The sequence below is a fragment of the Haliotis rubra genome, unplaced genomic scaffold (assembly GCF_003918875.1).
Source record: "Haliotis rubra isolate DU_JTF1 unplaced genomic scaffold, ASM391887v1 Scf71, whole genome shotgun sequence".
Lineage (NCBI taxonomy): Eukaryota > Metazoa > Mollusca > Gastropoda > Lepetellida > Haliotidae > Haliotis > Haliotis rubra.
In genome coordinates, this window is record NW_025767424.1 from 43036 (window position 1) to 187214 (window position 144179).

Here is a 144179-nt window from a genome sequence, read left to right on the forward strand (position 1 = left end):
AGAAATGGGCTTCACACATTTTACACATACGGGGAATCGAACCCGACCTTCGGCGTGACGAGTGAACGCTTTAACCATTAGACTACCCCACCGTCCCAAAACCCATTTAGGATACATTGTGTATAACATAACAAAACCAAGATTTACCAAAGGCTACATAAAGGCATAATCGGCTTTGAGGTTTTGAGAAACACTCCAAGAATCACCATGGAAACTATTATTCCGATAATAAGAATAAGTAAAGTAACCACCAAACTGTCAATATGGAAATATTAAGATATGATCGTATTCAATTGTACACTAAGCGTGCAATCTGACAACTAAATAGCTCACAGTGTAAATAATGGAACCTGTTTTACAACACTACACACTATACAATCCAATCTGAAAGCGAGTCACGCCTGTGAATGTACCCCAGTCATCAGCTCTCACCCCGACAACGAAAACAATAGTAACCCGAGCACTGTTCAATGCTCTCCCCTTTCTTCCCAGCCTGACTATCGACGGTGTCCCATACAAACAGGAATATGCTGAAACGGTAACCGGTATCCATGAAATATAGAAGTTGAGCATTAGCAGCGGTGCTTTTCAATTGTCTTCTGTATGAGACAAGCTATTGGTAATAAAGAATACGATAGGCTTGAGTTAGTAGGTTATACTACGCGAAGTAGGCAACAAAGTGTTTCTAAAGATAGATATCTTTTGGCGGAGTCGTGTGTTCGCCTTATCAGCGAGTGTCGGGTAACAGTGAAAACGAGATTCAAACATATACGGATACGGAATAACTAAGTTGACAAGAAGCGGATTACTGCTGAGGGACATAGCTTCTTCGGTAGTGAATATGCCACTGCAGATTTGAGACGAGGTTTTATCACAAACGAAATAGCTGTTCAAAGGTAATTTAGTTTTGTTTATTTTCGGTTTTGTGTATGCATATATTTTCTTGAAATGCTTCGAGAACAAGGTCGGATACCCTTTCTGTGTGGGTAAGGATTTCAGACATATGTATGACTGGCCGTGTATTTGCTAGCTATTTTATCCACCCATGTATGTCACAAGCATGCCTCAGTGTTTGTCTGGAGTGTATATTTGTTTACCTGTCCCGGATAGGATTGAGGTAGCTATCACGCTCTGCTATTTGAACAAAAACATACAGTATTTGATATTTCATATCATTAAAGTTAATCAATTTTACCGTTACACGTGTCCATTCTAGTTGTATGTTTAATGTCATTCAGTAGGAATATTCAAATGAATAATGACATTTGTGTTGCACGAGGAATTGTTACATATTCAAACTATTCAGCATAAATGATTGCGTTATTTAATTGATGAACTTTTGTATCTCTTAACACCACCCCAATATATTAACTATGTATTTATTACGATGCATGTGAAAGAGATGTCGATAGCTGCTTTGTTGAATAAGATCCGTCATTTTAACTCTGGTATTAAGTTACAACAGAAATATACAGCGTTTGACACCCCCTTACACCTTAAGAGATTTACACAATGTCATGTATACTCATGCCAATAATGGTTGTCACCCCCTTCAATTTTTTATTGGAGAGGGGTGTGGGTGGGATGTGGGGTGTGTGTGGGGTTGGGGTTGGGGAGGGGGGGGTGACAACCATTATTGGCATGAGTATATAATTCTCAGAATTACCATTTTTCTGCCACCGCCGACCAGAGGGCTTAATGTAATATTTGTATGTCCGTTTTCGCGACATCATGGAAATGTGAAAGAAAGGCATATTCATATACAAACTGAAAAGATAGAGGACTTATTAATAAGAGCTACTTCCATGAGACAGGAGTCTTTGCTTGACCTGTAACATACGGTCCAGTTGGGTCGCATGGCGACCTTTTTCATGCGACAGTTGAGGAAGACGTTGCAATATATTACCAGTATCCGGTTACCGTACAGCTTACCCTTCAGGAACGAAGACGCCAAGGCAACAGAACACGATAGTGAGTGCGTTTGGTTTTACGCCGCTTTTAGCAATATTCCAGCAATATCACGGCGGGGGACACCAGAAATGAGCTTCACACAATGTACCCATGTGGGGATTCGAACCCGGGTCTTCGGCGTGACGAGCCAACGCTTTAACCACTAGGCTACCCCACCGCCCCAGAACACGATAGTCTTCACCATCTATGCAGTGACATAACCGTGAAGATTCGGGTTAGACTTCGTTTTCAGCAACCCATGCTTGTAGTAATTAAAAGGCTTCTAACGGGATCGGATGGTCAGACTCGCGGACTCGGTTGATGCATGCCATCGTATCCCAGTTACGTGTATCGTTGCTCATGATGTCAATCACTGGATTGCCTGGTCCATACTGGATTATTTACAAACCGCTGTGATATAGCGGGACAAGTGTAGAGTTTAACAACAAGCAGACAAGCTACGTAGTGACACATATATGTTACATTAGAGCAGCCCTGTGAGAACTCGTTGTGGTCGGTAATGTTGCTGATGTCATATTGTATTACGATGACGTTTGATGTTGTTCATGATATCAACCCCTTATTTTCTGGGCCTATTTACGAGGAGTAGGGTAGCCTAGGGTTAACGCAGTGCCACTCGTCACGCCCCGGGTCCATATGCGATCACCCACATCGGTACCGGTACCATGAGTAACGCCCATTTATTGTGTCCCCCGACGCGATGTTGTTTGAATATATATATAACTCACACTCTCTCACTCATTTAAAAATTTCATGTAGATACAAATATACTTGGAAACTGCAAGCACGGCGTAAAATAACAAAGGAAAAGCCAAACATACTTATTCGAGTCAACCAACCTCCAGTCCCTCGCTTCTTTTCTCTCTACATGTTTCTTACAGGCCTACACGCTCAGCGTACAGCTATTATCTCGTTTGAATTGGTAACGAAAAGTTAATAGCTATATGCCTGCGTCATGCCTGCTTGTGCAAGATGAATATACAAACATGCTAATTCGCCAGTCTAGCCTTGTCATCAATTTAATATATCCTCAAATTCTGATTCATTTCATTGTCAGATTATTCACGCTTTTACACACAGGGACTATTTTTATATAGATTTCCCCATAAAGCCAAGGGCTTAAAACGCAATTTAGACATCAAGGACAGTGAACGAGCCTAATACTCGAAATCTCAGTTACCTTAACAGGCATGTCTTTATTGTCATTTTTCCCAATTTCCATAATCCATTACGTCAACCTTTTCGAATTTATTCAAATTGCATGTCCGTACACTAGGGTTACTATCAAACCAACATAAACGTCTAGAGCCGGTCGTTTAGCGAACGCACACCTGCTTCAAGTGTCAGAGATAACAAAGTCGATATTTGATCGATCTGTTATCAATAAGAGAGCTTACTGCCGCCAATAGCTCACACGAGTGAGAGTTTTACTGTGACTGTATAAGTCGTTCACTGAGTGGGGCACGCCCGCCACTGTTAAGACACAGGAGTTATATTGTGTCAGGTCGACCCTTCTCTCCAGTGTGTGGGGAATGGACAACAGGCCTAGGAGCATAGTGGACGCTTCGTTTTTGTGATCACTCGGGACGTTGTTTAGACAGGTAGGTTACGTTGCCCTTAGGGAATATGAGGGGGTTCGGGAGGGGGTGGGTTGTCTAGGCTGGCCAACTGGTTCGTGTAGTTTTAGCGAGTTTGGTTCAAATCATTCAAACAATAATTTCCCAACGTTATTATCTATATACTAGTATATCACAGCTTGCTTGCTAAACTGTGACTTACGTCAAATATTAGTAACATAGTGAGTGAGTGAGTGAGTGAGTGAGTGAGTTTAGTTTTATGCTGCTTTTAGCAATATTCCAGCAATATCACAGCAGGGGACACCAGAAATGGGCTTAACACATTGTACTCATGTGGGAAATCGAACACGGGTCTTCGGCGTGACGAGCCAACGCTTTAACCACGAGGCTAACCCACTGCTCCTTTACTAACATAGACTAGATTTTAAAGTGCACCCCGTATCTTAACCCATAACCCATAGAGATAGTTGTGTTGCCGCATATAACGCTCTTAGTTATATCTTGCCTCATATGTATAATACCAGTGTACAGCTGCATCAAATGAAAAGCTTTGTAAATAATAGATAAAGCGTCACTAAAGTATTATATTGGCGTCATATATAAAACTGATTTCTTGTCATCATATAATTTGGGTCAGTATTAACGCGTTTATAATTTTAATTTTGCAACTATGATTTTATCAAATGCAAGTTGGTCAATTATGCCAATCACTGGTTCGCGCTTTTGCACGTGACTGGTGCCACCAGTGTTTAAGACACCCGGTATCATCACTATTTGACAGTGATACTTAAACACATGCTAAATTCGGAATCAGATAACGGATTCTGCCTTCAACAAAGAGTGTCTATGTCTATGAAAATAATTTTGTCATTTTATTTACAGGAGTTAGAGACATACAGTAATTCCAAACCAAAATATATTTCTTGAGATCCTTTTCGGCTCGACAAAACGAATTCAAGCTATCCTGGTATTTATACATGCATTGTTGTATACCCAGACTGATGAATCCGGAAAGTCATGTGATCGATTATCATTTCTAGGTTCATAATCTGACCCGTGAAGATTAAGGTTAGTATTGCTCTTCAGTAACCCATGCTTGTCGTAAGAGGCGAGTAACGGGATCGGGTGGTCAGGCTCGCTGTCTTGGTTGACACATGTCATTGTATCCCAATTGCGTAGATCGACGCTCATGCTGCTGATCACTGGATTGTCTGGTCCAGACTCGACTATTTACAGATCACCGCCATGTAGCTGGAATATTGCTGAGTGCGGCGTAAAACTAAACTCACTCACTTACCGAATAGTACACAGCATGTTGCATAACTGGAAGTAACGCACACATATTTCAAGGCAGGTTTTGCAGTTGTTGGGTACGACTCGTTACATTGTGGCACAGTCCTTAATGGAATATCATCCTACTTCAATCTTTAGGACAACAACAATGGACAGCCCTTAGCTCAGTGTAAGGAAAGGTTGGAACAATTCATTATATGGAGCATCTCAGACATAAAGTTAGACTAACGCTTACAATATACACTCTGATTATTATTTTAATAAAATCAAATAATTCCTATCAAATTGAAACCAGCCCCAGTGAGAAGGGAGAATGAGAACGTTAGGAAATCTACACTTAATTCATTTAGGACTTTGACATTGCAGAACGGGATGTGAGGAAGGGAAATAATACGGTTCAGGGACTGCGATACAGTCTAACATACCATTTCCAAAGCTTGGAGTACAGAAAGTAGATTCACTAACATGCATTAGGACCAGGCTTCATCGTTGTTGACAGTACATATGGACAATTCTTGTTCAAGGTCCCAGTCTCATTAAATGAACCTTTTAATTCTAGATTTATGAGTTAAAAAGGCAATATAGAAAACCAGTTAAATATGGTCAATATGCGATGACGCAACTACTCTTATTGTGGATGTCGTCCTTAGTTTTCTTGGAAATAATGAAAACCGGATCCTTCAAACAACTGATCTCACCAACGGATCTCACCATACTTGCCTTTTCTCCCTTTCCCTCGTTTGTTCTCTCTCTCTCTCTCTCTCTCTCTCTCTCTCTCTCTCTCTCTCTCTCTCTCTCTCTCTCTCTCTCTCTCTCTCTCTCTCTCTCTCTCCTCTCCTCCCTCTCTCCCTCTCCTCCCCCTCCCTCCCCTCCCCCTCCCTCTCCTCCCTCCCTCTCTCCCTCTCCCTCTCTCTCTCTCCCTCCCTCTCTCTCTCCCTCCCTCCCCCCTCCCTCCCTCTCTCTCTCCTCTCTCTCTCTCTCCTCTCTCCTCCCTCCCTCCCTCTCCCTCCTCTCCCTCCTCTCTCCTCCCTCCTCCCTCCCTCCTCTCTCTCTCTCTCCTCTCCCTCTCTCTCTCTCTCTCATTCGTTCATTTGTCCCCTCCTTCATTCATGGACACAACACATCTGTAGTTGTCTGTGTACCCTCACAAACCTACTCTGTATATAAAACCCCTTGGCATGCTTCCATATTCGGTCAGGTTTTCAGTCGGTGTGACATATTAATAAGGTATCCCGATAAGATCATATTATACGGTATATGTTTGTCCCGACAGCCGCTGTAGGTTGCTAGTGTAATAGTTCAATCGATCTTGATACGACCATCATTAATACTGACTGCCTTTCACTGGTCATTGTTACAGTCAATCGTACTGCTCCTGTACGCCATCAATACTTGTGTATGTGTAGCATTTGTGTTCTGTATGACAGACACATAGAGCCCAGGTCAGACTTAACGTCTTTAAGCAGCCACTGGTGTGTGCTCTGTGTCTAGTTTATCTCAAACACAAACTACTGGTTTCCATTTGAATAATTAGACAGATTCAAATAGCTATGTTCATGTAAAGATTTAGGCCTTGTTGGGTTACCAAGTGGTTCAAGCATTTATGGCGATTGTGTTCCAAATCTTCACAATTTGACGCTCAAGGAAAACTAACGCCTGATGCAATTGCCTGATTTTACCTGACTAATTGTTAGCGCGTTTTCAGTCAACGATTGACTTGCCTTTGCCTACACCCGCTACAGGTGGGACAGTATACGCTCAGCTTTTCGCGAACACTTGGTATCATCGCTGTCTGAAAATGGTCCATGAACACATGCTTATGATATAGTCTGAATCGTGCAACTTTCTAGTGGCAGTGGGAGGGTTTAGTCATTTGTCAGAAGTTTTGGAAGGCATTTAGAATTTGGACGAACATGAATACATGACACGTTTTATGGGTAACTTCCTCTGTTCTATTCAATTTCTTTATACGACGTTTAAAGTTTATTCTTGCTCCTTCAAGATCATTCACCTGGTTATTATCCATAATTTGACACATATCAACCCGATGGAACACCTTTTGAACTTTGTCCCCATAATACCGATAATTTAAAGGGCAATGGTTTAAACACAACTTCCTTTGCTACAGCAGTTGATAATCAGCTGATTGTGGGTTTGCATCCAAAAATCTCCATGATCATTATCCTCTGTTTTCCATTACTCGTATGCCTTGATTTCATCAATACATGTCTTGTACGGTGGTAGGACAATAGGGCCACAAGGACATAACACCCTCAGACAAAACACCCCTAGGCTAAATGCCCCCATGACAAAAAACCCTCAATGGGTAGGACAACGGGTCCTCAATGAAGAAATGCAAAAGAATACCAACAAATCTTTTTTTCATTCCCACATGAATACAATATAATATAACATTAAATAGCATATGTAATAGCACATACTTCACAAATGTAAATCACCAAGCACATAATGCAGTTGTGCAGTTGATACTTGTACTACAGTTCTTACCAGTCTAATATTGTGTCCTATACCAGTCAAAAGCGAATGCTGTGAACACCGTCACCAATAGCCGGCCGCTGGATTCCAAACTTTAAAGAAGGTAGCAGGAAATCAGCAATTTATTTAAATAATAATAGCGCTGACCATCTTAATAGACCATCTTAATAAACACCATGTTCATTGACATACCACAATGAGTACCTGCCCAACGAAATCAAACATAAGAGGAAGTGACCAATTTAAGCCAGTTCTCTGAAACAACATTTAGCAGACTTCATTCCATTGTTAAAATAACAACATCGTCACCGAGGAGCCTGTAACAACTATCAGCAGTGGGAGGAATTGCTTAGAAAACATCATGTTATCACCTGTCAACTCAAAATATACACCGAGGGTGTTTTATCCTATGGGTTGAAATTTTTGTCCTGGGGGCATTTAGCCTAGGTTTTTTTTGTCCGAGGGCTTTTTATCCCAGTGGGCTTATTGTCTGCCCACCGTCTTGTACATGTATCACTTGCATCCAACAGTAACCAATCACGCCGTCCATCAGCTGAGGGGTGGTGGGGTAGCCCAGTGGTTAAAGAGTCCGCTCGTCACGCCGAAGACCAGGGTTCGATTCCCCACATGGGTAAAATGTGTGAAGGCCATTTCTGGTGTCCCCCGGCGTGTTATTGCTGGAATACTGCTAAAGGCGGCGCAAAACCCAACTCACTCACTCACATCAACTGAAATACTATTTACTGAAGATATCACATAAGCTGGTTTATTCACAAAAGGTTCAGAAAAAAATGTTCTCATTGGACTGGTGAAATATGTATCCATGTTATTAAATGGATAAATTAGGACTGACGATTCAGCGAACGTGCACCCACTATATGCAGCGTCCAGAAGGCTGTCAACAAACAACTGAGGTAGAAGTAATGCCAACAAACTGCTGTTACGTCGGACTCGTCAGTTTCCATCTGCTTAATAACGTCATAATCACAATCTAGTGCGTTTAATAAGCTTAAGCGGACTTAACCCGGTGTGGCCATCTAGAGTAAAGTCTGCTCCATATGCTTATGTATCTGGGACAGCACATAATCCTCAATAACACAACACCCCCGTGCTGTTAAAACTGACATGATCTTATTGACCCGTTAATTCGTTTGTATTTTGCCACTAATGCTAATGCGTAGTAATCCTCTTTTATTGACAGGTGTGACCTGAGCTGTAAGATCTGGCGCTGGACGGATCGACGTCTAGATCTCGATTTACTTCAGACACCTCCTGCACACCTCAGCTTTCAGTAGCCACGGATGTACTGCGGGAGTTTCAGTATTCACCGATGGTGCGTGTTCAATAGACGTTGGTAAAAGGAGCACATCCCGCAAATGAAACGTCTCTGTGAATCGAAAAATGAGGATAACCACTGATGCATTCTGATGGGGCAGATGAACGTGTTGATCCTAACGGTTCCGTGATGAAGAGGATGTTGATCAAAGATTACCTTGATTGAGACGCTGCTTGTTCACCCACCTGCTACCCAGATGGTACAAATGTCTTTGGAAATTGGTTGATTTGAAATATTTGTAAGTTTTTAATGACTTGACAATGCCTGCCAGAGAAAATCCAAGTTACAGCAGTTCTCGTGTCCAGCGGGCTTACCGCATCAACAACATCGAGCAGAGCCGTCTCCATGGGAAACTCTATCTCCTGGAGAAGCAGAAGGTCCACCAGGTGAGGCTGACCAATCAGGACATCAGGATGGTGTCCGTGTCTTTGGACTACATCCAGAGTTCCAGTGGGAAGAGTCCGGAAGGAATGTCCCCCGAGAAGGAGAAACTGAAATCCGAGTCCGAGGACGAGTCTGAGGACGAGGACAATGAGCCCTGCTTTATGTACGGAGAAAGGATCGTCAGTAGACGGGCTAGAAGGTTCAAAAGACCTCAGTCGGCGATGGACAGGAGTAGTAATCGTAGAGAAAGTGTGTCGTCTGTTGTGTCTGATTCCCTGACGTCACTTCCGCCCCGACCGCAAAGCAGTCCCTCACGTCGACTTCCGGCACTGACGTTGCAGCTTTCAAGCTGGGACGATTCGGACAGACATTCGGATTCTGGTTCCGAAAGAACTGATATTTCTGGCCGCGCTACTCCCAAGTATGAATGGGAAAGAGATACATCTGACATTACTAAAAAGATTCTTCGAGCGCAAGCGGCGAAAAGAAGGGATCCTCGTCGAGCCCTCCCCCAAGCTATTCGTAGACATAGCGCCTTTAACGACATGCCTTCCTCCACAGTTTCTCTCTCCCCAGCTCCGTCGCGATCCCCATCACCGAATCTCTACCCTCCACGTCGTTCATCTGCGTCACCGTCACCGGGACGAAATGCCGGACTGTCGGAGATCCTTAACCAAAGGCGTCCAACGATGTCCGCAGTCGATTGGCGAAACCATCTGACTAGAACTCAAAAGTCGCCTATGTCTATAACGGCGGCTAGACAGATGGCTAGAGACGATAAGATGAGGGAGAATGAAACCGCCCGCAGCAGGGTACAAGTTAGAGTGCAGAGTTTCATGAAAGATTACCCAGTACGGAGATCCAACGCTGCCTCGTAACCCTGCCTACGACAACGTAAACGACGTAAGTTGTTTTGGACATTTAGGAAGTGCTCAAGGAACATTGGCGGAACGTGACTGTGATGTTTATACGTACAACTTCAAGGGACATAGTAACTGCCACCCTCGATAAAGCAGTGTATCGTGACGCATATCTATAATGATATATACCCTGGACCCGTCGTTTCTTTAGAAATTGACACGCCATCTATCTTATTATCTTTGCATAAAATTCCCCTCTTTCAATGAAATTGTTTAATTTGATATTTTGTAATTCAGAACAAATGTGAAGTGTGTTAGTCAACTGGTTTAAGCTCTTGCTCGTAATGGCAAAGTCCCGGGTTCAATTCCCACATGGATATAATGTTTGAAGCCCGTGTCCCCGATCGTCATATTGCTGGAATATTGCTAAAATCGGCATAAACCAATCCTCTCCCATTCAGAAAAAAAACCTGTTAATCGGTCCAGGGTGTTTATCAGAATAGAACGAAGATGGAATACCCTAGATGATCGATTAGGAATTGTTGTGAGACCTCGTGCTTCCAATTTCTTCCATCCGTGAGCAGATTGAAAGTTGTATACTACGACGTCCCGTGGTGTCTTTCTGGTACGCTCTTTACAGTGGATCATTTCCATGGAAACAGTACCCTTAGAGGACAGACATACGCCACTTGATATCATGTGCAGGTATATATTGTTCAAGTTATGGCGGTTCCTGGTTATTCTGGAAATGGCTCATCAAATTTTAGGCTATGTCCATCAATTTAATAACCATTGCAACCTCTTTTAACTAGTAATCAAAATATTTGACGAGTTTTTGTCGACTTGTCAGCGATTAGTACAGACGGATGTAGTGCTACTGAAGATTTGCAGAGACTATAACGTTACATTTAATCAAAATGTAAACATGGAAACTGTTGTGAACAAACGTTGGAGTGTTGTTTATAAAGTGGATTTAAAGAGGAGTTTTAAGAAATTTCTGGACGAACCCGTGCCGGAGTTTAGCACTTATGGTGAAATAAATATATTACAAGTGATCACCTGGCATTTGAATGGTTGACAAATTATGTTTGCGTTCATGTTTCCATAGAACCGAAACCAGTACACGTATTGCTCTCTGATATTGAATTGTAAACGTAACAGCTGTTGAAAATAAGTTTATTACTCTTGCTTGTATGTACATTTTCACCCGTTGAAAGAAGAATTATTACTATTAATTAAGCATTAATGTTTAATAATAGTGTCTACAAGTGACATGCTACATATCGACAGTTGTACGAATCCTTTCACTGTCAACAGAGAGCTTGAGGTCTTTTTCCGCAAATAGGGGCGGTGGAGTAGCCTAGTGGTTAAAGCGTTGGCTCGTCACGCCGAAGACCCGGGTTCGATTCCCCACATGGGCACAATGTGTTAAGCCAATTTCTGGTGTCCCCCGCCGTGATATTGCTGGGATATTGCTAAAAGCGGCGTAAAACTAAACTCAGTCAGTCAGTAAAGCGTCGCTCGTCAAGCCTAAAGACCCGGGTTCGATTCCCCACATGGGTACAATGTGTGACGCCCATTTCTTTTGTATCCCGCCGTGATATTGCTGGAATATTTCTTAAAGCGGCGTAAAATTAAACTCACTAGCCCACTCATTTTCGGCAAATATGCATCACCAAGTCAATCAAACAACCAAAAGTGTAGCGTTGTTTAGTTACATATTTACCATGTGTTACACTATTTATCATGTGTTATGTTGTGCCATGTGGCAAGGATACATCTGTCTCGTTGATCGCATTGTTCATTTATATAATTTATATGTATATTAATTGATATACTTCAAAATAAACAATATCATGGTCATGCCATTATACCATCTCAATATGATATTAGTATTTGTGTATTATTGATATTTTGTTTTATTAACTACACGTCCCACAATCATGTGTCGATTTAGATATTTTACGTAACGTTAAAGATATGAGCATGCGCTACCACCTCCAAACATCCAACTTCTTGTCACATCATGAAATTGTGATCTTCTTACCCTTTTCGGGAACACCGGGTGTCATCGCTAATTTTCCCGTGATCCATTCATCATATCATTATTTCCCATCCTTATATAATCTGTTGGCGGTGGGGTAGCCTGATGGTTAAAGCGTTCGTTCGTCACGCTTAAGACCCAGGTCCGATTCCCCTCATGGGTTCAATATGTGAAGCCTATATCTGGTGTCCTCCGCCGTGATATTGCTGGAATATTGCTAAAAGCTGCGTAAAACCATACTCACTCATTTATATAATCCGGAATTTGTTCGGCAGGTAATTGAGATTAATTATATTCACACCTTGACGTCTTAATTTGACACTAGCATGGGTAGTAGATGAGGATGTGTTAAGTTGTCGGCTTGTAGCAATAGCCTAACAGTGATGGCGTTCCTCGGCGTAATGTTGCTGCAGTTTTAGTTGGAACATCATAAAGCGCCATTACTCTGGCTGAATGGGTCGCTGTTGTACGTTTGAATGCACTCATGCAATCCATCTTGACACTTTAACTTGTGAAGCCGGGGCAAGTCTTTTCGTAAATGCACGAAGCAGAAGTTTCATTTATGTAAGCAGGACCTGTATATTCAACAATTGACACGTTCGGTCGTGCCAAACACACATTGCAAAACAGTAGAGTCGTTTATTATTCAGGGTGTGATAAAGCTCATTTACAGTTCGTATTTCTGCGGTACTCTCTCATTTCGACAACGGCACATTTTGCCTCACTCAGTCCAAATATACTACATGTAAAATTACATGCTAACGTAACACCTAAGAGTGAGTGAGTGGGGTTTTACGCCGCTTTTAGCAATATTCCAGCAATATCACGGCGAAATAGGCTTCACACAATGTACCCATGTGGGGAATCGAACCCGGGGTCTTCGGCGTGACGAGCGAACGCTTTAACCACGAGGCTACCCCACCGCCCCTAACACGTAAGAAAGGGACAAAGAAGGAAGATAGGGATGGGGGTGGGTCTACAGGTCTCTAGTATCATATTTAAAGTCATGTCGTAGAGTTCCGATGCCATTATGGCAGGTATGTATGACTAGGGTTCTAAAAGACACTTTGGTATCCAACTGGTCTTTGACTGGATATATAGTACGGACGAGGACGATCGATAGCACTGCCTGACTGGTTCTTTTGAATGGAATCATTCAGCTGAAGTTGGGCAAGAGTTGTCTCCCTTCCCATATTGTAAATACGGGCGTTAGATCAGCGTCATTATATCATAACATTAAACTGCAGTCAGCTTTCAGAGAATATTTCCACATTATTCTATATAAAAATATAACTGATTCGAAACTTTTAGAAATTCAAACAAGCATCAAATGTTTGTTTGCACCGCAATGTGCGTGAGTTTCAGAGCGGCATTGTCTGCATCACTTCAATACTACTTTTACCCTCATGTGAACTTCAAAAACCTTGAAAAACACTGAAATATCATGAAAATCATACACACACACACTCTGTTACAGAGTACAGAGACTACACGAAAGACGGAATTAATATTTAAGGTCACATCGGCAGTATTTGCGCTGTGTAGTTCGAAACTTGACGGGGTACACAAACACGGCTTAACCAAGCGTTCGAAGCGCTCGTACAATATCCGTAGCTCCCCTAGAAATGTTCCGGCGGGTCGAGATTCGATTTTTCGAAATGACCGAATGAACGTTGAATGGGATTTAGAATGAATCCGTCAAAACATATAATATAATAGTGGCTGATGGCGTGAACATGAATCGATCAAGACGTGTACCAGGCCAAGAGACCGCCTCCCTGGACCGGCGTGTGCAGTCAGATATGTTCCAGCTATACGACTGCATTCTGTAAATAATCAGGACCAGGCAAATCAGCATTTGAAATTATGAGCATCGATCTGTGCAGTTGTTATGCGATGATATGCATCAGCCTAGTGAGCGGTTTTGACCACCCGACCCTTTAGATCGTCTCTTAAGACAAGCATGGGTTTCTGTAGACCACTTCTAACTCGGATCTTCGCAGGTCTCTTGGTCTTGTGGACCGTTTAATCCGGAAACAGAAGATCGGCGTCATACGACGTCATACGGCGTCATACTGTTGCTCGGCATTAAGATGTTAAAACAAGGAATAGATGATTTGCATTATACTTATCAGAGAGGGGTACATACCCGTGAAGATCCGGGTTAGAATTGATCTTCACTAACCCATGCTTGTCGTAAGAAGCAACTAACGGAATCGGGTGGTCAGGCTCGCTGACTTGGTTGACATCGTATCCCAATTGCGTAGATCGATGCTCATGTTGTTGATCACTGGATTGTCTGGTCCAGACTTGATTATTTACAGACCGCCGCCATATAGCTGAAATATTGCTGAGTGCGGCGTTAAACTAAACTCTCTCACTCACTGAGAGGGTTACAAGCAGCCAAACAGGAAAAAATCACAGCAGTATTACGAATAATATTTTACGGGAATTTATACTTTGCACAAGTTCATATTGTACCATGAACCGCGATCACAGTTCACGTATCCTGTGTTATTGGTAGCACCGTCACAAACACATGCAACGGCAAATAAATTATTCACCGACAAAATTAATGGGAATCAAAAAGTAAGACACGGAGACAAAACCATTGTTCATTATTCATGTTTACTCAAAGCACATCTGTACTTAAAAACATACAAAACAACAGTGATTGACAGATAAAATATTCTACGCACACTAATATTTAAATAAATAAGGTCATACGGAAATCATAAACTACTCTGCCTGTAGAGGTCGCTCTGACGTAACACAGATACACGCTTCAACTGTCTTCACATAAACTTAACAGACGTAACAACAAGTCAAAGCACAGTAAACATAGAACTCTTCGATTTAATTTCGTAATTAAAAATATAATACTTTGTGTTTGTATTTACTATATACTGAAATGTATCAGATAATATGTAAATGAGGCACGTGCTGATCACGTGATCCAGCTGCCGAGCGGAAGGGTTGTTGATTCTCATTGAGTTTACTATGTCTGGAGGAAGTCTCTCTTTGACGATGCGTCTGATACATGTCGATTATCTTCATATCGTAAGAAAGGGTTCGTTGGACGTATGTGTGTCAAATCTTAGTTCTGTAACACCTGTTCAAAAGCTGCAATTGCATATATCGCTGGATAGGTTACACAACCAATACCTGCATTTTAAAAATTCATCGAATGTTTTTAAACTCGAACGCCATGATGTCATATTTGAACAAAACGTTATCGAAAGTCTGCCTTAATATCGGATCTCCCTTTAGTCGAAATATCGAAATATGGAAACACATATTTGATGTTTTCCTTGTTGTCTGAATCATTGAAATTCCATTGACATCCGTAGTTCGAGATAATCGGAGAACAAATATTAGCGTACAGCGATAATAATGACAGACGTGATGATAATGTTACGTCCTCTTGCTCGTCATATCCGGGGCATGTTGTTCGAGTTCACTCAGCAGGTTTCGATCTTTATGTGAAATCTCTCAAAAATGACATTTTTATAACAATTTGAAAAAAAACCGCGTCCAAAATATTATTCAAATGATGTTAAGACTATAAATACAATGGACAGGTATAATATAAAGTACAAAGTTAAATTGTTTTGACACGTAATGGCTGCCTGGTGTGTTTGGCTGTCTTGGGAGTTCGTCGTGATTACTTCTGGGTCCAATTATTAATGTTCTCTAGTGACCATGTACGGAGGCCAATAATATTCTTTCCATGTTCAGAGATTCATAATATTCTCAACTGTTCTTGATCAGAGACCCATAATATTCTCAAGTGGCAGTGTTCGGAAATCCATAATATTTCTTCTGTCCATGTTTGGAGAGCAATAATATTCTCAAGAGTGTACGTTTCAGAGACTTATAATATCCTCAACTGTTTATGTTCGGAGACCAATAATATTCTCAACTGTTCTTGATCAGAGACCAATAATATTCTCAACTGTTCATGTTCGGAGACCCATAATATTCTCTACTGTCCATGTGTGGAGACCAAAAGCATTCTCAAGTGTATATATTCCACGTATTCGGAGACCAATAATATTTTCAAGTGTATATGTTCCGAGACCAATAATATTCTCAAGGGTCCATCTTCGGAGACCAGTAATATTTTCAAGTGTCCATGTTCGGAGACCCATAGTCTTTTCTTGTGTCCATGTCCGTCTTCGTTGCACCGCAATGTAACATTTCGTTCTGTGCAGTACTAATCAGTACAACGCTCATTAACCTGACATCTGTTCAAAATATTTCGCTTACGTTTGTAGCTTTTAACACCTCTCTACACAACCAAACCCTGCTATTCCGGACGGTCCCCCTACAAAGGAAAGCGCACTGTTTAACACATGTTCGGAATAAGGAGTAAAGTTATATGTATACAGGTGGACCAATTGGGCAGGAATGGTCCGGGCTCGTGTGATCCGTTCTAACGGTTTATCTGTGTACTGTTATACAGCAGATTATTCTTCTGTAACCATTTTTGGTGGGTTCTTGTATTATCCCGTCATTCCACGGTAACATGGTTGTGTTTTGTTAATATTACACTTGGTAGCATCTCCTTCGGGTCGTTGTGATTCGGTATTTGGCATTTTTGTCTCCAGGAACCATTTCATTTGGCGTCCGTTTTCAGTCGTATGACACAATTTGTCATTCAAAACCGTACATACATCGATATATGTCCATTAACTTGAAGTCAGATATGCGGCCATTTTGTCCCGTTTTATTACGTCACAGGTCACGCGAGATGACCTCACATCTCGCACGGATCTCGCGAGAAGCTGCACTAAGACATACCAGAAGCAAGCATGTTCACTTTTCCTAAGGCAGTATCAGTCGAGTTTATTTCTTCCAGTCAGGGCCTGTCTCTGGACGTCATGTTTTCGTGACGTCATTAGTCAGCAGTTCATAGGCAACACATGCCTGTCACGTGTACAAGGCGGGATTCTCCGAAGATTTCCGACGACACGCCGGGCATGGTCGGGTTTTTCCGGCCCTTCCAAGAGTTGATCGGGCAAGATAATCAGAACACCTGAAATGTAAATATCAAGACGTTACCCAAGGGTTATGAGTTATTAAAATCTAAAAATGTCATAGTGTCAAAAGTAATAATTATTAGTCACATTACAAAATAAGAGAGGTAGTCTTTGGTGTTTCTAACTTTCCAATCACATCTTTACCAACAATCTGATCTGATCTACCACAGCCCCTACCCAGTGACACTCAAATGGACATAAATTTACATCTCACTTGCTACCTATATGTCATAGGAAACTATTCTTTATCATAATCTAAATCAGCATCTTAAACATCAATTTTCAGCGATTTTCTATCGCGAGCGAACTACAGTCAGGTTTCGACCGGTAACAAACCCGATTTTCATTACTATTGTCCGGATGATAACAGAAATGTATCTTTCCCTTCTTGAGCAATGCCTGATTGACTGCTACCGCTATTTCTGCCTGCCTATTTACAAACAAAGGGGCACATCAAGCCTAGTGATCTTGTCATGTTGACAGTTTCATTAAATACTGTTTCCATGTCCTTGATGACATTTGTTTGTTTGTTTGTTGTTTAACGCAGCACTCAGCAACATTCCAGCTATATGGCGGCGGTCTGTAAATAATCGAGTTTGGACCAGACAATCCAGTGATCAACATCATGAGCATCGATCTACCCAATTGTCACACGATGACATGTGTCAACCATATCAGCGAGCCTGACCACTCAGTCGCCTTTTACGACAAGTATGGGTGGCTGCAGACCAATTCTAACCCGGATTTTCACGAGTGGCCTTGACCCTCACCTGCCGTGTATGAAGTGACCACAGCGAAGGGCGTCTAATTTCTCAGGGCGTTCGCCGACAACCTCATCACAGACACCACAGAGGAGCTCCATCTCGTCCAACAACTGCCGGAGTACAGAGAAGTGGCGATGGGCTAGAGTTTCATCTCCAGTGGCAGCGTACAACGTCCTCAATCGGGCGTGGCACCGTAACATCTCCAACTGCGATAGAATATGGACATACCAAAACGTTATCAACAAGATACCAGGAAATGTTACTGTTGCTGTATATTGTCCACAGTCGATGTAAACGTAAACGTCGATGAAAAATGTAACACACCCTTGTTTGGCCATTGCTAAAATGAGGTGAGGTGAAATTAGGTTTAACGTCGCGCTGGACAATATTTCGCTCATATGACGACGTGCAAGCGTGTGTATGTGTAGGTGCGGCTGCTTGTACTAGCCCAGACTGAAGCTGGTTTTATAGTGCTAGTCCACTGATTTACCATGCCGCAGTGAAGTATGAAAACCCCACTCAGACACATTATACTCAGAGCCGACCAGTCCTTGTTGCACCCATTAATGCCGAGCGCCAGGCAGGGACCAACAAGTACCATATTTTAACGTCTTTTGGTATGACGCGGTCGGGGATGGAACCCGCCACCTTCCGCTCTCCGGGCGGCCGCTCTAACCACTACACCACGGAGTGCTAAAATGAAGCAAACAAGAAATTGATATTTTAATGGGATGAGTGAGTGAGTTTAGTTTTACGCCGCACTCGGCATACATTCCAGCTGTATGGCGGCGGTCTGTAAATAATCAAGTCCGGACCAGACCATCCACTGATCAACATCATGAGGATCGTTCTACACAATCAGGATACCATGACATGTGTCAACCCACTCAGCGACCCTGACCACCCGATCCCGTTTGTCGCCTCTTACGACAAGCATGGGTAACTGAAGATCAATTCCAACCCGGATCTTCACGGGTATATATAGGGATGTATTTGATCATAGTTCTTTTTAAGACCTTGCGTTTGCAGTTACGACTGTTTTCGTCTTCGTAACGTATTGATACCATTTGTATTTTGTTCCTAATTACACATGTGTGTACAGTGATGATTGTCACGTTTGAGCTGAAATGGTCAAGTCAAATTTATAATCAATATACAGTTTGTTTTTTAACACCACACAGAGCAATATAACAACAATATGACGGCGGCCGATGAATAATCGAGTCTGGACCAGACAAACCAGTGATTCCTATTAATTATAACCGAAGCCCAATTATCTGACTGTCCGATCCATTGTGTGGCTTTGTACAATCATGGTGGACTCCACGGCTGTTATTCAACGGCAAAAAATTAAACTAGATTGGCATGTTTTCACAATGATTATTCTTAACAATCTCCTTCTTTAAGGTTATTGGTATTTTCGTTTTGGGGTGATAATAATATACTGTTATGAAATACGTCATCGTATGTGAGACTTAGTAATGAGTATACGGATTTGGCGATAGACTTCTACGAACCTTAGGGACCGTACATAATTTATGGCGGTGGGGGTAGGGGGAGTTAATACTGATGATGTCACCCATGCAGTTTGTTCTGGGGAGGTAGGGCGTCATCAGTTTTGTACTTATGTACTAGGTGGCGTCAGCAATTTTGGAGATATACGTATAAAAAAAATTAAGCTTAAAAAATATGGGAAGGGGGCATTGATTTTGTGTCACTTACTTGGTACATACATTTTAAGTGTGTGTGTGGGGGATGGGATGGGTGGGGGTAGTTAAGGGTGCTGACTACGTACCTTATTGCCAATCTTCTGGGCTATGTCTAATGCTTTCAGATTCAACTCCGTTGCCTGAAAGAGAAGGAGATACAGAATTATTTTGTCAACCAGACGATTCATCGGTAGATCACCGTGCTCAGATACTCGTTACTCGTGTTGCCATCCACATTGCACGGCACAGTGAGTGAGTTTAGTTTTACGCCGCACTCAATCCACTGATTAACAGCATGAGCATCGATCTACGCAATTGGGATTCGATGACATGTGTCAACCAAGTCAGCAATTCTGACCACCCGATCCCGTTAGTCGCCTCTTACAAGCATGGGCTTCGGCATAGACTCACAATAGACGGTATTATAGTTTCCAAACTTTGCAGTGTTAAACAATACTCACTCACTCACTCAGTCACTGTTACAGGTCGCACATGGTATATGTCGAGGTATATGAAACTGTAGTCTGACATACAGACCCTGAAACAAGTATATCCGAAACTGTAGTCTGATATACAGACCCTAAAACAAGTATATCCGAAACTGTAGTCTGACATACAGACCCTGAAACAAGTATATCCGAAACTGTAGTCTGACATACAGACCCTGAAACAAGTATATCCGAAACTGTAGTCTGACATACAGACCCTGAAACGAGTATATCCAAAACTGTAGTCTGACATACAGACCCTGAAACGAGTAGTATATCCAAAACTGTAGTCTGACATACAGACCCTGAAACGAAGTATATCCGAAACTGTAGTCTGACATACAGACCCTGAAACGAGTATATCCGAAACTGTAGTCTGACATACATACCCTGAAACAAGTATATCCGAAACTGTAGTCTGACATACAGACCCTGAAACAAGTATATCCGAAACTGTAGTCTGACATACAGACCCTGAAACAAGTATATCCGAAACTGTAGTCTGACATACAGACCCTGAAACGAGTATATCCAAAACTGTAGTCTGACATACAGACCCTGAAACGAGTATATCCAAAACTGTAGTCTGACATACAGACCCTGAAACGAGTATATCCGAAACTGTAGTCTGACATACAGACCCTGAAACGAGTATATCCACAACTGTAGTCTGACATACATACCCTGAAACAAGTATATCCGAAACTGTAGTCTGACATACAGACCCTGAAACGAGTAAATCCAAAAGTGTCGAGATTTTCAGTTTCGAAGAAAATGTCAGGGCTCCTTTTCATTTTGTTTTATTATGAACTTTTTTCTGTAAGATATGTTAATTTTAGAGACTAGTTGTTAGTCTAATGAAAATGACAATGTCTGAAAGGTGAGCTGCAGTCCCTGTAATACATTATGCCTAGTCTGTCGTACAGACCCTGAAGTAAATATATCCAAGAAAGCCCACGCAAGTCTAGAAAATGTGGCAAGTCTAGATTGAAATGAAGAAAGTCTCAGGGCTCCTTTTCATTATGTTTTTACTATGAACTTTTTTTCAGTAAAATATGTTCATTTCAGAGACTAGTTGTTAGTCTACATTATGCCCTATGAGACACACATCAGCACTTTGGCTACACGTAACGATCCCACCGCTAAACATAGCACCTTGTGTTATCCAGAATACAACCGAAAACATGAGTAAGACCTACAGCAATCGAGAACTATAAAAAGACACGCCAAGAACATTCCGGAGCTTTCCCACGGAGGTCGCATTACGTCGCCTTGCTCACCCACTCCTCAACTCCATCGCAAAGCGCACGAGCGCGTTATTTTGGGACCAGCCTGCTACCTCATTGGCTGATATTCACGAGCATGCTTCTAAATACTAGATTGAGTTTTCAAGTTTAGACTTTTAGACCAAAATAAACGGATTTTTTCTGTGGGAACCGCTCTCTGCAGTTGCAGATGATGCCGTTCCGATGTGGCCGGGAACTGGCTTCTTGTGATAGTCGTCCCCTGTAATTACCAAAACTATGGGCACGTGGGCTGTTATGATTATCTTGTCATATCATTTGCAATATTGGTCACACGGGATCCTATCTCGTTGCACACGCGCATGCGTAAATGACGTTATCTTGTGGGATGTTTTTGTTATTTTCAAGTGCTACCAATCACCTCGGGTCATAACTGACTTCCGATGTTTTGATACATGACACATATATCCCATGTTTAATTGTGCTGATGTGTGCGAATTTCAGAGGCATCCTATAACCAAACGAATAGCTGTGATCACAGTGACAGTGCAAAACGTGCCTGAAATCGGGATACATTGAAATTGTTGAATTACCTATGTTTTTCATATAAATAAAAGCGACAAAACCATTTGTAAAAGCTAGTTTGTCCCTTCGTTTATGATTGGCCGAGAACAGCTCCAACATTGCTGGTGCGGCATAAAGCAACATTCACTTACTCACTCGTATACATTTATTATATTTAATAAGCATACTGAGAATGTTTAACATCGCTTCCATGTCAACACTCATTGTCATGCTCAGAGAAAGTGAGATATCCGGGAAAGCCACATTTGAAAAATACCAATTGCCGCTAAAACCACATTACAAGTACAAACCTCGGTGCAGCGAATTCCGCGAAAGCCACAATGAGTAAGGGAATCAATACCGTACTTAACAAATAAGCGTCACCCATTGATCACAATGGATTAAAATTGTTTTAGTGACTTGTCCTTTGTTTGTTAACATATGATAGGCGGCTTCTTTATTCTGCTAATGGGTCATTCTATGGAAAAGGGCAATTTCAGTTTGCGTGATCTGGAGTTTTAGCCTCGAACAATGCGCTATTAGCTAATCCGTGTTACCTTAAATAATATGAAATATTCATTACGTAAAATCTAGAAATCCAGTTGAATTCTGGACGCGCTATTAGCTAATCCGTGTTACCGTAAATAATGTGAAATATTCATTATGTGAAATCTAAAAATCCAGTTGAATACTGGATTTCTGAATACTGGATTTCTAGATTTTACATAACGAATATTTCACATTATTTACGGTAACACGGATTAGCTAATAACGCATTGCCGAGAAAGCCACATTCACATGATTACTCAACCATGTCCATTGCCGGTTAAGCCACACCATTTTAAACTCCGTTTTTCTTAAATGTGGCTTTCCCGGGCTGTAATCTACAAGGGTTGTCACATTCAGAGTGATCGAGATATACGGGTTGTAGGGCTGCGCAATATAACCAGTTTACCAGTATTTATCGGTTCAGACATGATACAGTAAGTGGGATATACGGATTATCATGTTCACAGTAAGTGGGATATACGGATTATCATGTTCACAGTAAGTGGGATATACGGATTATCATGTTCACAGTAAGTGGGATATACGGATTATCATGTTCACAGTAAGTGGGATATACGGATTATCATGTTCACAGTAAGTGGGATATACGGATTATCATGTTCACAGTAAGTGAGATGTACGGATTATCATGTTCACAGTAAGTGAGATATACGGATTATCATGTTCACAGTAAGTGGGATATACGGATTATCATGTTCACAGTAAGTGAGATGTACGGATTATCATGTTCACAGTAAGTGAGATGTACGGATTATCATGTTCACAGTAAGTGGGATATACGGATTATCATGTTCACAGTAAGTGGGATATACGGATTATCATGTTCACAGTAAGTGAGATATACGGATTATCATGTTCACAGTAAGTGGGATATACGGATTATCATGTTCACAGTAAGTGGGATATACGGATTATCATGTTCACAGTAAGTGAGATGTACGGATTATCATGTTCACAGTAAGTGAGATATACGGATTATCATGTTCACAGTAAGTGGGATATACGGATTATCATGTTCACAGTAAGTGAGATGTACGGATTATCATGTTCACAGTAAGTGAGATATACGGATTATCATGTTCACAGTAAGTGAGATATACGGATTATCATGTTCACAGTAAGTGGGATATACGGATTATCATGTTCACAGTAAGTGGGATATACGGATTATCATGTTCACAGTAAGTGGGATATACGGATTATCATGTTCACAGTAAGTGGATATACGGATTATCATGTTCACAGTAAGTGAGATATACGGATTATCATGTTCACAGTAAGTGAGATATACGGATTATCATGTTCACAGTAAGTGAGATATACGGATTATCATGTTCACAGTAAGTGGGATATACGGATTATCATGTTCACAGTAAGTGGGATATACGGATTATCATGTTCACAGTAAGTGAGATGTACGGATTATCATGTTCACAGTAAGTGAGGATATACGGATTATCATGTTCACAGTAAGTGGATATACGGATTATCATGTTCACAGTAAGTGAGATATACGGATTATCATGTTCACAGTAAGTGAGATATACGGATTATCATGTTCACAGTAAGTGGGATATACGGATTATCATGTTCACAGTAAGTGGGATATACGGATTATCATGTTCACAGTAAGTGAGATATACGGATTATCATGTTCACAGTAAGTGGATATACGGATTATCATGTTCACAGTAAGTGAGATATACGGATTATCATGTTCACAGTAAGTGGGATATACGGATTATCATGTTCACAGTAAGTGAGATGTACGGATTATCATGTTCACAGTAAGTGAGATATACGGATTATCATGTTCACAGTAAGTGAGATATACGGATTATCATGTTCACAGTAAGTGGGATGTACGGATTATCATGTTCACAGTAAGTGAGATGTACGGATTATCATGTTCACAGTAAGTGAGATGTACGGATTATCATGTTCACAGTAAGTGGGATATACGGATTATCATGTTCACAGTAAGTGAGATGTACGGATTATCATGTTCACAGTAAGTGAGATGTACGGATTATCATGTTCACAGTAAGTGAGATGTACGGATTATCATGTTCACAGTAAGTGAGATTTACGGATTATCATGTTCACAGTAAGTGAGATGTACGGATTATCATGTTCACAGTAAGTGAGATGTACGGATTATCATGTTCACAGTAATGATATACGCGGCGTCTCATTTCCGTAGTGAGTGATACACAGCATGTTTCCAATGGCAACGGGTTGGTTGGGTAGCCTAGTGGCTAAAGTGTCCGCCCGGGTTCGATTCCCCACTTGGCCCATTTCTGGTGTCCTCCGTCGTAATGTTGCCGGAATATTGCGAACAGCGGCGTAAAACAATTCTCACTCACTCACTCTCAGGGCAACGTTGGACGGTCAATCAAGTATCTCAGTAGAGGTCGATACAACTACACCAATACCGCCATGATGCTCATGTGAGAGAACCGTTGTTCACTATGTACGACAAGTGTATATACATTACAGTATTCTTCGCCGGAAGCCCACAATAAGTATCGTGGAAATCACCAGTTTAATATACACACGCGCCTGGATGCTATACACATGTGTTACACATTCCGGGGAAATTATAAACATTATTGCGTGTATATGATAGGAAGGCGAATGATATGGCTTCTGTTCGTATTTCCCGTGGGTTTCACAAGGTCATACGTATCTACAGCCAGTATTACTGTTATTACTGAAAATCCTTTCGAAACTCGACGGCAATGACGGTTTATAAATGATACTATCATGAGTTTGAAGTAATGTTGAATCACAAGACTGGCTGTAGTTTGGGGAAACCTGTAGGTATAGCCCTAGGCTGTGTATCATATGGCGTGACACCGCGGTCGGTAGATTGTAAAATGACTTTGAAATATGATAATAGGTTATAAATTTGACCGGGAGATGAATTTAGTTTTACTACATTAAACTTCGTTATCTAAATATTGTGAATGTTTAGTTTCGAAACTGGATTTTGACAATTACTTTAAAGGGCAAAATTTGATAAATTTTGGCATGCTAACAGTACTCTATATTACTGAAAATCCTGCTCGACGTGACGTTTAAACTCATTCGTTATATCGTGAGTTTCCTTTTATGTCGAGCAATATTCCAGTAGCTCCTGCTGTCGGTGTTGACCTAGTCTATCTCACAGTCCCTGAACCGCATTATCGATTCGATTCGATTGTTTATTCAGTAAAGACTTGGGCTATATGCCCCTCGTCATCATTTTACACTGTATACATGATAGAATATGGTTATCCATTGAAATATACATATTTTTTACATTTACAAAAGGAGGCTGGACAAAACATTTCGGTACTTACATGCATAAGTTTATGTATTTACATAATTTTGCAATATTATCTTTAGATGTGTTTCTTAATAATTCCAAAAATTTCAACATACTTGGTTTCTTCCAAAAATAAGGTTTAATCAGCTGTTTTCGATGTACTGTATGTTTTGGGCAAATTAAAAACGAAATGGTATTCATCTTAAATTACATTATTTTCTTTACAGTAGATACAATATCTTTTCTCCCGATCAATATTTTCATAACGCCCAGTTTCAATTTTTAATTTATGACACGAAATTCGAAACGCAGTTAAATACCTAACAGTGTTTGGATGTAAAGCATCTAAGTATAATTCATATCTAAATTCACTTTTGATAGTACTGTATAGCCATAATTTACTACTTGAAGTAATGTCATGATGCCATTTTTGAAAAAAACAATCAGTTAAGCGTTGCTTTAAAATGACAACAAAACGTACTAGCGTCAACACATCCTGGGTCACACCAAACATCCAAAATTATAAATAAAACATTTTTAACATGAAACACACAGTTTTTGACGCCATTATTACAATGTTACAACAGCAATTCATAGATTACTTTAAGGAGACAATTTGATGTACATTGTACCAGTATTTTATAACCCTTAAATATCTATTGATATACAAAGGAAAACGACCTAGTTCCCCATATACAGCCATATTAGTAACATTGTGTTGAACTTTAAGGATATTTTTACAAAACTTTAAATGTACACGTTCAATTTCAATTGCGTTTTGCAAACCCCAGACTCCTCAACCATAGTGCATAGTAGATGTAACAAAAGAATCAAACAGACCACAACATGTTTTAGCAGAATGGTGACCATTTCTAATGTTATGGAGCAGAACATTCATAGCTTTTGAACCTTTACCAGCTAACAATTTTGAGTAAATCTGAAATTACCTGTGTATGTAATCATATTACTTAAGTAGTTCAATTCATCCACAATCTCAAGCGGCATAGTATTAAAATACCAATGCTCAACCTGGTTTAATTTTCGTCTTTTGCGGAAAACCATCACTTTTGTCTTCATAATGTTAACTTGTAGGCCCCAGTCACTTCAGTATTCATGCAAACTATCCAGAGAATGTTGAAGTACATACTGCCCAGCCCAGCCCAGCCCTCCCTGCAATGTTAAAGCTCTAAATGACGCAAGTCTATATTTCCTCTGAATCTTTGGTCTCCCAGGGGCTCCTTTTCAATTTAAATGGGTTTATTGGTTACTGTCAAAACTATACATATTCAGAGACTAAGCGTTAGACACTTCCTAACGTTTTTGGTTCAACCAAGCACACTATTTTTATGAGGATTTCACACGGCGTCTCTCGCTCAGAGGTTGTTTGATCAAGGTTACATCACTCAAATCCTCGTAAACTTTAAAAACGTTTCTTATGGTAGACATGTGGAGGACATTTCCAAATTTGACGCATCAATGGCAAAAATGATATCCGATACAGTTCTCTAATTTGATTTCTACCATATGTTTAATGATTTGTTTCATTTTGTCAGGTGAACAATTGATTTGCCTTTGCGTGTGTTTGTGCCAAGTGCAGGATACGATGATCTTTTCCCGAACTCCTGGTATCATCACTATTTGACAGTGTTTTAATAAACACATGGCCATGTGGAATGTGTTTCCGATTTTTTTTTATGAATATGGCAATATATGTTTTGTCGTTTTGTGTGGCTGGAGGTTCTGGTCTCACCATTGAGTGCCTGATGTGTGTACAAGCCACATTCACATGACCGGGGTGCTGCCCTGCGACCATGGGCAACAAACACGTTATAACACCAATGGTGGCGGTGGTACTACCAGGACAGGCTTACCCTTATCGCGAACACCCGGTGTCGCTACTGATTTTCAGTGACCCATTCACATAATTGTCCGCGCTATTTCCTCCTACGCTAAATGGAATTTCTTTAATCGGATAATCATTATTACCAGTTATTGCAGCTATATATTCGCCTGCCTGCAATGCGATAACAGCTGTTAGTCAATACCTGTATAATACGCCAGTCAAAAGTCACAAATAAAAATGATTGATATGATTGATGTTGTTCTGTTCTGAATGGAACATGGGAGTTGAATGTTAAGGGAACATGGCTCAGAATGATTGATTGCATGTCGATAATGAATGGGACATATAATTCGAATTTCTGAATGACTGCCTCCACGTCTGAGCATACTGACACTAATCTTTCAGGTAATAACGAAATTGAATTATGAACCACTTTTCCCACACAGTGTAGTTACACAAGGCTCAATAATTCACAGGTGATTGCATTTATGTAAATGCAAATGTACACTGGTTACAATAACGTTCACACGTCCAAGGTCAGTGAACCCTGACAAGGCTCTTCCATTCATTTACACTGCCGGGTCTGTCATACAGGCCCTGAAACAAATATACCCAATACAGCCCATGCAAGTCTAGAATGAGTGGCAGGTCTAGATTACCACAGTTTCAGTTTCTGAAAAAGAAGAACGTCTCTGGCCTTCTTATATTTTATTAGCATGACTTAGAAACTGATTTTTTCTGTAAAACACGTTCATTTCAGAGACTAAATGTTAGCCAAACTGCAGGGCAAAGGAAATATGCACCTATGTTAGATCGGAGAGCGGAAGGTCGCGGGTTCGATCCCCAACCACGTCATACCAAAAGACGTTAAAATATGGTACTTGTTGGTCCCTGTCTGGTGCTCGGCATTAATGGGTACAACAAGGACTGGTCGGCTCGGAGTCAGTATAATGTGTCTGAATGGAGTATTCATGCTTCACTGCGGCATGGTATCTCAGTGGGCTAGCACTATAAAACCAGCTTCATTCTGGGCTAGTACAAGCAGCCGCACCTACACATACACACGCATGCACGTAGTCATATGAGCGAAATATTCTCAAGCACGACGTATAACCCAATTGCACCTCACCTTTGTTAGATAGTGCCTAAAATGAAACAAACTGAAAATGGTTAGATAATGAGGATGCATTTGTTAGGGGTAGCATAGTTGTGTTTTAACCATTTGCTTTTGTAAGTTTGTAGAGTAACGTCTGTTTCAACCTATAACATTCAAATAATCTCTGCGATTGTTTGGTCAAATCTATGTTTCAAGTGTACCCCTTCTTGACATAGGGTTTGGGGTGAGATAAGTTGGCTAGCCCAGTGGTTAAAGCGTTCGCCCGTCACGCCGAAGACAAAGTTTCGATTTTCAACATGGTTACAATATGTGAAGCCCATTTCTTGCGTCTCCTGTCGTGATGTTGCTGGAATATTCCTAAGCGTCTCGTAAAAACTTACAAACTCTTTTGTATAGCAGTTTAACAACCAAACCGTCTTAACACATCTTGTTTTCTTTTCAGTAACCTGTATTGTTCACTGTCTGTAGAATGTTTACCGTTATTGATAACAGTTAACATATCGAGGTAGCAACACAATATCACACCATTTAATTATTTGTTTGGAGGCAGTAAATCGGATTTAATCGTACCCGGCCATAACCTGTGTTGACAAAGTTTAAGTTAAGGTCACAAAATTTAGTGTATGTAATAAATTTACTATAACAGTTATGAAGCTGGTACAGCTATTAAATTTACTGCTCGACTTTGACCCTGTCATACACATCCTGTCCACCCATCCTCTTGTTGAAAGTTTAAGTTTATTTTTGTGTTTTTCTCCCATGACACGGACACGTGAACCATAAACTTGACAAAGAACGAGGATAGTGTCAATAGATATTTGAACAGTGGTGCTGTGTCTAGACAAACCTTGATTAGCTCAAACTATTTCTTTTTCACGTCATCATGAAGCGACTATGTTAATAGTTAGGCCTCTGTTTTCACAATTTGGTTTACAGATTTTTACCCAAAATATGTTCGGTGGTAGAAATAACATAGAAAGTCAGTGCGAAGGTACACCAAACTTGACTATCCTCAGACACAAATTCCGTTTGGTGTAAAGGGAATAATAGCAGTGAAAATTGTAGGAATGGGTCACTTAAAATCAGTGATGACACCCGGTGTTCGCGAAAAAGTTAAAAAATACGCTGCCCTACCGGTAGCACGTACCCGCCATTCATTAAATAGACATAAATATGAAACATCAGAGAATAGCAAGTCTCCATTATCCCGAAAACAGATTCCTGTGAGCACCACTGTGTTGCAAAACATCGTTTTTCACAAAACGTAATTTTCGTTCTTGTAAGCAGACGAACGTTTACACAGCAGTCGAAGTTCAAAAATACCAACTGGGTTTTCGGGTTCATCGATCACCTGATTGTCTGGTTTGTTTAACATTCAACAAGTCATATGATCGTTCTGCAGCATGCCGGCAGTTTTAGGGCAGTTGTAATGTCTCGGAGCAAACAAGAATTCTTTTCTTGCTGACTCTTCCGTTACATATATGTATATTACATATAGTTGTTAAAAGGTCAGTAATTTGAGAAAAAAATCAAATTCTGAATTAAATATTTTCTTTCATTTTTATCAAGTGGGACATGGCTATTCAAATTTTTATAGTGTTCACATGGGAAGAAAAGCAGGTAACTCTACATTGTATGAATGGAATTTGCATAAACAGTTATGGGCTATTTAACATTCACTGCCATTTTCAATAAAAACAGAGAAACAATTTGTACAGTTTTCATAAGCGTGGTTTTCCGAGAATATGGAAATGCTTTAACCTGTATTTTCGGCGTTCATGGTCTCAAAAGAACCGTTAACCAAGTTCTAACTACAAAACGCCTCACCTTGGCAAGGTCTCTCTGACAGGTAGCAGTCTTGGCCATTCCGCTGAGGGCTTCAACCTGCCCCAGACGGTCCCCAGTCTCAGACATGATGCTGTAGGCAGACTCATACCGCGGGCTGGCTCGCTGAAAACACACAAACTCAATATGTCAACGAATTCCGATATGTTGAACCTCAAAGAAACTTTTGATTTGTTTGTCTATGTACTGATGTATAGTCCTGTATGTGAATTGGTGTTTTGAATGTCACTGTTACCAATATTACTGTCAGTTCATAATAATATAACAAAATTGAACGCCTTTTAGAACATTGCAGGAAATATACAGATTAACGCGTAGTCTCTGAATATATCTAATTTTGATAGTAACAAATAGTCCCACGTGAATTGAAAAGGAGACCCATGAAGTAAGATGGAGATTCAGTATGAGGAAATCTAGACTTGATTCATTTACGGCTGTAGCATTGCATGAAGATCTGGGCCTAGATTTTCGAAGCTCTCTTAGCGCTAAGATAGTCGTAAGTTAATGTTAATGTATGGCACTTACGACTATCTTAGCGCTAAGAGCGCTTCGAAAATCTAGGCCCTGGGCAGTAGGGAACGTAACGCGGTTCAGGGACTGTGAGAGAGACTAAGGAATATACTGCCCCTCCCGTTCCATCTGCCCCCATACACACTTTACTCCCCCCACCCCCTGTCCCTAGTCTCTTTCTCTTAACTTTTCCCACCCTCTAACTCCCCTGAGTGAGTGAGTTTGGTTTAACGTCGCTTTTAGCAATATTCCAGGAATATCACGGCCGGTGACACCAGAAATGGGCTTCATACACACATTTTACCCATATGGGGACTCGAAGCCCGACCTTCGGCGTGACGAGCGAACGCCTTAACCACTCGGATACCCCACCGCCCCTCTCGATCACGAGGGACACGAGAATAGAAAACACTCATGTCTGCAAGAATCGCCAATAGGTCAAGACAAACTTACCTCCAGATCGTTCCGCTTTCTATGGATGTCAGCGAAGGTCAGAAGGCACCTGGCCTGAACTGGACGGTCTCCGTACAGCATGGCCAGCTTCATAGCGTCCTGCAATACACGGACACTGGTCAGTCCAACCTCACATGATAGCAAATATAAGGTGACATATGTGATCCAGTTCAGCGTTACCGTCCAGATTAACAACTGTCCGTAATAGAAAACACTGTCCAAAAATAAGAGCGACCAAGGGCCATAACTGTGTATGCTCAAGAAACATACAATACATGTAGGAAGGGAAGTAACTCTGGGAAAACTATTTTCGAAAACAGTCACACATGTAGGGAATCGAACCCGGGTCTTGGGCGTGACGAGTGGACGCTTTAACCACAAGGCCACCCCGCCACCCCGCCGCCCCGGATACACCAGAGGGATTCATGGATGGTTTTACACAGATATTGAAAGATATGTAGTGTGTGGTGTGGTGTGGACGGGTGGGGCAGTGGTTATGGGTGTAAACGTTTGTATGAGAATACGATGTTTCTGACTCCGAAATTACTATTATATTATTAAATGTGCAGCTGTGCAATTGAAATGTCAAATAGAGTCGACATGTTTTACAAATTCTGGACTTCTTGTCATTCTCTGGTCATGTAAATGTATTGTATTGTGAGATTGATACCTGTATTTACTTTGAATTAAAGTTTAAATAATACAAAAATTTAATAACACCCCCAAAAAAAACAACAAAAAAAAACAAACAAACAAAACAAAAATACAAACAAGCAAACAAAAACAAGAAAGAAAAAAACGTTTCTGACTCCGAAGCATCGTATTCCTCACAAAACAGAAGTTGACTTCTGTAGGTGATGACAGAGTGACAATATACTCCGAAACGTCATATTCCACACAATGCTTAAGTTGAAGTACACTAATTACCCCCCTATGTGTGTATCACTTCTAAATGCCAGACTTGAAAGGTATGCAAAACCAAGTGGCATTATTCTTTATCATTATCCAAGACAATGATCAACTTACGTCTTGTTTTACAGTTTCTGATACTTCAGACGAAGCTCACACGAAATCTTCATCTGGAGGTTAAGATATGAGGATGTGACCGAGTATATCAGGTTTGTTATTTAAACTCTCTGGATAATAAATATATAAATATTATTTTTCACTCATATACACTGTGTACAGCTGTATAGTGAACTGTGAACAGTTCGCTGATAAACATATCCGTTACCCTAGTTTACATGTGTAAAATGTGAACGTGGAGTTTAAAAAACCCAATGTGCATCTTACATGTTTTGAACCTATTGAATTATATATATATAAGCTTATAATGATATAAACATTCATTACCACATGCCATGGATTATACGTCTCAGGCCTGACGGTAATATGAATAAACACTACATAAAACTATTCAACCCGACAATTCAACCTGACCACTCAATCTGACTATTCAACCTGACTGTTCAACCTACTATTCAACCTGACTGTTCAACCCTACTATTCAACCTGACTATGCAACCCTACTATTCAACCTGACTATTCAGCCTGACTATAGAATCTTACAACTAAACCCAACTAATCAACCTGACCACTCAATCTGACTATTCAACCTGACTGTTCAACCCTACTATTCAACCTGACTATGCAGCCCTGATACTCAACCTGACTGTTCAACCCTACTACTCATACCGACTATTCCATCGGACTATTCAACCCGACCACTCAACACAATTATTCAACCCGACTATTCAGGGCGACTATTCAACCCGACAATTCAATGGGACTATTCAGCTTTGTCCCCTATAGGTGTAGTGATTCTAAGTGTTTATCGTTAATCAGGAAACGTTGACCGTTGACCTGGGTTTGAAAGTTAGTTCCGCTCCCGTTATTCGCTTGCGGTGCATCCAGTTTAACAAACGGTCAGTTGACCATCGCGGTACTTATTAATTCAAAAAAGAGCAAACTTGTTGTAATAAGGATGCATACATTACCTTTACAACTTATCGCATGTTGTGTGTCGATAACAGGAGCCTCGTTTGATATATTTTAAAGATCTTGATCATTTCTTTACGGCGTGGTTCAACTTCATAATTGAGTCTCTATTTTCGAAACACAATATTTCTCCCTCATAAAATCTCAGTGAGAAAAATCGATTCATCATTCACATGACACGATGACGATTTCAAGTCGTCCTCGACACATGTTGCCACTTTACCAGGATTTAAATATGTATGTAATCAAGTCATTAAACGAAACTAATGTGTACCTTGTCTTAATTTAAATAGTTCAAATTCAGTTCACATACATTCCATACATAGGCACATGCAGAATTGACTTTGAATTATCCACAAACCAACGTTTGCTTGGAGGGTACGTAAATATTTGAAAGTAATGAAATCCTAAATACCTATAACGCTTCATCCCCACAATCTCGCTAGTTCTGCGCATGCTCGCGCGTTGCATGAGTTGCACGAGATTAAGGCACGTGGAGTAGGATATTTACATTCACAGACACGCGCGGAATGGCGGAAATAAATTGGAAACACACACACATGTTCAAGACGTGGGAATACCCCAAACATTTCAAACTTAATGCTAACCCAAGTATGGCCAGGTGTTAACGCAGAAATGCCATCTCCACACCGACACTTCTCACAATCTAAGCACCAGTTAGTTTGCTAAGCCATTTCTTTCACAACGGTCATCGTGAGAAATACGATTAAAATTCGTTCAGCTAAATAGGAAATATAATTCTACACTGTATCAGCTTTCTGCTGATTATTCTATGAGCTAGTAGAGAGAAGAATGACATCGTGTACCAAATTTAATTTAAATTCTTTCTGCTCAATAAACTTTGTAAATTAAGCACAATTGATTCATTTCTCGGCTGTTATAAAAATGAATAATTAAAAAAGAATTAACATAGGTGAAAATTTGATATTTAATACGGATTTATGGGTCATTTGTCTTGTAAGTTTTATTTTTCAATAGAGAGGTACCACCGACACATGATAGAGTGCTAGAGGTAAACCACACTGGCAAATACAAAACCGGGATTCGAACTCATGATTCTAAGTCTCTGAGGTCTATAGAGGCGCCCAAACCGACAGTGTCATCCTTGTCCAATATAGCAAATGTCCTGTCACCAAATTATAACTGCATACCGTCACTCACTTTCATTAAGACCGCCTCCGTGGTGTAGTGGTTAGCGCGTCCGCCCGGAGAGCGGAAGGTCGCGGGTTCGGTCCCCGACCGCGTCATACCAAAAGACGTTAAAATATGGTACTTGTTGGTCCCTGCCTGGCGCTCGGCATTAATGGGTACAACAAGGACTGGTCGGCTCGGAGTCAGTATAATGTGTCTGAGTGGGGTATTCATGCTTCACTGCGGTATGGTATCTCAGTGGGCTAGCACTATAAAACCAGCTTAAGTCTGGGCTAGTACAAGCAGCCGCACCTACACATACACACGCATGCACGTCGTCATATGAGCGAAATATTCTCAAGCACGACGTTAAACCCAATTTCACCTCACCTCACTTTCATTAAATATCATCATGAGTTGCCTCCCCTTTGATATTTTTGGCCACTGGTTTGTCTGTGTTCTTTATTATCAGGGTTTCATAAGAACTAACTAATCAGATCCTCCTAATTGCTAATTAACAGGGAAAACTCTCCAATTGAGGCTCATTATGAATTTGTTATAGAATTAAACATCTGCTATGGGCTCACACACAACAAGCGCCTGTACATTGACCATGTGTGCTACGGAATCTGGTGCGTGAACTCCAATTGGGTATAATGATATTAATAATTAGGTATATATAATGAGTGTATTTATAGCTCCGGAAACACCAAGGCGTTTTATCACGGGAGTAATATTAGGATGGGGAAGTGAGAGGAGTCTGGAAGATGAAGCCATCTCGCCAGCGTAGACGGACCGAGTTATGGCCAATGTTTTATGAACTCTGCTATTTTCCAAGGCCGTACTAGTGGTCTGTGGCGCCATGGCTGTTTGAGAAATCAGGAGCGTACCAGTAGACGAGTCGACCACTGAGTCGAAGTTTGCTCAATTGTGTCCCTTTATCGTGTCAGAATCCTGGGTTCGAACGTTAGTCCCAGCCTGATATATTGATATGACGTATATTTCTTTAGCGGTTCTCTAGATTTCCACACAAGATGGTTACACGTCCAACACCGGTCCCTCTCTTTGGGTGTCTGCTTAACGTGGGAGGAAATCTCGGAGAGATGCATATTGATGTGTGTACCAAATTCGTACATTCCATGAATACAGAACTGTTGCGGACACGCTTAGAATCATTATGAGGGTGAGTCTGCATTCGAACCAGCAATCACAGGATCCTGTCATACGCAAGGGGCGCAATTTACCACAAGAAGTTTAGTTCTCTCTGGTCACTGTGTAGGTCAGTATGTGCAATGTACAGGAAATCAGGCAGTCTATTAATAACGATGTCAATCCACAACAGGCGTTTAATTAGTATTTACGATCACCAGTTTTACTTCTACCATGCTGACAGTTGTTGGAGGAACAGCCGGCCTTTTAAAAACACTAAGTGGTGTACAGATTGTCTGGTCAGATTTAGTCAGGTGGCAGTTTTTTAATGACATTAAAATCCTAAAAGGCCACTCAACGGAACGGGTGGTCAAGCTCGATATATAATATATATAAAATTCGTCACCACTCTCGTTGCGTTTATAGATGCTTGTGATGTTCATCACTGGATTGTCAGGTTCAGATTCCATCATATACAAACCTACGTCACACCTGACATTTTGCTGCGCAACGTGATCTTACATTGAGTGAGTGAGTTTCGTTTTACGCCGATTTCAGCAATATTCCAGCAATATCACGGCGGGGGACACCAGAAATGGGTTTCACACATTGTACCCATGTGGGGAATTCTTACATAGAGACAAATATAGATACATGTATATAATTATAGTTACATATGGATTTGTAATTTACAAATCTCTCCTCAAAATCATCTATCACAGTGATGCGGTGGGGTGGTAGCCTAGTGGTTAAAGCGTTCGCTCGTCACGCCGAAGACCCGGGTTCGATTCCCCACATGGGTACAATGTGTGAACCCATTGCTGGTGTCCACCGCCGTGACATTGCTGGAATATTGCTAAAAGCGGCGCAAAACCATACTCACTCACTCATCCATCACAGTAACAACGACCTGGAGTATTGGTTCCAGTGTTAACTCACCCAGACATTATGTTCCATCAGTGCCCAATCCTAGTTTTAAACAAACCCATATGTGCAACGTTTCACACGCCACAAACATAACTATGTCGTACATAACGGACCGGCACCGCTCCCGTACGACGCAGCTACCACAATTCCTGCCGTGAGAGAGAACTGTTAACACGGCCCACATGGCAGGTTACGTGACCCCCTCCCGCCACCTCCTCACCCCCTCCCCGACCAGAACCGCTATCACCCAGGTGCTGCTTTATCTCTCGGGATGGTACCCCCGAGGCTGGGATGAGTATCTTGTGCTGCTAATATTTCAATGGCGGGATCATCTTCAAGATAGCCTCGGACCACAAGCACAAGTGGTGGAACTTCAATAGCCATGGTTGTCCGAAATTCGGACACAGTGCTGTTTGAATTCATTACAATCTTAAACAACCATCTCTGAATTTTAACAAATGTTAGCCTCTATGCACAGGTGTACATGGCTGACTGACTGACTGAGTTTGGTTTTACGCCGCTTTAAGCAATATTTCAGCAATATCACGGCGGGGGACACCAGAAATGGGCTTCACACATTGTACCCATGTGGGGATTCGAACCCGGGTCTTCGGCGTGACGAGCCAACGCTTTAACCACTAGGCTACCCCACCGCCCCAGGTGTACATGGATATAAGGGAGACCAGTATCAGTAAACCAACCCATGCTTGTCGTAAGAGGCGACTAACGGGACCAGGTGGTCAGGCTCGCTGACTTGGTTGACACATGTCATCGTATCCCACTTGCGTAGATCGATGCTCATGCTGTTGATCACTGAATTCTCTGGTCCAGATTGTTATTTACAGACCGCCGCCATATAGCTGGACGTTAAACACCAACCAATCAACCAGCCAGTCAATGTATCAATAAATAGAATCTGATGGTTAGTTCGATTTTCACAAATACGAAACAAAGATACGAGTAGTTGAACACACCTGTTAAGATAACCGACAAAACTATTTCCCAAATTATATGATACCTCTGTTAAAAGCTATTTGTTGTTGGTGAGTGAAATGTGCTGGTTATTTAAGACACGAATGTTCTTACTACCATTGTTAAAATCAAGAAATGCATGTGAGTTTAGTTTTACGCCGCACTCAGCAATATAGAAATACATGTACCATGATGATAGAATTAATCCTGTGTTCCAGAAAAATAATTTGAATCAAAACAAATTTAGGTAGAGTAGGGTCATTAACGTCGGACTGTTTATGTCGATAATTAATTCTATCTCACATAACCAACAAAAGGATAAAATGAAATGGATAATATCGATTTTAAATATAATTTCTTGAAGAATTATTAACACGGAAAAACCATCAGTAAATGCGTTTAACTATACTCATGCCAATAATGGTTGTCACCCCTTTCAATTTTTTAATTGGTGAGGGTGGGTGGGTGTGGTGTGTGAGGTGTGTGGGGGTTGGGGGAGGGTGACAACCGTTATTGGCATGAGTATATGATAGCTGGAATAGGTATAAAACAGGAACGACACACACACAAATCGTTCAGTGACTGCTGTGTAATAAACTCCTCGTTTATTTACTCAGGTAAGAAACTTACTTTCTTCTACTTTGAACAATCGTTACCATTGCTATTCTATGTTAACTTTAATCTATTGTAAATACCTTAACTATATGTTACCACCTTGGCACTACCTTCAGGTTTATGTGGAACGAGGCATCCGTTATTATATGTGTCATATATTCTGTATTACTGTTTGGGGCGGTGGGGTAGCCTAGTGGTTAAAGCGTTCGCTCGTCACGCCGAAGACCCGGGTTCGATTCCCTACATGGGCAAAATGTGTGAAGCCCATTTCTGGTGTCCCCCGCCGTGATATTGCTGGAATATTGCTAAAAGCGGCGTAAAACTAGACTCACTCACTCATTGTATTACTGTTTAGGATTGTTTATTTAATACTGATTGACACTACACTGTTTTGTGACTATTGCAGAATGTATAGAGTGTGTCGGGTATTTTAACTATTGTATTACGTTGTGAATACTATGCTGTTTTGTGACTGTAAAAGAATGTAGATTGTATGAACGTCCGCTGGGGTGATGTGTAGAATATTGAACAATAATGCATTACGTTGTATACTTTTGAATGTGTATCGTGATTAATGTAGTATGTGTAACGAATGTACATGTGGCGTTTATGTACTTTGATAGCTGATTGCATTGTTAACATGTTCTAATAATTAATTGTAAACATACTATTATTACCTGATTATGTACCATATCGTTCAGTGACTGCTGTGTAATAAACTCTTTGTTCATTTACTCAGGTGTTGTGTTGTGTGTGGGTTGGTATGGGCAGACCTCTTGCCAAGCGAGCCGATTCCCCATCACTTGCGTTTTAATTGAATGCATAAGTTCAACGAGGAGAGTTCTGTGGATATGCAACTTCTTTATTATATAATGCTTTATAACGGTGTTAGTAGCTACACCGAAACACTGCTAATAATACGAAGTTGTATAGCCATAGAACTCTCCTCGTTGTTCAAAACACCAACTTCTCAATACCACTCAAAGAGTGAGTGAGTTTAGTTTTACGCCGCACTCAGCAATATTCCAGCTATATGGCGGCGGTCTGTAAATAATCGAGTCTGGACCAGACAATCCAGTGATCTTCAGCATGAGCATCGATCTGCGCAATTGGGAACTGATGACATGTGTCAACCAAGTCAGCGAGCCTGACCACCTGATCCCGTTAGTCGCCTCATACGACAAGCATGGGTTACTGAAGATCAATATTCTAACCACCCGGACCTTCACGGGTGTCCACCCAAAGAAGTTAATGCTTAAGGTACACATCCCATTATGGCTTCAATTAATATTCTCGTATGTTATACTAACAGTTAATAGAAAATATATGCAAATATATTCATATAATGCAGCTTGTATATTCATCTGTAAAAATCGACACAAAAAATTGCTTTAATCTTTTTATGTGTTGGTACTCGACTACAATTACGTGGAAAACAATTATTTGTTGATTATCGATCCCTACATGGCGATATTATATGTTTCCAAACACGTAATTGTGTTACTGGAACTCATCAAAGAGAACTTGTTTCAGGCTGCACCCCCTGTAGTGCCTGGGAAATCCGGATCTGATGACTAAACCATTGTCGGAATAAATGAATAATTGGCAATGAAAGGAAAACATTGAATTGCCATGTTCCATTCATAACCCAACAAAACCCGACCTACCTCCGCCGTTTTAATGTTCAATAGTAGACTTCCCTTGGACGCTATGCCTCATTAATTCAGCCGATATCGATCACTCATTAGTGAATTAGGTCTCTCTGGGGCCATATTGTACATTACAGCATTACACATGTATTGCTGGAACTGTCATTATAAATACATAAAACACAGCATGTGATGAATAATTGATCTGTGTAGGAGAGGTCTGTACATTCCATGCGTCAGTTCAGGCGAACAGATGACCTGCCTTTGCATGTGTTTGTGACAGGTGCGACCCGGAGGGCAGGAGACTCACATTTTCGCGAAACATCTGGTATCATCACGTTTTGATAGTGTTTGTTTGTTGTTTAACGGAACACTAAGCCATTGTCCACCTATGTGACGGCCGTCAGTAAATCATCCAGTCTGGACTAGACAATCCGGTGATTGACATCATGAGCAACGATCTACATGACGAGGATACGATGACATACATCAGCCAAATCAGCGAGCCTGACAACCCGATCCCGTTTGTCCATTCTCGCTGTTTATTGTTTTCTACATTTTGTCCATACGTCGAGATTATAAATTATATCTGACAAAGTATTATATGGTGGGTTGCTCCGTCTAACTGACTGTGCCTTTCGATAAAAGGGCGGTGGGTTAGCCGAGTGGTTGACGCGTTCGCTCGTGACGACGATCACCCGGTGTTGATTCCCCACTAGGGTACAATGTGTGAAGTCCATTTCTGGTGTCCTCCGCTGTCATATAGCTGGAATGTTGCTAAAAGTGGCGTAAAACTAAATTCACTCACTCACTTTCGATAAAGTCAACTCTAACACGAGGTTGACCGAACTGAAAATATTTAAAATATCAACCTTTTGAAACAGGATGATTTATCCATATATTACATTTTCTAAAATACAAGTGATACTGCAGGGTAAGTATGTAACAATACTGGAAGAATTATGCGAGATAATTAATCAGCCGTTAAAAGCTTATTTGACCTGTCTAGATTTGAAGCTAGGTTTTAACACATCTTAGCTTGTTTTATGACACTACATATTACCGTTATTTTTATGTCATTCAACTCTCTGAATTATACTGGAATTACATGCTATCAATGAAAGCAATTCGAAAAAGAACGAAGATAACACCAGGTGTTCGTGAAGATGTCTTTACCAAAGGATAATGTATTCCTCGTCAAAGTCTATTTCACAGTCCCTGAACCACACCATTTTCCCTACAGCCTAGCCCTACCTGCAGTGCTGAAGCCCTAAATGATGCAAGTCCACATTTCTCCAGGTTCTGAATCTCTGGTCTCCCTGGCGGTCCTTTTCAATTTAAATGGGTTCATTTGTTACAATCAAAATTATATATATTCAGAGACTATCGTTAGTCTATCCTCGTCAGTGAAACGCCAACCTTAAATCATAGGATTTTGTGTGTCAGAATGTACTTTAACAGAATCAACTGGTATACAATTTAAGTCGTGTGACGCATAGACATGAAGAGTACATGAATTAAGAAGATTAGGGTTCTCTTTAATTACTGTGAGTACATACATAATTTATTTTCATCCACTTTTAATTAGTAGGGTTCGCCGGCCTGAAAAGTACAGAATTACCTCAGAGTGAGTTTATTGAGGGAGGAAAAACGTATGCAAGTCTTTACGGTTACTGTTATAGTGTTCAGAAACCATGTATCATCTGTGGACTCGTAAATTACATCCAATGATCCCAGGATCATGGCCCGCCTAAGGGACGTAACTCCGCAGAATGCATTACGACTAATGGGTCCCCTTGGTAACCCGTGCCCCATGTTCAAAGTGGAAACTCACGTGTCAAGTTTTCCCGTGAGATTCTCGACATCAGCTTCCCGTATTGTTGTTATAAAGGCTGTATGACATGTGAGTGAAGGGTAAGAAAAAAGCCCTGATATAGTGTGTATGAATGAGTGATATGCAGTTATCCCGAACATGTTTAATATACGATCTGACGTCGGTCAGAAGGCAAACAGTATATACAACTGTCGAAAACACATCCTTGAACAAATCGACTATGTACATCCTAAATACCCTCTATATATTTAATACACACACAACCTGAATAAACGGGGATCCTCATAAACGCATACCTTGAGAAATCCGTATACACATACCCTGACTGAACGCATACCCTGAATAAACGAATACTTTGAATATTGAATATACATAATTTAACAGTCTTCGAGCGACTATCTGTGGCAAAGAGTGAGTGAGTTTAGTTTTATGCCGTTTTAGCAATATTCCAGCAATATCACGGACACCAGAGATGGGCATCACACATTGTACCCATATACGGAATCGAACCTGGGTCTTCGGCGTGACAAGCGAACGCTTTAACCACTGGGCTACCCCATCGCCCTTGTGGCAAAGGCCTTGTATAAACCTCACTGTACATAATTGAGGTTTCTTTAACTGCAAGAAACATAAACCATTCTGGACTTACATACAATGCACATGATAATACAAATAATTGTGTTTGTAATAACAATCGCTTAAATCACTTATGAGCAAAATATGATAAAATATTAAAAAGCATGCAATGCACATAAAAGTAAAAATATTTGTGTTAAGTAAAGACGATCTCGTCGCGCGCGTCAAACACACGCCGCTTTTAGCAATATTCCAGCAATATCACGGCGGGGAACACCAGAAATGGGTTTCACACATTGTACCCATGTAGGGAATCGAACCCGGGTCTTCTGCATGGCGAGCGAACGCTTTAACCATTAGGCTACCCCACCGCCCCTAATAAAATATGAATTTGCATAGAAAGCCCTTAATATGGAAACTGATTGTGTTATGTAATAGTGATCTCGTGAATCACATAAAGGACTCCTCAACAAAACATAAGATAATATGGACATGCATACAATGCACCAACAGTAAAAGTATTATTGTGTATATGGACCCACGAGATAATCATGGGATTTGTATTGTGTTTTGAATTCCTCCAAACACAGCCCCTATGGCAAATATGTATAACATTCTTCGTACACGTGCGCAGGGAAATACAGGGTAAATTTTGGACATCGTGCGCCTACCGTCTTCCAATACTACTTACAGACATACAGTATGCACGCTGCATATTTCCCCAATATCGTCAGCGTTACGTAATGTAGGTATCGAGGTCTGAGGCGAACCTGCAGCACATTCTCCAAACAGTAAATACCGCGACATTATGTAACCCCGGACTTCTGTATCTGATTGTACATGGGTGGTATTCTGTGAACCCCAGGGCTTGTATTCTACTGTCTCTAAACATACACCCTGTAAATGCCATGCTCCGTTATTCGACGAGAACAATTGCCTCTCGCAGCTGGTATTTTGCGTTGATCGCATGTCACATCTTTGAACCTTTGCTTCGTGTTCCTTTAAGATTCAACATCAGCGGCATAAGGGGAAATCGCGTCAATCTGTACTTAAAGACCTGGCGATCTTGAAGATGCCTTTATCGCGGAGATGATCCTTGGTTAAGTGGATAAAGGGTCTGCCCGCAGCACGGATGGTGGTTCGATCCACGGTTCGATATCAAAAGACGGTACAAGATAATGTGTGCCGTCATCCTATACAGATGGTGCTGGTGGGTGCGGTGCGTGAGTGAGTGAGTTTAGTTTTACTCCGCATTTAGAAGTGAGTGCGTTTAGTTTTAGGCTGCACTCAGCAATATTCCAGCACCGCGGCCTGTAAATAATCGAGTCTGGACCAGACGATCCAGTGATCAACGACATGAGCATCGATCTGCGCAATTGGGAACTGATGACATGTGTCAACCAAGTCAGCGAGCCTGACCACCCGATCCCGTTAGTCGCCTCTTACGACAAGTATGGGTTACTGAAGATCAATTCTAACCCGGCTCTTCACGGCGCGGGTACCGCTTTTAGGAATTAGGACTGGGACGGGTGGGTATTGAGTTGGACCCAGGTACCCATCTCAAGGATCATGTGACTTATAGATTAAACCATGCAATATATGTAATTCTTTTATGTTCTAAAAAAAATGTTGTATTGTCTTCGAAGATTTAAACATTATTTACAATCACCTGTTTTGAATATAATACATGATTAAGAAAACTCAAAATTTTAGCCTCCGAGCAGAAGAATGCATTGCCATTTCTTACAAATTTGATGTCAGGAATTAACATTTCGGGCATCCGGGTAGGGTTGGGTAATAGGGGGTGGGGTACCCGGGTTGAAAATTAGGACCCATCCCAGCCCTATTAGGAATATTCCAGCAATGTCACGGGGACACCAGAAATGGGCTTCACACATTGTACCCCTGTAGGCCTAGGGAATCGAACCCGGGTCTTCGTTAACATCTAGGTTACCCAACCGCCCCTTATAGGTTCGGGGTCAGTATATATACTTTGTCTCAGTTGGGTAACCATGTTAAACTGTAGAATGGTCAGCGGGCTTTTGTCTGAACTATTGCCAGCAGATACACATACGTGTATTCACCTGTCCAGTAACCTTCACCTTAACCTAAATGTCCATTTAACCTCACGTCCACGCTATCGTAAACTAACGCTTAGTCTCTGAATATATATAAGTTTGATAGTAACAAATAAACCCATGTAAATTGAAAAGGCTATGGGAGAACCTGATGAAATCTGGACTTGTGTCATTTAGGACTCAAGCATTGCAGGAACTGGTGGGCATTGAGGGCTAGGCAGTAGGGAAAATAATCCTGTTCAGGGACTGTAAGACTAACGCTATAGTCTAATGACGTTATTTCGAACTATAGTTAGTTCGACGTATTTTTCACTTTTTCGAGTTATGAAAATCAGCCGTAAATTATTCTTCGTAAATAGTTATTTATTCGGCTGCTGACATAATCTTTTATGAAACTTACTCGGTTTATAAACTCCCGCTTATCACCTCGATGAGATGCCAAAGAAGCAGACATACTAGTGGTTGATAGTACGAACACGAATCTTCGCCGCCGGGGTAGAGATCTGTAGGCTAAATGAGACGGGCTACCTGTTGATTGATAGCACAAATCACATTCTGAACTCTCGAGGTACACATTGTAAATTCGAATTTAGAAATAATTGAGCCAGGCAAACCAATGGTTGATAGCACGAACAACAACCCACGCTGTTTGGAGGACCGAAACACGCAACTATCCATATGATCGACAACAAACACACGTACGAGAGAAATATTCCACCTTGGAATCCTCACTATGGGCGTCATTTGAAACACAGGCGCGCGAAAAAAATAGAAGGAATGTCACAGAACATTAATTTTTAGATAACCGCAAGCTAAGCAAACGAATTGTTTATTAACCGTGAGGTAATTAAGCGTCTATATTTGACAACGACCGGGAATGCCGGCACAATCATCAATGCTCGACTCCCGCCGATTACATAACACGAAGCCTCGGAGCTAAGAATAAGCCCGACATTAGCCACGATTAGGAGCGCGCGGGTATTTATAGCCAGAAGCGGTTGTAACGCAGCGGGGATGCCGCCGGCTGGTATAAATAGGTGCACGTGGAGACGTGAAATACACATTACCACTTCCTCTATAGTAAAAACAAATTCAAATTTATGTCGGATGCGAAACCCAAGAGCGGAAGCCTGTAACAGTCGTATGTGCCGAGCGGCGGTACAACTTCGTCTACTACGGAAATGTTATCTTACAGTATGTGTCTTCGGACCACGTTTGAAATAACTGGCAGTATTTGAAACAGCGTCTCATAGTGTAAGCTGAATACATGATGATGATGATGATGATGATGATGATGATGATGATGACGAAAAACTGACAGTATTTGAAACAGCGTCTCATAGTGTAAGCTGTTTAATACATGGTTTAATGATGATGATGATGATGATGATGATGATGATGATGATGATGACGATGATGATGACGACAAGAGGAACCTTACCACCCCATCCTGCAGTGTATCCGCAGTGATAGTACACTATGTGTTTTAAGTAACCACGTTTGTATGTCCGATATACAGTGTACATCCGAGAGTATGTGTAATGCGCCTTGGACAGAGAGACAATCAAACATAAACGTATAGAATATAAATACGCATTGAAGGGTATCGCAAGAAAAAATACAAATATACATGGTAGGGGATAGAAAGACTGAATGAAATAAATGAAATATATGAACGAATACAAACACAGGAGAGAGACAAGCGCAAATATAAGAGCGAAAGACAGAGTCCGCCACAGAGAGAAATCAAGGAAAACGGAACGTGGGATTGAAAGAGAGAATGAAAGATAGACAAATAGTTACACTGGTGTACATGACAGAAGGAAATACGCTGGAGGTAGAAGAGCCAGACAGTGTATTTTCAGAAATAATTCTTCTGCATTCATCGCGGCCTCGTGTTTTGTTCTACAACAAACTACCGTTAGGTCCACGTAGAGCGTAAAGTCGTTCTGCGCCAATTATAACCGAACCATTGATCCGGGTACGACAAGCGAACATGATCCATGTTATCATCGTGCTATTTTTGTTTTTTTGTCACGTTTCCTGACAAGATAAATATTATTTGTGGCTATAAAATAACAAGATATTGGTCCATATATTTACACTAAATTATTGATATGCACCGATTGATGTTCCGTGGCCAAACATTCACAAAAAAGACATGTCCCATCGTGCCCTGAAACTGACGATTGTCGTTTTGAGTAGGTGCTAAAATAAATACGATACCCATTTGTAACTAGCTCCATTCATACCTAGTATTCCATAGCCTTTATCGAGGCAATAGCCTTGTTAGGGCGTACCTACACTCCACATGTTTAGAGTAAAACTGTTTTTTAGATCGGGTTCAATAAAAAATGCGACTTGGGAAACAACTTAGCATACCTTTTTTGTTAACTCCGCCTAACTCAAATTTAGAAATGAGAGCATAAATATTTGATGAAACGATTTAAGGAAGTGAAAAAATATGGCTTCCTTTTTTCCTTGTAAAATAGAGTTTTCTTATTTTTTGTAAACAGAATTTTCATTTAGATGTTCTGGTTTCTCGAAAAAAACCAAAATCCAACGTTAACAGAAATCTGCTCGAAGGTATCTATTTCTAAGAGATTTAAAGTCTAAGACTGACTAACCTGTACGCATAGTCTCTGAATATATATAATTTTGATAGAAACAATAGTTCCTTTTAAATTGAAAAGGAGCCTCGTGTGAGACAGACTAGGATTAAGAATGCATTGTATGTATATACATATATACCATCATATTTACGTATATAACATTCGTATTGACTGTGACATGATTAAAACAGCTAACCATGTGAAAATCAATGTTTGACTCTGTCTAAAAATGAAACATACAAAACTTTTTATTCTTTTGTGATGTATCGGATACAGGTATGATAGTTGTGTTTTGGAACTTAAATCTGAAGTGTTTTGTTGATCTTTTCTGTTTAGTAACGTTTTGTTAACGTTTCTGTTTTAATATTTACATTCCTGATTCTTTTGCCCGACAGTTCATCTTTTAGGTTAACAAAATCAAATTATCTCACAAAATCACATTAAAAAAAAATATAACTACTGATTTTTTCAAAGTATCTAATAAAGGTCGATGAAACCCGCTTATGAATAAATTAGTTAAAGTGAGTGAGTGAGTATGTCAGCCACATCGTGACTAAAATTAGTTAAAGCTGTAAATAAATACATGAAGCTAACAGTGTATAAAGACATTCATTCCTCCAGGGTTCTCACTCAAGTGTTATTGTGTTGTAGATTTCACATACAGTTAGTTATATTTAACAAAGCAGAAGGTGCGAATGTGTATTTCATTGAGTGAGGTGTGTCTCACGGTCAGTTCTCTATCAATCACGTAACCAGGAGTACCGTACATGCCAAAGTCGGTCAAGGTCACCACCAATTCAAGGTCAGAGTTAAACATGGCGACGAGGCTGTGAGAACGTTTCCGTCATTAGCTTTTCGTGACAACTTGCAAAATGAAAGATTAAATTATGTTTCCCTTCTGTTTTCCTTAACGAGAGAACACATACTTCCTTAACGATTAAAATATTGCAACAAAGTGTTTCCTGAATCGCATGTGTATTTTGGATATTTTACACTCAATCTGATTAGTATGCATCATAATCAGTCTAATAATAATCATAATGCGAAAACAAGGGACTTGTTAGTTATATACCCATGCCAATAATGGTTGTCACACCCCTCCCCACCCCAACCCCACACACACCTCACATCCCAACCCCACACCCCCTCTCCAATTAAAAAATTGAAGGGGGTGACAACCATTATTGGCATGAGTATATATGACTGACCCACCATCATATTGTTTTATCTGTGCTTTTATTCTGCCCCGATTTGCCGTATTTGTCCGTAGTGTTTCCTGAACAATTGCCTTGCCTTTGCATGTGTTTGTGACGAGTGCGACCCTTGAGACATGACACGCTTACCCTTTTCCGACAAGCCTGGTATTATCACTATTCAATATAGACAGATCCACTAACGCATGCTGTAGTCGGAATCGTACACTCAACTATAGTGAGGGTACAGATTTCGTATGGAAATGTTTTTGTTGTTGATATTTTTGTCGCAGAAGAATAAATGAACTGGCATATCATGTTAAACATATGTTAGTCCCTCAAAATAAAACGGCTCTTAATTCCTAATAACTGACACCGTGATGTAGTGAAGCGTCGAGAGGGTGAAAGGGGAGTTGGTGGTTCGACACATCACATTCAACATCTGAACTAATGGTAAAATGAACGCTGCCTGTACTTTCTATCAATGTTTCACGAATCCGGAGGACATACGCGTGTTGAAAATACAAATAAAACGTACAAATACAAGTATTTGTAACGAAATATCAAAACAGCACCTACAAGTATATATTAAAACTGTGCATGTTGATATAAATCTATATTTTGAAGAATAACATATTTTGTCTTTTATCTACATTCATATGCGCCTTTCTAATCAATTTGTTTCAAAAGAAAAAACTGACAGTGTATTTGTTCTCTTATGTGACACAATTACCACGGTATAACGCTTAAAAACACCTAAGCAACTCGTGACCCTTAAACAAATCTGAAAAGAACATAAGAATGAAATGAGACTAAGCAGTAGAATTGCTATCAGTTGTCATTACCCATTTAGAATGATAGTCATAGTTATATTAACACAACACTTTCAAAGAATATCCGTATTATTAGATCGCCAGAATCAAACAGCCGCAACGACCTTCCACCTAACTACCGGTACAGTACGTGAACACTAGGTGCCGAGTGGTGCTATCTGGTAGCGAGTGGTAGTAGTGTGCAGCAGGGGGGAAGTAGGAATGCCACAGTACATCACACTAGCTGCAGGGATTAATGGAAATATTCCTCATTCCGGCCATACTCTGCTCGGTATGACTTACCCTTGCATGTCTACATCAGCCTGGCCTGCCATTAATATAACGTCTTAGACTGTACCGGGTCGGATATGGTTTCTGTAACGTCTTAGAATGTAAAGGATCGCTTGCCATTCAGATTGTACGAGGTCGGTTGGCTTTGGTAAATAGAAGCGACAAGACCTTTTCCACATCAATAAGAATTCTCTGCTAAAAGCAGAGTCGTTTGTACAATTCAGACTATATTAGGAGTATGTGTAAAGCGTGTGATTGTGCACCAGATCGGTTGACGATGTTGTAATGTCTTATATTGCATCATGGGGGTTGGCGTTAGTATAACGTCTTGAGCATACCAGGTCGGTTGACGATGTTTTAACGTCTTATAGTGTATCAGATCGTTTGGTGTTAGCATGACGTCTTAGAGAACCCTTTAACGTCTTATAACGTACCAGGTCGTTTGGTGTTAGTATAACGTCTTGAGTACACGAGGTCGTTTGACGATGTTGTAACGTCTTACAGGTGCAATTGGTACCTGATCAGATAATGAGAACATTACATGTGCAATTAGTACCTGATCAGATATTGAGAACATTAAATGTGCAATTGGTACCTGATCAGTTATTGAGAACATTACTGGTACAGTTACCAAAAACGTAATTGCTGGAATTGGTACCTAATCAGTTACTCAGAACATTGTAAATTGTAATTATAATAGATCCTAATCTGTTATTGAGAAAATTACAGGTGCTAGTAGTACCCGATCAGTTACCAAGAACACAACTGGTTCCATTGGTATCTGAAAAGTTATCGAGAACATTACAGGAGCAGGTAGTACCTGATCAGTTATTGTGAATATAACAGGTGCAAACACTTAGAACATTACAGGTGTAGTTAGTACCTAATCATTTACCCGGAACATCAGAGGTGCAATTCAGTATCTGATTAGTAACCGAAAAATTACAGGTAGAAGCAGTACATTGCCTCTTACATTGCAGATGCCAGAGTACCTGTACCTTTACCAATAACACTGAAATCAGTGGCTGGTCAGTTACCGAGGGCAACGAAGGTGCAGCATTGCCATGAACATATCAGGTACAACGAATACATGATCAGACACCAAGGCAACAAATAGAACCCTATTCATTATGAAGAACATTACCTCATCAGAACTTCCTCTCTTTATTGCCATGAACACATCACGTATAACAAATATATGATCAGGTACCAAGGAAACAAATAGAACCCTATCCATTATCAAGAACATTACCTCATCAGAACATCCTCTCTTTATTGCCATGAACACATCACGTATAACGAATATATGATCAGGTACCAAGGAAACAAATAGAACCCTATCCATTATCAAGAACATTACCTCATCAGAACATCCTCTCTTTATTGCCATGAACATATCAGGTACAATGAATATATGATCAGGTATCAAGGCAACAAATAGAACCCTATCCATTATCAAGAACATTACCTCACCAGTTCTCCGTGCATTGCCATGAACATATCAGGTACAATGAATATATGATCAGGTATCAAGGCATCAAATAGAACCTTATCCATTATCAAGAACATTACCTCATCAGTCCTCTGTGCATTGCCATGAACATATCAGGTATAACGAATATATGATCTGGTATCAAGGCAACAAATATCCATTATCAAGAACATTACCTCATCAGTCCTCTGTGCATTGCCATGAACATATCACGTATAACGACCAAGGCAACAAATATCCATTATCAAGAACATTACCTCATCAGTCCTCTGTTGCCATGCACATATCAGGTACAACGAACATATGATCATATCAAGGCATCAAATAGTATCCAATCAAGAATATCATCAGTCCTCTGTTCATCGTCATGAACATATCAGGTATAACGAATATATGATCAGGTATCAATCAAATAGAACCCTATCCATTATCAAGAACATTACCTCATCAGTCCTCCACAAATATCTGTGCATTGCCATGAACATATCAGGTACAATGAATATATGATCAGGTATCAAGGCATCAAATAGAACCTTATCCATTATCAAGAACATTACCTCATCAGTCCTCTGTGCATTGCCATGCACATATCAGGTACAACGAATATATGATCAGGTATCAAGGCATCAAATAGAACCCTATCCATTATCAAGAACATTACCTCATCAGTCCTCTGTTCATTGCCATAAATACATCAGGTACAACGAGTATATAATGTGGTATCAAGGCCACAAACTCCTTTATTTAATACCCGAAGGAATGTCATTCATTTAACTCCAAATATAACATTGCTATTGATATACCACGTGTAGGATGTACCAAATATTCTGGTAATGATATCACATGTGTTTTCCCCACAAAGTTCTGCTCTGGATATGATGTCTTTACACTAAGGTGTCACTCATATGGCATCAGTGGTTGGAAGTGGAATAGTTTGTTTTTAACATTGCACCTGCCTGCTATAAAAGACTTGCAACTCACCAGTAATGTGGAGTCTTGCCGACAGAGCCTGTCAGTGTTATAATATATGTAGATATACCGGTCTAGACAGTCAATGTTATAACATATGTATATTTACCGGTCTAGAAGTCACTGTTATAATATATGTAGATTTACCGGTCTAGAAGTCAATGTTATAATATATGTAGATTTACCGGTCTAGACAGTCAATGTTATAATATATGTATATTTACCGGTCTAGATATTCAATGTTATAATATATGTAGGTATACCTGTCTAGAAGTCATTGTTATAATATATGTAGATTTACCTGTCTAGACAGTCAATGTTATAATATATGTATATTTACCGGTCTAGATATTCAATGTTATAATATATGTAGATATACCTGTCTAGAAGTCATTGTTATAATATATGTAGATTTACCTGTCTAGAAGTCATAGTTATTATAATATCATGTAGATATATGTAGATTTACCCTAGAAGTCATAGTAGAAGTCCTGTCTAGTTATAATATATGTAGATTTACCGGTCTAGAAGTCATAGTTATAATATATGTAGATTTACCTGTCTAGAAGTCAATGTTATAATATATGTAGATATACCTGTCTAGAAGTCAATGTTATAATATATGTAGATATACCTGTCTAGAAGTCAATGTTATAACATATGTAGATTTACCGGTCTAGACGTCATAGTTATAATATGTGTAGATTTACCGGTCTAGAAGTCAATGTTATCATATATGTATATTTACCTGTCTAGACAGTCAATGTTGTAATATATGTATATTTACCGGTCTAGACAGTCAATGTTATAATATATGTATATTTACCTGTCTAGACAATCAATGTTGTAATATATGTAGATTTACCTGTCTAGACAGTCAATGTTATAATATATGTAGATATACCTGTCTAGACAATCAAGGTTATAATATATGTAGATTTACCTGTCTAGACAATCAATGTTATAACATTTGTATATTTACTGGTCTAGAAGTCAATGTTATAATATGTGTAGATTTACCGATCCAGACAATCAATGTTATAACATATATGTAGATTTACCGGTCTAGACAATCAATGTTGTGACGTATATAAATTACAGGAAAGTATCACACATGTTATAACACCCACAGATGAATCGGTATTGGCAAGCAATGTTATAACATGAGTAGATGTACGGAGCTGAACCAGTGCTATAAATTTCATGGATGTACTGGATTAAAAATATTGTTACATGATTTGTAGACGTATCGGTGATATAGTATGTGTTTTATGTATGCACTGTGGCAACTAATGTTATAACATGTAAATGTGTCCTTAGAGAGACGTAATGTTATATCATACATAAAAATACCAGATTATACAACGTTATAACGTATGTCCATATACAGGACTAAACATAGTGTTATACGTGTAGATGTACCGGGCAAGGCAACCAATGTTATAACAGCTATAGAAGTTTCAGACAGGGCACAGATGTTTTAACAAATGTGGATAAGTCCAAACAGGCAACCATTGTTATAAAATATGTACCCGCACCAAACTAGACTTAACAGTGTAATAGGGGAGGGGCTACGTACACAGGAGGGTGTGGAGTGTAGGGTGTAGGGGTGTGTGGTTGTGGTGATGTGAAAGTACACCCGTCACTTATATAAATTCACATTTCCTAATAAAATATCTGTACATATTCTTCATACAGTTTGAATAACGATTGCGTCTCGAATTGTCTTTGGCCGGTTTCAGAAAAATCGATAATGTCACACTCATCCGGGAGCTTTGGTTTTAGACTTGCCAACCTTTTTGTAATAGATTACGGAAATATTTGTATATTTGAACAGTAAATTCCCCCAAGTCTTCTCCTACAAATACCATGATTATTGATTTAGGAATGCATTGTCTGAACATTTTCCGCCCTGGTCGAGAAACACGAGCGTTAAAAACAATAGTCGGGAGAAATATGTGGACGAAATATTTCACTTCTCAACCGGTGTGTCGCCATGACATAATAGCACCACCCAGTTTAACACATTTCACATGTCGATTTGCAACATGACGTGAACATTTCAGTGGCGTAAAGGTGGTTATATCCTGGTCTTAGACTAACGCTTAATTTTGACAGTAACAAATAAACCCATTATTGAAAAGGAGTCCCAGTCAGATGGAATTTACAGAACCTGAGGGAATCTAGACTTGCTTTATTTGGGGCTTTAGCATTGCAGGGAAGGCTAGGCAGTAGGGAAAATAATGTGGTTCAAGGACTGTGAGACAGACTATCCTGGTCTGTGCTCGACGTGTTACTAGCAGCGATTGCAGATTGTGTTTTAAGAAGTTGACAGCAGTTGACCAGTAATATGACGACTGATGGGAATTATCGAGTCATGATCAAACAAACCATGATGTCATGAACAACCCAATCAAGCACGTGACAAATTGTAACCATCATTGAGGCTCTTACGAGAGGCAAGGTGTATTAATCAACGATTACATCATTGAATGCCAATTCAGTAGGCTATTATGAATAGAGATGATTAGCATAATATATGCATTATGTAAATAAGTAAACCTGAAAAGTTTTCACTTTACCTGAAAAGTCAAATGACTGATCTGAACGGGCGGCAATACCTTTGTAAGGCTTACCATAAAATAGCATAATTATGAACATATTATTATAGTTATGATTATGTTGTCTGATTATGATTAATACATGCTTTAGTTTTCTAATCATCAAAGATAAAGTATTATTGTAAGAATAGGTGGATAACCCACATGTATATTTTCATTATCATCATTGTCATAAAGCAAAGACATAATCATTATTACCATATACGCGGTTCAACATACGTTTAAACCATAAACACAAACTGAACACGTTCGTTGTCACATAATGTGGATGCTTGTAGACATAAAAATAATAAATATGGGTTTACATTTGTACTTTTATACAATGAACAGTAGCCTTGTGTATTCATCCTCACGTTCCATTGTCATAGTAACGATCATACAAATAACAATACACGCTCCTGATATATAGGAACGTGAAAGAGAGAGGGAGAGAGAGAGAGAGAGAGAGAGAGCGTGAGAGAGACAGGGAGGGAGAGAGTAAGAGGGAGAGGGAGATAGAGAGGGTGAAGGAGATAGAGAGTGATAGAGTGCAAGAAAGAGGAGGAGAGAGAGGGAGGGGAGAGAAAGAGAGGGAGGGAGGGAGAGCGTGAGAGAGACAGAGGGAGTGAGAGAGTGAGAGGGAGAGGGAGAGGGGGTGAAGGAGATAGAGAGCGATAGAGTGCAAGAAAGAGGGGAGAGAGGGGGAGGGGAGAGAAAGAGAGGGAAGGAGAGAAGAGAGAGGGAGAAGAGTGAGAGAGGGAGAGAGAGAGAGGAGAGAGAGAGAGAGAGAGAGAGAGAGAGAGAGAGAGAAGGAGGAGATTGATCGCCTTCTGTATCTGAGTTCACTGTGTCCTCTCCGTCCTATATATCAGCATGTCGTATACGTTGACGTTCCCACTTATCAGACACTTAAGATGACAAGAGGATATCTGTGTTTACCTCAGTAAACTGCTGTCAACACCGTTAATCTTACCCCGGGGGAACTTATAACGACATGGAACCACATGAAATGAGATTACACGTGGTCGGATTCTGTATGTCAGTGTCAGAGTATAGGCTAAACTACCATAAATTATCCACTATCAGTTAACGATAGATATGCAAGTTTTATGTCGTGCTACATATTATTTCATTGCTTCCTCTAACTATTTTATAGTGATTCATAAACAACACATGCATAGGGGCTGGTCACTTGCAGGGTGGGAGATGGAAATTGTTGCTTATTGGTCTTAAGACTATCGTATTTTGTTTAACCTCACATGTCATTTCTTTAATGAATCACCAATTCCTAAATAATGAATATATATATAATACTATAATACATATAAGTTTAAAAGCGTAGAACTGTCATCATTCCTTGCCCCCACCCTCAGTCCCAAGTAAATATTGTTGTTATACATTTGCGCGACACCCTTTTCGCTATTTTTCATGGTCATATTTCTGACCAGTCCCTTATTATTTAATGGGAATTCGTACAATGGAATCTGGTTTGGGTACAGATTCATTATGTTTGTGGCAAAGTGTTTTATTTGTTTGTTTGATTGTTTTATTGTCATTTTTACTTCATTCAACTGATCTGTGAACGAGGTCAATACCCCTTCAAAGGATACAATGGATAATGTCTCACTCGTTCCTTATACTTCATAAATATACAGATATAATATATCGTTATAATTATAGTCCTTGGTAGATACATTAAAGTTGCCTATATATACGTTCTCCGCAAGTTCAAGGCGTTACTCACTTACTGGTTCAATATCGATGTCTTATAACGTGTGAATGGTGTTTTTCACGGAATAAAGGCATGAATGGATACTTGTTATAAACTAACAATAGCTTCTGAAGTTTCTGTCACGAATTTGTTCAGCGCTTCGTTATACCGCCAGATCAATAACCTGTCTTGTAAAGTTAAACATACACTTAAACATCCAGAATTGTTAAACCTCGTTGACATTCCAGATAGGCCATTAAAAGGATGGTGTGTTCCAATACCACCAAGCCATTACTGATATGTTTATTAATGAATGTATAAATGTAATAAAAATGTAATAATTATCAGAGGGGTAAAAACTTACCTCACAGTAATCCATTGCCTCGTTATAACGCCCGGTCCTCCTGTACGGCGTGGCGATATAAACCGCCAGCAGGCGCCTATACCTGACATGGGGTTCCCCCTCCGGCAACCCACTGACCACCTCCCATGCTTTACAACAATACGCAAGTCCAGTGTCGTAATCGGTCAACAGAGAAAACATGTGTCCCATCCTCGCACTGGTCATCAACTCCAGAAATTTGTCATTTTTAGTCCTTGCTAGGGTTAAGGCTTTGGTGTAGCTGCTCCAAGCCTTAGGGAACTCACTAAGTCCAACGTATGCATTTCCTAGACAGAGGTGAGCGTAACTCTGGGTTCGATCCGCTACCTTCTCTGTCTGCAAACAGTACCGGCAGTAGGATATCGCCTTGGTGAACTCACTTAGCTTCTCATTACATATGGCATACATGAGAAACGCCTCGGATTTAAGCTGGGGGTCGTCAGCATCGTTGGCCACTTCAATCTGGAGACCTGAATGGGTCAGTGCATCCCGATACTTCCCGAGATCACATAACGCTAGACAGATGTTTCCCAATGCTTCGAACTTATTCCGTGCCTTGGTCATCTTTTTAAGAGCGCTTGACCACTCGTCCACAGCCTCGGCGAAGCGCTGTTCGTGGTATTGTTTCATACCCTTGTCCATCTCCCTCTTGGCCAACGCCTGCCCCATCGTGCAGTACCCGTGCAACCTCGCCCACTCTGCCAAGCCTATACACCAGCATGTGGAATGCGATACGGTAACACTCACCTGGTCCGTCGACTAATGAGCTGTGGTGTATAATGTAACTCTCCGGAGTGTTGACAGACCGTCACGTGACTAGCCTTCTCGCAACTCGGTTGAACGGGACGGTGTGTAACGCATGGTGTCGTGAATCGTATCAATGGATGTCGTCACAACATCGCACAGCACCAGTCCGGGGCTGATATACCATCCATTTCGTGGATTAAGTCACACACTGGATGTGGTTCTGTGGCTGGCGAGAAGACTGTTTCCACGCGAGATCGTCATTGTCCTCGTTTGAACAAACACCGGACGAGAACACTGGGTAGTCGCGCCGAGACAACAACCTGCCTTTCCTCAAACATTGACACACACAAGCGTCGGCTTAGAGGAGATCGAACTCCGAACAAACAACCTGCGAGATACAGTTCCTGTCTAAAGGAACACGAGTAACAAGCGCTGTTGGTCCAAAGAAATGCTTCTGACCACTGACCGAGGCAGGACCACTGACCGCAGTATCCTCTCAGCCCTGCCAGGAATGTTTGTCCAGTGCTATCTGCCCGAGTGAGGCGAACCTACATTAACACAGTTCACAGTTACAAACCAGCACTTGTCTGAGGATGTGTGTGCCCACGAGTCTCTCCTCCAACAGACTCGGTCGTATCCCCTCCTCTTCCCCTCTCTCGCTCCCTCACACATCCATCCTCCCTCTCTCCATCCCTCTTGGTCCGTTATTGAGAGTGTTGGTACTGATCATCTCTGCCAGTGATCAGTAGCCCAGCTACTTCCTACTACCTAACTACGCTAGCCCACATCCCTGGGAACAGGAACCGCGAGGAGGTTGAGACGGCCAGGCTGGATTCAGCCATAGGTACTGATACAGAATCGGTCTGCTAGGCTTGCCTCAGTCGACAGTGACACAGTTAGGGGGATTATTTTCCCTCGCGACAAATCTCAAACCCAGATTCCCTTTGCACTTTCAAAGTGCACCAGTAACGCATTCTGGTTTTTATCAAGACAGTTGAAGGTTTATCGGGCACACGTGGTAGATATACTCCACCGGTTTAATACACAGCTGAGCTCCGTATTGAGGCAGTGGATGCAATAACATTACCCAGGTTTACACATACAGACTGCGTACGTGTAAAGGGACAAAGTGCGTGTGTGTACAAACCCCTTAACAATAAGCGAGTCATTTACAGAAAACGGAAACACATACACGTGCATCAATCTGTGCTTTGCATGGAATGAATGAAACATGTGCCTACGATTATATTCTGTCAGTTGGTATCTGTATGCCTATTCTCGTTTATATATATTTTTTCATATATGTGTATATGTATGAAGGTATGTACATATTTGTATACGTGGGTAGATATACATGTATACATATTTATATACATAAATGTGTATGTTGTAGATATGCACGTATGAGTTTATGCATGCATATATCTTACATATTGGAACTTAGTATATGTGCATTTGTGTATATAAAGGAATATGTACACTTGAGGTAATGTTGGTCGGTATATGGATTTGTGTATGTATATTTGTATATGTGTTGGCAGATATATGCAAAAGTGTGCATGTGTAGGTATATGCATAGATGTGTATATGTTGGTAGGTATATGCATATTTGTGTGTATGTTGGTGGGCATATTCTTGTGTGTATATGTGTAGGTATATGCATATATATGTATATCTAGGTGGGCATATGCACGAGTGTGTATGTATAGATATATGTTTGTATATATGTTGGTAGGTATATGCATCTGTGTGTCTGTCTAGGTACATGCATAGATATGTATATGTTGGTAGGTATATGCATATTTGTGTGTATGTTGGTGGGCATATGCTTGTGTGTATATGTGTAGGTATATGCATATATATGTATATCTAGGTTGGCATATGCACGAGTGTGTATGTATAGATATATGTTTGTACATATGTTGGTAGGTATATGCATATGTGTGCAAGTTTATGCATATAAATCCATAGGTAGGTATATCGAGTATATTGAGTGCTATATAGCGACATGTGTTTATATGTATGACTGATGTATGAAGGTAGGCGTGTTTTGTGCAGGTAACCATTGGCTTATACATAATTAAGCATGCATATGTGTCCTTTGGAGTATAATCTAAAAACGGTAGATAGATATTTGTGTGTTATACCCATGAATGTGCGTCTGTGTTTGTCTGTGTGTCTCTCTCTCTCTCTCTCTCTCTCTCTCTCTCTCTCTCTCTCTCTCTCTCTCTCTCTCTCTCTCTCTCTCTCTCTCTCTCTCTCTCTCTCTCTCTCTCTCTCTCTCTCTGTGTGATTAAAACATTTTCACAATTTTCAGTTTAGAAGTCTATTATTTTTGTTGTTGCTATGTAAGCATATATGAATATTGGTATGTTGAACCCATAGCTTTTACATCAAAGGACTGGTTTACAAAACCATTTGTTTATTATCAAGTACATCTTGGTACAATTACGTTGTTTAATAGCCTCTTTGCACGTCGATTCTCACATTATTACAACATTAACATGACAATATCCCGACCAAACCGCCCGCCATAGTCCAGGTATGTTTAAGTCGCGACCAGCATCCCCTTCCTTTCCCATTACACGTTGTGGTGTTATTTTCCATGGTCGATTTAGTTAACGACTTTAACCCAGCCATTCATGCGAACGTTGCCTCTTAAACACCAACAAACAGTAAACAGTTACAGACCTGTGATAATAAACCAGGAAGTAGATTGCACGTAGAAATGAAGCCTATAGTCAATGCAGCATCATCAGTATATACATCCATCGAGTGATGTAAAGGTACGGCTTTGGTGTTGCTTTGCAGCGTAGGGCAACAAACGCATACTTTTCAGGCACAATGTATACGTGCGTTGGGACTGGTACAGCAAAGCGTGATTATCCTTTTGGTGAACACCTGGTGTCATTACTGATTTTCACTGATGCTTACTTGGTTGGTTGGTTTGTTGTTTAACGCCGCACTCAGTAATGTTCCAGTTATATGGCGGCGGTCTGTAAATAATCGACTCAAGACAATTCCAGTGATCAACATCATGAGCATGGATGTACGCAATTGGGATACGATGACGTGTCAACCAAGTTAGTGAGTCTGACCACACGATCCCGTTAGTCGCCTCTTACGACAAGCATGGGCAACTGAAGATCAATTCTAACCCGGATCTTCTCGGGTACCTTATATAAGCATATATTAGTCATGGCATATAATATTCAGTAATTTACTTAATTAAAGAAACTGCACCCAAACAAAATTCAATTGAAAAACATTATAAACAAGTACAAACAGAATCAATACAAGACACACCGTCCAAGCACAGCAATGCTCTGTGCAGATAGTGATAAACGTCCGTGGCACTTTTCTGTTTTATAGAAAATCAGGAAAAGTGAAAACTAATGCCCTTTTGGCAGCCGAAACTAGTCGTGCAATCAGGGTGTATATGTTATGATGCACATGGTAGCTACCAATGCTCACGTTGTTATATTCTTTGGCTGCTCCCGTGTTGCTGTAACCTGATACAGCGCTGCCGACCTGGCTGATAGCAGACAGACCAAGATCAGGCACACCCTGGGTAACTCCATCAGTTACATTTCCGACAGAGACGTCATCAGTGAGGAATACCTTGGAGCAATTGGAGAGTCGACAGACAGAGGCCAGTCTCCCTGGGGGGCACAAGGAATTAGGGCTAATAGACCTTACAGAGCTAAAAGAGATGGGCCCGGACTGTACTTTGCTGACAGCGACGTGACTGGCAGAGGGACGACTTCACCTCACAGCGACTACATCCTCCAGCCGAACGACAAGAACTGATCCAGGCCCTCACAGAAAACTAGGGATGTTCTGTCGCAATACCGGCGCTAACTTGAGCATTAACCACACAGATATTTCTCGGCCTTTGAGAAAGTGGCCACCGATGAAGCAAAGCATATAGTTTTGATCTCTTCTTCAACTTGAGGACATGGCGTAGGGTTCATTGGTCTGATGAATTTTGCTATCTTCTGCACCTTGATGTTTGCTGTGTGTTAATCGTTACCAACTTTCAATTTCTACTTTGTGTTTGTATTAATCAGAGTAAAGTATGTTACCATTTTGATACGTGGAATTTACTTTCAAAGCTCATACAACGCCATGTAATGTTTTCGTACTTATATAAAAATGACGGTGGTGCTTGATTAATGCTCATATGTATAGAAACGGGGAAAATAATTAAAAAAATATTTAGTTCATTGTTTACACGATATTAGATCTGCATATTGTAGGTTACAGTGTAAGACCGGCGATGTTTTATAGCTTAACTAGTACTTTTCACATGCAAAACTACTGAAACATATTCTTGAAATGATATTTCACGTATTTCCCGACCCACCGACCAAGAGTGTTGACACAAACGTCCTCAACTACATTGAACAGTGACAAAAATTGTCCCTAAAGGTCAGCAAGCTGGCCTTCCGTGACATCTGCAGTACCGAATTTCCTCCAAAAGTACCACGTAGATGTGACGGTAACTTTTCATGTGATGCATTTGAGTTTGGTTGCTTCGTTCACGTACACGCATACTCTTTACCATCAGTGTGGTTGGTTTGGTTTGGTTGTTGTTTAACACCGCACTCAGCAATATTCCAGCTATATGGGGACAGTCTGTAAATAATAGTGTCTGGACCAGACAATCCAGGGATCAACAGCATGAGCATCGATCTACGCAACTGATATACGATGACATGTGTCAACCAAGTCAGCGAGCCTGATCACACGATCCCGTTAGTCGCCTCTTACGACAAGCATGGGTTACTGAAGATCAATTCTATCCCGGATCTTCATGGGTAATCATCATTGTGAAGGATGACTTGGTGAAGACATGATCTTCCGACATATAGAACTTTAAGGGTTTTCAAAAATTATCCGTAATGCTCTGGTTATTGTTTTAATAATTTATTCAACAAATTGATATCCGATAAATCGACATAAACCAACGCTTCGATTCTCTTTGATCAAACACCGAAGACAGATATAGATAGCTACTGCATAGTGATACAGAGTGAACATTTTGGTCCTTTTACGATCATGTGTAAGGGACATTAAGACTGATTTAATATATTACAGTTTACTTTCCCTGTGGGGTTAGATTGGTTAACACATCGCCCGGTTCCAGCTATAATGTATATGTATACTCATGCCAATAATGGTTGTCACCCCCTCCCACCCCAACCCCCACACACCCCTCTCAAATAAAAAAAAATGAAGGGGGTGGCAACCATTATTGGCATGAGTATATTTCTGGTGTCCCTTTCGTGATATTGATGGCGTAAAACTATAGCCGTTATCGTTTTACCACATATTTATTGCACGACAATTATCTTAAATGCTTGCTAGCAAATGTTTCTAAGCGATGGGTAACCTAGTGGTTAAGGGGTTCGCTCGTCACGTCGATGGGCCGGGTTCTATTCCTACAGTCTGTGCAGCCCATTTCTGGTGTTTCTTGTACTGAAAGTTGTTTTTCGTCGGATACTAGTTGAAGTTAACCCACTGACTAGAGACAGAGAGTATTAGAGACGGAGATCCATGGGATCATTATACACGAACGAAAGGAAAGCCGCGGTGGCTGAGCGGTCTAGGCGTCTGACTTTGTGTGCTGGCGATTAAGTGCCTGACTCTGAGGGTGTGGGTTCGAACCCCGGAATGGACTCAACCAAACAAAAGTACTAGAATCTGTACTTCACTAAGAAAGTGTAATCCCAAATATAACATATGTTAAACGAAAGGAAAGCTAATGAATCAAACTATGAGTTTGAGGTCCACTGAATGAAAATACATAGAAACGAGGAACAAAAGTATATGCTAAATGTCTCTTTGACTGTTAAGGCAACAATAAGGAATAAATTGATACAGATTAATAAACTCACCAACCAAGCTTAGGTACTACTGTAGGAGAACAGAGTCCCTTTAACATTGGACTCAGCAACAGAACCGACGAACACGCGTTTTACCGTATTTAGCGGAATAAATACACCCGTATAAAGGAAAGATGTAGGAGGTGATAGCTGATTACGTATATGGTTTTCCAACCGTGGATATTGGAGCTTAAATTCGAGATTTGTTTGATGGAAAACCAGGAATGCAACCCCGGGTCTGTGTAAGGGATTGTTTTCCCTTTTTAATGACATATAAAAATGTCCGGTTTCGGCATAACAGAGGTCAGTGATACAGGATCTCCATTGCCCCTCCGTGTTATATATGTTTACCCATGTACTTAACGGTACAAATGTAACGGTGCAGATCCCATTTAAATATCTAAATGTCGTGAACGTAATGTCCAGTCACGTGTCCAATGTCACGCTCGACATGACCTTTGGTTCCGTACGTGACAAAGCAAACTCAACGACACGAAAACAGAGGTTCAACACACTCTATTCTAATTTACAAGGACGGGGCATATGTAGACTTTCACGGCTTAGAACCATAAAACCATTAAATGCAAGTTTGTGTGTTTGTTTGTTTGCTTTTTTATCTCTTCTATTTCCATTAACGCTTTTATGACATACACACATATAAACATTTGGGCAAGAGAAAGTACACGCTTCAGTATCGGATTTCGGCAAAAAACTTACAAACTAGAAACACTAGGTCTTGCTGATTCACTACAAACTTAGGGCCGAAAATACATCACAATCGAATATCATTTCTCGTTTCCTCTTCATCTACCAACAAACACGGGTGTCTACTTTCTTTTGTCTGTCAGTATATTTATATGACTTAGAATAACTCGAGTTCCGTTTTTTCTGGTTTTAATTAGACTTTCTAAGGTAATAATTAATAGTTTAAATGATAATTTCTAAAAAACACGGGTCCTGTCCCCTTATCTAGACTTGCCTCTTTAAAGGATAGAACTATTATACATGCATGGGCTTAGCACTCAGTACAGCCTTGGAGCAAGGCTAGGTACTAATTAACACCAATATGAATATAATTATTCAACCTTTACGCTTCTAAGTTAGATATGTGTTAACGTGTGTTGACGTACACACAAACCTTCAAACTATGAAAGAAATGTTAAATTAGTGTTCCAGTGAGCATTTTTGGAATATGCTCAAATATTTAGTGTGACACGTGTCAGGAGATCAATTACGTGGTTCAATGTCGATGTCTCTTTGAGTAGAAAATGCTTGCAGGCATGTACTGTTATGTAACAGATACATTGTACACGTATACCGTTATCCCCTCGGGCCAAGCATATCATCTCACGCTCCGACACATCCGGGTTACACCTGGTGTAACTTCCGCCGTAAACAACCTCCAGTTACTGCACAACACCGGCTATTTTACGTGTTAGGCGCGATATATTGCAGAAGCTAAAAATGTTTCAAGGTAATGCTGATTTACTGCATCGTCGTCCTTCAACTTTCTCTTGATTTTATACAATACAAAAATAATTTATTTATTTTTCACACCAGAAAACGTAATTTCAAAACCCCAGTGACCGTGCATACTGGATTAGGATAAAACCAATTAAAAACATGCTGGATTCGAACGACCGGACTTAAAATATATTTAATCAATTAACCAAAATAACAAACACATACTGTACACACTTATGAAATAACATATCCAATCTTGATAAAACTATACCAGCTTCCCTTAAAAATTATGTTACAGGCGAAAAGGAATAATTCATATTTATCTTCTTTAATATATAGTAATGTTACTTCTGATTGTTGATGTAATTTTGTTGCATTTTAATTTTTGAGGAGGAATATATGTATACTAATGTGCACAGTTAGCTGTCAGTTAGCAAGTCCCCTACGCTGAATTGAACATCTGGTTATAAATATTATTCAAACCAACGAAATAAAGCTTAACTTATTGACACGAACGACGTAGGACATTACACGTCTTAATGATAGCTATTTTCTATTTATCAACTTAGACAGTACAAATGACATTTTCCTTGATTCCCAAATCCCGACAGGTAAATACCCTGCCATGTCTGCAATGTCCCACCACGTTTTTCCATGTCCAATGGCCGTTAATTGTCTCTTTTATATTCCCGCACCCGCTGATAACCCCATGATATTTGACAATGCCGCCGTACGTCGATTTTGTGGGACAGCATCATTAATGTCCATGTCATATATCAAAGACCCTATTAAGCAAGGTACATCAACAATATCTGTGGGGGTCAGAATGTCAGAAGATGGTTGTCCGATCGTGGGGCAATATAATCGAGATATTCGTTTATCGGAACGCAACCATATTTCTAGTCTGTCTCACAGTCCCTGAACCACATTATTTTCCCTATTACCTAGGCCTCTCTGCAGTGCTAAAGCCCTTAATAAAGCAAGTCTAGATTCCCACAGGTTCTGAATCTCTGGTCTCCCATTGGTTCCTTTTCCAATTTAAATGGGCTTGTTTGTTACCATCAACATTATATATATTCAGAGACTAAGCATTAGTCTACCATATGTCCACATACACGTGCAAACCGTGCAATGCAATGACCGGTGAATGCACATTCCTTAAAGTCTGAATTACGGTATTATTGTATGCACGTGAGTCTGTCATACAATCCCTGAAACAAATGAATAAATAAACAACGTTTATAACGAACTGATGGATATAACGAACTCTTTAGGCCCCGGCCGCTTGCTGTATACTTTAGTCGAAATGCGTAGAAGAAACTACGGTTATAACGAACGAAAGTTACTTGTCCCTAAGAGTTTGTTATAACCGTTGTATACTGTGTTTCCAGTTAGCCTATGCCAGTGTATGCTCGGTTTCTTCTTATTATATTTTTCGATAACTAACATCTGTAATATTTTTGGGGAATATTCTTATTTCAAAGTCTAGATATTTGTCTCTATGTATCTGGGAAGGGTAAGGGATATATTGTGTATTTATAGTAAATGAAATAAAAACTATACAAAATCTTTGAATTTGAGCCAAATGTATGACATAGTGCATGAAACATTTCTAAAGAATAAAATCGCCACGCGATACAGTGAAATAAAAGCTACGACACCCTTTTCATAATCCAAGGGAAATTTTAAAAATACAGTGCATTGTACTGATGTGTTTATAAATCGCCAACAATGGTGATACCATGTGTTCGCGAAAAGGAGAGAAGCAGGTGATAATAATCAGCATGATCGTCTACAAATATACAAAGCGTGTTGCATTTCAACCATGATTAGTTAATCCGTCCATTTGTTAATCCGAACGATTTAACTGTGCAGTGTCCGAATTAACGAGGTTTCGCTGAATGCAAATTGTGTATAAATCTACTACAACGACCCCTGTGTTAACAACAAACGTGCAATAAGCATGCCCGAAACTGAATTTAATTTTACGTTTCTAAGTTTACGTGCATAATCAAAGTGTCAATATAATGATGTTATAAAGTTTAAACGTGATTCACAATGTATCATAGAGATTCCATTCTCCATTGCTGGCCTCAAAGCTTCCGTATTCCTATCTTTTCACATACGACTTCCTCTTGAATTCTCCGTACAAGAACATCCCTTCTTCCTTCATTGTTTACATTCCGCAGCATTTCGTCCCAGAGGGCGGGCTGGGGCTTGCTTTCAGGACATTAGTGGTCATTGCTAATGGATAGACAAACCGCTAAAATAAGACCAACGTTGCTATGGGAACACGCAAGCTAAGTCTCCCACGAGCTATATTTACAATACGCGTGCCTCCTGTCTGTTGATGGGTGTATTTGGACCGCAATTATCGCAAGAATGTTACCTGTCTGTGTAGATCGGGAATATCTATTGCATTTATTTTTATTCATTGTACTGCGATAGTTCTTGCTGTTAAGAAGAATAAACAAATATCTGAGAGAACGGTTCGAGATGTCTCTAATTGGCGGTTTTATGTGATGCCGAGAGTGTTATTTACAGTAGGTAACAGAATTATTTCTAAATGAGAGGGTTTTTTTGCGAATATTTGACTTTCTCAAAGCTGTAATGCACTCTACGTGTCGCGTGTGTGTTCCAAAATAGTATCGGCCTGGGGTATTCCATGTATTGGGTTTGTTGGCTTTTAATCATTCAGGCGTTTACTGCTTTTTTCTTTGGATTTGGATTCTGTTTCATTGAAGTGGCTATCACTTTCATTTATTTATGGCGCGGGTGGTCGATTTTGTTGTGCAGGGTTGCATTCCCCAAAAGCGTCATTATGAGATGGTGGTGGGTTCGAACCACATAGTTACCATCTTCGGTCTGTTTCAGCCATATTGTGGACAGCGGGTTGCACTAAACTTGTAGATTGGGTGAGTGAGTATGGTTTTACACAGCTTTCAGCAATATTCCGGGAGCACCACGACGGGGGATACCAGAAATGTGCTTCACACATTGTATCTATGTGGGGAATCGAACCCGGGTCTTCGGCGTGAGGAGCGAACGCTTTAACCACTAGGCTACAACACTGCCCCTTAAACTTGTAGATATCTATGTATGGCCATCGCCAAACTGGACTTTTCTTCAAGATGTCCAGTTTGTTTGTCGTTCAACGCCGCATTGAAACCATCAATCTATATTACATATGTCACCGTATCCCAAATGCGGAGATTTGCCGAATACCTGGCTTCGGTGTTTGATCAAAAAGAACCAAATAATGGGAAATAAATTTTATAAATAAATTTATTTAAAAAATAGATGGGTACAACATGTCATCGTATCTCAGTTGCGTACATGGATGCGCATGATGTTGATCAATGAATTGTCTGGTCCGGTCTCGATTATTTATATAGCTGGAATAATGCTGAGTGCGGCGGTAAACAGCCAACAGCCAACAAACACACAATGACCAGCAGAGGACCCGTTCTAAGCCGGAATTCTCACTGGGGTATATTTCTGGTAAACTGGCACAAATTACGTCTCTGAAATACTGCCACCCAATGACCCCATTGAAAGGGTATCTGAATCTCGCTTGTCACTTGTATTGGTAGGCAGATAGTTATTATACCTAAATGAGCTAGCGGGACTCAATACACTAATATATCGCTGAATGTACTGTTCACAAAACTGTTACAAAGTATATTTCATTGCTAAACTTACACAAGACTGTATTACTGTACGACATGTCAACTTTCCCTTCATGACGAGATTTATGCCAACTTTGGAGGGTACAATCGAGCATGCTCGTTTAATTAATTAATTAAGAAGAGGTCAAAAAGCGTCAAACGACGCTCGCTAAAATGTTTCTTCTTTGAGCGGCATATAGAAGATGGTGTGATGAACAACAGGGAGAGTTCTATGGATATACAACTTCTCTATTATTGATATGAGCCACGTTTCGGTGTAGCTACTGACACCGTTATCAAACAAATGATGATCAGGTAGCTACACCGAAACGTCGTTCATATAATAATAAAGAGGGGGCAGAGGGGTAGCCTTGCGGTTCAAGCGTTCGCTCGTCAGACCCGGGTTCGATTCCCCACATGGGTACAATGTGTGAATCCCATTTCTGGTTTCGCCCGTCGTGATATTGCGAAAGTATTGCTAAAAGAGGCGTAAAACTCACTCACCCACTGATAATAAAGAAGTTGTATATATCCATAGAAGTCTCTCCGTTATATTAAACTGTTGTTTGATCAGGATTAGTATGAATAATGATGTATATCTATTAGTGTTGGGAATTGGTTGAAATCTCACAATTGATGATTGCTTCATTACCAACGAACAATCATCGAAAAAAATTGGTTAGCGTCATTTTTCAGATTTTCCTATCCAGGTTGTTATTGCAGATATGTATAACATGATGCAGCTTGCTACTTTAAAGTGATGGCTAATATATCATGAACATAAACTTCCCGGAGTCTTCAAGAAATATTCAGTCAGGGCTTTTCAGTTAGTGAAGTGAGTTTTCTAAGAATTAAACACGTTTTCAGACCCTGACAACTTCAACGATATGTTCCATTGTCAAGTATTTCAAAGACTAAAACAGTAGTTCCAAAATCGTTTATGTTCGATTATGAGAAAGTGTGATCGATTGCTTGGTCGTTTGGTCACTGCGACCAATCTTCGATTAATTCAATTAATTGGAACACCGATAATATCTATAGCACCTAAAATCCACCAGCAAGGTGCTCAGTGGCGCTGTACAAAGTTAAAAACATGTTGTTAACATAAAACTCAAGTAAATAGTCAGTCAGTTTTTGGAATTAAAGCATTTGGATTACAACATTCAAAAGCTATTTAAAGCTTCCAAAATGTTTTCTGAGGGTGAGGCGGTGGACATTTCCACATTCCTCAGCTTCATCGTAAACTTAATTAGTTGATGAAATATCATATATTTATCATACATTCACATCAACACCTGCGACGACAGTCCTTCATAACAAACATCACACAAGAAACAATAACAAAGAATCTTGTTTAAGGACGTCGTTGACGATTTACGTGTGTCGATGAATGCAAATGTTTGCATGTTGTTATTGTTTAAATACTAATGTTCGATTCACGCTCTCAACTCTTGTTTATTTTTAGTCCTGCCATAAAGGTCAATATTCATTTTTCCTTCAGCATTCCAAAGCTACTGCAGGGTTTGTTCAGTCAAATAGAACATACATGCAGTCTCATTGTCTGCCATCGATGTCTGTGTATTACCTAAGACAGAGCTGTTAATCGTATACGTGTAATAATGTCAATGATTGTGAAACGCTAACAAACTGGAACTTTTCTTGCCGAGTTTACAACAAGGCCTATTGTAAAACATTTTATGGTAGCATCAATGTCGCTGACCGGTAAGACTGAAGGAGTTACTTCCCTTTTCACGTCATGAGACGGCAGGTACATGTACGTACAGTAAGTGAATGATTCAGAATTCCAATATTCCAACAATATTTTGGGGCACCAGAAATGGGCTTCACACATTGCAAATGTACCCGTATGGGGAGTCCAAACCGGGTCTTACGGCTTTAATCACGAGGCTACCCCACCACCCCTGTACGTGAAGATTTGTCATTTGTGAAACGTGTGCTGGTACTGCGGGAAGTTACACATCACGTCCTAGGCATATGTAATATAGGAATGAATCCAGCCTAGACATATGTAATATAGGAATGAATCCAGCCTAGACATATGTAATATAGGAATGAATCCAGCCTAGACATATGTAATATAGGAATGAATCCAGCCTAGACATGTATTATACATATGTAATATAGGAATGAATCCAGCCTAGACATATGTAATATAGGAATGAATCCAGCCTAGACATATGTAATATAGGAATGAATCCAGCCTAGACATATGTAATATAGGAATGAATCCAGCCTAGACACGTAAATTATAAAGGAATGAATCCAGCCTAGACACGTGTAATAAAGAAATGAATCCAGCCTAGACACATGTAATAAAGGAATGAATCCAGCCTACACACATGTAATAAAGGAAATGAATCCAGCCTAGACACATGTAATAGAGGAATGAATCCAGCCTAGACACATGTAATAGAGGAATGAATACAGCCTAGACACATGGAATATAGGAATGAATCCAGCATAGACATATGTAATATAGGAATGAATCCAGCCTAGACACATGTAATATAGGAATGAATCCAGCCTAGACACATGTAATAAGGAATGAATCCAGCCTAGACACGTGTAATATAAGGAATGAATCCAGCCTAGACACGTGTAATATAGGAATGAATCCAGCCTAGACACGTGTAATACATAGGAATGAATCCAGCCTGAGACATTTATGTAATATATTGCAGAATGATTTTGAAGTGGAATATATGTATACTAGGCACATAAAGAAACTGTGCATACAAAAATTTAAAATCTAAATTTAACAAACCTGTGTAGACACATAAGGAGATTAGTGACATGTATCCAACATGCATGCACGTGCCACGTTCCGTGGCGTCAGTGGGTTCGTCCTTGAGACGTGCAATACGTTGCTGCACATGCATTCCGGGAAAGAGAAACAGAGCAAATGAATGCCACACAATACTGTCACTTTGGACAGCTCAACCCCTGCCCTTGCGATCGTTCAAAAAATTAAACGGCTATTGAAACGCATAGCATGCCAAGGCTCACGTCTGCACAACGTCATGAGGCCATTGGGATGGTCCGTGGGGGAATGCCTCAACGACAAGTGGCTGCACATTTCCACTGCCACCGGAACACCATTTCTGCACTGGTGAGACGCTACCAGAACACAAATGACGTCATCGATCGTTCACGTTCTGGACGTCCACGTGTAACAACGCCAAGACAGGACAGATGGATAAGGTTGACCCATCTTCGCAATAGGTTTCAGACTGCAGTGATGACTGCCCGAACCATCCCAGGACTTCGCCGTATCCACCCCAACACAGTTCGACAACGTTTACGTCATCACGGGATCAGACCACGACGTCCCGCCATACGGCTTATCCTGACACAACGTCATTGACAAGCTCGCCGAATGTGGTGCCGAAATCATGTCCGCAGACCCTTGTTTTGGTGGAGAAATGTTGTTTTTACTGATGAGTCCCGGTTTAACATTTCCCAAAGTGATGGACATCAACGTGCCTATAGACGCGTGGGAGAACGTTATGCACAGGCCTGTGTCTTGGAGAAGAATCACTTTGGAGGTGGTTCCGTGATGATTTGGGATGGAATAACAGCACGCCAAAGAACTCCTTTGGTGATTGTTCAGGGCAACTTAACTGGTGTGGGCTACAGCGATCAGATTCTTCGACCTGTGGCAATTCCCCTCATACGGCAAGGGTTGCTATGGATTTCTTGCAACACCACAACGTTGACTTACTGCCTTAGCCTGCAAATTCACCGGATCTCTCCCCGTTAGAGCATGTTTGGGACGAGATGGATCGACGTCCACGCCGTCTTCCTCATCCTCCAGATGACGTCCTTGACCTTGCAACAGAACTTGAGAGAATCTGGCGTGACATCCCACAAGCCTTCCTTGCACGTTTGATAGGCTCTATGCGTCGTCGATGCAATGCTGTTCTCAATGCCGATGGTGGACATACCCGTTATTGAGCTTGTGACATGGTCGTTTGACCCCTCTCCCGCTTGTGGACCCGTGACGTCATTGCGATTGACTATTCAATTGAAATTCTCCCTACTTGTTTTGGTCTCATGATCCCTCCATTAAAGTTTATATGTAACTTTGACATTGTTATCGTACTTATCTACTGGGATAATATTTTGACAATGCACAGTTTCTTTATGTGGCTAGTATACATACATACATACATACATACATACATACATACATACATACATACATACATACATACATACATACATACATACATACATACATACATACATACATACATACATACATACATACATACATACATACATACATATACGGACATACGGACATAGGGACATACGTACATACTTCCATACGTACATACGTATATATGGATATACGTGCATACGGACATACGGACAAATGGACATACGGACATACGGATATACGGACATATGGACATACGGATATACGGATATACGGACATACGGACATGCATAGGAATAAAGGGACATAGGGAATACAACCTTGTGGTGCCAGTTTGTTGTAGACGACCTCGCAAGTCATACACAGTACGACGGCTGCATCCCATTGCTCTTGCGAAGTCAATAACTGATCTTCCCGCTTGCAACATGCCAACGGCACGTTCACGTTGCACATTTGACAATCGTGGCATTTCAAGTACCGTTAGAACTGTGGTTTAAAAGTGTTTTTTAAATTCTTGAGGCCAATGCAAACACGTGCATATGAAGAAAACTTCGATGCGAAGATCACATGATCGACTGCACGTGCAAAACCTGATTTAGCACCAACGTCATTTGCACGAGGAATGGATGGGTTTGAGTGGGTTTTGCTAACGTTTTTCTAGAGTCGAAAGATACGGATCCCATTTAGAATACATAGATGTATCATCAGAGAAATATTATTCATTATTTCTAATTACATTGTGTGAAGTTTCTTTTTTGACTCAGTATACATATATACATACATACATACATACATACATACATACATACATACATACATACATACATACATACATACATACATACATACATACATACATACATACATACATACATACATACATACATACATACATACATACATACATACATGTCATGTTTCATGCTCTTTTTATGAAAGTTATTTAGGGTGTATTTTGGTAGGGGTGGATCTCAGCCTTAATGTGGGAACAGATCTCCCAAACACACCATTTCATTTATGTGCAAAGCATGCATTTGGTTCTCAATCTGCTATATAAAGTCTTGTTAAGTTGAATTTAAGACAGTTGAACTTCATACTGTCAAGGGAGATCTAAGGAGAAGGCCTTTTTTACTTGGGGAAAATTGCTCCCACTTCTGGTTTTCGTAGTCAAGAGTTCTTCAAGATATAAGGAAGTACTACACTATTCTGGACGACAACATACAGAGCTGTTACACATCGTATACAGGATTACATCCATGGACTATTTTGTTGTGGACATTCTGTGTTTATGGACCATCAGTGAACTCGTGTGTACTTTTGACCATTGTTTTGCCTCACCATCTGGATGTGATTGGATTTGTATTTGTGTTGATTAGTACAAGGTGCCCTGATTACCTAGATTATCTTGTAGAGAATGTCACTGTTTCAAGCTACTGTTTGTGAAGTGAGGTTGCAATGTAATAAACATATGTGGCCTAAAGAGGTTTTATTTTCCATTTGTAGTATTATGTGCTGAATATCCATTGGGTCTACTTTTGATTTGTGACAATACATACGGACATACATACGGACATACAGACATACATAAGGACAAACGGACAAACGGACATACGGATATACGGACATACGGATGTACGGACATACGGATATACGGACATACGGATGTACGGACATACGGATGTACGGATGTACGGATGTACGGATATACGGATATACGGATGTACGGACATACGGACATACATAGGGATAAATGGACATAAAGAATACCTACCTACCTACCTGCCTGCCTGCCTGCCTACCTGCCTGCATGCCTGCATACATGTATGCATACATACATACATACATGCATGCATACATACAAGCATACATGCATGCATGTCATGTTTCATGCTCTTTTTATGAAAGTTATTTAGGGTGTATTTTGGTAGGGGTGGATGTCAGCCTTAATGTGGGAACAGATCTCCCAAACACACCATTTCATTTATGTGCAAAGCATACATTTGGTTCTCAATATGCTATATAAAGTCTTGTTAAGTTGAATTTAAGACAGTTGAACTTCATACTGTCAAGGGAGATCTAAGGAGAAGGCCTTTTTTATTTGTGGAAAATTGCTCCCACTTCTGGTTTTCGTAGTCAAGAGTTCGTCAAGATATAAGGCAGTACTACACTATTCTGGACGACAACATACAGAGCTGTTACACATCGTATACAGGATTACATCCATGGACTATTTTGTTGTGGACATTCTGTGTTTATGGACCATCAGTGAACTCGTGTGTACTTTTGACCATTGTTTTGCCTCACCATCTGGATGTGATTGGATTTGTATTTGTGTTGATTAGTACAAGGTGGATGGATAGATGGATGGATGGATGGATGGATGGAAGGATGGATGGATGCATGCATGCAGGTAGGTAGGTAGGTAGGTAGGTATTCCCTATGTCCATTTATCCCTATGTATATCCGTATATCTGTACATCCGTATATCCGTATGTCCGTATGTCCGTATGTCCGTTTGTCCGTATGTCCGTATGTTGGTGTGTACGTATGTACGTATCTACGTATGTCCGAATGACCGTATGTCTGTATGTATGTCTGTATGTCCGTATGTATGTCCGTATGTATTGTCACAAATCAAAAGTAGACCCAATGGATATTCAGCACATATTACTACAAATGGAAAATAAAACCTGTTTAGGCCACATATGTTTATTACATTACAACCTCACTCCACAAACAGTAGCTTGAAACAGTGACATTCTCTACAAGATAATCTAGGTAATCAGGGCACCTTGTACTAATCAGGGCGGTGGGGTAGCCTGGTGGTTAAAGCGTTGGCTCGTCACGCCCAAGACCCGGGTTCGATTCCCCACATGGGCACAATGTGTTAAGCCCATTTCTGGTGTCTCCCGCCGTGATATTGCTGGAATATTGCTAAAAGCGGCGTAAAACTAAACTCAGTCAGTCAGTTGTACTAATCAACACAAATACAAATCCAATCACATCCAGATGGTGAGGCAAAACAATGGTCAAAAGTACACACGAGTTCACTGATGGTCCATAAACACAGAATGTCCACAATAAATTAGTCCATGGATGTAATCCTGTATACGATGTGTAACAGCTCTGTATGTTGTCATCCAGAATAGTGTAGTACTGCCTTATATCTTGACGAACTCTTGACTACGAAAACCAGAAGTGGGAGCAATTTTCCCCAAATAAAAAAGGCCTTCTCCTTAGATCTCCCTTGACAGTATGAAGTTCAACTGTCTTAAATTCAACTTAACAAGACTTTATATAGCAGATTGAGAATCAAGTGCATGCTTTGCACATAAATGAAATGGTGTGTTTGGGAGATCTGTTCTCACATTAAGGCTGACATCCACCCCTACCAAAATACATCCTAAAAAACTTTCATAAAAAGAGCATGAAACATGACATGTATGTGTGTATGTGTGTATGTGTGTATGTGTGTATGTGTGTATATGTGTATGTGTGTATGTGTGTATGTATGTATGTATGTATGTATGTATGTATGTATGTATGTATGTATGTATGTATGTATCCGTATTTCCGTATATCCGTACATCCGTATATCCGTATGTACGTATGTCCGTATGTCCTTATGTCCGAATGTCCGTATGTCTGTATGTATGTCTGTATGTTAGTATGTATATCCGTATGTTTTGTCACAAATCAAAAGTAAACCCAATGGATATTCAGCACATATTACTACAAATGGAAAATAAAACCTGCTTAGGCCACATATGTTTATTACATTACAACCTCACTCCACAAATAGTAGCTTGAAACAGTGACATTCTCTACAAGATAATCTAGGTAATCAGGGCACCTTGTACTAATCAGCACAAATACAAATCCAATCACATCCAGATGGTGAGGCAAAACAATGGTCAAAAGTACACACGAGTTCACTGATGGTCCATAAACACAGAATGTCCACAACAAAATAGTCCATGGATGTAATCCTGTATACGATGTGTAACAGCTCTGTATGTTGTCGTCCAGAATAGTGTAGTACTGCCTTATATCTTGACGAACTCTTGACTACGAAAACCAGAAGTGGGAGCAATTTTCCCAAATAAAAAGGCCTTCTCCTTAGAACTCCCTTGACAGTATGAAGTTCAACTGTCTTTAAATTCAACTTAACAAGACTTTATATAGCAGATTGAGAACCAAATGCATGCTTTGAACATAAATGAAATGGTGTGTTTGGAGATCTGTTCCATTAAGGGCTGACATCCACCCTACCAAAATAAACAATAACTTTTCTATAAAGAGCATGAAACATGACATGTATGTATGTATGTATGTATGTATGTATGTATGTATGTATGTATGTATGTATGTATGTATGTATGTATGTATGTATGTATGTATGTATGTATGTATGTATGTATGTATGTATGTATGTATGTATGTATGTATGTATGTATGTATGTATGCATGTATGTATGCATGCATAGTATACATGCATGCATGTATGCATGATGCATGCATGCATACATGCATGTATGCATGCATGCATGCATGTATGTATGTATGTATGTATGTATGTGTATTTCCGTATATCCGTACATCCGTATATCCGTATGTCCGTATATCCGTATGTCCGTATGTTGGTGTGTACGTATGTACGTATGTCCTGGCGTCCGAATGTCCGTATGTATGCGTCTGTATGTATGTCTGTATGTCTGTATGTCTGTATGTCTGTATGTATGTATTTATGCGTATTTCCGTATATCCGTACATCCGTATATCCGTATGTCCGTATGTCCGTTTGTCCGTTTGTCCGTATGTCCGTATGTTGGTGTACGTATGTACGTATGTCCTTATGTCCGAATGTCCGTATGTATGTATGTATGTCTGTATGTCCGTATGTATGTCCCGTATTGTATTGTCACAAATCAAAAGTAGACCAATGGATATTAGCAATATTGCTACAAATGGCACAAATAAAACCTCTTTAGGCCACATATGTTTATTACATTACAACCTCACTTCACAAACAGTAGCTTGAAACAGTGACATTCTCTACAAGATAATCTAGGTAATCAGGGCACCTTGTACTAATCAGCACAAATACAAATCAATCACATCCAGATTGTGAGGCAAAACAATGGTCAAAAGTACACACGAGTTCACTGATGGTCCATAAACACAGAATGTCCACAACAAAATAGTCCATGGATGTAATCCTGTATACGATGTGTAACAGCTCTGTATGTTGTCGTCCAGAATAGTGTAGTACTGCCTTATATCTTGACGAACTCTTGACTACGAAAATCAGAAGTGGGAGCAATTTTCCCCAAATAAAAAAGGCCTTCTCCTTAGAACTCCCTTGACAGTATGAAGTTCAACTGTCTTAAATTCAACTTAACAAGACTTTATATAGCAGATTGAGAACCAAATGCATGCTTTGCACATAAATGAAATGGTGTGTTTGGGAGATCTGTTCCCACATTAAGGCTGACATCCACCCCTACCAAAATAAATCCTGAATAACTTTCATAAAAAGAGCATGAAACATGACATGTATGTATGTATGGCATGTATGTATGTATGTAGTTGTCCGTTTGTGTCCGTATGTCCGTATGTTGGTGTGTACGTATGTACATGTAATCATATATATCGAATGTCCATGTCTGTATGTATGTCACCATGTCGTATGTATGTATGTATGTAATAACATGTATGTATGTATGTATGTATGTATGTATGTATGTAACGTATTTCCAGAGATTCACATCCGTATATCCGGCGCGTCCGTATATTCCGTATGTCCGTATGTCCGTTTGTCCGTTTGTCCGTATGTCCGTATGTTGGTAGCATGTAATGTATGTCCTTATGTCCGAATGTCCGTATGTATGTATGTATGTGTATGTATGTATGTATGTATGTATGTATGTATGTATGTATGTATGTATGTATGTATGTATGTATGTATGTATGTATGTATGTATGTATGTATGTATGTATGTATGTATGTATGTATGTATGCATGCATCTATCGCATGCATGCATGATATCTAAGATGCATGCATGCATGCATGCATGCATGCTTATCATCATGCATGTGTATGCATGCATGCTGTATGTATGCATGTATGTATGTATGTGTATTTCCGTATATCCGTACATCCGTATATCCGTATGTCCGTATATCCGTATGTCCGTATGTTGGTGTGTACGTATGTACGTATGTCCTTATGTCCGAATGTCCGTATGTATGTCTGTATGTATGTCTGTATGTCTGTATGTCTGTATGTCTGTATGTATGTATTTATGTGTATTTCCGTATATCCGTACATCCGTATATCCGTATGTCCGTATGTCCGTTTGTCCGTTTGTCCGTATGTCCGTATGTTGGTGTGTACGTATGTACGTATGTCCTTATGTCCGAATGTCCGTATGTATGTATGTATGTCTGTATGTCCGTATGTATGTCCGTATGTATTGTCACAAATCAAAAGTAGACCCAATGGATATTCAGCACATATTGCTACAAATGGAAAATAAAACCTCTTTAGGCCACATATGTTTATTACATTGCAACCTCACTTCACAAGCAGTAGCTTGAAACGGTGACATTCTCTACAAGATAATCTAGGTAATCAGGGCACCTTGTACTAATCAGCACAAATACAAATCCAATCACATCCAGATTGTGAGGCAAAACAATGGTCAAAAGTACACACGAGTTCACTGATGGTCCATAAACACAGAATGTCACAACAAAATAGTCCATGGATGTAATCCTGTATACGATGTACGATGTAACAGCTCTGTATGTTGTCGTCCAGAATAGTGTAGTACTGCCTTATATCTTGACGAACTCTTGACTACGAAAATCAGAAGTGGGAGCAATTTTCCCCAAATAAAAAAGGCCTTCTCCTTAGAACTCCCTTGACAGTATGAAGTTCAACTGTCTTAAATTCAACTTAACAAGACTTTATATAGCAGATTGAGAACCAAATGCATGCTTTGCACATAAATGAAATGGTGTGTTTGGGAGATCTGTTCCCACATTAAGGCTGACATCCACCCCTACCAAAATACATCCTAAATAACTTTCATAAAAAGAGCATGAAACATGACATGTATGTATGTATGTATGTATCCGTATTTCCGTATATCCGTACATCCGTATATCCGTATGTCCGTATATCCGTATGTCCGTATGTCCGTTTGTCCGTTTGTCCGTATGTCCGTATGTTGGTGTGTACGTATGTACGTATGTCCTTATGTCCGAATGTCCGTATGTCTGTATGTATGTCTGTATGTCCGTATGTATGTCCGTATGTATTGTCACAAATCAAAAGTAGACCCAATGGATATTCAGCACATATTGCTACAAATGGAAAATAAAACCTCTTTAGGCCACATATGTTTATTACATTGCAACCTCACTTCACAAACAGTAGCTTGAAACAGTGACATTCTCTACAAGATAATCTAGGTAATCAGGGCACCTTGTACTAATCAGCACAAATACAAATCCAATCACATCCAGATTGTGAGGCAAAACAATGGTCAAAAGTACACACGAGTTCACTGATGGTCCATAAACACAGAATGTCCACAACAAAATAGTCCATGGATGTAATCCTGTATACGATGTGTAACAGCTCTGTATGTTGTCGTCCAGAATAGTGTAGTACTGCCTTATATCTTGACGAACTCTTGACTACGAAAACCAGAAGTGGGAGCAATTTTCCCCAAATAAAAGGCATTCTCCTTGAGATCTCCTTGACAGTATGAAGTTCAACTGTCTTAAATTCAACTTAACAAGACTTTATATAGCAGATTGAGAACCAAATGCATGCTTTGCACATAAATGAAATGGTGTGTTTGGGAGATCTGTTCCCACATTAAGGCTGACATCCACCCCTACCAAAATAAACCCTGAATAACTTTCATAAAAAGAGCATGAAACATGACATGCATGTATGTATGTATGTATGTATGTATGTATGTATGTATGTATGTATGTATGTATGTGTATTTCCGTATATCCGTACATCCGTATATCCGTACATCCGTATATCCGTATGTCCGTATGTCCGTTTGTCCGTTTGTCCGTATGTCCGTATGTTGGTGTGTACGTATGTACGTATGTCCTTATGTCCGAATGTCCGTATGTATGTATGTATGTCTGTATGTCCGTATGTATGTCCGTATGTATTGTCACAAATCAAAAGTAGACCCAATGGATATTCAGCACATATTGCTACAAATGGAAAATAAAACCTCTTTAGGCCACATATGTTTATTACATTGCAACCTCACTTCACAAACAGTAGCTTGAAACAGTGACATTCTCTACAAGATAATCTAGGTAATCAGGGCACCTTGTACTAATCAGCACAAATACAAATCCAATCACATCCAGATTGTGAGGCAAAACAATGGTCAAAAGTACACACGAGTTCACTGATGGTCCATAAACACAGAATGTCCACAACAAAATAGTCCATGGATGTAATCCTGTATACGATGTGTAACAGCTCTGTATGTTGTCGTCCAGAATAGTGTAGTACTGCCTTATATCTTGACGAACTCTTGACTACGAAAACCAGAAGTGGGAGCAATTTTCCCCAAATAAAAAAGGCCTTCTCCTTAGATCTCCCTTGACAGTATGAAGTTCAACTGTCTTAAATTCAACTTAACAAGACTTTATATAGCAGATTGAGAACCAAATGCATGCTTTGAACATAAATGAAATGGTGTGTTTGGGAGATCTGTTCCCACATTAAGGCTGACATCCACCCCTACCAAAGTAAACCCTGAATAACTTTCATAAAAAGAGCATGAAACATGACATGCATGTATGTATGTATGTATGTATGTATGTATGTATGTATGTATGTATGTATGTATGTATGTATGTATGTATGTATGTATGTATGTATGTGTGTGTGTGTGTGTGTGTGTGTGTGTGTGTGTGTGTGTGTGTGTGTGTGTGTGTGTGTGTGTGTGTGTGTATGTATGGACGGACGGACGGACGGACGGACGTATGTAAGTATGTATGTATGTATGTATGTGTGTGTGTGTGTGTGTATGTATGTATGGATGGATGGATGGATGGACGGACATACGGTTATACGGATATACGGATATACGGATGTTCGGATATACGGACATACGGACATATATAGGGATAAAGGGACATAGGGAATACATACCTACATACTACTCAAAACAAGTTAAGGGTCATGCGATGTCATCATGTAATGTTATTGATGAGATTATTATTGATGCATTATTATTGATGCATTGATGCATTATGCATGAATAAAACTTTACATTCCGTGTATGGTAGTTTATTCAAAACCATTGCAGAACCTGGATAAAGGCTGCAGATAACCGTGGTGCCAATAGTCATCATGTGGTAGGGTGTTAAAAAATGAACAAATTGAAACATCGAGTGCTTCACAGAAGCGCCACCACTGTGCTTGTGGAAGATGATGTTTCATCATGAACAACATTTGCACGTGTTCTTCGTGGGATTAGTGCTGTGCATGCTTATTTTCCCTATAAAACTTGTAATTGTTGCATTGTTATTGTCACTTGAAATTCAACAATAGCAAGACGTCAACTGAGCATGACAGACAGAGGAAGAGCTCTTTCTTGGCTTCAAGATGGCGAACCTCAACGCAGTGTGGCTCAGAGACTAAATGTGAGTCAGAGTGTCATTGGAAGGTTATGACACCGGTTTCGTGTCACTGGAATGCTGAATAATCGACCACGTTCTGGCAGGCCTCCATCAACAACTTCTAGAGAAAACCGATACCTGACAAATATGGCCCTCCCACAGCACAGAGTAACTGCCAGACAATTCCGTGACCAACTGCGAACTGCCACAAGTACCCTGATATCTGATCAGACTGTCAGGAACCGACTGACGAAGAGCAATCTTCGGGCACGGCGACCATCAGTACGACCACCGCTCCTTCAGCGACACATGACGGCAAGACATGACTGGTGTAGACACCATGTTCGTTGGCAACGTGCTCAGTGGGCATCAGTTCTTTTCTGCGACGAGTCTAGGCTTACTCTACAGTTCAGTGATGGTAGAACTCGTTTGTATCAGCGTCCAGGAGGGAGGTTTGCTGACGTTAACGTCAACCAACGTTGGCCATATGGAGGCGGGGGTGTCATGGTTTGGGGTGCGTTTTCCTTTCATCAAAGAACACCTCTCTATGTCATTAATGGTAACCTGACCGGAAATCGCTATCTACGGGAGATTATCAGACCCCTTGTTTTGCCATGTTTACAACGTATCGGCGTCGGATCCATATTCCTAGATGACAACGCCCGACCACACCTTGCCCGTGTTGTGACGGATTTCCTTAAACAGAACAATGTTCAGCACATGGAATGCCAGGCATATTCAGCAGATTTAGCCCCTATGGAACACGCTTGGGACAAGTTAGGACGTCGGCTTCGTAACATCCACGCCCCTCCAAACAACCACGCAGAACTGGCCCAGAATCTCATTGCTGAATGGCAGGCAGTACCCCAAGCCTTCTTCCAACGTCTGGTGAACAGTAAGAGACAGAGGTGTACTGCTTGTCTTACTGCTCGAGGTGGTTACATCCGTTATTAGTCCTATGTTGGCGTTTGAATTTTCACTTCTGACAGTAGGTCACTTTGACCTTATTGATCAGCAATCACGGACATCCCTGCTGTCTCCCGTTATGGTTATCATGAAATGTTGGCTCGAGTTGTTATATGATCGCTACATTTCACTGTTATTAATATTTGTAGTTATGGCCATTAAAAGTTTTGACCCTTAACTTGTTTTGAGTAGTATACATACCTACATACATACCTACATACCTACCTACCTACCTACCTACATACATACATACATACATACATACATACATACATACATACATACATACATACATACATACATACATACATACATACATACATACATACATACGGACATTGTGACATTCGGATATACGGACTTACGGATATACGGACATACGGACATACATAGGGACATTGGGACATAGGGACATAGGGAATACATACAAAATGGTATGTGAATGAAGCCCATGAACTCGGCTACAATATGTGAAATTGTTTGTTGCATTGTTTGCTGCTGTTTATGTATTTTTATGTCACTTTAAGTCAGACAATGAACAATTTCTGAAAGAGACTTGCTGTATACAGCTTGGTCACTAATTGAACAGTGTACCTGCTATTGTGTGTGTGGAGCGCGGCTGATTGGTAGACAATGAACGGGACAGGTAGTGACCCAGAGGACAGGTACTTTACGCAACAGGTGGAGGATATAGACAATGACATATTCAATGAAGTGCATCGTAAACTGGGCCGGGTGTCTTTTGAAAATGAACTTTCAGACATTTATGAAGATGATGAAGAGAAAATCCAGTGTGTGAGACAAAGTCTGTATGACGTTGCCAAAGAAAGATGTGAAGACGTACCTATTCGATACTTGATAAAGAGAGTGCATAGAGGAACCTCAAAGAAAACTGTTATTGAGAAATATGCTGGTGATATATATAACCTATATGGTTACATAACAGGGAATGTACCGGTAGAGGCGATTCAGCGAGAGGTGCTGAGTAAGCAGAAGGTCACCAACAGTGATACAACACAGTGTGATCCAGATACACTGGTGAGAACGACACACAGAAACAGAGATACCTTAACTCTGCTACTGGCCAAGGTGATGGAGATTCAGGACTGTATGAATGAACAATTTGTAACTCTCAGTAGGAAAATAGAAGCTCTACATGACAAGTACGACGCTGATATGAAGAGGGTTTCACGCAGCTTAGAAACTAAAAGTACTGAACTTGCCTGTGCAATGAGAGAAATAGAACGTCACCAGAACACGGAATTGAAGTTACAAAGTGACATCAGAGTTCTTGTATTTCAACTACGAGATAAAGACTCCCAAATAAATCTGTTGAAAGACGAATTGAAGACCAGTGTCGACATTATCTCAAAGAAGACTAGTGATATTGCCACTAACATGGAATGTGTTAACGAACGGTCGAGACAGCAGTACCTCGACTCTCCCCGCAGTGAATCTCACTCACCTCGTCAATCAGGATACTTACTGAGCCAAGACATCCATCCTGAGCCGTCCTTGGAGCCAATAACAGAGAGTGATACTCCTGACGTTGTAACACCCAGCGAAGGTGTGACAGAGGATCAAGCTTCACACAGAGGTAACACCGACGTCCCGTCAACGCAAACTGACAGCAGCACAGGAGCAGCATCATCGACCAACACCGGCCGCCAGAAGACAGCACAACCGATGGTGAGCTTCGACAATGAATGGGACAGATCTTTCAAAGGGGCTTCAACCAGGTATAAGAGGAAAAGACTTGTACTGTCGAACGTTAGAGCTGATAAGTCATTTGAGATTATACATGATGCCATTGTTGCATATGGCAGGAAAAGAGAAGTGAATATCTCCCTCGTAAGACTCTTAAAACACTGGGAGGGCTTGAATCCTACCTATACTGTGCGTTTGAACATAGACACTAAAGCAGCTGAGCGAGTGCTTCAGGATGAGAACTTCTGGCCTCCAAATGTTAGATGCAGAGAATGGGTTTCATACTCTAGAGGTCGTAGTGGTGAATCATTCTAGTTACAATGTGTATGCTAGTGTATCTACTTTCCATTTACATGCTGTGCATAGGAACATGGAATGCAAGAGGTGTAATGTACTGTGGGCAGTACCTAGAGACATTAGCAAACCACTGCGATGCCCTTGCTGTGTGTGAGCATTGGCTCAATGACAGAACTCAGTGCTGGTTTGATTGTCTGCATGACACGTTTGATATTACATATAAAATTTAAGCAGATCAGAAAGGATATAAAGAAGAAGGTGGGGTGGCACTACTAGTTAAGAAAAATATGTACAGAGAGGTTTATGAATGTGAATGCGAGTATGATAGTGTTGTAGCTGTGCGACTGTCTCGCCCCCAGTGTGGTGACATGTATATAGTCTGTGCTCTGCTTCCCTCCACTAATCACAGCATAGCAGAGTTTGAAGAGAGTGTCAAGGAGGTGTTTGATGTTGTAGACGAGCTATCAGAAAGTGGCTATGTTATATTATGCGGGAATTCAACACAGAGCTCGTCCACAATGCAGGATCCAGTAGGTCTGTTATTCATCAGACTTACCTAGACTCAAGGAATATGCTGTCGTCAGTCGACTGTGGTGATACTAAAGGAAATATGAAGACATGGCACAATAAAATTGGAACACAGTCATCATTGATTGACTATAACTTTTTACCAGTGTCCCTGAAATCATAAGTGTTAGTGACAACTAAACATAACGACATATCTGACCACTCTCCCGTTGTGACGAAACTTATAAGCGACATGTTCCTAACAGGACAAAAAGTGTGGAATCCAAAACCTTTCAAATGGAAAAAGGCTGATGCTACACAACTGAACATGTATTCATCAGAGGTCGACAAGATGCTTGGGAACACCATGCCGAGTCTAAAGGATTGTAGCGGTGATATGGTGGAACACTACTACGATGCTATTGTGAGCTCTATCCACACCTCAACAGCGATGCATATACCCACAGGACACTACAGACCGTACCTGAGACCGTACTGGAGAGGTTCGAGTCTGGACTACTATCACTTCCAGATGCGACAGACAAGACGACAATGGATATCCGAAGATAGACCCAGAGGAGATTTATATGAATCTTACAGAGCATACAAGAAAGCTAAATGCGTCTTCCGACGACAGAAGAGAAAAGCTGAAAGGGAGTGGGACCGAGAGAAGTACACAGAGCTCCACTCTGCCTGTGAAGTGGACATTGGCGAATTTTATCGACTTGTACGTCCCTAGAATACCAGGAGAAGACGGCTAACACTCCTGGGGACATATGTACTATGTGGGCCGGCTACTACCAGGACCTGCTCTCCCAACTAACCCGACCTGAGTTCGACTCTGACTTCTACGAAGACACCAAATCAAGAGTGAATGAAATGTCAACCCATCAGATCAAGGATGATCCGATCCTGAAGACACCAGTGACAGCCGTCGACGTGAAAGGAGCAATAGGATCTTTGAAAAAGAACAAGTCTCCAGGGCCTGACTGTGTTACAGCGGAACACGTATGTAATGCTGGAGAACTGCTCTATAAACATCTGGCTCACCTCTACAACATGATGATTAGCTCCTGCTACACTCCTCAGATGATGAGAACTGGAACCATTATTCCAATATACAAGGGAAATAACAAGGACAAAACCAACCCAAGTAATTACCGTGGAATAACCCTGACATCTGTCATTGGCAAGATATTTGAGAGACTGTTGCTGACCAACATAGAATCCTATCTTAAAACGGTAAACCCAGGCTTTCCAAACCGCCTCCAGTGTGGATTCCGCAAAGAGCATGGAGCTAACATTGCTACGTACGTCCTGAAGGAAACTATCTCATACTACCAGGATAGGAACTCAAGCGTGTATGCTGCTTTCCTAGACAACGAGAAGGCCTTCGACAGAATATGGCACGACGGACTCCTCCTGAAGCTACACACTATTGGTGTGAAGGATCGTGCATGGCATCTAATCCAGCAATCATATAAAGAAGCACAAGCCTGTGTAAAGTACAACGGGATGACAAGTGATGTTTTTTCATATCCACCAAGGAGTAGGACAAGGGCGAGTGTTATCAGCATGGATGTTTCTAGTCTACATCAATGACCTTATTTCGGAACTAGACCAATTACAATGTGGACTAATTATTGGCACGAGTCACATCCCGACGGTTCTACTTGCTGACGACACCACAGTCGTCAGTACTACTGTACATGGTCTCAATATGGCTCTTAACAAGATCCACCAATATGCCTGCCGTTGGAGAATGACATACAACGCCAGTAAGAGCTGTGTCCTGTCCTTCACAAATTCTACAAAATATCTCAACAAACCCGTTTTCAGAATCGGGGATGTAAGACTGCCAATCAAATCCAACACTGTGTATGCGGGATCCATCATGCATACAGAGAAAGCAAGAGAAAGGACAACTCGTGCATGTGCCAAGGCGAGAAGAGCAATACACTCACTCCGAGATGTAGGATTACGAGCTGGTGGATTAAACCCTGTGTCATCGTCCAATATCTGGCAAAGAGTTATCTTTCCTTCTGCATTCTACGCATGTGAGCTATGGAGCAATATCAGCAGCACTGAGATGAATGAAATGGAAATTGTCCAGCGCTACTTTGCTAGAAGAGTTGCTCCACAAGAGATCTCCTACAGTTGCTACAGCTCAGGTGCTAGGACTATGGTCAATGCAAGGCAGAGTAGATAAATCAAAGCTCCTGTTTTAGGGCCGACTCTGTCGCTCAGCCAGTACCAGTATTGTGAAGCCTATCTTGTATTTGAGATTCGCGGAATATATGACTACTGTGGTAAAAAGTACAAGATCGATTGTCCATGACCTCTTGAATGCAGCTCACAAATATGGATTTTCAGATATCATTGACACCTTCATGACAACAGGAGAATTTCCATGCAAAAATGTATGGCATTCCATGGTACAGAAGGCTATATGCCACCACGAACACACTGAATGGAGAAGTAAACTCCAAGAGCGTCCAAATATGCAGAGATTTGGTGCCATTCATACGCGCCTCTCTCCTCATTGTCTCTGGAACCTGTGTTTGTGGTATAACATGGCCACCCCTCCTGTCTATGCTCTGATAAAGTTGGGTATACTGCCCGTCACACTTGGACTGTGTCTTATATGCGAGACTGAAAGTGAGGACATTGTAAAACATCAACTCCTATACTGTGACAAGCTGGTAGAAAACAGGAACGCACTGAGCGAGCATCTGTTTGATAACGTGTCTCTTGACACGTATATGAGACTCGAAGATGCTGAAGACGAGGTTAAAATCCTCACATACCTTGGTTCCATTACTCCGGTTGTGCAGGACATGACCCTTGATAGCTGGGCTAGGTTGATGAGCATTATTGCAAAACGCATCAGTGCATGGAACTTAGCCAGCATGCTGTATATATTGTCCAGTGATCATCTGTTGCCAAGAGGTATGATTTCTTATGTTCTGTTGAATTTTTCAAATATGAATGAACGTTCTATTTTGTCACAAATGTGTGTTATGCTCTAAAAATATACACTGAGGGGCAAAAGAAACGATACCAAGTAAATTTCACAACGTGAGAAAAAACAAGACGTCATAAGCATAAGGTGACAATTTATATTTTCAGAACAATCAAACAACTACAACATATCGTAAATTCATACAGTCATAACCAAAGAAGGTACAGATATGCAACAATTAAAGAGGGTGGGGTCGATTGTCCAGTATTCGATCACGTACAAGTTTACACAGTCCCACTGAAACAGTCATTGAGCACATTTTACCACAAGTTAGAGTCAGTATCGAGTGTGTGCTCCTCCAGCATCGATACAGGCTCGAACTCGACGTCGGGCAGATGACGTCAGACGTCTGATCACCGGACGTTGGATCCTGTTCCACTCGTCTTGCAGTGCTCTGGCAAGAGCTCTCCTGTTGGCAGGCGGATGTGGTCTGGCGCGAATTTGCCTCCCAAGATGGTCCCAAAGGTGCTCAATGGGGGAGAGGTCAGGGGAACGTGCTGGCCATGGTAAGACGTGAACGTTGTTAGCGTTAAGGAAACCCCTAACGCGCTGTGCTGTATGGCATGGAGCATTGTCGTGTTGGAAGACAGTTCGGGGGGGTTCTGCTGCAGGAATGGCAAGACGACTGGTCGGAGAACCTGGTCGATGTACCTTTGACCATTCAAGTTACCGTCTACGATCACCAAGTCTGTCTTTCTGTCTCCAAATTATGCCTCCCCAAACCATGACGCTTCCACCGCCGTAGGGCTCCACTTCTTGTACGCAGCAACGTGCAGTACGTTCACCTCTGCGTCGATGTACCCGTATCCTGCCGTCTGGTCTGTTAAGGTGGAACCTGCTCTCATCTGTAAAGAGTACTCGAGCCCATTGCCTGTTCTGCCAGCCTGCAACTTGGCGTGCCCATCTCAGACGTTCACGTCGATGTTGACGGCTCAGTGCTATGCCACGGAAGGGTCGGTAGGCGCGAAGGTCGTGCAAACGTAGCCTCCTAGACACCGTTCGTCTGCTGACACGATGGCCGAGCGCTGTCTCTGCCGATGACGTCACCGTGAGGAACCTGTTACGTAAGTGTAACACACGTAGGTAGCGGTCTTCAGCGGCGGTCGTGACGGGCGGCCTACCACTCCTGGGTCTGTCCGACGTTCTGCCTGTTTGCCTGTAACGTGCCATAAGCCTGGTGATCGTCAAACGGATACAGTTGAAGATTCGGGCAACATGGTCGTGGTCGCACCAAGCTGGATCATACCAAGCGCCCGTTCTCTTTGCTCTGCTGTTAATCTTGGCATGGTCGATGATGTTAACGTTGCAATCTGATACTGGCGAACATTTCCATGTGCTTTTATACTCAATACGACCCATGCACGTCATTTTGCACGTGCATGAAAAATTGCCAGTTAAATGCATTTTTCATGACTTTCCATTTCCAAATGCATGTATTTTGGCGCAGGTCCGTTTAAGTTGCGTTCGTGCGAAGGTTTTCTGTTCCAAACCACCTAAAAAGTCTGAGTTCAAATCCAATTTGTCCCCCATTAAAGTTTGGTATCGTTTCTTTTGCCCCTCAGTGTATACATAACTAGATGTATAACTCTCCAAATCATTGGTGGAAATAAAGAACATTCATTCATTCATTCATACATTCTTGCATTCTTGCATACATACATACATACATACATACATACATACATACATACATACATACATACATACATACATACATACATACATACATACATACATACATACATACATACATACATACGGACATAGGGACATTCGGATATACGGACATACGGACATACATACACACATACATACATACGGACATAGGGACATTCGGATATACGGACATACGGACATTCGGATATACTGACATACGGATATACATAGGGACATTGGGACATAGGGAATACATACATACATACATACATACATACATACATACATACATACATACATACATACATACATACATACATACATACATACATACATACATACATACATACATACATACATACATACATACATACATACATACATACAGACAGACAGACATACAGACAGACATACGGACATTCAGATATACGGACATATGGACATTCGGATATACGGACATACGAACATACATACGGACATAGGGACATTCGGATATACGGACATATGGACATTCGGATATACGGACATACGAACATACATACGGACATAGGGACATTCGGATATACGGACATATGGACATTCGGATATACGGACATACGAACTTACGGACATACGGACATACATAGGGACATTTGGACGTAGGTACATAGGGAATACATACATACATACATACATACATACATGCATGCATGCATACATGCATGCATGCATGCATACATACATACATACATACATACATACATACATACATACATACATACATACATACATACATACATACATACATACATACATACATACATACATACATTCATAGGGACATAAATACATGCATACGCAATGTAGGAATGTAGACGACCAAAACTTATTGCACATGAAACAACAACCGTTCTTATACGTCCGCTTCGTGCCATCACGACGGCCTTTGTTCACAACCTAACATACAGACAGGTTGTATAAACTGTCAACAGTTTAGTGACATGAGTTACCCCCCTTCCTTTGGTCAGCACCATTCCTGCCTCCAAGAACGAGAAGCGTGGCTCGCATTTCTTCTACACTGTCAACATTCTGAAGTCAATGCGGTCATATATCAAAATGATATAGTATAGTATAGTGAATAATACCTGTTTAGTGTGTAAACGTAAGGATAGTGTGGTAAACCTAAAAGTTAGTTCACTGTGAATAAGAGATTACCCACTGACTTAAACTTCATGGGGTTAGGTTTGTCTGTGAGTGAGTGAGTGAGTATGGTTTTTCGCCGCTTTCAGCAACATTCCATCACTAGCATGGCGGGACACACCCCGAACGCGGTTCACAATTTTATCCGTGAGGTGAATCGAACCCGAATCTTCGGCTTGACGAGCAAACGCTTCAACCACTCGGCTACCCTACCCACCATGCCTGTAAGTGGTCCATTGACATGTTTATGGTTTGTTAATAATCAACGTCGCATTGTGTATTTTCCATGTAAATCAGAAGAAACAAAACAAGTATATGTGTATACATATGTATATTAATTGGCAGCCTGTTAGTAAGGAATACATCAATGAAATCATGCTGTATACACATGTCCGCCCTTGTTACGATGTAATGGGTATATGTGTATACATGTGTATATTAATTGGCAGTCTGTTAGTAAGGAATACATCAATGAAATCTTGCTGTATACACATGTCCTCTCTTGTTACGATGTAATGGGTATATGTGTATATATGTGTATATTAATTGGCAGCATGTTAGTAAGGAATACATCAATGAAATCATGCTGTATACACATGTCCTCTCTTGTTACGATGTAATGGGTATATGTGTACATATGTGTATATTAACTGGCAGTCTGGTAGTAAGGAATACATCAATGAAATCATGCTGTATACACATGTCCGCCCTTGTCACGATGTAATGGGTATATGTGTATACATGTGTATATTAATTGGCAGTCTGGTAGTAAGGAATACATCAATGAAATCATGCTGTATACACATGTCCGCCCTTGTTACGATGTAATGGGTATATGTGTATACATGTGTATATTAACTGGCAGTCTGGTAGTAAGGAATACATCAATGAAATCATGCTGTATACACATGTCCTCTCTTGTTACGATGTAATGGGTATATGTGTATACATGTGTATATTAATTGGCAGTCTGTTAGTAAGGAATACATCAATGAAATCATGCTGTATACACATGTCCGCCCTTGTTACGATGTAATGGGTATATGTGTATATATGTGTATATTAACTGGCAGTCTGTTAGTAAGGAATACATCAATGAAATCATGCTGTATACACATGTCCTCTCTTGTTACGATGTAATGGGTATATGTGTATATATGTGTATATTAACTGGCAGTCTGGTAGTAAGGAATACATCAATGAAATCATGCTGTATACACATGTCCTCTCTTGTTACGATGTAATGGGTATATGTGTATACATGTGTATATTAATTGGCAGCATGTTAGTAAGGAATACATCAATGAAATCATGCTGTATACACATGTCCTCTCTTGTTACGACGTAATGGGTATATGTGTATATATGTGTATATTAATTGGCAGTCTGGTAGTAAGGAATACATCAATGAAATCATGCTGTATACACATGTCCTCTCTTGTTACGATGTAATGGGTATATGTGTATACATGTGTATATTAATTGGCAGCATGTTAGTAAGGAATACATCAATGAAATCATGCTGTATACACATGTCCTCTCTTGTTACGACGTAATGGGTATATGGGTATATATGTGTATATTAACTGGCAGTCTGGTAGTAAGGAATACATCAATGAAATCATGCTGTATACACATGTCCTCTCTTGTTACGATGTAATGGGTATATGTGTATACATGTGTATATTAATTGGCAGCATGTTAGTAAGGAATACATCAATGAAATCATGCTGTATACACATGTCCTCTCTTGTTACGATGTAATGGGTATATGTGTATACATGTGTATATTAATTGGCAGCATGTTAGTAAGGAATACATCAATGAAATCATGCTGTATACACATGTCCTCTCTTGTTACGACGTAATGGGTATATGTGTATATATGTGTATATTAACTGGCAGTCTGGTAGTAAGGAATACATCAATGAAATCATGCTGTATACACATGTCCTCTCTTGTTACGATGTAATGGGTATATGTGTATATATGTGTATATTAATTGGCAGTCTGTTAGTAAGGAATACATCAATGAAATCATGCTGTATACACATGTCCTCTCTTGTTACGACGTAATGGGTATATGTGTATATATGTGTATATTAACTGGCAGTCTGGTAGTAAGGAATACATCAATGAAATCATGCTGTATACACATGTCCTCTCTTGTTACGATGTAATGGGTATATGTGTATATATGTGTATATTAATTGGCAGTCTGTTAGTAAGGAATACATCAATGAAATCATGCTGTATACACATGTCCGCCCTTGTCACGATGTAATGGGTATATGTGTATACATGTGTATATTAATTGGCAGCATGTTAGTAAGGAATACATCAATGAAATCATGCTTGTATACATGTGTATATTAATTGAGAGTCTGTTAGTAAGGAATACATCAATGAAATCATGCTGTATACACATGTCAGCCCTTGTCACGATGTAATGGGTATATGTGTATACATGTGTATATTAATTGGCAGTCTGGTAGTAAGGAATACATCAATGATATCATGCTTTATATACATGTCCGCCCTTGTCACGATGTAATGGGTATATGTGTATACATGTGTATATTAATTGGCAGTCTGTTAGTAAGGAATACATCAGTGAAATCATGCTGTATACACATGTCCGCCCTTGTCACGATGTAATGGGTATATGTGTATATATGTGTATATTAATTGGCAGTCTGGTAGTAAGGAATACATCAATGAAATCATGCTGTATACACATGTCCGCCCTTGTCACGATGTAATGGGTATATGTGTATACATGTGTATATTAATTGGCAGTCTGTTAGTAAGGAATACATCAATGAAATCATGCTGTATACACATGTCCGCCCTTGTTACGATGTAATGGGTATATGTGTATACATGTGTATATTAACTGGCAGTCTGGTAGTAAGGAATACATCAATGAAATCATGCTGTATACACATGTCCTCTCTTGTTACGATGTAATGGGTATATGTGTATACATGTGTATATTAATTGGCAGCATGTTAGTAAGGAATACATCAATGAAATCATGCTGTATACACATGTCCTCTCTTGTTACGATGTAATGGGTATATGTGTATATATGTGTATATTAACTGGCAGTCTGGTAGTAAGGAATACATCAATGAAATCATGCTGTATACACATGTCCGCCCTTGTTACGATGTAATGGGTATATGTGTATATATGTGTATATTAACTGGCAGTCTGGTAGTAAGGAATACATTAATGAAATCATGCTGTATACACATGTCCTCTCTTGTTACGACGTAATGGGTATATGTGTATATATGTGTATATTAACTGGCAGTCTGGTAGTAAGGAATACATCAATGAAATCATGCTGTATACACATGTCCTCTCTTGTTACGATGTAATGGGTATATGTGTATACATGTGTATATTAATTGGCAGCATGTTAGTAAGGAATACATCAATGAAGTCATGCTGTATACACATGTCCTCTCTTGTTACGACGTAATGGGTATATGTGTATATATGTGTATATTAACTGGCAGTCTGGTAGTAAGGAATACATCAATGAAATCATGCTGTATACACATGTCCTCTCTTGTTACGATGTAATGGGTATATGTGTATACATGTGTATATTAATTGGCAGCATGTTAGTAAGGAATACATCAATGAAATCATGCTGTATACACATGTCCTCTCTTGTTACGACGTAATGGGTATATGGGTATATATGTGTATATTAACTGGCAGTCTGGTAGTAAGGAATACATCAATGAAATCATGCTGTATACACATGTCCTCTCTTGTTACGATGTAATGGGTATATGTGTATACATGTGTATATTAATTGGCAGCATGTTAGTAAGGAATACATCAATGAAATCATGCTGTATACACATGTCCTCTCTTGTTACGATGTAATGGGTATATGTGTATATATGTGTATATTAACTGGCAGTCTGGTAGTAAGGAATACATCAATGAAATCATGCTGTATACACATGTCCGCCCTTGTTACGATGTAATGGGTATATGTGTATATATGTGTATATTAATTGGCAGTCTGTTAGTAAGGAATACATCAATGAAATCATGCTGTATACACATGTCCTCTCTTGTTACGACGTAATGGGTATATGTGTATATATGTGTATATTAACTGGCAGTCTGGTAGTAAGGAATACATCAATGAAATCATGCTGTATACACATGTCCTCTCTTGTTACGATGTAATGGGTATATGTGTATACATGTGTATATTAATTGGCAGCATGTTAGTAAGGAATACATCAATGAAATCATGCTGTATACACATGTCCTCCCTTGTCACGATGTAATGGGTATATGTGTATACATGTGTATATTAATTGGCAGTCTGTTAGTAAGGAATACATTAATGAAATCATGCTGTATATACATGTCCGACCTTGTCACGATGTAATGGGTATATGTGTATACATGTGTATATTAATTGGCAGTCTGGTAGTAAGGAATACATCAATGAAAACCTGCTGTATATACATGTCCGCCCTTGTCACGATGTAATGGGTATATGTGTATACATGTGTATATTAATTGGCAGTCTGTTAGTAAGGAATACATCAATGAAATCATGCTGTATATACATGTCCGCCCTTGTCACGATGTAATGGGTATATGTGTATACATGTGTATATTCATTGGCAGTCTGGTAGTAAGGAATACATCAATGAAAACCTGCTGTATATACATGTCCGCCCTTGTCACGATGTAATGGGTATATGTGTATACATGTGTATATTAATTGGCAGCCTGTTAGTAAGGAATACATCAATGAAAACCTGCTGTATATACATGTCCGCCCTTGTCACGATGTAATGGGTATATGTGTATACATGTGTATATTAATTGGCAGTCTGTTAGTAAGGAATACATCAATGAAATCATGCTGTATATACATGTCCGCCCTTGTCACGATGTAATGGGTATATGTGTATACATGTGTATATTAATTGGCAGTCTGTTAGTAAGGAATACATCAATGAAATCATGCTGTATACACATGTCCGCCCTTGTCACGATGTAATGGGTATATGTGTATACATGTGTATATTAATTGGCAGCCTGTTAGTAAGGAATACATCAATGAAAACCTGCTGTATATACATGTCCGCCCTTGTCACGATGTAATGGGTATATGTGTATACATGTGTATATTAATTGGCAGTCTGTTAGTAAGGAATACATCAATGAAATCCTGCTGTATATACATGTCCGCCCTTGTCACGATGTAATGGGTATATGTGTATACATGTGTATATTAATTGGCAGTCTGTTAGTAAGGAATACATCAATGATATCATGCTGTATACACATGTCCGCCCTTGTTACGATGTAATGGGTATATGTGTATACATGTGTATATTAATTGGCAGTCTGTTAGTAAGGAATACATCAATGAAATCATGCTGTATACACATGTCCGCCCTTGTTACGATGTAATGGGTATATGTGTATACATGTGTATATTAATTGGCAGTCTGTTAGTAAGGAATACATCAATGAAATCATGCTGTATATACATGTCCGCCCTTGTCACGATGTAATGGGTATATGTGTATACATGTGTATATTAATTGGCAGTCTGTTAGTAAGGAATACGTCAATGATATCATGCTGTATACACATGTCCGCCCTTGTCACGATGTAATGGGTATATGTGTATACATGTGTATATTAATTGGCAGTCTGTTAGTAAGGAATACATCAATGATATCATGCTGTATACACATGTCCGCCCTTGTTACGATGTAATGGGTATATGTGTATACATGTGTATATTAATTGGCAGCATGTTAGTAATGAAGACGTCAATGAAATTATTTTAAGAGTAACTCGAAGACTCTGTATTCAATGAGTGAATGAGTGATGTAATACTCCGTCTCGCCATCCGTTTACCCACTTGATCAAAGTAAGAGGGTACCAGTAAGAGTGTGACCCTTGGGTTATCTATGTACAATTAATTCACTGAAAGAGAATTAATCATCACGCTATCGTCTACGACAATGCATACCGATGCGTTGCAATTTAGCTCATATCAGTGCTTTACAGCCTTAACATTATGCAATACCGTATGAACACAGGGAATATAGGCTTTAGTTCAGGTTAGTACCACATGCTTTACTTTCATTGGACTGATGCTTCACTCCTGATACATTTCCCTTAACGCTCAAGTCCTATGTGGGGTGGTGGGGTAGTCTAGTGGTTAAAACGTTCGTTAGTCACGCCGAAGATGCGGGATCGATTCCCCACATGGGCACAATGTGTGGAGCCAATTTCAGGAGTCCCCTAAAAGCGACGTGAAGCAATACTCACTCAGTCACTCTACTCCCATGTGACTCTTATACACAGTACAACCAGAAATTATTGAGAATTTAAAAATTGTAAATTTTAAAAAGAAATTCACTCATTACTCACATATTAAATGTAAATATTAGCAGAACATAACTCCAGATTCAAAGACAGGTGAACAGTTAGTATTTTGTCAAGTCACCATGGGCAGCAATGCAGGCTTCAATGCGGCGGGGCTTACTACTGATCAAAGAAGTTAGAAAGTCGTGGTCCATGCTGTCCCAATATCGGACCACCTCTTCTTTCATTTCAGCAATATTTGTCAGATTTTTCTTATTGACACTTTCTTCATAAGTCCCCAAACATTTTCTATTGGATTTAGGTCAAGGCTATAGCTTGGCCAATCTAATAATGTCACATTTTGGGTCCGAAACCAGGCCTGTGAATGCTTTGAACGATGTTTTGGTTCGTTGTCCTGCTGGAAAATCGAAAAATTTCCATAGAACACATAAGCAGATGGATGTAAATGTCCCTCGAGAATATCTGTGTACCGCTCACTGTTCATATTCCCTTCAAATACACAGAGGGGCGTTGCCCCTAACACAGATATGCCACCCCACGTTAAATTTCCGACTGTACTTTGGGCGCTGATACAAAGGTTTTTCAGTTTGTTTGGTCCAGAATTTCAGTGTATTAAGAAACAGCCACACAGAACTTTCATCTGAGAAAATCACATTGTTCCAGTTAAAATTTCTATAACTGTAAGCACCAGTTCAACCTCCGCTCCTTTTGTTCAGGTTTCATGATCGGTGATGGAATTCCTCGACTTTTCTGCCAACCCATTGCATGCAGCTCAGTTCTAATTGTCTCCTTACAGACAGCCACAGTTCCTCTATCAATCATATCCAGCCTTAAGTTTTCTTAACTCCTTCGTTTGTTTTTAGAAACAAGAATACCAAGCCGCCTCCTGTCACCAACAGTCAATTTTCTGGGCCTACCTGCGCCTCCCTGGTGCTCAGTGCCATATCCATTTGCAATATTTTTCAAAACACGATAAACAGTGGACAAAGGGATGCCTGTTCTACTTGAAATCACTTTATCTGATCTGATGTCCTTGTTATAATACTCTAAAATCAACTTCCTTTTCTCTAAATCATCCATACTGAGGATCACTGAAAATGTCGTCTGCTAGCAAGTAAACAAAGGAGGATAACTCTTCACAAACTAATTAAAAAGGATTAACGGAGTTGTCTCTCTTGAATGAAACCAAGCACTTGATAGCTGGTCAAGGTTGTTTATCCTAGAAATCCAATTAAACATATTCCTAAAATTCTCAATAATTTCTGGTCATACTTTATATACTTCTCCGTTGATGTATTACTCCAACTGGATACGTCTCCATTAGCGTTTTATTTCTATGGTACGTTTGTTTTACTCAGATTACTTTCCCTTACCTCTCCTTTGATGACTTACTTCGATTTGGGGCTCGTCAGATTGATTACTTCTCCGTTAATGATTTCATCTAATTCGATACGTCAAGGTAGATGACATTCATCCGAGTCGGTAACTCCACATCACGTTTTACTCTGAACTGTTTCTCTACAGTTCACGAAGAGAGGTATCGATCGTAATATATGATCGGAAATAGATGAGACTCTATCACAACTGACAATTATAATCGTCCTGTCAAATCGTGCAACTTAGTCATATGTGTACATCTTCACCCATTGGTGCGGGCAGTTGCCCAAACTTTGTCTAACTCGATCATTCGACATCGCTTACGTTTCAGATATTTGTATACACTAGGTTCCACAATACACAAGAGAATACATGGTATTACATTTATACGATACAAGTGATTATGTTTGATTTCCAAATTTTGATATCTTCACGGTTTTGAAATACAATATATTTTATTTAAAACTTTGGAAAAATAAATAATATTGTTTTTACGTACTAAACAACTACGTACTGATGGGAAATCCTAGAATCTGATTTTTTGAAAATCAACGAACTTGCCTTTAAGACATGGTATAGTCCGTTTGATTTCATGTTTGACACTTGCTGGTAGAACAACCAAGCAATCAACAAGCGTGTGCAGTGAAATTTCAATTTGACACGTACAATTCGCACACCTGGCTGTTCTACCAGTAAGTGGTCCCCCCTCCTAAGAAATAGCGAAAAGTGACAACAAAATAATGATCGTTTGTAAAACAACTTTTTTATTCGGGTGTCCTAAATTATGAGACAAATCATCAGAGTTGGTCTGTCGATTTCATGTGACTGTGCAAACTTTGGTTTTGTTGCAATTATTAGATTTTGTGTTAGGGATACGGTGACTGAAAAATCTTTTCTTACCCAAGTCTTCATTGAAGTATACTCATGCCAATAATGGTTGTCACCCCTTCAATTTTTTAATTGGAGAGGGGTGGGTGGGAGGTGGGGTGGGGTTGGGGGTGGGGGGGGTGGGGGTGACAACCATTATTGGCATGAGTATATTTCTACACAACATTACCCAGCCATGGGTTACTTTTTAAAGTGTTGCACGAGTGATAGTTAAATAGACATAATCGATCATATTTAACAAATGTCAATTTCATGATAAACAAACTTGTTATTCTCTTGTTCTTTCCTCGGTTTATGTCATGCATAATTCACGGAAGTCAATCCACCCACAGGCCTTAATTTTTATTAAAAAATTAGGCGGATCCAGAGGGGGATGCAGGGCCATTGAAAACGGGTGAAAATGAAGTGTGCCCAAAAAACCAAACCCCACCCCATCCCTCCTTTTTTCAAGAGTGCGCTGCCATGCAGCTGGAATATTGCTGGGAACAAACAAACATTGTGAGCAAGAAATAATTCGCGAACACTTTCGAAGCGCCGGTAAAATCACCATCCTTCTTGTTTCCTCGAAGAACCGCCATGTAAGGGAGAGATTTGGGGTTGGTATCAGAACGGCAGATGACAAAACTCGTGACAACATTCTTGTCACAGCAAGATACACCAAAGCAACGCGCTCACCAAAGACCACATGCTCAATGTTTCGCTGAGTACATGTATAAGGGAATCAAATCAAACGCGAACAACCATTTTCAGATACTTAAATATCTGAAAAAATAAACCAAAAGGCTCCCGTACATGTGAATGTGGTCTCCAGGGAATGTGTTCCGACATTTCCGGAAAAGTCAATTAAGACTGGGTGTTGATTTCTTTGACAGAGGAATAGACTCGAGAAACCTCATGACGTCACATCATCCCCTCAAAAAGCGTAATCTACTATAAAGAAAAACTCTAAAGTTTCTCTCTGAGTGAAAATGCTTTGAAAGTCCAGCCGAATGGAGACTGACGGATGCGAGCACCTTGATTAACACCTCTTTACGTAGACGACTGGGTCAGAGAGTGACTGTAATAAAATGGCTTCAATAAAACTTGAGCTCGGAAATTAGTATAAAAACAACTTTAAGTTTAATTGCACGGTTTAAATGTATATTTTACGCAAAACTGTTCGAATGGCGGGCGTTAACTGTGGAGCAGGTGGATGTTGCTGTGGAAATGATACTTTTCCTGACCACCTGGTGTCATGGCCTATCTTCACGGGTCCATCCATATAGTTTTGATCACTATTTGGCCGAATGAAATCTGTTTCGGCAGAAAATTGAGGCTGGTTGATTTTCAAACGTTGACGATTTTTTATTTGGCTCCTGTCAGAGAATTCTTCTAATTTCTTCTAAGAGCTGTTTTTACTTATTTGCAGAGCTGGAAAAAATAGGAACATACAATATATATAGTGTGTACAGCTGTGTTATACAAGAGTAGCGAGAACACTTAATATATCCTTTAGGAAATTCATGCGATGTTTATAATACCGTGGGTCAGTGGACCCCTGAGGATCTTGGTTTGGAGTTAGTGAGTCAAGTTTTTTGCCGCTTTTAGCAATATTCCATCAATATCACGCCGGGGAACACCAGAAATGGGCTTCACACATTGTACCCATGTAGGGAATCAAACCCGGGTCTTCGGCGTGACGAGCAAACGCTTTAACCACTAGGCTACACCACCGCCCCTCTTGGTTTGGAAGTGATGCTGGTAATAAGAATGGCCCAAATGGATGTCGTGGGCCAGGGTGAGTGGCTTGGTTGATTGCGATGACGTGTACCGTTCATCACTATATCAACCATTGGACTGTCTGGTCCAGATGCTGACCACAATGTGTGACTGTTAACATCATGTTGTGTTCAATGTTTTGTCATTGTGATGTGGTTGTATTGTGTTTGGTGGAATGGTGTGGTGTTGTATTGTGTTTGGTGGTGTGGTGTTGTATTGTGTTTGGTGGTGTGGTGTTGTATTGTGTTTGGTGGTATGGTGTTGTGTTGTGTTCGGTTGTATGGTGTTGTATTCTGTTTGGTGGTGTGGGGTGGTATTGTGTTTGGTGGTGTGGGGTTGTATTGTGTTTGGTGGTGTGGGGTTTATTGCGTTTGGTGGTATGGTGTTGTATTGTGTTTGGTGGTGTGGTGTTGTATTGTGTCTGGTGGTGTGGTGGTGTATTGTGTTTGGTGGTGTGGTGTTGTATTGTGTTTGGTGGTGTGGTGTTGTATTGTGTTTGGTGGTGTGGGGTTAATTGGGGTTTATTGCGTTTGGTGGTGTGGGGTTGTATTGTGTTTGGTGGTGTGGGGTTGTATTGTGTTTGATGATGTGGTGTGGTGCTGTATTGTGTTTGGTGGTGTGGTGTGGTGTTGTGTTGTATTGTGTTTGGTGTTGTTGATTTGTATTGTGTTTGGTGGTGTGGGGTTGTATTGTGTTTGGTGGTGTGGTGTGTGTTGATTGTATTGTGTTTGGTGGTGTGGTGTGGTGTTGTGTTTGGTGGTGTGGTGTGGTGTTTGTGTTTGGTGGTGTGGTGTGTTGTAGTGTGTGGTGGTGTGGTGTTGTATTGTGTTTGGTGTTGTTGTGTTGTATTGTGTTTGGTGGTGTGGGGTTGTATTCTGTTTGGTGGTGTGATGTGGTGTGGCGTTGTATTGTGTTTGATGGTGTGGTGAGGTGTGTTTGTATTGTGTTTGGTGGTGTGGTGTGGTGTTGTATTGCGTTTGGTGGCGTGGTGAGGTGTGGTTGTATCGTGTTTGGTGGTGTGGCGTGGTTGTATTGTGTTTGGTGTCGTGGTGCGGTTGTATTGTGTTTGGTGGTGTGGTGTGGTGATGTATTGTGTTTGGTGGAGTGATGTTGTATTGTGTTTGGTGGTGTAGTGTGGTGTATTGTGTTTGGTGGTGTGGCGAGGCGTGGTTGTATCGTGTTTGGTGGCGTGGTGCGGTTGTATTGTGTTTGGTGGTGTGGTGTTGCGCTATGTGACAATATGTGTTGTGTTGTAGTGCAGTGTAGCCAATTCAATCTAGAGTTGCCCAGTATATTATATATACATATATATGTGTGTGTGTGTAAGTGTGTGTGTGTGTGTGTGTGTATGTATGTATATATGTATGTATATAGATAAATGTGTGTGTGTGTTTGTGTTTCCAGCTACAGATAGTGTCTATTAATCTGTTAGTGATTAACTACTTATATTAACGATCTACTTATACTATTTATAAACATTCAAACGAATGAAAAGGACGTTTGGTTCAGCTTTTTTATATATATTGACATAAAACATCAGAAGGTAGTGCGTATTTTAGCAAGTGCGCTCATCACAGAGAAAGAAACATGCGTTGTAAGAATGACCTCAGCGATTAACGGTTCCACTGCCAGTATATTTGGCGTACCGATATTATCGTACGTCGCTCTTAATGCAAGCTCAAAGCATTCATTAGATACTTCCTCATATCGTATGTATACTATTGTGTAGTTTTGGCAAAGTCTACTTCTGGTATGTACTGTTTAAAGCAAAACTATCAAAGGAATGTTTAAGAGTTATTTGATATACAGATTAACTGCAAATTGATATATCCTGATTCATGGCGTCATTTTAAAGATTGTATCTCAAAAGCACTATAGTACCGGTGAAAATAACCTTCTCCGCAAAACTGATCAAAGGAGAATCCTTTTGGAGCAAAGGATAAAAAGAATCTGTAAATGAAGAAAACAAATAAAAAAATATTCAATTATCTTGTGTAGGGTATGGAAGAGAAAACTGACACCATTTGCAAATCCTATGTTAATTTTAGATGCACGCATTTCAAATTAAAATGTGGTCTGTTTTCTCGAAAGTACCGGTATTGAGTTCAAGCTGCGCGAACCTATCGTCATATCAAATCCCAAACTTTACTGATCAGCTTTCGTGTAATTCACGGTTTTTAATACCCCGGGGGTGAAAGTTTAGATAAAACGAAATAATCATGACAGACAATCTATTGAAATTAGCGTGATAGTGGGATATTTATAGGGGTTAGATCCGCTGTTTTTGCTTCGAGACTTTGCCAACATTTGTTCAATCAATCTCGGGCTAAATGCGTGAGACTTCGGAGTTTGCGCTTCAAGTCACGTGTAAGGGAAGGCAAATCTCCATGATGTTTTTCTTAGGATGCATGTCGGGTAAAAAATGACCAGTCAAAGTTTGATGCGCGTTATAAATGAAAACAGCCCCTCAAACGTTTCCAGTGTTAAAGTCGTGTCTACCTTCATTGGGGGATTCAACGCTGACAACCCGGCTGAAATGTAGCGAAACTGACAAATAGTGTAATTTGTTTTTATAATACAATGGTACCGTTTGCTCTTCTCAGCAGCATGTTTATAACGGATCTCAACAATACTAACAACAGTTTAAAGAGACAGTGCTGTGAAATGTATTTTTAAAATTTGTTTCTTTATTGCTTCTTAATATGTATTGCAGTATTTTGCACAATCAAAGACTTGTTTAAAAAATCAAATTTGCTTGTTTAAACAATTTGCCAGCGTAATAAATGACTTTTAAATGAAAGAAAATATTAAATAATGAATACATATATTTCGGTTCCACCAGGCGTCAGTGTCGTATGTCAGCAGCCACTAACCCCATAAACATCATGGAACATTAAAGGTACCCAGTACGCATACAAATACACATACGAATACAAAATACGCATACAAATACACATACAAAGCATGCTGTAGCCGAATGGTTGTCACGCCAAAATCCCGGGTTCGATCCCCCAAGTGGGTATAATATGAAGTTGGTGCCCCCCGTCGTAATGTTGTTGGAGTATTGCTAAAGGCGGCGTAAAACCATACTCACTCACTCGTGTACAAAACGCCAACACAACTGAAGAAGCGTCTATCATTATTCACTGAGCAAAAAAGGCAAAATAGCGCGAACACCAACGAATGAACCACGTGAAACGAAAGACGACACCAGGTGCTCTGTACTACAAAACAATGATATGTGGAGTGTTGAAACGCTCTGACGTCATAGTTTGTTCATATAGTCAATCACTGGGTTGACTGGTCTAAAAATGAATATTTATATAACTGGATCATCGCTGTGTGCAGCAGAAAAAAAACATGCATTCGCTTTTAAAATATCCAACATATTTTGAGATGCCCTCAGTATTAGCTTCAACGGCGAACTGCTCAGGGCTCCTCTGTTTCTGTGATAAACTTTAACTTTCATCCCCAGACCTGCAATATCTATCATCCTCGAACGTGACTTGCACGTGCAGCCTTCCTTCGTCATAAACGATTGTTCCATTTTCTTTATTCGAATAACACGACGACATCGTTGTTAAGTTGTTTCGTGTGTGTTTCTTGTTATTTCAATGTACGGACGGACGCACACAGCGCGTGCTGCTGACCCCGTGGCCGCAATGTTTAGCCATTACTGACCGTCACTGTGGGAGGATAACTGGTGTAGACAAAACAAAGACAAAACCCCTTTAACTTTACTTCAAAACTTGACATACTTCAACATGTGCTTCAGTTGTGCTATTTCCTCTGAACGTATGAGTTGGAATAATAGTGTAGATGCTTCCAATTGCTTAGTCGCTTAATTTGAAAATGAATATTCAAGGGAATGGTTGTGAAAGATCGTTGATATGAAACTGTGTCCTCTGTGTCTTGACATGTATTCTCTGTTTAAGAATCCACCTCTGGTCATCGTACCCTAAGAAGACTATATATATCGCAAATATTCAAAATAGTGTCACTGGAAAGAGTGAGTGAGTGAGTTTAGTTTTACGCCGCACTCAACAATATTCCAGCTATATGGCGGCGGTCTGTAAATAATCGAGTCTGGACCAGACAATCTAGTGATCAACAGCATGAGCGTCGATCTGCGCTATTGAGAACCGATGACATGTGTCAACCAAGTCAGCGAGCCTGACCACCCATCCCGTTAGTCGCCTCTTACGACAAGCATGGGTTACCCAAGATCAATATTCTAACCCGGACCTTCACGGGTACACTGGAGAGAGAGGGAGAGAGAGAGAGAAAGAGAGAGTGGGACGGAAAGAGATATATAAAGTGATAGAGTGACGGAAAGAGGAAAGATATTATAGATTTAAAGAGGAGAGGTCAGATTGAGTGAGTGAGTGAGTTGGGCTTTACGCCGCCTTTAGCAATATATCACGGCGGGTGACACCAGAAATGGGCTTTACACATTATTGTACCCATGTGGGGAATCGAACCCGGGACTTCGGCGTGACGTGAGAACGCATTAACCACTTGGCTACCCCGCCGCCCGAGAGGGGTGAGAAGGAGACAGGAGAGAAACAGATAGAGAAAGAGGGGGTAGATGAAATGGGACATACATCGAAATCAGTGTCAGTGTGAGCGTATGAGATTGAATGAAAGAAGAAACGACAGACGAATAACGCCATAATCGCGAGAATAGCGAAACGATAAATTCAGCCTTCTGGAGGGTCACCAGTGTCCGGTTTTACGACATTATATCCCTCACATGTTTACTATTGTAGTCATATTGCTGAGTGCGGCGTAAAACTAATCTTACTCACTCACTATTGTAGTCAGTTTGTGCCTATACTATTGGCGTCTCATCTGTTTTCAGTGACGTCATTTAACAATGGTTGTCTTCTTAGCTTTATCTAAATGGAACCAAATACACAGTGACATCACCAAGCAAGACGTTTCAGATACAACAGTTACTTGATTTTCATTAATTCAAAACAAAAAGGATCAATAGGATAAAGAACATGAAAAAAGTAGGGTTTATTTGTCTTTCATGATTGTTCCACTCATAAAAATGTTATATACCATTCTCACCCCAACGTCTGTACATCATGGCAATATCCTGTAGCATATAGAATAGTTATATTGCATACTGAAAGCTCTCACTGTTATTGATATTGCTCTAGCGCTCTACAATAAACTATCTATGGTCCATATATTTATATGAACCGTTTTCCGCGTTCGAAACAAAATATATTGCTATCGAAAAAATATTAATAAATGTACAATGTGACTCAAATATGACAACAACGTTAAACAACATGAAACTGGTAATTGATCCTGAGAGGAATGTGTTCCCTCATGAATTTCATATTACGGCTTGACCAGTCATCAGAGTAGAAATACAGCAGTATGTAGTGACAACCATGCACTATCCAGCTATTAATTACAACCAATATATCACTATGTATGTATACCATTCACAGACACATATGCTACATATGCGAACCATCAACAAAATGTTCATATGGAACTAATAGAAACCATATGCTAGTGACATTAACATATTCACTTTGCTAAAAATATCACCTCTGTGATTCAATTAGTAAATACTTTTTCGAGTTCAGCTACTAAATTAATGTTTCCATGCATTTGAAGTTTGTTTGCCAGTGTTTGCATCACATTTCGTTTAGTTTCCATATTGTAAACCGATATCTTTACAAATCTTTGTCAAAAATATTAAGCTGTTTTTTCGTTAACATATTCTGTGACCTACTTGGAGCGCCCCTAACCGAATCGTTTTTATAGCAGTCTTTGAAAGAATTTCACGGGCAATTTACTTTTCAATTATTATTGTCGGAGGGGAGTGGGGTCCCCGGAGACCGATATGCAGTGAGAGAGATATGAATGTCATGGTTTAACGTCTATATTCCTTCTTAACGTCTTTATTTATAACGTGTCCTCAACCGGAACGCCAAACGCCAAGGCGCTAAAGATACTATTTTCCTTTCTGCACTGCAGGCTTATCATTACACATCGGCCCCATTCGTTTACATAGTTTTACAATTTATTTCATATTTATAAACTTTATTTGTTTTGAAATCCACGTAGCCATGTAGCCATGGAGTAACGGTCCCTACGTTTACGAGCAGTCTGTGATTGGTGTAGCGTTTCGCCAATGTTTCGGTACTTCCTCTGCGAATGTGACATCACTCCTCTTGATAACTTGATTACGCTTAAAGGGGCTGGTCTGTAGGGAACGGAAAGATGAGATGTAAATTTGGAGTCTTTAAAATATTTTCCACTGAACTGTTGTTATAATTGCACTGTGACTTTGGTATATATATTGAGTGAAGGCACCATTTAACCCTGGTGATAGTGAATACATGTATTTATAATCTCTTCTATAAACATTTTGTTTAGGAACAATTTTAAACATTTTTTTCAACATGTTTACGATGTTTTGTGTGACGAATGCCCGAAATGATGCAGGGCAATTTTTTTAGTTTAGTTAATCCGTTAAAACTGGTCTTCAGCAACCCATGTTTGTCGTAAGAGGAGACTAACGGCATCGGGTGGTCATGCTCGCTGACGTGGTTGACACATGGCATTGTATCCCAATTGCGCAGATCGATGCTCTTAGTGTTGATCACTGGATTGCCTGATCCAGACTTGATTATTTACAGACCGCCGCCATATAGCTGGAATATTGCTGAGTGCGGCGTTAAACAACAACCAAACGTGTGCTTCCCTGAGCAATTGGGAACCGATGACATGTGTCAACCAAGACAGCGAACCTGACCACCCGTTCCCGTTAGTCGCCTCTCACGACACGCATGGGTTGCTGAAGACCAATTCTTCGTCGGAAGCACACGATACATTTTACTGTAGATATGGATAATAACCGGCAAAACCCCGACCTTGTGGCTCTCTGCATAGTATCAGTAGTGTAGTGCGAGGACTTTCTGATTTAACATACCACTTCCGAAACCCATGGAAATTCCTGCTGAGTATATTGATCATGCGGGGTTACTACTAAGTGTTGTGATTACAAACGTAATCCCTATCCATGGCATTCTGTGTGTTTTGCATATTCTAGTCAAACGTTGAGAATGTCAGTCTCCAAACAATCTGTTTCTATTTTTAAAACAATGCTGTATTCTTCGTCCAAAAACATGGACATACCACATATGTCACATAACGAATTAACGAATTCCTCTTGGATTCTGAAAGTTATATTTTCTGAAACGACTGTTCCTTCACATTAGTGATTTTGTTAACTGTTAACTTTTAGACATTGTTCACATCAAAACACTATCGTGCAGACAAGCAAATGAAAACTGACCAGGTCACGATCATTGAAGCAGAAAGAAAAATCCACAAATAAAACCACCAAAACAAAACCAAAAACCAAACAATTCCATATTTGTGGCAGCATTTATTTTATCACCCGATAATGCCGATACTCTCTCTGTGTAATACGTTGGTTAAACATACTTCCGGTATGAAGTCATAACTTCCGGTCACAGGAAATCGTTTCGATTCACGATAGGAAATCCTATATCATTTACATCATACAGCTTTTTGAGAAAGGAGGGGTGCACACTATTGAGAAAAGAGGGGGTGCACACTTCATTTTCACTGGTTTCAATGGTCATTTAATAAACTTTCAGGACAAAAGGGAAGGGGGGGGGTCTGGATCCGCCTATGCATTATGCACTTCCTATCTACTGGTTTTACTTCCGGTTTCCGTATTACTTCTCTGTAGTGAGAATTTATGATAAATACAGTTCTTGATCTTGTTTTCGACCAGTACGATGAATATATACTGCACGTCCGGTAGCACTGGCGAATTCATTCTATGTAACTCACGCAGCGGGGCTTTGAAACACGCTTCCGAATGGCGGCGTCACGTTAGGAATTCATCACCATCAGGCATTTCATCATCATCATCATCATCACGTACTTCATCTTCCCTTCCATCACCCCAAACCTTACACACACCTTCAAGTCCCATCACAAAGTTTTGCCTTTCCCTGGTAAACCCGCCGTCGTGGGTCAATGGTCATCGGATGGTCTTGGATGGTAGTACGACGAGTTGATGGACACCCACTGCCTGTTCCAAGGTCCAATGACGTCCTTACGTGATGTTGACGGTGGTTGGGTCACAAGTTCAGATTTACCAGATCTCTCTAAAATAAAATCAGTTTATATGATAATGTGTGTATTATGCTAAGCGTACTCCTTCTGAATTGCTGCACGCAACAATACTGAAACCAGAAACCAACTCTGAAAATGCACAAGTTACTATTGCGTTCATCGAAGAAACTAACAGGTTAAACACTAAAGGGGTTTTCAAACTTAAAACGCAAAACACATCTTTGTATATGTAACTCCATGGGTATTGCGTCATAGATAAAACCCGTGAAGGTCCGGGAACGAATTGATGTTCAGTAACCCATGCTTGTCCTAACAGGCGACTAACGGGAGTGGGTGGTCAGGCTTGGTTGACGTTCATGATGTTGATCACTGGATTGTCTAGTCCAGATTAGATTATTTACAGACCATCGCCATATAGCTTGAATATTGATGAGTGCAAAAAATCTTTCACTCACTCACCCGTCATCGATAACGTACGTTTGAACAACGTTGCATGCCAATGAATAACGCCCTAGATTTTCCCAAAGGTCACGTCCGATGACCGAAGTGGTGGATCAGAACGCTGACAACCCATGGAGTATTTTGTTACACACACGAATGAATTATTTACATTTCATATATATTTCAGAATTATTTCAGCTACATTGCGGCGGTCTGTAGATAATTGAATCTGGACAAGACAATCCAGTGATCAACAGCATGAGCATCGATCTACACAACTGGGATACGATGACGTGTCAACCAAGTCAGCGAGCCTGACCACCCCATCCTATCAGTCGCCTCTTACGACAAGCATGGGTAGCTGAAGACAAATTTTAACACATCCGAGTATGGAAACATAGTATACACACTAGCTTCTCTTATTCATTGTTCTCAAGTAACAATGCTTTCATTACATACCATTTGATACCCTTAGAACAAATACTGATGCCTCCGCCAACTTCGACGTCCTCGAGTCATTCGAGTCAGATCTCTGTAAACATTGATGTCCGCTCGGCACATCTCGATGGTGATGTGCTTGATGGGATGATGTGACGTATTGCGTTGATGGTTCATTTTTAACCTGCTCCATGCATCGGACCTTGTCTGTGAATACTGGGAAGACGTATTCCCCTTTCCGTATTTCCTGTTTGCAGAAGTGTTGCATCAATAGCCTGTCCATCATAGTATGTGAGTGTGGATCTTAAGTCGGATTTTGCACTCACTCCGGATGAAGTAAGCTACACAAGCATTTGGAATTTTACTTATGACGGATGAAAAACGTCGGCTAAAAACAGCTAAGCCCAGATAACATTGTATGTGAAATCCAATAAATGAAATGAAATGAACATCTAGATATGATATCAAATATGCACGATGTTTTTTATAATCAATATGTCCATATCTCCGTTCAACAGCAGGAACTATGTGTTGAAATCAAACACAAACAGAACTGATTGGCAAGGTAGGGCCCCACGCACCGTTGATTTGGAAATAACGATAACAATCATATTGGTTGTTGTTATCATTTCAAAAGGACACTGAGATACGGTTATTGTCTGATATGTCTGACATCGGTTGCGACCTGATAACTTGCACGAACACACTGATATTCAAGTCATACCAAGGGTGTGAGAGACATTTGCAGCAGTATTATTCATTGTGGAACAGTGTCGCGGGTGTATTGCATTATTTCTGTTGACACTCAGTAGGGGTTAATGGGCCTTTCCAGTATTGGCTAACCCAGAATAATATGAATAGTTCCAGAACCGTTATTCTATATATAGGAGGTGTGCTTTACATCTGAAACTAGAGGAATTCTGTGAAGATCACTTTCACCCTGGATTCTAATGAGTGAGTTTAGTTTTACGCCGCACACAGCAATATTCCAGATATATGGCGGTGGTCTGTAAATAATCTAGTTTGGACCAGACAATCCAGTGATCAACAGCAGGAGCATCGATTTACGCGATTGGCAATATGATATGTGTCAACCATGTCAGCGATCCTGACCACCCGATCCTGTCAATCGTCTCTTACGACAAGCATGGGTTACTGAAGATCAATTCTAACCCGGATCTTCACGGGTCTCTGGGTCCTAAGCCTTGGCCTATTGTGCAAGTATGACTACTCTTTCAGAGCGGTGAATATTACCATTCCTGTTTTTATTGCTATAATCACTGCCATTGAATTTGTTCTGCCGCTCTAATTGATCACTCCCATTGTAATTCCGTTGTAGTGATATCACACAGGACATATGGAATCCGAGAAGGGACATTGTCGCGTTGTCGCATTGTCGCGTTGTCGCCCTCTCAAAAACAAGCAAAATAAGGCAAAATTAACCAAAGCGCGACAATACGACAATGCGACAACGCGACATTTCGGCCATTTGTCGCATTGTCGCGATGTCGCATGTCGCGTTTTGAATAATATTTTTCTATTCCTCCAAAGGGCGACAATGCGACAACGCGACAATGTCCCTTCCAGGATTCCATAGTTTCACATACCTTTGTTGTTGGTGCTTTGACATCGAACTGCTTTAAAGACTGATTTCCAGATAGCTCAGTTTAAACTTGTGATTCAACACGTAACAACATGTGAAACAATACACTTATATGTACTCATAAGTATTTAAATATTACCAAATACATACACGTATTCGTTATAGAGGCAGTTTATTCGACTCTGTTGAAACAGTTTACCAACAATCCATCAATTTTATTCACCTTCTCTACCTCCATGTTCTCCTGAATATGATGCCATACAATCGTGTAGTGCTGATAGCGTCGTACGTGAAACGGGGTCAGTATTAATTAGAATAATGACGGATTGATGTAAGTATCAATGTCTATTGTAAGGTGTCCGTATTAACTGAAAACAGTGTCATTTGCCGCCAGCCCATATAATTTCGACGCAACGGGGAGTGTTGCTTTTCGAATATATTGTTTGCTGTATGTTCGCTACAAAATCTACATATCCCGAAAAGTGTGTTTGGCTCCTTGTATCAGCATAAAATGCGCTGTCTGCCTTGAAGCATTAACCGACAAATATTCCATCTCCCATAGAATATCTTCCCACAAACTGTGTTCAGTCTCGCTTATAAACATGCGACATACAGTAGATGTACAATCAAAATACTGACCGGCGCAAAGGGCATTATTCCTCCGAGCTGGACCTCATACGTCCAAAGTAGGTCCACTGATGACCACTCCATGGTTATACCGACAATGAAGCACGCAATTGAAAATATCCAAAATTCCACTGGTCTGTGAAGATGGGTCAATTAACATCAGTTTTCAACATTCATATTGGACGACTGTCTCCCATTTGTCTGTTATATATACCATGTTATGAATATGTTTATCGCTGGCAATATGTGACATCTGACGAGTCGGCACAGGTAGTTAGATAACGCTCACTTCGTATTGGCTGCCAGTTATAATAACAGCCCACCCAGCAGCCAACCTTGTACAGTCCATACCGTAAAATAGATGTTTTAAATTCAGTGCGCTGTCAATTGATACACGAGTGAGTGAGTGAGTTTAGTTTTACGCCGCACTCAGCAATATTCCAGATATTTAGCAGCGATCTGTAAATAATCGAGTCTGGCCAGGCCAATCCAGTGATCAACAGCATGAGCATCGACCTACGCAATTGGGATACGATGACATGTGTCAACCAAGTCAGCGAGCCTGACCACCCGATCCCGTTAGTCGCCTCTTACGACAAACATGGGTTGCTGAAGACCAATTCTGACCAGGATCTTCACGGGTCAATTAATACACCAATGCCGTTTGAGTTTGCATCTTAGTTTGTCACATTGCTTTGACTAATTCCAGGCAGACACGAACCTGGTGGGATATTGCTATCGTCGCTGTAAAACATCTAAACAAACGCAAGCAAAACATACATTGAATGAACATTGCGTTACGGTACAAATTCCAATACAGGTTTGTGGAAGGATTTTATTGTTGCTAGGCGAGGTCATACTCAAGTCGATTTAAGTATATTAAGTATCGATTTCAAAATTTGTATCATTGATTTGAAATATGATGATGATGAATCCGCGCCAACAAAATAAATGCTACATACTTAACAATTGTATTCAATTTCACAAATGGACGGGTGCATTTCGTCATGAGGCAAAAGCTAAGCAACGACATAATTAATTCGTCTTAAACTTTGTATGAAGTAAATTGAGTATCGATTTCAAAATTGGAACAAAAACGTGACCCACCACCAAAATATAAAGAAATCCTACATAATTAACAATTGTTTTTAATTCTGCAAAACCAATAAAAGTAAGCAGTATGAAAGTACAAAGAAAAGGTGCAGTACAAAGTTCGGTGTCTGTACAATCACAATGACATTGAAAAATGTAACAGTAAAGAGCGGGGATAGTAAACCCGTTTACACAGCGAGATGATACTGATATAGTAATATTTATCATATATCAATCTATTCTGTCAGCAACAGCCCGTATCACCCACGACGTGATGAAACGTGTAGTCATCCTGCAACAATTCCAATCGCAATTTAATAAACATTGTGAATACCCGAACTGGGCTGCACATCACACCTACCAACAATTGTTTATTATCTATCTCTCACACAAGCTGTAGCAATGTGTATATAACATGTCGAGGTGATTTTCTGTGTGAAGCTCCATAGCATTCAATAACATTCAATATATTCTGTCTATTTAGCTAGTATGTTTTTGCATTTTTTCCATTTTAAAATATTATTTCACCGTCATAAAGCGAATTTATATTTGCCAGCAGAGAGTGTAAACCGCACGACAGATGCAATAGGTTATTGTATATACACTGATCACATTAAGGTATTCAATTCTGAAAATGTATGGTGATATTGAGTAACTTGACAAGTGGACAGCGGCTACACACAAACACATCTCAAGAAACAACAGAGTAGTTTTGTGTCTTTAAAGGCGTAGTGGGGGAATAAAACCTCAAATTTGATTTACCTTTAAAAAATCGCTTTCACATTAACAGGGAATGAAATGCTCCTGAACATAGGTAACATATCCCCGATAATTGTTGAAGGAGCATGTTCAACAGTCCAACGTTAATTTGATACTTTTGTAAAACTTTAAAACTTTAAAACTTAATTCGATTAAGCACCTGTACACCTTACGTCTTAAAAAATCCAGAAAGTTGCTTTGAGTTATTATTTTTTTCACAAACGCCACGTATTTTCATTCGAAATAGGGCATTACTTTACTTCCTGCTGATCCTCTTGTTTAAAATTGAATTCTTTCGGGATCTAGATTTTTTGTAAATACCAAACTTTTGTTATCCTGCCTCACAAAAGATAGAGTCGTGAAAATATATTCATTATTGGGATTCGAATATCGACGTTGACCGTGACGACCGAACATCCTCTCGGACACATAACTGAGGCAAAGGATGATAGTAGGGTTGGTGGTGCTGGTGGTGATGATGGTGGTGCTGGTGGTGATGGTGGTGATGGTGGTGCTGGTGATTATGGTGGTGCTGGTGGTGATGGTGGTGATGGTGGTGATGGTGATTATGGTGGTGCTGGTTGTAGTGATGTTTGTGTTGGTGATGGTGTTGGTGATGGGGATGCTGAAGGTGGTAGTGAAGGTGTTGTTGCTGATGATGGTGAGGTGGTGATAGTGATGGTGGCGGTGGTGGTGGTGGCGGTGGTTGTAGTAGTGGTGGTGGTGATGGTGATGATGAAAGTGAAAGCGATAGTGACAGTGACAGTGATGATGATGATGGTGGTGGTGATAGTGGTGATAGTGGTGATGTTGGTGATGTTGGTGATGTTGGTGATGTTGGTGTTCCTGGTGATAGTGGTGAAAGTGATGGTGGTGATAGTGGTGAAAGTGAAAGCGATAGTGACAGTGATTATGATGATGATGATGATGATGATGATGATGATGATGATGATGGTGGTGGTGGTGGTGATAGTGGTGATGTTGGTGATGTTGGTGATGTTGGTGTTCCTGGTGATAGTGGTGAAAGTGATGGTGGTGATAGTGGTGAAAGTGAAAGCGATAGTGACAGTGATGATGATGATGATGATGATGATGGTGGTGGTGGTGGTGGTGAAAGTAGTGATGGTGGTGAAAGTGAAAGCGATAGTGACAGTGATGATGATGGTGGTGATGGTGGTGGCGGTGGTTGTAGTAGTGGTGGTGGTGGCGGTGGTTGTGACGGTGGTGAAAGTGAAAGCGATAGTGACATTGATGGTGATGATGATGATGGTGGTGGTGGTGGCGGTGGTTGTAGTAGTGGTGGTGGTGGTGGTTGTGAAGGTGGTGAAAGTGAAAGCGATAGTGACAGTGATGATGATGATGATGATGATGATGATGGTGGTGGTGGTGGCGGTGGTGGTTGTGAAGGTGGTGAAAGTGAAAGCGATAGAGACAGTGATGATGATGATGATGATGATGATGATGATGATGGTTGTAGTAGTGGTGGTGGTGGTGGTGATTGTGAAGGTGGTGAAAGTGAAAGCGATAGAGACAGTGATGATGATGATGATGATGATGATGATGATGATGGTTGTAGTAGTGGTGGTGGTGGTGGTGGTTGTGAAGGTGGTGAAAGTGAAAGCGATAGTGACATTGATGGTGATGATGATGATGGTGGTGGTGGTGGCGGTGGTTGTAGTAGTGGTGGTGGTGGTGATTGTGAAGGTGGTGAAAGTGAAAGCGATAGTGACAGTGATGATGATGATGATGATGATGATGATGGTAGTAGTGGTGGTGGTGGTGGTGATTGTGAAGGTGGTGAAAGTGAAAGCGATAGTGACAGTGATGATGATGGTGGTGGTGGTGGTGGCGGTGGTTGTAGTAGTGGTGGTGGTGGCGGTGGTTGTAGTAGTGGTGGTGGTGGTGGTGAAAGTACGATGAATGATGATGATGATGATGATGATGATGATGATGATGAAACTATTTGTGAAACTATGTATGTGAGATTTCATCGTACTGCCGTACATCCGCACGCACGAACACCCTGACTTGACGTAATCAGTCAATGAAAATATTCACGTCACTCATACGACGCTTCGTTATATCTGAACAGGCCGACATTTTATCGGCACTGTCGACACCACATGAAGGTTCTGTACAACCACTCAGTACACCTTGCCAAGTTTCACCTCTTTATCTTTTGTCTTGAAATAAACAGTCCTTGCTCCAAATACCACTTCGGCGCTCATCTATCTAGATACACATGCCTGAACAACGTATTGTTACAATAGCATTGTCGTTATCACTGCTAGGTCGATAACAGGCTCTCTCATGTTCACCTGGGACTATCTGAAGATGCGTTTCTCCGCGTGTCCAAGGCCATGACTCTAAGACAATAGGAACTGAAGAGGGAATTATCTACGATAACTGTGTCTGTTCTATACCGCTCGAAACAAATTAGGGATATAATAATTCGACACGAGAATGGTTTCATGTGTACCTCAATTGCTTGCTTTGTAATGCCGGTGTGACTAGTATTTTAGTTACCGGTCTGTTTGACGTAGGGGGAAATTCCGAAGTAAAGAAGCTTTTAGATGTTCACCCCTTGGATGAAACCTAGGAGCTCAGGGTATTGGCTAGTCTGTCATACAGACCCTGAAACAAATATACCCAGTGCAGCCCATGCAAGTCTAGAATGTGTGGCATGTCTAGATTACCACAGTTTCTGAAAATGAAGAAAGTATCTGGGCTCCTTTTTTCATTTAAATTTAAAAAAATTCAGTTCATTTCAGAGACTAGATGTTAGTCTAGGTATTGTGCTGCAGGACCAGTATCATGATCATGACGTATCGTGGATTTTAAAATCCGATCAGCTGATTTTAGGAAGCAACAGCGAATTGCAATATAGAGAATAAATGTATAAATGTGGAGTCAATATATATGTCGTAAAAGTGGCAAACACTATTTGTCATAGTATTCAACTGTGATGAAACGACGGAATATTACTCCCATTTATATTAATGTTCTATTGTTCGTATAGGTTCGCGTCAGTTAATGGTCCATCGTATGTCAATAGATGTTGATCATGCGTGGGATTGTTCATCACAGCAGTAAACGTCTGTGGCCTACGTCACTCCTACAAATTAAGCAAAAAACAAATTCTACAAACCAGCATTCAACCTAACTCACTCACTCACTCACTCACATAATCTGTAATAATACAACCATGTGCAGTCTTCCTCATTCGTGATACAAAGCGGATTCCCATGCATGATTCAAATCCCACTCCTCCACCACCTTGTCTTATCATTTCAGACAGACAACCTCCCCCTGACCGCCCCCACCCCCCCTACTCTCCGCTCCCAGTGCAGACATCACAAACCTTCACACCAAGATGGGTAGCGCTATTTCATTTGACTCGTTAATTTCAGGTTAGAGATGCGTTGCCCGATAGTCAAGGAGATTAACTTTGTCGATAGGGTGAACAATACGCCCGGAAAGTCTATACGGATCCTCTCTGCCCGACCTATATTCTTTAATGAAGTTTTCTCCTCTGAGCCCCGTTTTCCCATTACTTTCCCGCTACCCCACACACGAGCATATTACAACAGCAGATAAGGATGCCTTGACTCCACCAGCACTAGAACACTACCTGAACGTCTATAGAAGTCCTGAACCAACAATCTGCTTTTATTGTGCTCAAATCCAGTCTAGATGATATTGAATAAGTCTCGCTGGTCGTATTCATATAGAACATTCAGCAATAGAATGCATAGTTATATACTATGTACTGCCAAGGAAGGACTTTCTCTATATTCAATGAAAGTATTTGAGAGAAGACGAATTAATACCGTGTAGATTCTCAAAAGTTCAAAGGATTTGTTTCAATGTTTACTCTTTCAGAAGCGGACCGAGTTCTGTTCTGTCAAAACATTTGAAGTTTCATCGTTGTACACCACTATCCCAAAACGACAAACCCAGGGAAGATTTTCATATCTTGATCTATGGGACATTTGTAAATCAACGTGATGAGCATAGATATAGGTTCGGTGTTTGGGGACAATTTGTCAAAAATGAAAGCAAATATTATGTAAAGTGGATTGAGAAAACAATATGTGAAATGTTGGACTTCTGGTTTGATAACATCTACGTGAAAAAATGGGGCGAGGACAGAACATTTAGACAAGATGTAAGATGTTAACAAAGTGGTTTCACTGCTACTAAAGTAGTCGTCACATTAGAGTCCTTAAACTTTTTGTTTACTCCAGACAAGAACCTGTTACATTTAGAGGCCCGTGCCCAGGTTACCAACGGACCCCTTATAAGCACAATTATACATTACACTGATCTGGAGTTTTTAAGACATTGCAAAACACACACACAGACATCCACTAATACTTGACTAAATATTGTTTGCAGTTTTCAATAATCTATCATCTTAGAAAAACATTATGTTGACTGATCCCTTGCAAGAAAATTAAAAATTAAATACATTAGTAATGTAAGAAATTGATTCACACTAGCTATAGGCTGCTTCGCTCTAAAAGGTTTGTGATAAAGTCAGTGAGTGTTGCTCCTTGCGGACTATCCGCAGTTGCATTTTACCATACATTGTCAATATGGCCAAGACGCTGATGGGAAGGGCGGTAACTCTGTTAGTAGCGAGCTTCTTGAACTCTGCACCTTCCTTTTTCCCGTAGAGACTAGCAAGAACTAAATGTTGGCTCTTGCTTAGAACAACAGAAAATAGGCCAAACATGTTGCATATGATATTTTGAAATATAAGTATTTTTAAAGAAATAATAGACCAAAGGACACACAATAACAATATCCAAACACGTTGAAAAATGCACCTTTCGTCTATCTGTGTGAAGATTGTAAATGATGGCTGTACCAAATAGGGTCCTGAGTGTATGAGGCATACAACAAGTTTACAAGACGTGTATAGAACACTATGTGTACACGATTAAAGGGTCGATACTGGCGTATCGGGATCCAATACTTCAAACATGTTACCATGGACTATACCATGGACTATAATATTTTTGCTAATTGGTTGAAAAGCATGATACGTTGGATGATAGACATCTCTCGTGGAAAAGTGGATGATAATCGGTGGCACATATAATGCTTTTTTGGTTATCCTGTCTTCTGTTTGAGACTTGGACCAATCAATATTTAGTTTGGGTGAAGTCCCTGAATTCTAAGGCATTATTTTTGTGACGTCAGTTGATATGTGGCACGCAGACTGGAGATGGAATATTGACCTCATATGTGAGAAGCTGATATTCTTGACCAACTTGTACATGCCTAACTAGCTCTCAAGTCTTAATTGATGTGCTGGATGATTCTCTCCTCTGCATTCGTACCAGTTGATAAGGAAGATAAGTCCAAATAAGATGCTTGCATGTAGAGATGACAATCCTGGAGACGGAGAACTGTCGATTACATGATAGGTCAAGGTTGTGGAGGTGTGACGTTGCATACAACCATCTTGCACAAGTACATTGTGAAAATGGTAGCTGAGGCTTTCTCACATCCAGTTCCAGAAGAAATGATACACAAGAAAAACCCTCTCCTGCTGCACATCTTGTGTCTCGTGACGTTCTTGAGCATCACCGGGGGATGCTGCCGCTTGACCGGTCTACTGTCTCGCATAAAGGGTGGGTCCTCTGTGGGTTGGGTAAAGTAGGGTTCGTTGCTGTCGATCTTCTAGTTCTGCGGTCGATGACAAGTAGCGTCCCGGTGCCTCCTTTGCTTTGCATCGAAAGGTTCGGGGAGTAGTCAGTTAAGGCCAATATGAATGTCATAGATTGAATTGCTGTGTTGAACATAGGCACAACTGACGGTTGTTTTTATGGATTACAGCATGTGACTCCATGTTGTACAAAAGTGAAATTCTTATTGAAAATTTATTATGCATCAAAGTTAATACGTTGCCAAGACAGAGTGGTATTAAATTAACTATGTGACAAAGGTCTCCCTCTGGACAGAAAGGCGTGTCCCCGAGATAAGTCTTACAGTCCCTGAACAACATTATTTCCCATTCCGCCCAACCTTTTCTGCAAAGCGGAAGCTCTAAGTGCAGCAAATGTATATTTCCTAAAATTCAAGTTCATTCTTAGTCTCTCTGATCACTGGGACTCAATTCAATTCAATTTTCATTTGTAGCAAAATTATACATTTTCAGAGACTAATACTACCACTACCTACAACTATAAACAGCAGGAGGACCTTATTGTTTTCTGTGAATAACCATCGTTTATAAACTGCCACACCGACCACGACAAAACGTCTCCTGCATCAACATCCACCACTACATGTACATCTCCCTCCACTTCGTACATATCTACCACCACTATACTATTACTTCTTCCACTCAACCAATTAACCTTCCAAAGCCCACTTGACATGTTTGTTCCTCTTATACACTCCATCCTTCCACGTGGGGTTCGGCAGATCACCCGATAATATTTACATTGGTATTTTTGTAATCCTTCAGATAATATGTAACACCTTTGCAATTTTCTCACTCATAAGCAACACGGATTTTAAATCACTCCCTAACGAAGTGATAATGGACTCCATCCCTGTGTTTCGTCTCAACAAAATTACGTAGTAATTGAGTCATATTTCAAGTATAATTGCCCGTTTATTTACCTCCAGGAAACCCAGAATTGCAGAATATTACCCAAATTTTAGACAATAATTACTGTAATAGCTCTTTTTCTAACTCCCCCTCCCGAAATTGTATTCCAGTTCATAACCCTCAACTTTCCTATCCCCCTCCCCTCCACATCCCCTCAGGTGAGGGTGCCCCCAACCCCCCAGTTCCCTTTGTGTTTGTTTAATAGCTATCTAATAGTTTCCTTCTGTATGGAAGCATCTACAAGGCTGCTGATTGGGCTATTAAAGCACACTCAGTCAAACTTTTCCAGATATTCGTAATTCTAGCTGGCCAAACGTTTCCAGAAACAGGGAAATCTAGAATCAAGTGTTCTAATTAACTTCTTACATCTCGTTCGTCCTCGCGAGAACGTTATTTCGACGCTTGCGGCAGTTTTTCCGAAGCACATGGTTTTCAGCTGAGAAAATATTGTATTGTTAACGCAGTGGGGGAACTTAGGGTTGTGTTTCTCTGCGATATGGGTGATCGCACGGGGGGCGTGGACTCGAGGAGGGTATTGTTTGAAGGCTAAGAGGGGGAAATGCGTAGACTTGTTAGAATAAAGTAAGCACTCAGACATAACACCTTTGTCCATTGAAGGAGTTGATCGTGAGTGACTTAACCTGTCTTGGGTCTTCTGTAGTGTTGTCTTGGAGTGCTGTCTTGGATTCCAGGAACTAGAACCATGTGTTCAGAAGAGGTAGAACAAACTTGTCGCTTCCATAAGATGATTGTCAGGACATAGTCTTGGTGTGCGTTTATTACAATCGGCTCGGTATCTTAGGAAATTGGTAACGTCGCTTTGAAAAATATCAGTCATGTTAAGTTGTGTTTGTTTCATGTTTAGCGATATTCCAGGTATATGACGGCGATATATATTTTTAATCGAAGACTGGACAACATAATCCAGTGATTGATATCATGAGTATCGGTCTAAGTGACTAGGATACGATTACCACAATAACCAAGTCAGCTACCCTGACCACCCGATCTCGTTACTCACTTCAAACATTGGTCGCAGAAGATCAATTGTAACCGGGACTGCGAAAGCGTTATTTAACAAGAACATCCAAAATGACGCAAATCATTGTCAGGTAGTTTTGGGGTGAAACTAGCGTTCTAAAACGGTGGGATTCGAGCCAATAATTATGAAATCATATGATCACTGACACCACAAACTTGCGTGAATGCGTTCGCAGGGATTGACGTTACTTTGAAGACTATTTTCGTTATGCAATGGCCTATCGGTTTTACATTGGAGGACCTGGTCCCGGGTGTCAGAGGATCACGACAAGCCGGAAGAAATATAGACCTTTTAAAAAAACCAACAACAAAAAAAACAAAACGAGTGCGGTTAATTATGGTAACGACAAACGTAGAAACACAATCTCAGATTCCAGAGTGTACGTATATATCTGGTATGCGATGGACAGTGAACTTGCTCACGGGTGCCCAATACTACTTATAAGATTATGTACACTCAGGACGAGTTACCAAACATGCATTCGTTAGGATCCCGTCGGCTCTTTCCGAGACCACATGGCGGAATGACACGAACAGTCACGAACGACAAGGTTATGACTGCTAAAACAGATAAACCTCCACATTAATCCCTGTTGATAAATCAACACATTTCAGAATACATTATAAACAGTGGAAATAAGAATGTGTTCAATAAGGTAATATATTTTGCAAAGGAAGCGCGATTGTCGTTCTAGACACTGTGAGTTAGTGAGTGAGTGAGTTTAAAACACTTTTAAACAGTATTCTGGGTATCAGCTTAATGTGTCAGAAAGGCGGAAGTGACGCAAGTCTGACACTGGTGAAACCTACATGTGAGGTGAAATTGGGTTTAACGTCGTGCTTGAGAATATTTCGCTCATATGACTACGTGCATGCGTGTGTATGTGTATGTGTGGCTGCTTGTACTAGCCCAGACTTAAGCTGGTTTTATAGTGCTAGCCCACTGAGATACCATGCCGCAGTGAAGCATGAATACCCCACTTAGACACATTATACTGACTCCGAGCCGACCAGTCCTTGATGTACCCATTGATGCCGAGCGACAGGCAGGGACCAACAAGTACCATATTTTAACGTCTTTTGGTATGGCGCGGTCGGGGATCGAACCCGCGATCTTCCGCTCTCCGGGCGGACGCTCTAACCACTACACCACGGAGGCGGTCGAAACCTACATGTAATTAAGTGCACAGGAGTGGCACTAGTAAACACCGAATTCTAATCTTTGTGAACCGGGAATGGATCCTCAATCTTAGGACCCGTGAAGGTCCGGGTTAGAATATTGATCTTCAGTAACCCATGCTTGTCGTAAGAGGCGACTAACGGGATCGGGTGGTCAGGCTCGCTGGCTTGGTTGACACATGTCATCGGTTCCCAATTGCGCAGATCGATGCCCATGTTGTTGATCACTGAATCATCTGGTCCAGACTCGATTATTTACAGACCGTCGCCATATAGCTGGAATATTGCTGAGTGCGGCGTAAAACTAAACTCACTCACTCAATTTTAGGTTTCCCGCATATCCAAGGGACGTAACTCTGCACAGCAAGTTGCGGCGCCTTAGACGTCTTAACCATCCCTATCCTGTATCCTCCAGTCGGTGTTAACGTATCAAACCGCTATAAATAACTCCTTTACTGGAGTTAGCTAAACAATGACACGACTACCAAAACCGTAGTAAATTCGAGGATTATTCATAACGGAACGAAATGGCCCAGCTTAGAGTGACGGTGGCTGAATCCATAAACTGAAAATATTGTTATGTTATGATGCATATGACAAATTTCCTTTAATATATAACTTAAATTCGTGAGTCATTTGTGTATAATATTAACTTGTTCTCGGTTGTATATGGTTGAACAAAGTAAATTAATTTTTAAATAACTCACACCCTCTTTAATTCATGACAACAATTAATCAATTAATCTAGAATGTGTGTTAACTCGATGTCAGAACCTTTCTTAAAGGCTTTTTCTGCTTTGGTGAGTGAGTGAGTATGGTTTTACGCCGCTTTTAACAATATTCCAGCAATATCACAGAAATGGGCTTCACACACTGCACCCTTCTTCAGAATCGAACTCAGCGTGACTATCACATGGGCCAAATAGTACATTCGAAGTATCACAGTGTGCATGAAAAGAACCCATGAAACGGAAAACTGGCATTATCGTTAGTTATAGACCGTACCTCACGTGATCAAATGATGACTCATGATACAAGTACTAAGCTCATTTTCCGTTCAAACAAAATAATCTTTGATTGGCAATATAATATATTTCTGTACACGGAAACCCAATTTTTTAACACGGCTAGTATGTCAAACTGACACCACAGACGTCATCAAACGTCATTCATTAACTGTTATGCAATATATGTCTCTGCGTATAATATTCAGATACACGTGATTCACGTTATGTAACGGAACCTTAGAACGAAATATTTTGAGAAACCGTTACTCCGAAAAACTCTTTAGCACTTTTTTGAAGCCATGAATATATATATACACACACACCAAAACTGTGGACTGGTTGGGTTAATTAAATGTATTTAATTTCTGCAAAGAATGTTAATATCCCCCATCCTGTTTGTGGTTGTACATGCTCAGGTTGGTGCACGTGGACAAACAAAGCGCCACCTAGTGGTGAAGTAATAGTTTCTGAGTGTTAGTTTTGGAGGATGGTGGGAGGGAATATAAACCGTCTTTATTTTTCGTCTTGTTTTCCTCTGGTTTGAACAGGAGACAAACATCACATGGTGTGTACATGACCAGCGTGACCTTTGCCGTCCACAAGGGGCAGGTAATTCGGCCCCGCGTACGTTGACACAGCTCGCGTGAGTTACCGTCACCACGCACGTGTTACAGACCGTGCAGCAGGGGTGACACATCAGTACCGATCGTTTATTTTTGCAATCAAAGTGCAATAAATATTTCATCTTTTGTTCAGCGTAAGAAAATGTTGGTTCAAAGTTATTAATGTATTGATAGAAGTAGAAACTCCGTAATATTACATTAATATATATAATACACGGCAAAACGTCAAGCATGTTTCTCTTAATAGAAGGCGGTAGGGTAGCCTAGTGGTTAAAGCGTTCACTCGTTACGCCGAAAACCCGGGTTCGATTCCCCACATGGGTACAAGGTGCGAAGCCCATTTCTGGTGCCCCACGCCGTGTTATTGCTGGTATATTACTAAAAGCGGCGTAAAACCCAACTCACTCACTCACTCTTATGAACAGAAGTCCATCAGACGCATGCCTTTGAAACATATCAAAAGAGATCATAAAACATTTTTCTGGATTATTATGTATATCACATCATGACACTCGTGTTTTGACTGTTTTATAGTCAGTATATATTGAAGATTTCTCTGCAATTAAACGGCTATGATGCCAATAACAGAAGTGCGACAGAGCGTTCGTTCTGTATCAACATTAATTCATATGTACCTGAGCAACTGTTCTGTCGTTGATTGTGTATTCAGTTTAATCATTCGGTTGCAGTTGTCATGAAAATATCATTTCAACCGCGCTGTTATGTGGGCGGCCCAGCTGTTTCAGTACAGATGGAAAGAGTGCATCGCAGAATAGCGATACATTTTTGGCAATAATTGTTTTACGGATTTTCTTTGATTTATTTTCGGGGCTCACACACATTCAGTACATAGAATCAGTATTCCAAACAGTTTATTAGATGTTATTAAAGTTGCGGTTATCAAGTACTCGATTTTTGTTTGTTTGTTTGTTGTTTAAAACTGCATTCAGCAATATTCCAGCTGTATGGCGACGGTCTGTAAATAGTCGAGTGTGGACCAGACAATCAAGTGATCAACATCATGAACATCGTTCTGTGCAATTGGGATACGAGGACATGACCACGTGATACCGTCCAGTACTCGAAACCATCTCCCATCGGACAAAATATATTTTTCGCATAAAATTACTGGTTGCAATAGCTAAATTGATCGACCTACTGAAAATATTGTGCTGATTGTACTAAGTCTAAATGTCTGAATCATCTCATGCTGTCTCCGCAGACATTACAAGCAAGCGCAGCTGCTAGGTAGCAAGTGATTTCGATGAACAAATGGTCCTTCCAAAATTGTGTCGTGTTTATTTCCCTCGACATATTTCCCACTTTATTTTGTCCGTGTAATTGGGTAAACGATGTGTGGAGTTTCATGTAGCTGAACCTCAACCTACCATCGTGTGAGGGTGGTTCTGTGTACATTTCACTGAAGCGTGAAGCTTTAACCTTCATTATAACTGTGGAGAAATCTCTCCGCTACCAGAGTCACAAGGCACTTTACTAAAGAGTCAGGATCTCATACGTGTTCTCTGCAAGTTTCGGGTAGCCCACAACGATTGTAAAGTTAACATCTTTTATCATGACTGACTGAGTTTTTAGTTTTACGCCGCTTTTAGCAATATTCCAGCAATATCACGGCGGGGGACACCAGAAATGGGCTTAACACATTGTGCCCATATGGGGAATCGAACCCGGGTCTTCGGCGTGACGTCTTTTATTATGAGTATGTGCCTATTGAAGACCTCTACTGTTCATTCTGCAATTCTCCACAATTTGAAGACGAAAATCATATACTATTTTTCTGTAAGCAGTACCAACACTTCCGTGAAAGATATCTCATCGAACTTAGAAATGTATACAAGGGCCCACTCTCACTCCATAATATCTTAAGCTCTAAACATCCACGTGTTATATTCATTACTGCTTGATTCATACACCAAATATTCTCTTTCAGATATAAAGCAAGTTAATGTGAATGACCACTGTCCATCTATACCTTATATTATGTAACTGTATTATGGGCCATTAGGCCGACATTACAAAATAAAATATGTCTATCTGTCTGTCTATAACATTACTATAATTTTTTAAGTACTGTCTCCACCATGTCAAATGTAGCACTGAGCAAATGTAACCTAAGTTATTAATGCGAAGAAATCTCTCCGCAAGCAGTGACACTATGTACTAATAACCTTTCTTTAAAATATGTAGAAATCTCTCACACTTCTCTTCGATCCCCGACCGCGCCATACCAAAACACGTTAAAGTATGGTACTTGCTGGCCCCTGCCTGGCGCTCGGCATTAATGGGTACAACAAGGACTGGTCGGCTCGGAGTCAGTATAATGTGTCAGAGTGGGGTATTCATGCTTCACTGCGGCATGGTATCTCAGTAGTCTAGCACTATAAAACCAGCTTAAGTCTGGGCTAGTACAAGCAGCCACACATACACATACACACGCATGCACGTCGTCATATGAGCGAAATATTCTCAAGCACGACGTTAAACCCAATTTCACCTCACTTCACCTTCAAAGTGAAGAAACATATCAGTGGCGCTACATGCACTCATAACACATGGTATTAATGTGAAGAAATAAATCTATGCCACCTGTGGCATTAAGCAATGATAACCTATGCTAGTATTGTGAAGAACTCTTACCGCCATTGCCACTTGGCACTCATAACACGGGTTATCACCGTGAAGACATATCTCCACCAGCAGTGACGATATCCACTTATAACCTAGGTTATTACTGTGAAGACAGTATCTCCACCAGCAGTGACGATATCCACTTATAACCTAGGTTATTACTGTGAAGACCGTATCTCCACCAGCAGTGACGATATCCACTTATAACCTAGGTTATCACTGTGAAGACATATCTCCACCAGCAGTGACGATATCCACTTATAACCTAGGTTATCACTGTGAAGACATATCTCCACCAGCAGTGACGATATCCACTTATAACCTAGGTTATCACTGTGAAGACATATCTCCACCAGCAGTGACGATATCCACTTATAACCTAGGTTATCACTGTGAAGACATATCTCCACCAGCAGTGACGATATCCACTTATAACCTAGGTTATCACTGTGAAGACATATCTCCACCAGCAGTGACGATATCCACTTATAACCTAGGTTATTACTGTGAAGACATATCTCCACCAGCAGTGACGATATCCACTTATAACATACCAGGTTATCACTTATAACTGTGATCACTGTGAGACATATCTCCACCAGCAGTGACGATATCCACTTATAACCTAGGTTATCACCGTGAAGACATATCTCCACCAGCAGTGACGATATCCACTTATAACCTAGGTTATTACTGTGAAGAAATCTCTCTTCCTCCTATGGCACTGAACACCCATAACACAAATTATATAAGTGAAGAAATATCACCTCCAACATTGGCAAAATATTGGTCATTAAAGTGAAGACATCTCTCACGCTTATCAAAGTGACGGCGTATCTCCGCCAACAGTATGATATCCACGTATAGCCTAGTTTATTGATGTGAAGAAATATACTCATGCCAATAATGGTTGTCACCCACTTCAATTTTTTATTGGAGAGTATAGCCTAGTGGGGATTGATGAACAACCATTATTGGCATGAGTTATAAGCGCCAACATTGTCACTAGGCACTTTAACACAAGTGTGATGAAAACCATTACACATGGCAAACATGATGATAAAAATGTACAAACAGACGACTTGAACTATTTGCGTACCAATCCTTATCGTGATCCAAATATGGGAAATCTTTACTGAGTTATGTATATCAATTATTAATAACTACCTGATTCGGTGTCAAGCGATTTAATGCAACGGTTCAATATTTCCTGTCGGCAAGATTATGAAAACCTCAGTTTAGGATTAAGCCGTGAAGGTTCGGGTTACAATTGATCTTCAGTGACCCATGCTTGTCGTAAGAGGCGACTAACGGGATTGGGTGGTCAGGCACGCTGACTTGGTTGACTCATATCATCGTATCCAATTGTATAGATTGATACTCATGATGTTGATCACTAGATTGTCCGGTCCAGACTCAATTATTTTCAGACCGACGGCATATAGCTGGAATACTGCCGAGTGCGGCGTTAAACAACAAACAAACAAGGCAACGATGTAAAGGGAGTAGTTACCTGACATCGCAACCAGGTTGATGTGTGCCACAATACCCAATACAAGACGTACATCGTTGTTCCCGCTGTCAACCACTAGTTGACTTGATCCTTGCAGAATAATTACTGCTGATAGAGCCGTGATGATAATGGCGTAACACAATACTCGCTCTTACCTAACCATACACATGTGAGATGAACTCTGCCGACACCAATAAATAATATGTACTTAATCGATCATATTATATATTGCATTCCACACCCATCAATCAAACCAAACAATTTCGTGTAAATAATGCATAATTTGCAGATAAATGCATGCGTTAATCAATCTCACATGTGTATGTTCCACATATGTTCCACATATGCGGAAAACATATGTTTGTTTTTAATATCGTTTATATATCATATTAAATAGATCTGCTTATGATTTTATGGTTGAAATAACACTAACCAGTATTGCCCACGTAAATATTTCGTAAACGTTATTCGGCAAATTCCTGAATAGATTATAGGCTATTGTTACGAGCAAACATTAGGCTTTTGAACTTTCACGAGTTCCATGACCTACGGTTTTCTCCAAAACGATAAGGTTCATACACTTAAAGAAGGATCTGTTTTCAATGAGTGACCTAACCCTTGAAATGTCCATAAATAACAAGGCACCCTTTCAAATATTCGCATTTTAAACCATTCATCAATTGTTTGCCTGTATTTTTATTTCCCCGGTTAAGAGTGAGTGAGTGAGTTTCTTCGCCACATTTAGTTACTTAGTAAGCTTCATATATTGTACCCTTGTAATAATAAGTTCACTTCTATAAATGGACTTCAATAGTATACCCATGGGCATACTCTAATACATGAAGTGACAATACAACACTTTAACGCTACGCTATAATTTGAACTCTTAGCCAATCATAGCCCATGCATTTCCTTTGTCATTATGTTGTTTCATTGTTATATACAGTATATATATGCAGCTCCTACACTTCATGTATCACTCTTGCTTGACAACGGTACAAGAATCTGTATCGAAACGTCGCACCCACGAAATAAAGAAGTAGTTATCAATAAAACTTGTTCTATATAATACTACACCGGATAACCCAAGCTGCCCGTGAGGTGTTTGAAGGTTAATATTCATATGGCGTATCCCACCGGGTACCCAGTTTCTGCTGGGTGAACAAAGGCAATTTTGATCAAACCAACTTGACTAAGGTGAGACCACATATATCACATATGCTTCGTTGCTGGACAGGACAGAAGTCCTTAGACTAATGCTTAGTCTCTGAATAAATATAATTTTGATAGTAACAAAAAAAACTATTATAAATTGAAAAGGAGCCCCAGGGAGACCAGAGATTCAGATTAGAAAAGCCCCTTCGACCCCTCCCTTTAAAGAAATTATGTGTGTCAACTTGTGTTTGGGTGAGTTACCTCTTGTTATGGGAAGTGTGCAGCCTCCCCATATCATGGGAGCTCCAGGGAGACCAGAGATTCAGAACATGAACCTGGGGAAATCTAGACTTGCTTCATTTAGGGCTTTAGCACTGCAGAGAAGGCTAGGCTGTTGGGAAAATAATGTGGTTCAGGGACTGTGAGACAGACTAAGAAGTCCTAGAAACTCTCAGGTCCGGCTGTCAAACACGATCACCCATCCAAGGACTCTCTTTGACCAACGTTGCTGGACTTCAACTGATTCAAACCCGGATCAACACGTTCGTGAGTGAGCGAGCGAGTGAGGTTAGTTTTACGCCCCACTCAGCAATATTCCAGCTATACGGCGGCGGTCTGTAAATAATCGAGTCTGGACCAGACAATCAGTGATCAACAGCATGAGCATCGATCCGAGCAACTGGGATAGTTACGATGACATGTGTCAACCAAGTCAGCGAGCCTGACCACCCGATCCCGTTAGTCGCCTCTTACGACAAGCATGGGATACTGAAGATCAATTCTAACCCGGATCTTCACGGGTCTGCTCAACACGTTAACAACCAGGCTACCGCACCACCCATTGGGTTTAGGAAATATATATAAGTATCGAGGTGCAACTACGCTTCCGAGAAAAGAACCACAACTTTTTAATATGGAAGAGGCTTGAGTGGTAGTGGGAATTTGGCCAAGTGAATATCTGCATCGCCTCTGGTCACTGCTGAAGCTCAATAAAAGCGGCGTAAAATCACACTCACTCCAGCCTAGTTATGTGAGATCGCATTCGTAACTACTCTCGTGTCATTCCGGCAAGTTACGGAAAGAGGCGAGTAGTTACGAATGGTGAGATCGAGCTCCTTCTATCAAAGCGAGACTCGTCAACTACTGGGACAACTAATGGCTTCCTCCCCCATAAGAAAACTGACGCACCGTGACATAACCAGAATACTGTTCACAGTGACGCGACATTAAACACGACTTATTCCCTTAAAAACTTAGATAAACTATCCAAGAACATTTCTTGTATTTTTAAAACCTACCCTATATATAAGTTATTCAGATATACCTTACGAGCATATGGAATCACAATTTAGACCAACACAAGAACCCATGCCCCGAACACCATCAAAAGAACTAGCCCTCGTACACATATATTCCTTGACTGGGTTTCCCAATGCGTGGCGCTGCTAAGCCACAGTTTAGATATCAGCGTTTCTTCCTTGTTATCAACGAACGGTGTTCGTGGTTTACTAATCAGTTTTTTCCCAACCGTCAGTCTCGCTTCTACTTATTTCTGGTAGGTAACCTGTCAGAGGTATGAACGAAGAATAATATAAACCAATACAAGTACGAATTTAACGCACACAAAAATAACACCATGCGTCAATGTTCTCAGTACGGGGAGAGATTGTTTGGTAATCAACATCAGCCTTCAGTCGCGAGTACTTCTTGATTGAGGAAACCTATGCGTCTAGTATAGGTTTATCCTTTGTTAAAACAGTATTATCCTTTGTTAAAACAAGGCTTGGGTACGTTTTTGTGAACCCCAAATATTGAAGGTGTTACCGTATTCACCTTAAAAGAGTCATTCGTGGATGGAGTTAATTGTTGTGAGTCGTCATGGCATAAAGCTGCATGGGGTGACACTGCACTTGGCCTTTTCAACTGATTTTACTTACCTACCTACGTACCCTACCCAAACATCTACCAACCTACCCACCTAAATACCAACATATGTATTTTTATGTACCTACCTAAATACTCACCTATATACCAACATACGAGCCGACCTACAAACCTAAGGGGCGGTGGTTGATGAAGTGTAAGATCGTCACGCCGAAGACCCGGGTTCTATCCTCACATTGGTACAATGTATGAAACCGATTCCTGGTGTTCCCCGCCCTGATGCTGCTGGAATATTGCTAAAAAGCGGCGTAAAGCAATACTCACTCACTCACAGATCGCCTAACCTTATTCACTCACCCACATACCTGGACGTCCAGAGCAAAAACGAAATTTCATTACAGTAAGTAATATGAGCTAAAAATATTGAATAATTAGGGACTGGAGTAATTTGAACGATTCGCGGGTAATGGAAACCATGACCGCTCAGAAAAAAAAATGATAAATAGGAACAAATTTAACGTCACCGGAGTATTATATCTAGTGTCAGCTTAGAAGTAAAGATGCAGAGGGATATATTTACCTCTTTGTTTGGTGATACCCAAGAGTAGGATGCTGACATGAACTTAACCTCATCAGGCTGACTTCAGAATCCTGAAGAGGGTAAGGGACCTAACTCGGCAAGGTATTATGGCCTTGGATTAATTGTGCCTGTTGCCGTCAACGCAGAGTAACGATTAGTCTCTGAATTATTTAATTATGATTTTGATGGAAACAAACAATTCTTTTAAAACTGAAAAGGAGCCACTGTGAGATGAGAATTTGCTTAGAGCTTTAGCATTGCAGAAAGGGCCAGGCAGACGGGAAGGTAATGTGGTTCAGGGACTGTGGGAATTACAGCCAACACAACTAAGACTGCTTTGTGCGAGCGGACCTACATGGTAGCTGTCCCATGGCCTCTGCTTGTAGAGCTCAGTGTCGGTGTGCACATTATAAGCGTAATGTCAGCCGGGGTGCGATGTATCCTCCCCTTCCCCCCTTCCTTGTCAGGAACGCCAAGAACGTTAAAGAGATTACGGGCTGAGGGAGTCATACCTTAGACAAACAGCAAGCGAGAGATCACCCTGTTAAAATAAACCAGCCAATAAATGCCTCCTTAACATGACTCTTAGCAGTAGCAGATTTCTCACATGCAGCTATACCAAAATTGCTGCACATTTCGGACACTGGTCACGTGGCGTTCATCAACAAACACATCCTAATCACCCACACCGGAACTGACTCTTTGGCGCCTCCAAACACGCGAGAGCTTCAATCAAGCTTTTTACGTCTCTTTTCCAGAAGAGCGGGGAACTGAAAACATGACATCTTTCTCAAACGGCCCAAGAACGCTCCGGATCGCTTCCTACTCCAACACGGTTAATTTCATCTGGAGAACGTTTTCTCTACAAACCGAAAGTTTATGTTTTCAGGAAATATTTGTTTTAGCGGGCTGACAGGGCGGAGAGGGATTTCAATAACTCAAGGAGGTGAAATGAAGCGAATAATTGGCGGGAATTCTTCAAGGTGCTGACAGCTCAAGAAGAAAATCGCTTCCATATTATCACTGACCCCTTGTATGGCTTGATACCCTATCCAGGTTTACCACCAGTATAACTTTGACATTGGACGTCATCAGAGCAATTATACAGGATTCAAATGGCTTTGATTTCGTTTCCACGGTTTGACAAAAAGGAAGCTGAAAATAATTATGAAGGCGTCGGCTCAATAAGGTCCTGGGGTTTTACATATTTCTTCAATAATTATGAACCGATTTCTACATTTTGTAGTTTCAAAGATATTTTTTTGTGTTTTCACGTATCCATGGCGTATAGAAAACAGTACTTCCGTTTGCTTTGGGTGGTGTGATATATTCCATATTGGTTTGAACGTTCACACGTCACACCATATTTCTGTCAGTGGTGGAAAAATTGTTTAAGACAGCGTAAAGCCCACTCACTCACACCTTTAAGAGATCATATATACCTTGCATTTACGCTTCTGTTGCATAAAAACAGAGTGCCTGTACTGAAATCGTTAACATGTATTCTTTATCTACACTTAACACGTGGGATAAGAATCATATTAGTATCATACTTATTCTTTCACCTAGAACATTGTACCTCTGTTAATAAACCCTCAATAATGTGATCAATGGAGAGTAAAGTGTGATATATTGATTGATTTTTATGTGTCTTTACCTATTGTTCTCTATTGTTTTCACTTTACAAAAAACATTAAAAACCCATTTCCTCTACGAGTGGAAACAACAAAGGTTATATTTGGGATTACACTTTGTCAAGAAAGTACAGATTCTAGTACTTTTGGTAGGTTGAATCCCATCCAGTTCATTTGAAAATATTGTGTAAAGTAAAATGCTTTATGATATATAATTCAAAGATAATCCTCGACAAATTTTCGTTATGGTCTGAACCACTGATTACATAATCTCTGTATCAAGCCTTTGAATGACACATATAAATGGTACATACACGCAGAGGAGAGAACTTATGGATGTCAGCTGACTTATGGATGTAAGCTGACTTATGGATGTCAGCTTGTCATCTGTGTGTATCACAACAGAGAAGCTGACTTTAATATTTTCATTCCTTTATGATGTTTTAATAAACATAACACGATCGAAAGCATCCATGAAAGAGACAAAGATTGGATTGTTTCAACGGACGTAAACGGTACCCACTAAATTGGAAAGAGAATGCAAAAGAATGAACGCAAAAATTATACCTCTTTCCAGCAGGAGCTACAAAAAGGTGTTGCAATCCCAAAAATGTTTTACATTTTAAACTTCTGGAATGGATCCGACTCACGGTTGCAAATAGCTATTCCTACGCAAGCAATCTTCGTGCTTATGTCCAAACCAATTTTCGCTCACGGGTTTGTTATATATAGGCAACCTTATCTCTGACTGCATCCTGGTAAGTGGTTCTTCCTCTGATCTGTGAGTGAGTCGTTAACGCCGCTCTGACCTCTACCAGTTGTATAGGTAGATTGGAAGGCCAAAGAGAGATTATTCCGAGACTTAATGGTACCCGTAAAGATCCGGGTTAGAATTGGTCTTCAGCAACTCATGCTTGTCGTAAGAGCCTACTAACATGATGGAGTGCACGGGGTCGCTGTCTTGATTAACAACTGTCATCGTATCCCAAATGCTTAGATCGATGCTCATGCTGTTGATCACTGGATTGTCTGGTCCAGACTCGATTTATTCACAGACTATAGCCATAGGTAGGTAGGTAGATAAGGTTTTAGGGCGACCATGGGCCTTAAAAGGCCTATATGCGCCCAACACTTAACAAACTGTTATATTTGTGTTCAGTTAAATTACGTCGTACTTACCCGTTTTAACGAGGAAGTCTAATACAGCTCTTTGTATGCAACCATACATTAAATTATCGCCAAGTATTGCGTTCATTGAAAAAGTATTTTGGGTTTTGTTAAGCACAGTTTCTTTAAGAGCCTTACGTGGGTTTTCATGAGCTGGACATTCAATGAGGTAGTGCTGAACTGTTTCTGGGCAGTGTAAGTTACAGCTTTCACACAGAGGAACTTTATCTAAAATAATTCTATATGCCTTTAATCCACAATGTCCCAGCCTGAGGCGAGTTAAAACAACTTCATCTCTGCGACAACGCCGACGAATTTTAAAATGTTTGTGAACTACAGGACAAGTAGAGTACATGTGTCTACCTGTAGTTTCATTGTCCCATTTATTTTGCCAAGATGCAGTTATTGAAGATGAAATGACAAACCAGTAATCTCTTTGAATGGGCTTAATTGACCATAGCCATACAGAATATTTGTTGTCTCCCTTGACAATTGTTGCATCTCACGGACTCTCGATCGGGTAGACATAGTATAGGCAATGAGTTTCTTCCTTCCCTTAACAGTCGCTCGTAGTACAGAGAAAACCCATTGCTCTGGTGCCATCTGAGCGATGACTGAAATGTATATTACTAAGTAAAATGGCATCACTGCATATTTAGTTTTCATACATCTGAAATGTATTAATCCTGACATTCGCGTTAACGAGGTTTCAATGTAAAAGCGTTTGTGGATTGCTGTTTCGTCATCCACATGCAGATGTTTATCTGAATTCACCTACCATCTGTATAAAACAAACATAGCATCTTCGCTGCAGCTTTCACAAATGTGTTTTTGAAGGAAAGAAACCCAAGAATTTGTTTTAGATTACATATACTCTGTGAAGATCCTGTTTTGGAACAGTTGGGGTTTCGCTGCAAATATATCAACAACTAAATATATGTGATACATTTTTAAAACATTAAACACCAAAACCTAAATCCCACTCAAATGTCCACTGATTTGACGATCTTAATTGAAGTTCGGTATTATTCTGGGCTTCGTTTGAATTTGGACTTTAAATAGATGTTATGACTTTTTACCAGTAATTAAGCCTTCAGAAGTCTAATTAAGCGTGCGGAGGAATGATCCTCATCCGTCTCCTGGACCCTGGCGAATAAATACAAACAGGGGTTCAACTCACGACAAGCATGATTGGGCAAGTTCTCGGTTCTCATTATATAGATTTTGTACATGTGCATTTTATTTACTGAATATATTTTCAAACTACGACAACTTCCTTTCTGGCACTGCATGTTTCGAGATGTGAGGTGAAGCGTGATTCGGTGAACACGGAGTTCAAGCTCTACCAACATTCGGCAGCGCAAACCTTCCCTACCTGCATTTGGCATCGTTTGCAGGATTGGTTATGAAGAAAGGAGGATTCATATATCTCGTCATTATCTTTAGTTTGACGAGTGAACTAGCATCTTGTCTCTGGGATGAATATATTTAAAGTTAATCCTTTGCTCAGAAACACTCTTCATTTTGAGAAAGTGCAGTAACCTATAGATAAATATACATATGCATAAATATATGTAGACGTGAACATAAATATTTTGTTTCTGGGCTGTATGAAAGTGCCACGAACAACCTGCGGATGATAAACACTAGTTGACTGCAATGAACACCCTGTGTTTTCACAAGTACTAGTTGAATGTCTGTCTTGATGACAAACTGTTGAATCATTAGTAAATTGCAGGTATAATCCCAGTTTGATTCTTGCATCCCTGTTTGGCTGAAGCTGTTTCGTATTTTTGCAGTAAGGACAAGTAGATGAGGAAACCGTGTAGATACATAATTCCTTTGTTTTAGTTTTGTTTTAAAAAATAATTTACATAGTCGTGTTTAGATAGCATATCAATCCCGGTGATAAAGTGATAACTTTAACTCAGATTGATTGGAACTATCGAAGGCATATCGACTTATCCACAGTTCGGGACACTCAGACTATCGACACTAATGGGAATGATAACAGCCCGACGCAGTCATAAAGTCACATAATCTTAAAGAGGTACCTTGTTCGGCGTTATCTATCTAATAAGTATTCTATACCCCCCCCAAAACCGCATAGGCGTTTTGTATTTTCAAAAATCTATAAATTACCATTTGTGTTCAAATGTCCGTCAAAATATTTAACAAGAGTGTAGATAACATAATTTTACACTATTGCACAAGTTAAAAATCGACTTTACCTGAAAATGTTGATTTTGATGAAATTTCTTATAAGAATTAAAAAGGCATCGCCACAACGCAACAGAAATCACCTTCCAGTTGAAATTGTGCAGCAAGGAGCACGCACTGTCTGTCTATAAAAATCCAGATTACTTTCGGAAATCGGCATTCGTTTTGAAGGAGTTTCAAGGTCAAATCACTACGCCAAGTCTTGACGCTGCGACACTGAACATCGCCTTTGAAAGAATGCATGCTGGAGATTACCATTTTTCTGTTGCCAGGCGTCTGAATGTTAGTCTGAGCACGACATCACAGCTTGCAGCTCGTTACAACCAAACAGTTATAACAAATGACCGTCCCCGCGCAGGCAGACCTCGATTTCACCACTGCAGCCCAAGATTGGTACATCCGGGTACTACATTTGCGTGATGGCACTGCCACACGGGTGAGAGCACAACAGCCAGGGTGCCTGGACTTCGGAGGATATCCGGTCAAGTCAAAACATTGATTACACAACAGTCTCGTTTCCTGTTGACTGGGTCCCGTCCTATTGCGCAACTTAGTGCAATAACCAGTCCAGAATTTTGGGACCAATTCATTTAACTGGATACATAAATATTAATCAGTATTATTTGATACATCTAATCACTTGTATATTGCAACACTACGCTTCTTCTAATCCTTGCAAACACGTCGTGCAGCGTGCTCTGTCGTACAGCGAGCTCTGACAAACGGAAACCTGAAAATCGTGGAAATCTCAAAACGAGGCTCTCCCGCTAGAAAAGTTTGGCAGTCTGGTACGGACTTGATATTACATCAATCACATTGTGCGTTACAGAACTACACTGAATAAGCGCAAAAACACATAACAGGTGTAACCAGTGAGCCAGATGCATTGTGAATCATTTTACGACCTCATCAAACAGGGGCAGTCTGTGACGTCTTAGTTAAGGTCATGCTGCCTACACCTCCCATAAAATATAGAAATACGATGTTATTAAAGTTTCAAATTAAAATTCATTTGTAAATACCATTTTCTTATGAAACAAGGAATTGGAATTCAGTGTAACCATAGTTGTTTGTGATGTCTATTTTCACTTTCACACGAGAAAATTCGGATCGGCTGAAAAGTAGGTCATTGTCTGAATAGGTTAATGAGACTCATGTTTCGGTTTGTCCAGTTCAGCGTAAAACAGTGGACTTCACATGTCATACCCGATAATGATAGTTTCAGTTGCGCTGTGAACACAAACAGTAACTACAACGTAGTTCGTATAATCATATTGCCTTGCTTTCTGACTTTCAAATTCCAATAACGGAAGAAAGTATAAGAGTGAGCGCATGTTGTTTGATGTCGCAATCCACAGCAATAATTCTGTTTGTATGTGAGAAAATGCATGAGCATCCACGGTCACGATAGGCTGGCTGGGTGGTTTGCTGTTTAACGCTGCAATCAGCAATATTCCAGCTATATGGCAGCGGTCTGTAAATAATCGAGTCTGGACCAGACAATCCAGTGATCAACAGCATGAGCATCGATTTAAGCAATTGTGATGCGATGACATGTGTCAACCACGTCAGCGAGCCTGACCACCCGATCCCGTTAGTCGCCCCTTACAACAAGCATGGGTTGCTTAAGATCAATTCTAACCCGGATCTTCAAGTCACGATGACACGAACGTTCAAGGCTCAGGATCTAATAGTCTCTCTCACAGTCCTTGTACCACATTATTTTCCCTACTGACAAGCCCTCTCTGCAATGCTAAGGCCCTACATAAAGCAAGTCTAGTTTTCCTCAGGTTCATAATCTCTGGTCTCAGTGGAGCTCCCATGAGATGGGGAGGCTGCACACTTCCCATAACAAGAGGTAACTCACCCAAACACAAGTTGACACACATAATTTCTTTAAAGGGAGGGGGCGGAGGGGCTGTGTCAGTGAACGTTTGCGGTTTCGGGGACCAATTCTATCCCCGAAAACACCAAACCCCTTAAAACAAAACTGAGATCTAAACCAGAGTAATACCAAGTATTCAGACTAACCACTGAATATTCAGCAAAATCCCTCTCCTTCAGCAGCCATCCCCTCACAATAGATTGGTGTGTAGGAGGATGAAGATAACGATGAAAGAAAACTACCCGCACACAGCAATAAATTGAGGAAGAAACTTTAACTGATGGCAGCGATAGATGACTACACGTCAAATCCTGGGCCTAATACAAGAGGACGGTGTCTCATTTTCACACACATCGGCTTATCGTGAACAGGGGAGCGTGGATTCCTTTATCTCCAGTCTATTATCAACATGGCCATGGGGCGCATACTGCTCGCACTTCGGGCTTTTCGCTGACTCTAATGTGGATTGATTGTAACTTAATATAAGCTAATACAGCTCATATCTCTATAATGTGTTATTAAGTACGGGGTTGATAGTGTATTGTTAACGAGCTTGCATGCATGGCGTGACGTACGGACTGTCTAATAAACACAGCAGTAGAAATATCTGAAAAATATACATGGAACGTTAGGCATGAGACAAAGTTGAATATATACTGCTTAAAATAAGTTAAGGAGCATCTGATCTTTTCATATAAATAAAGTTAATCTGTCATATTAATGAAAATACGATAATAGCCACCTAAATATTTTTCATGCATAATCCCTGTTAATCTGTCGTGTTACTAAATAAACCCGATAATAACCACGCAAATATTTCATATAACTCTTGTCAATCTGTCATATTACTGGAAAGACGATAATAACCTCCCAAATATTTCTTATAACCCTTGTTAATCTCTCATATTACCCAAAAGATAGAACACCCAAATATTTCACATAACCATATAGTTATCATTTCATAATACTCACAAGAGGTTATGAGACCGCATATGTTTTCATATTACTATTATATTAATTAATCCGTTATTATACTCAAAGGTGAGAACAGAACCCGCCTATTCTTTCATATTACCGTAGTTAATATGTCACATGACTCAAAAGACGTTAAGAATTAACCGATGTTTTCATATTCCCACCAGTTAATCTGTCATCATTCTCAAAACAAATACAATCCTATTAAACGACAATCCTTTGCTTTCATATCATCATCAGTTAATCACTTATACTATTCAAATGAAGTTAATCACCACCCCTATTGTTTGATATTACCAATATGAAAGAATAGGCTGGCCCTTAACTTCTGTTGAGCGGTATACGTTTGCTGAATGCCTCTATTCTGATTAATAATTGAATGGTGTTTGGAAAATGAAGAGTTAAGTGGAAGGAACGATGCGTTTAAATGTTTGTAAGCCAATGGAAACACTTACGTATCATGTATGCCAGTGTTATTTATGAGAAACGTGATGGAAATGTATTAACTTGCATGTAAGTTGAGTCCTCTACAAGTGTTATTTTCCGGTCTGGCAGTGTATACATGTTTTAAATGTCCAATATGGTTGTGCTGATTTCATTGATGGGATATTAAGGACTCATGTACTTAACCAATAACATAACAACATAATATATAAATAACCACACAACAACAAAAACCATGTGTGCGCTTTATTCATTTCAGAAACCAGATTAAGTTTTTAGACAAGGAAACCAACAGTTATTTACTGTTAACTCAACCATGATAATATACCCATAAGCATGCAAAATATTACTACTAAAGTATTACAAACTTATGAACTTTTCTTTATCGGGATACCCGTGAAGGTCCGGGTTAGAATATTGATCTTCACTAACCCATGCTTGTCGTAAGAGGCGACTAACGGGATCGGGTGGTCAGGCTTGGTTGACACATGTCATCGGTTCCCAATTGCGCAGCTCAATGCTCCTGCTGTTGATCACTGGATTGTGTGGTCCAGACTCGATTATTTTCAGACCGCCGCCATATAGCTGGAATATTGCTGAGTGCGGCGTAAAACTAAACTCACCCACTCACTTTATCGGGAAGTTAGTCTTTGGTCATTTTTCTAGGGACAGTGGACCCTCAGGATAAAGATCATGTAGGTCACATACCTGATACCAGTTATATATTCCATGCCTCAAATCTCTGTCATAAAGCATTTGTATAAGTTCTTTATAAGATTATGCATCACTGTATAAGGACCAAGTTGTACATAGGGCTGATGGCTCACACTAGTCTGTCGTACAGACCCTGAAGCAAATATATCCAAGAAAGCCCACACAAGTCTAGAAAATGTGGCAAGTCTAGATTTCCTCAGCTTCAGGAAATGAAGAAAGTCTCAGGGCTCCTTTTCATTATTTTATTTTTTTACTATGAACTTTATTCAGTAAAATATGTTCATTTCAGAGACTAGTTGTTAGTCTAGGCCCACACCAATGTACCGAAATAAAGAACTATGAAACCTTAACATAGACTAATTATACTCTTAGCGCCAAACCTGTTTTGCGCGAGTTTTCTCGAAGTAAACAGTTGGGCACATCATCAGAAGGAAGGAATTGTTATTGCATGGTTTCAATGCTTTTTGTTATTCGAATACTATTTTTGTATCGAATGTCTAATTGCAAACTGTCACGTATTCAAATATCTTGAGGTAAAGTAATATACCACTCGTTCTCTTAAAGAGAACCATTGCATAAAACATTTGAACGTCTCATAACTGTTTTGTTACACGTTTTGATTAATGAGTGTATTTCTTAAAAGTCCTGAAGCCGTTTGGTTACATTTCTATATTCTTCTGTAACATTCTCACATACCGATACATTCATCGACCTGAGATAACATAACTTGCAGCCAATCAGCATTCCCTAGTGTCGTAAAGCATAATTTGGATAATATATTGCATTTTCCGTCATCCCAAGGGACCAGCGATATCTCACTGTGTGAGAGATCCACGGCAAATTGGTGAGAATAACTTCTCGCGCGGACTCCAACAATTCCTATTAATGACAAGAGTCTCGCAGAGTCTCGTTAATTACCACGCAGGGGCGACAGGAGGCATTTCTTATGTGCTTTACGGCTGCGCGCGCAAGACGATAATTTGGTCTGTCCTTGAGCACAGCATGGTACCGATTGTCGCAAAATATTGTTAAAAGTACGCTGAAAATATATTGGTTGTAGTCATTGATATGCATTTGAGGATTGGAAGGGATAGGTAAACAGAAAGATGACGAGGACTTGGTCGAGTATGACAACATACTTTACATATGATTTCCATGTTCATGTTAAAGTGTCGTACACGTTCAAAGGGTGACATCAATGTTTACGAGTGGCCTTTAAAAATAATAATAATAAGTCATCTTCTATAGCGCACGTTTCCAAACACCAAGTAATTGCTCGCGGCGCTTAATCAGAATCTGATTCTTATTACCCCAGATAACCCAAGCTGCCTGTTAGGCGCTAGAAGGTTATAGTCACATGACTTTATCCAACCGGGTACCCATTTTCTGCTGGGTGAACAGAGGCAATTTGAACAAACTCACTTGCCTAAGGTGAGACCACATGTATCACATGTGCTTCGTTGTGGGGCAGGACTGAAGTCCTAGAAACTCTCAGGAGTCAAGCTGCCAAACACGGTCACCCACCCAAGGATTGTCCGAGCTCGACGTTGCTTAACTTCAACTGATTCGTGACCTGAGCTCTGTGCACAGGACCACGCGCCACCACGTGCAGTACATACAGTGCAACATTTTTCACGTTTGTTAGACTCACAGAACGGTTTCTGTTAACGACACGATGTTACAAGACTACCCCATCGAAATAAAATATACAAAAGGGGTTGTTTAGACCGTTTATTGCTTGCAAGTTAAGTCAATGAGTGACATAACTTGATAACTGGTGACTTTTATGTTTCAATGTGGCCGTTAGATGTCGCTCGGAGTCTAAAGCTCAGGGCCACCAAACTTGCTGCGTGTTCGTTCCCTTTTTCCACTCCATGATCGCTACGAGTTCAAGTGTCTCACCGTTGGAGACTTAACCTCTGCAATCTAAGTATCTTTACGACAATCCGAAATCTGGGCCGTTTCCTATCA

General features: G+C 40.4%; 3 protein-coding genes across 3 annotated transcripts; 1 reads left to right on the forward strand and 2 right to left on the reverse strand.

The window, feature by feature from the left end:
* Positions 1-778: 778 nt before the first annotated feature.
* Positions 779-11345, forward strand: LOC124259119. The gene is made up of 2 exons (XM_046693213.1): positions 779-896; positions 8539-11345. The coding sequence occupies exon 2, from the start codon at positions 8934-8936 to the stop codon at positions 9933-9935; it is 1002 nt and encodes a 333-aa protein (XP_046549169.1). The 5' UTR covers positions 779-896; positions 8539-8933; the 3' UTR covers positions 9936-11345.
* Positions 11346-14570: 3225 nt separating this feature from the next.
* Positions 14571-58119, reverse strand: LOC124259138 (43 kDa receptor-associated protein of the synapse-like). Its single transcript, XM_046693233.1, has 6 exons — positions 56415-58119; positions 31421-31519; positions 30440-30562; positions 19563-19616; positions 17774-17973; positions 14571-16999 (listed from the first exon to the last, which is right to left on the reverse strand). Exons 1-6 carry the CDS (start codon positions 57099-57101, stop codon positions 16894-16896), a joined length of 1269 nt encoding a protein of 422 aa, XP_046549189.1. The 5' UTR covers positions 57102-58119; the 3' UTR covers positions 14571-16893.
* Positions 58120-109215: 51096 nt separating this feature from the next.
* Positions 109216-113339, reverse strand: LOC124259146. The gene is made up of 3 exons (XM_046693242.1): positions 113075-113339; positions 110854-111079; positions 109216-109985 (listed from the first exon to the last, which is right to left on the reverse strand). Exons 1-3 carry the CDS (start codon positions 113144-113146, stop codon positions 109852-109854), a joined length of 432 nt encoding a protein of 143 aa, XP_046549198.1. The 5' UTR covers positions 113147-113339; the 3' UTR covers positions 109216-109851.
* Between the last annotated feature and the right edge of the window lie 30840 nt (positions 113340-144179).

Coding starts and splice junctions, on each gene's coding strand:
- LOC124259119 (XM_046693213.1), top strand. CDS start 8,934: ATGCCTGCCAGAGAAAATCCAAGTTACAGCAGTTCTCGTGTCCAGCGG.
- LOC124259138 (XM_046693233.1), bottom strand. CDS start 57,101: ATGGGGCAGGCGTTGGCCAAGAGGGAGATGGACAAGGGTATGAAACAA. Junction 31,520..56,414: donor AGGCAATGGATTACTGTGAG/GTAAGTTTTTAC, acceptor CGTGTATTGCAG/GACGCTATGAAGCTGGCCAT. Junction 19,617..30,439: donor GTCAGAGAGACCTTGCCAAG/GTGAGGCGTTTT, acceptor CTTCTCTTTCAG/GCAACGGAGTTGAATCTGAA.
- LOC124259146 (XM_046693242.1), bottom strand. CDS start 113,146: ATGGAGTGGTCATCAGTGGACCTACTTTGGACGTATGAGGTCCAGCTC. Junction 111,080..113,074: donor GAATAATGCCCTTTGCGCCG/GTCAGTATTTTG, acceptor TTCTGCAAACAG/GAAATACGGAAAGGGGAATA. Junction 109,986..110,853: donor TGTTCTAAGGGTATCAAATG/GTATGTAATGAA, acceptor ATTTTATTTTAG/AGAGATCTGGTAAATCTGAA.